Here is a 140,873-nt window from a genome sequence, read left to right as displayed (position 1 = left end):
AATTTAAATAGTAAATGGATAGGGTAAATAGGTTTTTGTTTGTGATGTCTTTTAGGCATAAATCTAATTTCTTTGGCCCTAATTTCCTTGTTTTCCGTGGCTTAAAATGACCTAGGAAATTATAAAAGACCATTTTTAATTCGGCGTAAAGTCAAATTTTTAGTATTTCTTTATTGGAATAAGTTGAAAATTTACATTTTAAGAAATGGATATCAGAATAGATATAGCACAACTTGTTTTTAACTCTTAACTCAATCTACTGCATTTATCTTCCTTAGTTGTGTAAAAACGTTATAATGACATGATATTCATTGGTATGTTTGCTTGCGAAGGTACACTAAAATGGATCGAATTAAAAAAAAGCAAACCACAGAAGAAAACTTAGAGAAAACAATATTTATAATAATTTCCTTGGCTACCAAAAATTCATGACCTCATAACTTTGTTTCTAAAACGAATTATGACACCCCTTTTAGATACATTGGCTTAGTTTTTGCTTCTTAATGCAATGGGAAAATAAAAAAAATTCGTGCCAAGGATATTAGGCAAAATCGACCATTTTTGGCGAAATACCCGACTATTCCTACCTCTCGTTACCACCACTGCAACTCTTGCATAGCTAGGATAATGGTTATGAATATTGTATTTTCTTTCAGATGAGAAGTGTCGTCCCGAATTTAAAGATCTATGTTAAATTACTCACCAAATTAGGGCGGGAAATTCATCTAATGCATTTTGCACATAAAGGTCCATATTACGAAGAGGTTGGCAATACTTTATATTCCTAATATTATAAAATTACAAGTCTGTGTTCTACTAATGACTAAATCGATTTTGATGAGACTAAATAAATGAGGTTTTGGAACGATAAAAAATCCCACGCAGACGCTTGTTAGTTTTAAATTAAAACCGCCATTATTTATTTTTGTTACAGATAAACAAAACGGTCGACAAAGCATCGCATATTTACACAAAGTTCATTGTTGTCTTTATGTATATGACTATGATGATGTTCAATATCACTCCGATCTATAACATTTCCAAAAACATATTAAGTAGCAAAACCGAAAATTCCACTCAGGAGTACGCGTTATATTACAGCTTTCCTGGGATCAATCCTATGAATTACTACCCTACAACGACGGTGTATAATTTCTATCTTTCATACAACTGTGGGATTATGATGTGCGGATTAGATTTGGTTCTATTCTTGATGATTTTTCAACTTATCGGCCACGTGTACATTCTGAGGCACAACCTTGAGAACTTCCCGTCGCCTAAGAACAAAGTGGTCCTGAATATTGGGGATCTGCCCAGATACAAAAACAAAGAAAATTGCATCGTCGAAATGTTTGACGCGAAGGAGAACGAAGAAGTGCGCGTGCGGCTGGCGGAGTGCATAGAACATCACAAAATTATCATTCGGTATGATGACGACTTCGCTATATTTTATTTAGGGGTCCTACCTTCAATAAAAAAGAAACCCATAGGAATAAATCAATTGTCCGTCTGTCAGCTAAATCGTTAAGGAATCAATAGCTGCTTAAGGCTGCTTTCATGAAACCAGAAACCTAAATTAAAGAAAAAGCACAACAATCTAACGGCACGGCATAAATTATTATGTTTAAAAATAGTAAAAGTAGCTATTATTCGGCATGTGACGATGTACAGCATCTGGTGAGAGATAATTGGGATGCTGTGCATCGTCTCTGCTCAATAATACAAGTTTTATTGTTTTGTAAAACTTGTACTATTATTGATGTTTTTATTTTTCAGATTCACAGATGAAATTTCAGTTGTTTTCGGCCCTATTTTAGCCTTTAACTACATGTTCCACATGGTCGGATGTTGTTTGCTATTGCTGGAATGTTCAGCGGGAGTAAGTTCATGGCAATATTAAAAAATACTTATCTTTCGACAATGATTACAGACATAAATTTTAATATTTTACTTATACAGGGTGTTACTTTGCATTCTTGCCATATTTACAGAGGTAAATATATTAATATTATTGATACTGAACACAAATCCGTTACAAAATAATGCCCGAAAATTTTGATTTTTAATTTTGAATATTTTATTTTATCGACAATCTGTTAAACACATCACTAATTATCGTAACGCATGCACATCACTTGTTAGCGATGGCGATGGAGACTTTTTTAATTTTTATTGTATTTTTAAATACTTATCCATTGCAATATATTGTCTTTAAAATGTCTTTTAGACACTTTTGTAAAAAACTGGGAAATCCATCAATCACAAATCACGTTATAAATAATACAAAAATGACTGAAGTCATGGACCTATAAAAAAAGGCGGACGGAACTCGCGCTACAACAAAACTGTGACGCAAAATTTTGGCGTTTGTCTATTGTGTGAGTGAATTTAGGGATGCCATGTTAGCCAAACATTTTACCCATTTATTTTAAGAAAAACATAGNATGTATTTAAAAAAAAAACGTGTATAAGTAGTATATCCGTTAAGCTAGCACCCATAACACAAGCATTGAGTTGCTTACTTTGGTGCTAGCTGGCGCTGTGTGAAATTGTCCAAAGATTATTTATTTTATTTAATCTATTATATAAAAGAAAGTCGTGTTAGTTACTCCACTTATAACTCAAGAACGGCTGAACTGATTTAGCTGAAAATTGTCAGGGAGGTAGTTTAGAGCCAGGAGAAGGACATAGGATACTTTTTATCCTGTTATTTATTGCCATTAAGGCGGAACAAAGTTCGCCGGGTCAGCTAGTCTATATATATAAAAGAAAGTCGTGTTAGTTACTACACTTATAACTCAAGAACGGCTGAACCGATTTAGCTGAAAATTGTCAGGGAGGTAGTTTAGAGCCAGGAGAAGGACATAGGATACTTTTTTATCCCGTTCGAAATAAAAAAAAAGTCTGCTTATTTATTGCCATTAAGGCGGAACAAAGTTCGCCGGGTCAGCTAGTAATTTATACACAAAAAATAATTAACTAAGTTGCCAAAAAACAGGTGGTCACCCACTCAGTAACATCTTGACAGTTTGATTGCCAAGACACTGATTTTCAGTGGGTGCCTGTGGCTGTGGATGCACGCAGTTCTTCTATCCTGTACCCAACGTTTCTCCATTAACCTAACCCAGTAGTATGTCGCTTTCTTCTAACTTTCGGTCTCTGTGCTATTTACTCGTACATAGGGTTGCCAGGTCCAAAAACACAAAAGCCGGACTATGTGCTTCATTTGGCCGGACATTTTACCCTAAAAGCCGGACATGCGACAATTAGTGAGCTCACGAGTGAGTACTATCATTATCGGTTGTCTAACGTCCTGATGCGTGCGTGCCTTATTCTGTGGCTCGACTTTCGCCTGGCGCGGCAGCCAACTAAAAAGCCTAACAAAAGCCGGACAGGCCGGACATCGGTTATTTTGGCCGGACACGCAATCAAAAAGCCTAACTATGTCCGGCTTTATCTGGACGCCTGGCAACCCTACTCGTACATGTAGTTGTATGGACAACGACAAACTATACAATGTTTGTATTNTAGTAAACAGCCACTTTTCTTCCAAAAGTCTTCAGTTTAATAAGGGAAACTGACCAGCATAGTCGAATCACCATTCGTGACGAAAATGTGAGCTTTTACACGTCTCGTCAAACAACTGACTATTTGAACACTCAAAATATGAAATAAACAGGTCCAACGCTACAAAACTCTTGCTTCGAATCTAAACACTTCTTTTGGTACCTATATATTAAAATTAAATGCGTGAACAGCGATTTATGTAGCCAGAAGCAACTGTCGGTGCGGTCAAAAACCATGCTTTGGAGGTGCCTCAAGCTGAGTGGAAAAAAAGCTATGAAAAGTGTTTCGGACACATTAAAAAGTACATAAATCATGAAAGACAATACTAATAAACGCAATCAATACCATTTTAATAATAAACTACTTTGTTTTCATAGTTAGGCTCACAACTTAAATAGTGTCCCACGTAACTAGGTGTGACTGACATAGCCCGCAGAATCGCTAAAATCAAGTGGCAGGGCGCGGGGCACATAGCTCGAAGAGCTGATGGCCGCTGGGGCAGGAAGTTTCTTGAGTGGCGACCACGAGCCGGAAGACGTAGCGTGGGCAGGCCTCCCACTAGGTGGACCGACGATCTGGTGAAGGTTGCGGGAGGTGCCTGGATGCGAGCGGCGTAGGACCGGTCTTTGTGGAAATCCTTGGCGGAGGCCTTTGTCCAGCAGTGGACGTCTTTCGGCTGAAACAACAAGTAACTAGGTGCACGCAGTTCTTCTATCCTGTGCCCAACGTTTCTCCACTAACCCAACCCAGTAGCATGTCGTTTTCTTCCAACTTTCGGTCTCTGTGCTATTGTTATACAGAATGTGGTTTTGTAAAATAACGCCCATCTCAGCAGTGGTAGTACACATAAAAGTAATTACAAGAAAAACAGAAATAAAATTTTAGCTAGTAAAAAACCTTGTTCAATCGTCTCCTAAAACTTTCAAGACGGCGCTTGTTACTGCCACCACCACCCCCGCGTACCCCGCTACATCACCGAGCACACGCGCCGTTTCGGGAGAGTGGGGGGACTGTCCGATAGTTCGCCCGCGTAAATAAATAAATAAAATAAATAAATATCTTTCGACAATTTCACACAGCGCTATCTAGCCCCAAAGTAAGCAATTAATATGCTTGTGTTATGGGTGCTAGCTTAACGGATATACTACATATATACTTTTTTAAATACATACATATTATACATAGTAACACCCAGACCCGTCACAGAAATTAAAATTTATCATTTCAATTTCTGCCCGGCCGGGAATCGAACCCGGGACCTCTCGGCATAGTAGTCCGTTTTTAGAACCACTACACCAAACGGCCGACAAAATATAATACCGACGCGTAATAATACCATTTTCCTGATTTCATGGACTTTTCCATGATTTTTTTTTTCGTCGTATAAAGACGTAAAGTGCTATTGCATTATAATTGTATAGATCTCTTGTTTTATCATGTGCGATGATTCACTGGCATACTCCACCCACAGAAAAAGTTTAGTTAGTACTCACATCCAGTATTATTTCAATATCTTTTCGAGTTCCACATCACTCAACTTAACTAATGNTTAATACGATAAAGAATAATACAATGTAGTAAAAACCACCTGTTATAGGGGCATTTTTGGAGAAATTTATCAAATAACCAAAAAAACCCGAATTTAAAAGCAGAATTTTTTCAAAAAGTATATTTTTTTATTATTTGTTGGCATTTTCTGGGTTTTTTATGTATTTTTTTAGTATCGCCTGTTATTTAGCATTATTACTGTTTTTATTTTATCAGGATATACCTCTTAGTTTAAAAGTTATTACGTTTTCTTTACAATAAGTAATCGAAAGAAAAAAAATCTATAAAAAATAAAAAATAAATCTCAAAAATTTTTGACCTCTTTTTGTCGATAAAAATAGGTCTAGTTTCATCTATTTTCATATGTACACTTTAACGTGACTCACACTGTATAACTCTTGCCAATTACAGTCTCACAGCTATGTTTTTGGAACGAATAAATGAGATGAAACGAAACGCCAAATCAAGGTCTGGTATCGTATAAATTCGTAATGTCCTATTGCAACATAATTGTAAAGATCTCTCACAAACAAAGTTTAGTTAATTCTTACATCCACTATTATTTTAATATCTTTTCGAGTTCCACATCACTCAACTTAACTAATGCCACTGATTTATCCCATACCTTCCTCATCAGCTCCTCGTCGGAGGCAGCTTTTGATGATTCACGGGGCGCGCAGTCTCGGTAGTACAGACCGCTCGCTTGCCCGGCCTTCTCGTCCAAGGCCGCGTGCAACGGCGTCTGGGCACCTTCATATGGCGTCTTGGAGAAAAGCCAACAATAAGCAAAACTAATTAACAACAGGCGGTATCTGGTATTTAAGAAAATCCCAGTCCCCACCTCACCGGGATCAACGCAATTGATCACGACATTTGAACTCTTGAGTCTCTTTTTCAGCTCCCGGGAGAACAGCACCAGATACAACTTGCTCCTTCCGTACGTAACAAACGGGCCCAAAAAGCCCCAAAAAGCATCGTTCGGCACGCCCAAGTTTTCCACGTCCAACCATCTTGCTAAGTAATGTGTTGCCGAAGAAGTATTCACTATCCTGCTTGGAGTAGACGGTGTCCCACTTTTCTCCAGAAGCGGAAGGAGTAATAGAGTCAGGAGGAATGAACCAAGATAATTGACTTGCATTGTGAAACACAAGCCATCTTCACTCAATGGTGTGTTGCTCATAGCGATCCCGGCGTTGTTCATCAATATATCCAGACGTTGTTCTGTATTTATGATGTCCGCCGCAAAGTTTCGCACGGATTTTAAAGATGCCAAATTCAATAATTTGAAGACTACGTTGTCGTTCCCAGACTCTTGGATGATCCTTTTCTCAGCACTTATTCCCTCTTCTTCAAAGGGACACGCTACTACCACTCTCGCGCCTCTTGATGCGAAGTCTATGGCGATCTCCAAACCAATGCCGCTGGTCCCCCCTGTCACCAGGCAGGTCATGCCGTCTAGTCGTTTCTTAGATTTGCAGATTCCATTTTTTCTTTTTCTGTATAAGCCGTATATACAAAAAATAAATATGATTGCTTGTAGAAAAAATAAGCTTGTAAAGAGAACACCCATTTCGCAAGTGAGTGCGCTTGAGATTTGCAAACGAATGAAATATTAATCTTCTACCTTATATGCAAATGTTGAGCTATTGTTTTGTACAGACGAAAGAACGCGAAGCTGAAAAATTTGGCGTTTATGTCGTTGTATNATATACAGAAAATAAATATGATTGCTTGTAGAAAAAATAAGCTTGTAAAGAGAACACCCATTTCGCAAGTGAGTGCGCTTGAGATTTGTAAACGAGTGAAATATTAATCTTCTTCCATATGCAAATTTTGAGCTATTTTTTTGTGAAGACGAAAGAACGCCAAGCTGCACAATTTGGCGTTAATTTCGTTGTTTATAGGGGTGATATTGCAAAATTACTTGTATTGTGCTGTGGTGTCTGTACTATGCCATGTTATGTAAATCTACATTAACTTATTTTTTATTATAGCGGTGTTAAACGCGCTAAAACATAGCCTATGTGTTAATCCAGGGTGTCAGCTAACTCCATACCAAATTTTATTAAAATCGCCCAAGCCATTTAGACGTGAATACATACTCACAAACTTTCGCCTTCATAATATACTATTAGTGTGATTCGAAAAATACAGTGTGAGTATTCATAAAGTGTACATAATTATGAAAATGGATGAAACTAGATCTATTTTTATCGTAGGAAAACATGTAAAGAAATTTGATATTATAAAAATCTCAAAAGGTAACATTTTATTATCACCGGTCAGCAAAAAAAAAAAATTTTTTTTGCATGTGTTTGGCTCTAAAGTTGCACGTTACATTCTCATTGGGATACATTTAAAAGTAATATGGGGGCTTATAAGAAGAACAAGGGGCAGGCTTCCATCAAAATATAGTGGAATATGAGAGACGTTACCAAGACCAGTAGATATACAGAAAGCATGATGGGGGAATTTATTTGGAGGAAGAGAAACATCTATGGAATATAACAGGAAAAGTAAAACTATCAATTTTTTGGACTCTATTTTAAAACTTCAATTGTAATAATGAAACATAAATGGATATTCGGTATCTTTTAATAAATAGAAAGAAAAAATGTTTATTTGGCACCAAATTAAATCATCAGACTCTCTAAATGTCAATGTCTTATTCATTTTGATGATTTGAATTACTAATTTGTTAACTGTTCTTTTTTCTTCTTATTTCTAGGTATAAAAGCAATAAAAATGAGGTATGTACAACCCGTGTGCAAAAATCCTGTAGACAGTTGTTATTTACCATCACTACTGTTAATTTTATCAGGGTATTAGTCTTTTAGTTCAAAAGCTATAGGTAACGTGTTTTTTTTTACAATAAATAGGTACCTACTTAAAAAAAAAACAATATTTTTTTTTTAAATTCCAGATTTAAAGATATTGCAACTTGTCATAGATTAACGATTCAGGTATTATTACACCAATAGGTATACCTATTCTTTGACGTCTTAGCTATATTGTAGAGTGACTAGGTATTTCAATCATATCATGGCTTTACCTGCGTGGGTTTATAGCATCGTTACAAATTATTGCGTACCAGCTTTTACCTGCCTGAAATTTTGTCTGTCACAGGAAAAAAAGAGTAAAGAAACCTGGATAAAACTATATAGTGTGAGTCACGTTAAAGTGTACATATGAAAATAGATGAACCTATTTTTATCGACAAAAAAGGGGTCAAATTTTTTTTGAGTTTTTTTTTTAATTTTTATAGATTTTTTTTTCTTCCAATTACTTATTGTATAGAAAACGTAATAACTTTTAAACTAAGCGGTATATCCTGATAAAATAAAAACAGTAATAATGCTAAATAACAGGGGATACTAAAAAAATACATAAAATACACAAAAAATGCCAACAAATAATAAAAAATTATACTTAAAAAAAAACTGCTTTTAAATTCGTGTTTTTTTGGTTATTTGGTAAATTTCTCCAAAAAATGCCTCTATAACAGGTAGTTTTTCTTACTTTGTATTATTTTCTATCGTATTATCTCTGAAAAACCAAAAATTGCATGTCTCTATCCCTATCACAACATTTGCTATGATCGTTTGAACAATGGCCTGCCACAACATTATTATCCGCTACAGGTAGAGACAATTTTAATTTTAACTAAAATGCTTATTTTACTTCGAAATCTTTTGTTTTTATTTGAAATCTAACTTGTTTTTATCAAAGTTACAAATCTAGAGCCATTTTCAGTTTCGTTGTTTTAACGAAGCGTTGAATGGCGCGCCCGGAGAGGCTTAGTTCAAACGATCATTGCAAACGTTGTGATAGGGATAGAGACATGCGATTTTTGGTTTTACGAAGGTAATATGATATGATATGATAGAAAAAATATATAATATGATAGAAAATAATACAAAGTAATAAAAACCACCAGGGGGCATAGGGGCATTTTTTGGAGAAATTTATCAAATAACCAAAAAAACACGAATTTAAAAGCAGATTTTTTTTAAAAAGTATCATTTATTATTATTTGTTGGCCTTTTTTGTGTATTTTATGTATTTTTTTATTATCGCCTGTTATTTAGCATTATTACTGTTTTTATTTTATTAGGATATACCTCTTTGTTTACAAGTTATTACGTTTTCTTTACAATAAGTAATTGGAAGAAAAAAAAATGTACAAACAAATTAAAAAAAATCTCAGAAAATTTTTGACCTCTTTTTTGTCGATAAAAATAGGTCTAGTTTCATCTATTTTCATATGTACACTTTAACGTGACTCACACTGTATTTTGTTCTTTCATGCATCCATCCACCCTCACAAACTTCCACACTTTCAATATTAGGATTAGGTACTACCACCCCTGAGACAGGCGTTGTTTTACAAAACCACAGCCTGTATTAGGCCCTTACCTATGAAATAAGCGTTTTTTTCTTCAATATTCATTAGCATATTATAATTCCTTTCATATTATAGCTATGTTCATAATTTTTTAAATTTAATGTTTAAAATTAGATTTCAAGGACTTTTACGAGTAAAATGATTAACTATTTTTTTTTCAATTAGAATTTAATCTTTAAAGACATTCGGATTTTTGACGTTTGTTAAAGTTAAAGTAAGATGGTGCAACCCAATCTTAGACGTGGGTATTGTAGTGTAATGTGATGTACCGTGAATATTGTTATTAATGCAGATTTAACTTCTGTAACTAATAGGCCAGTAGAATTAAACACAAAAATTGATTAAATCGGAAATAATTCCTACAAAAGATTTTTTTGCTTTAATGGCTTCATTGGTTGCCCATTAAGATTGAATGATCAAACGAACTTACCAAGTGAAGTTCGATCTAAATTATCCTGTTTTCGCCGAAGAGATTTATTTTACCATGTAGTACCCCTGTACGACAACCCAATCCGCACACAATATTCAGCGTAGTAGTATTAAAAAACAAAAGAGCGGGCAACCCCACCCCTACCACGCTGTGGGCTCGNAAATAAATCTCGGAGGCGAAAGCAGGATAATTCTCCTAAGTTTTCGACTTCGACGGAGTTGTGCTTAAGTGGTGGGGGCCCCCGAAAGAAAACACTAAAATCTTTTGTAGGAATTATTTCCGATTTAAAAGCTAATTCTACTGGACTATAAGGAGCTTATAGCTCGACGACCGTTTGGTGTCAGTACACCAAGGCGTCGGTCGTCGAGCTATCCGTCGTTACGAATCAGTATTCGTAACGGACTATCATGCCGAGGTCGCGGGTTAGATTCCCGCACAGCCTACAAACATTTGTGTGCATGAACAAGTTGTTTGTATTGGTCTGGGTGTTTTCTATCTATAGAAGTATGTAATTTACATACTGGTCCTTTACTTCTACTCAGTCTGCTTTCGAAGCTATTTCAGAAATTACTTACTTTCCTTAATGAATGATCTCATCATCATCCTCTATATTTTCTACTAGCTTTCCGCCCGCGGCTTCGCCCGCGTGGACTACATATTTTTTTCCAAAATAAAATGTAGCCTATGTTACTCGTGGATAATGTAGCTTTCGAATGGTGAAAGAATTTTTAAAAACGGTCCAGTAGGTTTTGAGCCTATTCATTACAAACAAACAAACAAAGTTTTCCTCTTTGTAATATTAGTGTAGATGAAAAAAGCAGCATAAACATTTTCAGGTAATAAAATAGCCTTTATTTTAAATGTCTATTTATTCAACCAATCTTCCGCATTAAATAATTTGTTCTTCTTGAAACATATACGTAATCATTAACTCTAGATAAGCATTTCTTTGTTTAAAATAATCTAAATAAATAATAATTATAATATCACACCTCTCTTTTATTAATAGTCATGAGTATGACACATACATATTTGTACATAACTTGAAATACTTCAGGAAAAACAAAATTAATTAATAATCATTCTTAATATTCATTCTAAAACAATTATTTACAATTTTTTGTTAAATATCAATTGACAAATTACAATAACGCAAGTACCTTTAGGCACTTACTTTTAGAAATTAATAAGGATTAAAGATACCTACCTAATTTAGATACTTATTTACAAGAATATGCAAAAAAAATTAGAACTGAAGTTATAGATTATGAAATAAGATACATAAGGTGTCGCAAACTAAGAGTAGGCGCACACAGTTGATTTTTCGTCGGCCGATAGTTTAGTCGGGCAGTCAGTATGGGCATGTATGGGAGTGCGCACACTACGCCGATTCGATTTGGCCGATTCTTCATACAAATTAAAATCGGGCACAACTATCGGCCAACTAAAAATCAACGGTGTGCGCCTACTCTAAAAGTCCCATACCGATTTTACTTTCTCCATATTCTACAGCTCCTATGGAAGGCAGACTTATCTAATAAGTTTTAACATCACCACCAACTAGCTGATAAATATTGTCACGTGTCATAGGTCCAGCACATTAGTATCAGTGAAGCCACACTTCCGTTTACGTGTTCGTTCATACAGGGTGGAAACGATAAGTGATCTCACTCTATTATTTCTAAACTATACAAGATATCGACAAACCGGTTACTGATCCTGAACATTGAATTTTCGGATAGATGCAGTTTATTCTGTTACCTATTATTGGTACCGTTTGATAGAGCTCATGAAGCACTTTCAGGATCAGTAGCTAGTTTTTTGATATCTTGTATAGTTTAGAAATAATTCAGTGAGTCTGATTACTTATCGTTTCCACCCTGTATAGTGTATAGTTTAGTGATTCAATTCCCACATGTCAGTACCCAGTTCACAGTTACGGAGCTTCAGTGATAGGTAGGTACGTCCGTGACTGAGCCGAGGGAATACGTTGACGGAACTGTGTATTCACGGATATGTGAGAATCGACCATGGACATTCAGAGGGCTTAGTGTGAGTTATAAAATGACATTAAATGTACCGGATCGGAGAGAGCGTACGAATTAGTTTTAAATTATGTATTAAGTATGCGGGCGATTTACTAGCTTCTTTAGTTTCAGGCTGGCTGCATTACTGATCTTTTTAATTTACTTTTTGTTTTGACCCAAGGCTGATTTGCATCACCTTAACTTTAATCGTAACTATAATTTTAACCAGTGTTTTTTTATGGAGTTTGACAGACTTTTGAAGTCCGTTAAAGTAAAAGTAAGATGGTGTAACCCAGGGTTAGTCTTCCGACACACAGATCTTGCTTTATTTATTTTCGAACTTAACGTAATGTGACTATAGTTCAAGGCAATGCAAACGGCCTTTTGTCACATTGTGCTAGTGGTTATCTTTTTATGGCAAACATAACGGACATTGATCCTCCTTTTGCCGCTCATGTGGTATACAACGGCTCGGCGTACAGCCTCGTTGGAACGGATATGTTGCTTGGCGCAGTGGGCGGCGGCTCGCGGGCTAGTAGGAGAGTCGAACGTGCTCTTTTCTTGGCTGAAAAAGGTTTAGAATCTTTAAATATTATCACAGATAATAATATAACATTTAGACCCGGTTTCCACCTCGCACACTCACTGCGGGCGCACAGTCGCGACAGCAATATAATTACGCGCGAGCGATAAGGATGGGTAGATTGGGGTCATTGGACAAAATTCTATGTGCTCACGGACCAGGCTTTAGATGGAGCGGAGCTGAGATATTTTGAATAACCAATCAGATTTAATTCTGTCAATTTTATTAAATCTGAATAACATTTAGTTAGTTGTTCAAAACATTTTTCCGTTTCGCTCCGCCTTGGTGGAAATCGGGCCTTAGTTTATACAATTCAACAGCAAATGGTTATGGATTTGAAGTGATGAGCCGCATCACGAAAGAGCGTATACCTTTGTGACTACAGGATAGAAACGATAAGGTGATCTATCTCACTCACTCGATTATTTTTGGAATATCGAAAAAATGGAGAAAAATTGATGATTATTCTTTGAAAGTTTTATCGAACCATGAACGTTTTTGCTCAAAAACAAATTTAAATTACTGGTAGTTTTTATGCAAAATTTGTTATGTCGTTGTTGTACAGGTGTCTACATGACGTGACGTAAATAAATAAATAATAAGTAAATAAATGTTCCATTTTGTATGGAAAATCCCGATGGACTTTTTTCCCTGAACACAAGCTGAACGCCTTCTTTTCCTATATAATGTTCAAATATTTTATCGTAGGGAATTGTATTTTATATTTCTTCGATCTCCAATAGAGACTGTTCCTTCGCGTAAGAGGTTCCACAATTTGCACATTCCTTTTAATTCCAAGAAGAGCGTAAAACGGCTAAACTAACTTAAGAAAATTATAGATTAATGGATGACCATCTATCTATTAAAAAATCGTATGTCTGAAATGGTAAGATGTTAGCTTTTACTAAAGTATTTTTGTATAGTCTATCATCTCCAAGTTTGTCAAAAGAAGCTGACGAAGGTGACTGAGTATCTTGCGCTGCTTCTCATCACTGGCCAATTATTGTCCCGAAGTGGTGCTAGAATTAAAGTAATACTGGCATTTGTAGAATCGCTATTTAAAACCTTTTTGCAGAAAATAAATGACTTTATGACATCACGGACAAATGAAGCGCTTTTGCGACACATTGCAGGCATAATGTAATATAGTAGGTAAAATAGATGCAGCTACCAGAATACAAATGAGTAGGTTATTTTCATAGAAACGCACCGAGCGCGGTTTGTATGTGAGCGCGCCAATATGTATGTGGCGCGCACGCACACACTGGCAAAATTTAGCGTGGATTAGCGGGGAGCCAGTCGTGGTTGCGCCGAGTTGAGCCTTGCGCGCTCACATACAAACCGCGCTCGGTGCGTTTCTATGAAGATGAACTACTCATCTGGGGGCACGGCAGTGCCCTAACCAAGTCGAGCAAAAAAGCGGCACGGCCGTACCATCCTTTAAATTTGAATACTTATTATCAATAAAAAATTGTTACAATAATATTTGTAATTAAAAAAAACATGTTTTTTTGTTAAATAACACCTATACAAAATATTTCTCTAAAAGTAGGTTTTACTAATTCTCGAAAAAAATCGATAGATAAATCGCTATGGTTTAGTTATGTGACATCTCTAAATCTTTCAAACTCGAAACGTCATAGATCATCTTAGGTGAAAAAGACTATAGTTACTTATTTATTTCTATTAGGAACTATACCATACCAGGCAATACCCACTCATTATTATATAAACCCTGGTTGTTCATACCTGGTATTTCCCGATAAAAAGACAGTGTACTTATATAAAATATAATATACAGGCTGGAATTGTACCTAATGCCAATACTGTAAATACAAAATTTTACTCAACACATTCTTTTATTTTTGAAAAGAAAGAGTATTGCATTTGCATTCAATGATTTTCCGAAATTTTTGAAAATTCATACCAAATTGTGCCATTTTTTGTAAAATCTGGGGGCACGGCAGTGCCCCCACCAAGTCGAGCNCGTTGTAAATAGGGGTCATATTGCAAAAATACATGTATTGTGCTGCAGTGTTTGTACTACTAGTACTACTACATGGGGTGTCATGTTGTATAAATTAGACATTTCTACATTAATTTAATATTTTATTATACTACTAGCTGTGCCCCGCGGTGTTACCCGCGCTAAAACATAGCCTATTTGTGTTAATCCAGGGTGTCAGCTAATTCCATACCAAATTTTATTAAAATCGCTCCAGCCGTTTACACGTGAAGAAGTAACAAACATACACACTCACAAACTTTCGCCTTTAAAATATTAGTGTGATTCGTAAAATACAGTGTGAGTTTTCATAAAGTGTACATATAAAAATGGGTGAAATTAGATCCATTTTTACCGTAGGCAAACATGTAAAAAAAATCTGAGATTAAAAATTCATAAGTGCACTTTATGAAGCTTACACTGTATATTTTTTCAGCGGCTGTCAAAGTTCAAACACATGCTGGATGAACTACATTGAACTGTGCCACCAAACACATTGGTAAAGGAGCGCCACCATCGTTCAACTACATAGTTTCCAACATGGCAAAAATCAGAACCAGCGTGCGAATCCAGTATTGACGGTGGTGCCTCCCTGTCAGTGTCACGGTTGGGACGGTTCAGTGTGGGATATCTTTAGTCGGCAATTTTACAAATATCAGTGGAATTAATAGTGTTTCAAATTCAAAACAGTGACATACTAAAGAATTTAAGTAAGTACCTCTGTGAAGTAGGTAACTGAATAACAAAATCGTATTTGTAGCGATAAACTGTTGGAAATCCCGATTATTTGGGGCTGTGAGGCTTGTTGACAGTTGTTGACCTAACTGGTGTTCGAATACGCATACCTTGTATCTGTCAACGTGAAATTGTGAACTCCGTCAGTTTATAACCTGACGGTGATATATCCATAGAAATACCGATATCCATGAAAAAAATATTATTTATGTTTAGCAGGTAAAAATTTGCTTATGATATTTATATTGTACAATATACCTACCCATGATTATATCAGTTTTCCTTGAGGCATTCGTCCAGTTCTTGTTTGCTTAATTTTACCAACACCACGGACTGCTCCCACAAACCCTTGGCCAACTGTATATCCGTGGCTGCACTGGAGGGCGACTGCATTGTGCAGTTCCTGAACAATCTCGCAGTTACCTTCTTAGCTGTCTCATCGACTGCTGCGTAGACTGGCGTCTGAGCACCTTCAAATGGTGTTTTCGATAGAATCAATATAAGAATACTAATTATGAACCCAATCACTACCCCAGCACTATCGAAAATCCGTGTTCCGACCTCACCAGGATCCGCATTGTGAATCACTATGTTAGCTCCCCGCAATCTTTTCGCTAGCTCCCGGGAAAAAAGTATCAAACACAGCTTACTGTTGCCGTAATACATTATTCTTTTGAATAAGTTACAACCCACATCTGGGTTCAGGTAATCCAAATTCAACATCGCAATCCGGTGCAAAATCGAAGTCGTGTTCACTATTCTGCTGGGGTCACTAGCCGTCCCTGTCTTCTTTAGTAGCGGCAGCAGGAGAATCGTCAGTAGGAACGTTCCGAAATAATTGACTTGCATTATGATATGAAAGCCATCGGTAGTTTTATGGTCTGGTATACCCACGCCGGCGTTGTTCATTAAAATGTCTAACCTGTTTTCTGTTTGGATGATGTCCGCAGCAAATTCTCGAACAGATTTGAAGGACCCTAAGTCGAGAAACTTGTATACGACATTGGTGTTGCCAGATTCTTGGATGATTTTTTCCTTTGCAACTTTTCCTTCGTCGTCAAAAGGGCAGGCGACGATCACGCGCGCTCCTCTCATGGCGAAGTCCAGGGCTATTTCCAGCCCTATCCCGCTGGTCCCTCCCGTCACCACGCAGGTCCGCCCGTCTAACCGCTTTTTGGACTTGCATATTTTATTCCCGGATTTCAAACACAACCCGAACACGCAAAGGAAGATAGTAGAAACAAGTATAATAACTATTATATCCATAATGTACACTTCGTTCGTACCTATGTTTTTAATGCACTGAATGTAGCCGATAAATTGTTACTTAACACCTATAGGTATTCGTTGATGATGCTCATTAACTGAACTGATTGACCTGTCGTCAGTATTAAACTGTATTTATCGTTTTCCTTATCACACTATTATTAAGTATTTCATTTTTTGTTGTATTTTTCCCATGATTATTTCGTGGATAATTCACCACCCTGTTTTATCGTTAAACTATGACTAGTTGCAATATCTTTAATTCTAACTTTAATTTTATTATTAGACACTTGTCATAGTAGGCCAGTAGAATTAAACATGAAAATTAATCATATCGGATACAATTCCTACAAAAGGTTTTATTGTTTTAATGGCTTCATTTGTTGCCCATTTAGACTATCCTAGGTTTTCGACTTAGAAGGAGTTGTGCTTAAGTGGTGGGGTCATGGGGACCCCCGAAAGGGGCATGTTTGCGGTTTTACGGTTATACCGCGTAAAGGACTTACAGAATCGAAAACTGATCGATGTCTTAGCTATTTTTAGAGTGACTAGGTATCTCGTTATCTCCTGACTTTTCCTGCGTGGATTATCGTCATTTATAACATCATTATAGTTATTGAGCTTTTACCTGCCTGAAATTTAGTCTGTCACAGAAAATATTTTCGCGCGCGTCCTTGTTTATAGAAACCTGGATAAAACTATCTCTACTTTCCTTTGATTCAAACTATCTCTACATCATATCATCAAAATCGGTTCAATCAAATAATCTTAGAAACCTCTAAGTCATTTTAAATGACCTATCTAACGATACCCCACACAATGGGGTAGAAGATGAAAAAAAAATATCTTTCCCACTTTACACGTAGCGTAGGGGAGCTACAATAAAAAAAATTTTTTTTTCAAAATGTTATTCCACCACTTTGTCAGCGTGATTAATATACACACCCCCACAAAATTACCTACAGCTCTCTAGTGCCAATAGTTTCCAAGCAGACAGACATGACGAAACTATAAGAGTTCCTTGTCAGGACTACGGAACCCTAAAAACAAATAATTGAATGGCCCACACAATTTATATCAAAGCCGGAACAATTTTGAAAAACATTATTTAAATAGCTGCCGAACAAATGTTTTATTTTGCGATGCGTACAAAGTACATAGGCGTGACNCTGCGCGCGTCCGACTCGCACGGTGTCTCGAGACGGGGGGGATTTAGGGCGCTTACGTGTTCCCGATCCCGACACTTAATACAACCACTTTGTGACAATATACCATCTGTGTGCCTACCATGAGTTTACGTTAGGTGTGCTCGCTAGCGACGATTTAGATGTTAAGTTCGTTCGTTCGTTTCAAGTTTTCAACCTAATGACGTCCATTGCTCCACAAAGGCCACCCCCAAGGATTTCCATAACGACCTGCGCTGCCCGCATCCAGGCTCTTCCAGCGACCTTCACCAGATCGTCGGTCAACCTTCAGCTTCGTAAAGAGTAGAGTTCTATAAAATCTCTATAGTGACGTGCCATCGCGTTAAGAATAACCGAACGGTTAGAGNACAGCCGGTCCTCACCTATGAAACAAGCGTTTTTTTCTTCAATATATATAGCATATTTTATAATTCCTTTCATATCTCGTTTGCCTCCTATCACATAAAAAAAAAAAAAAAATTATAGCTATGTTCATAATTTTTTTAATTTAATGTTTAAAATTAGATTTCAAGGACTTTTAGGAGTAAAATGTTTTACTAATTTTTTTTTTCAATTAGAATTTAATCTTTAAAGACAGCTCATCCGGATTTTTGACGTTTGTTAAAATTAAAGTAAGATGGTGCAACCCAGTCTTAGACGTGGGTATTGTAGTGTAATGTGATGTACCGCGAATATTGCTATTAAAGCAGATTTAACTTCTGTAAGTAAGGAGCTTATAGCTCGATAACCGTTTGGTGTACTGATTCGTAACGGACTATCATGCCGAGGTCGCGGGTTAGATTCCCGCACAGTACAAACATTTGTGTGCATGAACAAGTTGTTTGTATTGGTCTGGGTGTTTTCTATCTATAGAAGTATGTAATTTACATACTGGTCCTTCATTTCTACTCAATCTGCTTTCGAAGGTATTTCAGAAATTACTTTCCTTAATGAATGATCTCCTCATCATCATCTTCTATATTTTCTATGAAAAAAGCAGCGTAAACATTTTCGGGTAATAAAATAGCCTTTATTTTAAATGTCTATTTATTTAATGAATCTTCCGCATTAAATAATTTGTTCTTCTTGAAAAATATAAATATACGTAATCATTAAATCTTGATAAGCATTTCTTTGTTTAAAATAATCTAAATAAATAATAATTATAATATCACACCTCTCTTTTATTAATAGTCATGAGTATGACACATACATATTTGTACATAACTTGAAATACTTCAGGAAAAACAAAATTAATTAAAAACATACTTAATATTCATTCTTAAACAATTATTTACAATTTTTTGTTGAATATCAATTGACAAAATACAATAACGCAAGTACCTTTAGGCACTTACTTTTAGAAATTAATAAGGATTAAAGATACCTACCTAATTTAGATACTTATTTACAAGAATATGCAAAAAAAAATTAGAACTGAAGTTATAGATTATGAAATAAGATACATAAGGTGTCGCAAACTAAAAGTCCCATAGGTACCGATTTTTCTTTTCTCCATATTCTACAGCTCCTATGGAAGGCAGACTTATCTAATAAGTTTTAACATCACCACCAACTAGCTGATAAATATTGTCACGTGTCATAGGTCCAGCACATCAGTATCAGTGAAGCCACACTTCCGTTTACGTGTTCGTTCATACAGGTGGAAACGATAAGTGATCTCACTCTATTATTTCTAAACTATACAAGATATCGACAAACTGGTTACTGATCCTGAACATTGAATTTTCGGATAGATGCAGTTTATTCTGTTATCTATTATTGGTACCGTTTGATAGAGCTCATGAAGCACTTTCAGGATCAGTAGCTGGTTTTTTGATATCTTGTATAGTTTAGAAATAATTCAGTGAGATCACTTATCGTTTCCACCCTGTATAGTTCAGTGATTCAATTCCCACATGTCAGTACCCAGTTCACAGTTACGGAGCTTCAGTGATAGGTAGGAGGTACGTCCGTGACTGAGCCGATGGAATACGTTGACGGAACTGTGTATTCACGGATATGTGAGAATCGACCATGGACATTCAGAGGGCTTAGTGCGAGTTATAAAATGACATTAAATGTATGACGGATTGTACAGCGCCCCTAGCGGAAACGTTTAAAAACTAAAATTTTCATACATTTTTTTAACGCGCTCACTAGTTTGATGTAAGAGTTTACAGTGTACACTCAGCCTACAGAAGTACCGGATCGGAGAGAGCGTACGAATTAGTTTTATGCTGGATTTACACTATGCGGAAATTAGCCGAGTCAAGTCAAAAAAACAGAGGAGTGGGGATGAAATTCATTCATTTTTCATCCCCACCCCACTGTTTTTTTGACTTGACTTGGCTAATTTCCGCGCAGTGTAAACGCAGCATTAAATTATGTATTAAGTATGCGGGAGATTTACTAGCTTCTTTAGTTTCAGGCTGGCTGCATTACTGATCTCGTTAATTTACTTTTAGTTTTGAACCCAAGGCTGAGTTGCATCACCTTAACTTTAATCGTAACTATAATTTTAACCAGTGTTTTTGTATGGAGTTTGACAGACTTTTGAAGTCCGTTAAAGTTAAAGTAAGATGGTGTAACCCAGGGTTAGTCTTCCGACACACAATGCTGATCTTGCTTCATTTATTTTCGAACTTAACGTAATGTAACTATAGTTCAAGGCAATGCAAACGGCCTTTTGTCACATTGTGCTAGTGGTTATCTTTTTATGGCAAACATAACGGACATTGATCCTCCTTTTGCCGCTCATGTGGTATACAACGGCTCGGCGTACAGCCTCGTTGGAACGGATATGTTGCTTGGGGCAGTGGGCGGCGGCTCGCGGGCTAGTAGGAGAGTCGATCGTGCTCTTTTCTTGGCTGAAAAAGGTTTAGAATCTTTAGACATTATCACAGATAATTATTACATTTAGACCTGGTCTCCACCTAGATGGAGCGAAGCTGAGATGTTTTGAATAACGACTCAGATTTCATTCTGTTAATTTTATTAAATCTGAATGACATCTAGTTAGTTGTTCAAAACATTTTTCAGCTCTGCTCGGCCTTGGTGGAAATCGGGCCTTAGGTACCGTAAGTTGACCAATTAGCTAAAATTCAATGCGTTAAATAGTACATTTCAACTGCCGTTTATTATTTTCCGAGAGTTGATCAACTACCTAGAAAATTGATCAACTTACGAGTCTTGTTATTTTCCGGTGACATATACAATATGACTTTATGACATCACGGACAAATGAAGCGCTTTTGCGACATATTGCAGGCATGCAGCTACCAGAATACAAATGAGTAGGTTATCTTCATAGAAACGCACCGAGCGCGTTTTGTATGTGAGCGCGCCAATATGTATGTGGCGCGCACGCACACACTGGCAAAATTTAACGTGGATTAGCGGGGAGCCAGTCGTGGTTGCGCCGAGTTGAGCCTTGCGCGCTCACATACAAACCGCGCTCGGTGCGTTTCTATGAAGATGAACTACTCATTTGTATTTACTCTGCAGCTACTCACCATTAGAATGCATACAGCACAGCACAAGAGTTGCAATGAAGGCTGCGACCGGCAGAATGCCAGCCAGGATCAGCAACGCGTGCTGCGCTGGGGAGTGCTTCGTGCGGGACACGCCGCAGCTCGTGATGTTGTGCACGTTGTAAGTCTCCAGGATCTCCTGGAACTCCGTCCCCAGGGAGCGGATGGTCGCCTTCATGGCTTTAGGAGTCAGCGCCTCCCCAGACTCAGTTTTCCGGAATTGGAAGCAGGGACTGTAGCAACAGAAATATTATCTATTACTTTCTAATTTTTTTATTATTAAACCTTTTTATTGTCCCGTTAGCCCCTCGTGGTAAGCTAAATATGCTTGTGTTACCAATGGGCTCACCACAATAGTCGAGCAGCGTGGGATTCGAACCCTTGAATAATTATTTTTGTGTTGGATAGCCTTTTTATCAAAGTAGGCTTTAGGCTATATACCTGTACATTACATTACATTACCCTACAGCAAATAGGGGCGGAGCAGTAAAGAAAAATGTTGTATGTATTTAAAAACTGGTAATATTTATACGCGAACTAAAAAACACCATTTAGTAATACACTACACTCACAAGCAAAAGTATGGAATCACCCTACTTGTTCCGAGTGATCGTAAGAACTAAATGACTAAAAGAAGATAAATAGAAATGACACCATTTTAAAGGTAGGTAATATTTTATAAGTACTTTAAATTAATAGTACCTACTATAGATAGTCATTCAGTTCTTAAGATGGCTTGGAACCAAACACAACGGGGGGTGATTCCATACTTTTGCTCGTAAGTATAGTAACCTGTAACCCGTTAAAAATATGAATATTTTTTGTGAATAATTTATTATAAAATATGTTTTTCCTTATTTACTAAAATCACATTTAGTAGTAAAAAGAGTTTTCAATATTTCAGTCGATTGTCCTCTGAAAATACATTACGATTACTAACATGTACTAAAGGTCAAACATAAGCTTGTAAAAAGTACAGTAGCTTGTATAAAACAATAAACTAATAAATATTAAAATATTTATTAAGAAACAACATGGTACATTATTTTGTTATTTTGAATAGAGTATGAGAATATGCCTGTTTTAATGTTAAAACTGTTGGATTCTTGTGTTACTTGTACCAAATCAATAACTTTATTCAGTAGGTCCTACTAATATTACCTGTGCTAAGTACTACTTATACTAGTTCTTCAAGAAAATCATAAAAATAGTTTGCGCGAAACAATCTGTGGGTATACTTAACGTAATGAATAAAAAACTTACCAAAGTAACCTCAGTCAGTCTTTGATACGTACGGTAAGGTACGTAAGGTACGTCTGGTACGTCTGTTGAAACCTATTTTATCATGATTCGTCAGGGACACAATAAAAAAAACTGATTCGCCCCCTCCCCGGGCTACTGCCTACCAGGTTACCCTGCCCCCCCCCCCTCTCGTTCAAAAGCTGGGTACGCCTCATGAAGCTACAAATAAAAATGGAGGCCACACTCCGAATACCTACTTGAAGCACAAACTAAGTATCACTATCTCGCTTTCTGTGGGCAGACTCGCTCTTTCTAAATAAACAAAAAATATAAAATTGCTCAAATTCAATGAAACCAACGTAAAATCTTTATTTCTTGACATAGGTATCATTAAAAATGATAAGTGTAATTACTGGTAAAACGTTTTAGGAAGAAATTACTGTAAAAAATGTGAAAAATGTTTACAATGATCCAATGTCGGAAATCACGAAATAAACACTTACGCGTGGAATCTTATGTCACTTCCAGGACACCACGTACTACCGCAACCACGCACTACAAAATTTTGCACCAATTCTTGTGATAAAACAATGATTATTTCCTGTAAACAATCTCAAACGAAATTAACTGCTTAATAGTTTTAATAATGAAACAGATCGCGAGGCGGGGCCTCTCAGGCCGCGCGCGAACATTAGCGCGATTGACAGCAACACGGGCCTTGTTACCGCGGCAGATGCGTATCATACGCCTTTGGGCTACTGTTTTCGTATCACTGATGCAGATTTATAGCGTTTTCTGGAAGAGACAACCGAATAACCCTTTAAAAGAAGAATTGACAAAATAGGACTCTTTTATTTGTTCATCAGTCTATTGACACTATTGCTTTTTTGATGGGAGAAAAATAAATTTACAAAAAAAAATAGTAAGTACAAATAGTAGCACATCAAAGGCGTTTTATGTAGATTAAAGAGGTGGTATTTTACTTATGTGTTTTCCGGTGAAAGAACAAAATAATTATTAGATTGCAAAAGATATTTCTTGTTCAAACATGATAGTAAATATTGAGGGTAAAATGGCCAAACTCATGATTGCTTTTGTTGAAGAGTACATACACATTCATTTGGGAATATTCAACACCCAGTTTCACTTTTAGCCTTATGCATATTGCTCTAGCTTTAGAGCACATTTCTTACAGTACAGTCTTCCTAACTTATGCATTTCTATCATAAAAATCTAGTACATTCTTGAGACCGCTGATCGGCTGACTATTGTCCCTTTCACCAATCCACATTCCTCCCATTTCTTAGTTCCGTCCCATCCAGTCTCTCGACATCCGCGACGCGCGGGTGTAAATGGGTGCATAATAAGGTCCCATTCAAAATCACCCGGACACATTCCTCTGTATAATGGGGAGCACACACCGACGTTTGTATGGCCCTGAATAATCGTCTACAATACGATTTGAATAACGCGCGCGGTTTTTTGGTTGGATGTTTACATCTAGTTGCATTCGGTCGGGTTTTGCTTTTTTTGAAAGCTTTTGTATAAGCCGGTAAAGAAAGGGCTCGGTGGCGATGGGACGTGTCCAGCAGTGGACAGTCGTGGGCGAACATGATGAGGTTTTATTATTTGTTTTATGACTTTCGTCCAACTTTGGGTTAACATCAATAGTTATTTGTGCAAGTTTGACAGTGCAATAATTGTTCTTTGCAATAGCTTCTTAAGTTAATCATTGAGTGGGATTATAATATCTGATAGACTTCACATACTTACTGTACACTTACGATACACTTTAGAAACATGGATTAAAAGAAACTTGGACTCAACTTTTACTACACCTTTTAATGTTGTTCAAAAGATTCTTATCTCTCTAATGCCACTACTTACCACGTATTCGTGTGCCTTCAAAATCGTCACAATACAATTAACTGGACAATAAGCAACTATTACAATGTTATCCAGATCTCAGATACGAGTGGACAGTATACTCGATAAATTGTGGGGGACAAATGAAACCATATTTCAAGATGTTACTCTTTCTTTTCAAAGGTCTGTGTGATCTATGGTGAAGTTAGTATACGTTGGCAGTAACAATAAAGAATGAAGAATGCATATTATTGTTACTTTATTTAAGTCTCAATTTTAAGAGAATAAAATTTTATACCTGTAGACTTTAGACTCTTACCAGGACATTATAGTCGACTGACGACTACGATTAAAAATCAAACCATAAAAGTGTCATGAAATAACTTCATGCAGTAAAGTCGTATCAGTAAAACCAAATAGTAATTATAACTACAATAAAAATCACCATCAGAAAAAAGTTCTCAAGTTTGTTAAACTGTTATAGCTCTACGCTTCAGCTTCAATTAGTCCTGAAGGTGGTCTCAAAATGATTCAGTTCAAAGGCACAATCGTTAGTGTAGAGGTTGCCAGAACAAATTCGGCCTTATTACGACGCGATACCTTAGACACCGGTAAGATAGAAGCAGAACCATCACTATCGGAAAAAAGTACTCAAGACTGATAAACTATTTTCAGCACCATGCTTCAACAGTCAAGATCTATGGGATAGTCCCGAACCTCAAAATGATTCAGTTCAAAGGCGCAATCGTTAGTGTAGAGGTTGCCAGAACAAATTCGGCCTTATTACGGCGCGTCCGATCGCCGATACGATATCGGACACCATCGGCAGATAACATCGGCGCGATTCTCTTCGTTTAGGGTTACGCCGCCTTCGTGATTTGGTCAAAGTATTTATCAAGTTCTGTCTTAAAGTGTGAGTTGGTGAACAAAAGCATACATCATTGGTGTCGATAATCCGGGCTATTACAGGCGGGATAGTCCGGGCTATTGGCTTTGTCTGTAGACTGCTTTATGTGATGGTTTTGTGCACCGTTTTTGCTTAGCATGTAACGATCTAATAAGTAACAACAACAAAAAGCTGCCCAAAAATGCCATAAATATGCAAGTGCACGTATGAGGTCAGTAAGGTTTTGCACATACGGATAAAATATTATGCTTGCTTGTTTATTCCATTTAATTTATTTTTCACATGAGTAGACTGAAAAAAAAACTGAAGTTATATTGTTATGCTACTAACAATACACATACACCAATGTGTTATGTGCATAGTTAATTAAGCATTAACGTGTAAAACACAGCAATTAAGCTGAAATTGCGGGAAATGTAAACCTGCACAAGAAAACATGTTTGCATTTGATGTTTGTAAAACAAGCGCGCGGCGCGGGTTGGCTTGCGGTTGTTATTTTTTAGTTTCCATTCCATAGTTTGTAAATTTGGAATATTGCAATGGTATTTATTCGGGGAATGACGCTATTGTTATTTGGGCGTGACAATGCACGTGATAGCTTACTAAATAAATACCGTGTGGATTAATTGACCAGGCGTGAAAATTATTGTTAGCGAAAAGTGTTCACCAAAATAATACTTATTTAGACTGTAATAGGTTATATCACTTAAAAGTTTCCACAGATTTATGTAGACATCAACGTATCTTATCTTAGCTCAGTGATTAGAGAAGACAGGCCAGACGAAATATTTTTGATTCAATTCTCGTCTTAGTCAGTCTTTTTTTAATTAAATCATTAACATATCATTATTTTGTTCGATAAAGACATTTAACGAGATATTTTCGTCCTGGATTTCTTACCCTCGAAAGTTTATTAAATATTTTTTATATGTACCAAATGAAGTCCACTGAAGCGGGACCAGCCTTATTCCCGCGCACCTGTGAAGTATCGCTTTAATGGGCGTCCGCGCAGCCTCGGATGCCCGCTGATTTATCTTCGTCTCCAAAGCACGCCTTCGTGTTGTATGCTTAATAATGTACGAGTTTATTTTGCATAAACATTGTATGCTCATAATTATACTTTAAAAATGACCTAAATATTAACATTTTATTGCTGGCTTAACGAAATTATTATGAAACAATCAAATCTGCTACACCTTCAGGGGGCGTCACATGTACACTTACCTACCTATTTTCTGTCAACTCTGTCTCAAGTGACTAAAAAATTATCTATTTATTTATCTTATATTCGTTGCTTCTATACAAGTATTTTAGGTATATTGACAGTCCACCAGACTACACATTTTTATTGCAAAAGATTGTGTAGCTTGATATTCAGTCATCTGTATATTAAGACACTGCGATTAATGCACTGGAATTATTGATGCAAGTCGCCTTTTGTCAGTTGTCACAATAACCGACAGTTCCTTTAACTGCCCTAAAACTGAATTGATAGTAAGTAATCCCTTTACCAGCAATTTAATTAATGTCAACAATAACTGAAATCGCATAGTTAGTATTGCGCCAACTACACTATTGTCCACTTCTGTTAATTTACAGCTTTGCCCATAATGAGGGTGACGTCACGGGCAAAACAAATGCCGACCGAAAACGGAGGCGATTGCGAACACTCGGCACGGTCAGCAAAATAGTTCTGACCTAATACAATTATTGCTGATTCATAAATCAATAATTTAGTGTCCAATGAATAGGGATATGCATGTTTTTTTTGTATCTTATTTTTATAGCTTTACCATTATGAAAGATCCAATACTTTTATTAAAAAGCTTTGATTAGCTTTTTCATTGAAATCTCGTGATGTCACTTAGCATGTTCAAGCAACTCGCACGTCCAATTACCAACTATTTTTATTTTTTAACTGACAGTGTTACTAAGAATTGTATCTTTCTGTAGATATTATCCATACGGCATACATTTGTTGTATAATTTAACTGTTTTACTCATATGCTAAAGTCTTTTATCATGAAAGTCTTACACAACTAGGATATTAGACATAATAAGCATGCATGTCTCAATCGAAACGTCGCCGGCTTTCCAAAGTCACGAAATTACAGTTTCTCCTTTCAAACCAAGCTGGGAAAATCAGGTGCAACTTTTCAACACTACTTATATCCTGATGATCCTGGGGTCTGTAGTTTTGGTCCGTCTCTGTATACTTTCTGTGAGGAAAACCATTTTAGTTATTATACGAATCTTTTCTATAATATCCTCCCTAATTAAGAGCAACTTTTCACCACTCCATCAGACCCTGGGGCTTATAGTTATTCTGTAGATATGGTCACCCTGGGGTCTGTCTGTAGTTGTTCGTCTGTATAGACGTTCTGTGAGGAAAACTATTGTAGTTATACGAAGTATTTTAAAATAGTAACAAAGGCATGTCTCTGCTGTCCCTCCCAGTTATCAGATGCACAGAAGAAAGCCGAATGCGCTAAACGGTAGTTAGTTAAGCGCAGTTATTATTATTTAGTGCGGCGGCGGGTAAAGGGACGCCCACGCTTCTTATAGCGATGAGGTTAATGTGGATATGACCATTTTCTAATAATTTTTAGAGCATGAAACACGCTTTTCACTTTGAAGATCAAGTACCTACCTCAAGGACCTACCATGGGATCACGGCTTACGAGTGCTTAAAACACTGAATTAATCAGATTTGCTAAACATCTTTCAGGTGCCTTTGGTAACCTTTGCTTGTCACCTATCATCCGCTTTGCATTGGAGAGAAGTCGATCCTTAAATTCGAGCTCCCCTTATGTTCTTCTGATTAATTTCGTTGCGGGGCCAATTACAGTTTAACTTTCCCCTAGGACAAACTTCACTGGTTGAGTTTTTATTGGTGGTCAAGCTATAGATCCTGACTACACAGTCTTTGAGTCTGTTGTATGCAATTTTTCCAGAAGCTAATATTCTTACCTCTCTGATTATCTCTTGTCACATTTTTTTCATAAGCTCTTTGATAGGTACATGAATTTCGAATTACGTGGGTTTTTCGATAGAGGGCTAAGTATTTTCGCATAAAACCGCCATCAATGTAGGATTTCAATTCCTTAAAAGCTACTGCGACAGTTTTTATACATATGAAACTCTCGACTTTCAAATAAAACAGCATTCAACCCGACTCCCAGGGCGCTCCGTGATTACATTACAAGTTAGATGGCAACAAACGGCTCATCTGTGCAACATGCGGGCTCGCGGGACTTGACAGCATTTAGCTGTAGCTGAAGTTTGCTTTCTAGAGTAGAGAATATTATACAGAGGGTGTTTTAAAGTCAAGTCTGAAGCTGTAAAATAGCGAAAGTGAGAAACATAATATACATCTCTATAAAGTACTAATATCATCACTCAAACCTTCTGTACTCGCCACTCTGCCCGGTGAAGCTGGAAAAGCTCTTAAAGCTACCAGCGCGCGCCCCTTTAAAAAAAAAGACAGATCATCATACTATATTATCGCTCAGTGGTTGTAACCAGAAAAAAGGATATCTGATTTGAATTTATAAGAAGAAATAATGAATTTTAAGAAAACAGTTGAAATATCCGCAGAATATGAAGACGAATTTTTTATCAACTAGGTATAATAATTAAAACCTATGCGAGATATTCTTTTTTGGCGTTTTAATTGGATTTGTATAACAATTAGAAGACCAAATTCTCCAGGTTTAAGTCCCTCGATTTAAAGTCCAACTCCCAATTTTAAGTGATATAAACAAGGAACGCGTACTGGTTTTCCTCCTACCACATCCCTAGCAGCCCAACGGTCTCTCGCACGATACTATCGGCGTACGCGCAACTCGAAATCATCCTTTGTTGGTATTTATTAACAATTGTACTGCTCCGATACGCTCGCGATACTACTACTAATTACCACTGTGATTTATTATACGCGTGACAATGGAATATCGGTTACAATTTTTTGTTTTGTTGTTTTTATTGAATTAAGCTCATTCAACAAGGAAGTTTATTTGTTACGTACAGTCAGCGTCAAATAGTTCGTGACACCTAAGTAGACAAAAAGTTCACAAAATATTTGAGGTTGACTGTAAAATTGCACCTACCGAAATGCAGGATAGACTTAAATTATCAACGTCTTAAAAATCTGTACAATGAGACATCTTACGAGTAGGTACTTAGTTGTAATAGATAACATTTGAAAAATGTTTAAGTAGTTGATGTACTGACCGGGTAACATGGAAAGCATTGGGGGAGGCCTATGTTCAGCAGTGGACGTCCTGTGGCTAAAATGATAATGATGTAGGTACTGCTGTATCATGGCTTAGCAAATAAAGTAGACTAAAGGTTTGTTTTTTTAAAGATGTATCTCGATTATATCGTACGTAAACATGTAAAATGACAGGTATTTAGAGGGTAGGTAGATGGCTCTCCACTCCACCTAATAAGAAGCGAAACAGATCTAAACAAACTATCTATATCAAAATGACTAGTCTTACTATGTGCTTACGTGTATGCTTATATAATAGCTTTCTTTCTCCTGAAAATATTGTCTGATATCAACCTTTGCCAACAAGCTAATGTTTTTCTCAGTAATACGATAATTTATAAACATATTTATATTTTAAATACTCACACACACATACACATACATTCACACATTTACATACATGCCTCTCCAAATCAAATCAAAAGTACCAAATATTTCACTTCTCACTTAGTTTATTTGTTTAAAAGCTTAACCACCTTACTCTTGTTACAAAAATACTCAGTAATTTTGTTAGAAATTCATTGTTACTTTTATAATATTATATGGATAAAAACTTACAAATAGCTACAGAGATCGATGACGTATCGGTCTGTAAGTCCTACATTTGTTCTCCCGAAAAAGCTTCAGATCATATAAATAATTCTTCAAATAATCTTAACATATTTCATGTGAATATAAGAAGCATTGGTAGCACAATAAACTTTAATAATTTTATACTTCTTCTAAAAAGAATAAATCTGGATTTAGACTTAATCATTTTATCAGAGTGCTGGTTGAGCAAATGTCCATATCTTCCTAATATTCCTGGCTATCAAACCCAATGTACCAAACACTGTAACCAAAATGATGGTGTGGTAGTTTACATAAAAGACAATATCAGCGCCAAAGTTATCGAGCCCACTATAGATGATGCAAACTGTCTGACTATCCAACTTTTAAATACTAGTGTGGCTATTATCGCTATCTACCGGTCGCCGTCTTGTAAAAATCTAGAAAATTTTACTTACTCCTTAGACAACCTTTTGGCCTCATTGCGTTCCTTTAAAACCCTTGTTCTAGTTGGTGACCTAAACATAAACATATCTCCAGACAATGTTGACCATAATTCTCACTCATATCTTAACCTGTTGGCATCCCACTCTATGCTACCGGCGCACCTATTTCCTACTCGACTCAATAATTGCATTGATCATGTAATACTCAAAAGCGTAAACCGTTCAGTTACCTTGGTTTTATGCCCGTTTTCACCATCAATCCCTAATTTTAAAGCGACCTTTATGAAATATTAGGTAATACCTAACAGGAATTTCGTTTTCACCAACACATAAGGGACACCTTAGGCCTTATGGGAGCACTTTAAAACAGGGGCCCGATTTTCGGCCGCCTAAGTGTTAGGTGACAGTTATACAGTGTGTCCGGGCATGTAGTGATCAAACTTTAAAGGCGTAATCTATGAACAATTTTATCGATGAAAATACTTCAAATTTGGGGCTTGACCCATTTCTCGAAAAATTACATCGATTTAAGTTTTTAATTTTTAGTTTACACCTCTTTTTTAAAAAACAAGTGAAAGGTAGGGTAGCTTAACATTAATAAGCAAATATTTTATATCATGCGATAGCCAATAAAATTATCTATCAGTAGAAGAAGAAAATAGACACAAATTTCATACATTTTATGGGAGTAAGAATGGATTTAATTANAACGTTTTAGGAAGAAATTACTGTAAAAAATGTGAAAAATGTTTACAATGATCCAATGTCGGAAATCACGAAATAAACACTTACGCGTGGAATCTTATGTCACTTCCAGGACACCACGTACTACCGCAACCACGCACTACAAAATTTTGCACCAATTCTTGTGATAAAACAATGATTATTCCCTGTAAACAATCTCAAACGAAATTAACTGCTTAATAAACAAAATAGTAAACAACCACCATGATGGGCCGGATTGGGCCGATGTTGCCACATGGTACCGATTACCCAGGAATTGGGATTGTAATTCCCTGATTCGCCAACACATAAAGCCTAAATGGCCGACAATTTTGTGATTTTTTATTGAACTAGGTAATATTAGTTTCAAATATTAATTATTTATTTGTTTGACTTCTGATTTGGTTAGTGAATTGGCTATTTCGAAGAATTTACAAGGAGATTTAAATCAGAAGATAGCAATACTACAGTTCACACTAAAAGAGAGGTAGGGCCGCAGAGAGCGAGATAGATATAAGTAGGTATTTGACTCAAGTTTTTGTTCCAACTTTGCCCTCCATTTTTATCCTTAGCTTCATGGTACGCCTTCAGTCAGAAAACAACTAGTGGTTCTCACCCGGGGTTTGAGTAGAAGGCGGTATGTGCCGCGTCATGCAGTTGCATGCGCAGCCCGCGCGGCGCTAGTGCAGCGGACATTCGGTCGCGGAGCTGGTTCACCTTGGAGCGCGTGCCTCCTGGCAACACCAGTCGGAGGAGGTCTCGCTCCCTCACTACTACCACCTGTAAACAAATATTGGACTATTATGATGAACCCATTCCTAATGCAAGCATTGCTGGAAAAGTTAACGGGATTATTAATATTTATTTTGTGCTATACAAATTAATAAGTAACTCAATATTGTCACTCTCTTTTAAATTAAGCGGGAGCAGTTCCAAATTCACAAACTTTGGACTTAAAATACCTGCATAGTACATTTTTCAGTAGGAATGTTATTAAATGAATTTTTTTTGTGGAAAGTAGGTAACTGTGCTTACAAAATTTGAATAACGAAATGTAGTTACCTCTATTGTGATTTCGCCAAATCTTTCTGGGTCTTGTGAGTTGTTCGCTCGGACCAACAATCTGTGAACGGTAAATTGTTTTTAAAGTAGGCTAGTTTCCTAAATAAATAAACTTTTAGCCCGCCAATTAGTATCAAAAAATATTGGACACGTATATTTTTATTTGTCAATCAAACAAGTAATTACGAAGTTATGATGCATTGACGTTCCGCATGATGTCAAAAAGTGCTACACTTCAAAGTACGCTTTGACGTCACAGGCCTCTTCGTTTGAACTTTGGCGCGCTTTACTTCTTTCAGTTTTCAATAGTATGAAAAAGTGAAAAATACGTTTCGAGTATTTTTTGATAAATAAACCAACGGACTAATTCAAACTCTTGCTTTTTTACCCAGGAAAAATCCCTATTATGTTTGTCAAGTACCTGAATATTCCATCGGCATAATGTATCAGGTTTTTCATGATCTTCATCTCCCCTGTAGAATTGTTCAGTACGATCACGTCTGTGATATTGCTCAGTGATTTTGATTTGATTGGCGATTCGAAGCTCATATTAACGATCTTGTAGACTATGGGCAAAGCGTCTGGGTCCTTATCCACTGCTTTTACCGTAGCAATGATCGTGTCAATGGGCACGTTTAATCGAACTCCCACAGTCATGTTGGCGCTGTCGAATTCTGGCAGGTGATCGTCAATGTCCAAGATTTTGACTAAGATCTGGATTTCTGAAGGGTCCTGTAGTCAGTAACAAATCCTTTTAAGATATCATTTAGATTTGAAACCTAGTAGGTAAAGTGGTTTCTGAGTTTTTACGTTTCTTGTTTGAAACTGGCGTTAAAATTTGCTTAAGAATAAAAAGTGTATCTCACCAATCTGTTATAAGACTTGCTAAGTCGAGGACTGGTTCCGTATTTGAAGCATTTAACCGTAAGCATTATTCTGGACAGTTCTTCTCTATTTAACCTTGCTGCTGCAGTCAGCAACGCTTTGCTATCGTTTGTTCGTTCTAATTTCACTAGTGTGAATTCGTTTCCAGCTGTAAAATTAGATTTATTATTAGTCGCTTTCAACACCATATTATTATAGTCGGATAGATATTAGTTAGAACTAGAATATTAGCCTTTTTACCTGTAATGGCATAGTCTATTGCAGCGTTATCGCCAATATCTTCGTCAATAGCTTCTAACACTCCAATGACAGTTCCTATGGGAACTTCTTCTTTGACTGTCATTAACAGAGGTGGGTCATCCTGCAAAAAACCAATTACATTCTGTATAATCTTTCTCATTTTGCAGGTATTTGAACTCCGACTAGTTGAAGAAAATTACAAAGAAAACTGAGGGATAGAACACTGAAAAACTTGAGGAACGGTGTGATATTTGTTTGAGGCGGTTTTGAAGAATTAAAAGGTAAGAACATATAATTTCAAACTTGTCGATTTGAACCCTATTCTCTTACCAAACTCCTTGCAAAATGGGGTTTATGATCGTCAACATCAGTGATGGACACGGTGGCGATCCTAGTGCTCTGCTGCGGTGGTTGACCTCTGTCTGTGACGAGCAATACCAAAGTGTACGAGGCTTTACGTTCCCGATCTAGCGATTGCCTTGTTGTTATCAAGCCGGTGTGAGCATCTGAAATAAAGAATCTTCAATAGTTTGCAACAGTTTTAAGACCAAATGAAATGTTATTGCATTGTATGTATTCACATAGCTAAAGCCTGGTCCGTGAGCACGTAGAATTTTGTCCAATGACCCCAAGCTACCCATCCTTATCGCTCGCGTGTAATTATATTGCTGTCGCGACTGTGCGACGGGCGCCCGCAGTGAGTGTGCGAGCGCGACAGCAACATAATTACGCGCGAGCGATAAGGATGCGTAGCTTGGGGTCATTGGACAAAATTCTACGTGCTCACGGACCAGGCTTTAGTGTGTATCGCAGTATCGCGAGGAACTTACCTATAGCAAAAGTTTTGGCATCAGCGTTGCTTTGTTGTATAGAATAGTATAGTTGACCAGACGGTTGCGTTGGGTCGTCGGGGTCACTTGCCACAACTTGGAATACCGGTGACCCGATCGTTGCATTCTGATAATAGAAAAGAATATCAAATTACCTCTTATGGGCTGTACTTAAATCTATCCATCTACCTACACACTGCATTATACTATTACTAACCTCACTGACACTCAACACCTCTCCCACCGCAGGTCGTATAAACCTCGGCACACCGTCATTAGCGCTGACGTCTCCTATGTAAAGAGACAGTGACGTGTCACCCACATGACCACCGCCATCAGTACCGCTTATAAGAAGCCGGTACGGGTCCGTACGGCCTCTACCGGTTAAGTCTTTACGGGTTTTCACCTCGCCTGTGGTAGGGTCTATTGAAAAAAGACCTGTGGAAGTTGAATATTAGAATGAATATTCTATTTTAAGTTTAGATGTAGTGAAAATGCCTAACATTTGAATATTTTATAGGTACACATTCACAATTCCTAAATTCTTTTGAGAATTGAATTTTCTTTGATATACTTGTACTTGTGTATTATTATTAATAACGTACCATTGGCTTCTCCTTCATCCAAAAAGTCGTATTTGATTTCTCCGCCCAAGCCTTCATCTGGATCGGTTGCAGTTACATTTATCACGCTTATGCCAATAGGAACGTTTTCTGGTACCACAGCTGAAACACAAATACATGCGTATTTTCAATCGTAATGAATGAAACTCCCGCGAACTTGAGTTATTTTTATATTTGTTTTAATATTTCTTAGCGATCTTAGGCCAGTAATACTCGTAAAGTAATTTTGACCATTTACCAGTATAAACATTCTTCTCAAACGCAGGTGTATTGTCATCAACGTCGAGCACATCTACTAGAATAGTTGCAGTACTCTTTAGTCTTTCTGCACCTCCATTAGGGGTATCGTAGGCCTCTACTTCTAGGCGAATNACGCGAAGAACAGATTGACGCTCACGGTCTAATGTTTTATTTGGTGCTACCTGTTAAGCAAAATTAACCATAACTAATATCTAATTGTTTACAAATCATTGCATGATTGCGGTATAACAAACCTGTAAATACCTGTATAACTCCAGTAACATTGTTAATAGTGAAAAGATCAGAATTTTCCCCTCTCAACAGGTATCGCACATCTGAAAATCCTCTGATCTTATCATCCTCAGTTAGCACAGCATCAGCGTCATTTGCTTTTACTGTTACCAATAGTTCTGGGTGTTGTATTGATTCTGGGACACTAACTTTGTACAACTGAAACATAATAATTGTTACATTGTATCCTTTTCATTTTTGACATGATTTCTATGATGTTTTATATTTACCTCTTTATCAAACACAGGGGCGTTATCGTTCAAGTTCATGACTTCTATAATAATTTTTGCTTCACTGTGCTTACTACCATCATTGCTCGTTGCTTTTACAGTCAAAGTTAAATTAGGACTGGTTAAGTGTTCATAATCAATATTATTTGTTAAAACCACTTGTCCACTCGTAGGATCAACTTGTAATAAACCAGTTTCTGCATTGATAACTTTAAAACTTGAAACCAAATGGCCTGATATAGGATCTTCAGCCATCAAAACTAAGACTGTACTTCCTATTGGCTGTTCTTCTTTTATTTTGTGGTATATAATAGGGTTTGAACTTGTCCAACCTGGGTTTGTAAACTGTGGATTTTTATCTGCATAAGGCTGAATGTAGATCGTATGCTCAACTATTGCAAATTGTTTGTCTTTATTTAGGTCTGCATTTATGTCAACAACTTTAATCGTCAATATAACTACAGATGCTTGACTGTAATCTAAAGTTCCATTCACCAATATTTCACCTGAATCTTCATCAATTTTAAATGCTCTTTTATAGTCATATGGCGAATTAGGTTTCAATTGAACACCAGCTTTAGAGAAAGCCTTTATTGGATCTACTAAACTGAATTTCAATTTAGCATTTACATCTGTATCATAAGCTACCATTCTTGTTACAACATGACCAACTTTTGCTTTTTCAGAAATGTAGGTCGTGCCATCGGTCATATTAAATTTAGGCGCTTTGTCGTTCACGTCTTGAATAGTTACGAAAACAGTAGTGGTAGCAGTTTCTGGAATAGGCATACCACTATCCACGGCTGATACAATAATTTCGTATTTATCTGCATTTATGTCGCGATCTAAGTTTGCATCACTTGAAACAGTGATAAGGCCTGTTCTGAAAAGACAATAAAACATAATTATTGGTATATTATCGGCTATTTTCTTCTTATTTAAAAAATTAAATACTTACTTTTCATTTATTGCAAAATTGTCTTTTGATCCAGAAATAATGTGATAAGTCAAGAGATCATCTAAGCCATCTGGATCATTAGCAATCACTTGAGTGACATTTTCTCCAGGTTTTGCATTTTCTTTTATAATAGCTTTATAATTCATTGGGTTCAAATCGAACGTAAAACCTTCATTACTATCAGGGCTTTGTTGATTTACAGTATACTTATAGTGATGATAATTGCCCTTAAAAGTAGGTCGTTGATTTCCTGGTACTCCTACTCTGATATAAACTCTGGTCTCATTATAAAGAGGAGGTTGTCCTAAAAGTAAACATCAGTGGTTAGTTTCTCTATTGCATGTATTGAAATAAAAATTGAAATAATTTGACGTACCATAATCAGTAGCTCTCACAACTAACTCGTATTGACCTCTTGGAGTATCCATAGTTTCTACTTTCTCTATAATGGAAATCTCTCCAGTGTCCTCGTCCACGTTGAATACGTTTCCCTTGTGTGCTATGCTATTATCTGACTCAAGGCTGTAACGTACTCGACCGCCCCCTTGAGTTGGCCCATCAGCATCGGTAGCCTAAAAAGTAATTTACAATAATACATTGCATGATTATAACGTTGCTTTTTCTTTAAAATAACTTGTCAACAAAAATTTCTTACCCTAACAACGAGCTGAGGTTCGAAACTAGTTGCTCCATCTCTAATAGTTCTACTATATTCAGAATATTCAAATATAGGAGCATTATCGTTAACATCCAATAAATCAATAAAGATGCCTGCTGTGGAAGCTTTTCCTCCTCCGTCTTTAGCAAACAATGTAAGACTATAACTTTTTTGCTTCTCATAGTCTAATAATTGTCCAACGTAGATGCCTCCTTTATTTTTATCAGTCTTAAACATATTTGAACCAAATCCGGTTAAGGTATATTCGATTTCACCAAAAATACCATAGTCTTTGTCCATTGCTTGAACATCTCCAATCTTAGTACCTATTGTAGAATTCTCTTGCACAAAGAATTTGTATGTGGGGTTATCAAAAATCGGTGCATTGTCGTTCATATCCAATAACTTTATATTGACCCTCGCTGAAGACAATTCTTCGCTATTTGCAGATGTAACTATATCGAAACTAAAAAGTCTTTTGTCTTCATCATCAACATCGTAATCAAGTTTTGATGAATCTTTTACTTTTATACTAATCGGTGTTCTTCCTTCGCCGTGATCAGTGCTTATAGAAAATACGCCTTCAGAGTTAAAAACATCGCGTAAACTTAAGTCGTATTTACTATTCTGTCCAATATCGTGATCTTCGACATAAATCGATAAGCCTGGAATTGGGCTACCATTTTCTATATTTTCCGGTATAGATATGTCAAACACTTCTTTATTGAATTGTGGCACGTGGTCATCCACATCGGTAACTATAATTGTAATTTGAGTGACAGTATAATCAGATGGCACTTCACCGTTAATCATTTCAGTAGCTTTTACAAAGAATGTGTAAACTCCTCCATTTTGCATAACGACATCACTTTCTCTATCAATAGGGTTCTCTGTGGTTACAAGACTAGCTTTTCCAAATGGACGTTCAGGGGATAGTTTAAAATATTGTTCTGTGTCTCCCTCGAGAGTCAATAACACTGGCCTGGGGTTTGCTGAATCTCCGTCTTTAGCAGCAATTTCCATTATACTAGTATCCTGAAAAATTAAGCAAAGTCAATAATATGCCTTTCCCTTTCATTTTAATTGCAGTTCTTTGTTAGAAATATAGCAGGGAGCGTCTCAGCGGAGACAAGAAAAAAAAACATTAAACTCTAATAAAATCTTACCGGTGGAGTATTCTCCGGTACAGTAGCAGAATATGGAGCATTGACAAACGCAGGTGGTTGGTCCTGCACATCTTGAACTGCCACGGAGACACTAGCCCAGGCTCTTAAAGGCTTGTCCGACTTGTCGCTAGCTTCCAAGCTAATCACGTAGGCAGATCGACTTTCGAAGTCCAGCTGTTTATTAAGGTACAGGCGGACTTGGTACTCATTGGCAGATATCTGTGAAAATAAGCCCTTTTTAAGTAAACACTACAATTATGTAAGTCAATTGTTTTCTTCGTGAATACTTACTGCTTCAGTGATTACTCTGAATGTATTGCACGCCTCTGAGTCGCTCCCTTTTTCTTTGATCGAACATACAACTCGTATTCTTGCGTTATCTCCTTCATCTCGATCTGTTACCAAAATTTTTGGGGATACCTGAAATGAACGAATTATATATTTTTTAAAATTGATTTCAACAATATTATGCTTGCTTATAATCTAATCATTGTACTGTACCATATCTTATAGGAATTTTCCTAGCTTTTAAGTTGGTTTTAATGTATCTCACCGCTGTTGCGAAAGATTGTTGCTACCGTCATAAACACAATATTATATGTATAGCCTGACCAGGAACATAAAAACCCTCGCCATGTTGCGGAAAACTAATGGTACTAATTTCTTTTAATGGCAACAGTAACTGAAAACTTCATTTACATGTCACCTTGCATGTCAGTCTATTGCTGTCAAACTGTAAACAAACTTTATTTTAAATGTGTGCAATTGATTTTGTGAATTAAATTGCTAAAATCTTTTTATAGTCGTGAAAGAAAAATGGTTCACAATGTGTTAAAGTATTTGTCGAAGAGAAATACTAAGGGTTCGGACAATATTTTCATTGAATAATGTTTCCGACAAAGGTTGTCAACTTGACTGACATGTTTATCGTATAGTACAGTCCACTATGAAAATTAGCTGTGATTTGTTTCAACTACCTATTTTAAAAAATTTATGTCACTTTTTAAGTGTTGAATTTTATGGAATTGGGATAGAAGTACCGAGTTTGAAGCGTTCATGAGCAGACATTGCAGTTGAATATTGAAGTTCTGAATTTGATTATTGATGAATAATAAAATAAATCCTACTAGCTCGATTGATGGTTTCATTTAATTTATTACCTATAATAATATTTTTTCGTTAATTTATGAAAATATCAAATTAGCCCGTAATCCTGAATCCTGATACATAAAGTTAGCCTATTAATTTAACACAGGTACGACTGTACTCAGTGTTGCACTATCAAATGCAATTGACGCGCCTCTATGCCAGGGTTTTTATGTTCCTGGTCAGGCTATACCAAATACTCACGTATAGTCACGTGGAAAAATACATTTTCGTTGGAATGCAAACCTTTTTACATAGGAATAAACTACGACTACGCAATGTTTATGCTAATGATTGTACATTGCACAACTAATATTTAATTTTATGCATAATTACCTCGATCTCCGAGTCTACAGGAGTGGCTTCACTAATGTTGACAATGTATGGCCTGTTGTGAAATATCGGCGGGTTGTCATTGACGTCTTTCACGGGTATGACCCGGCGCAAGGACACTGTGTTTGGCTCCGTGTTCGCGATGCCTTCATCTGTAAATGATTCATTTTATTTTTAACGTATGGTAATGGCTGTAATTTGCATTTGTATTTACGGAACTATTTTACAAGCATGTTAAGTATTTAAGTTAAGGATACGTGATCTTACAATATTGTCACCTTGTATTACAGTGTTTTTGGCAAATAAACATTTGAACTTGAACTACACTGGTCATCACAAAAATCGACCCGCCCGCGACCAGCACTTTCAGACGTATGCATCCCCACTTCCCACCAATATAGACACCATTTAAAAGCCTAGTTCTAAACTTCATTTCATTAAAGGAAAGGTTTTTACCCCAAAAATGTGTCTGTAGAAGAATCCAGAGTCACTTCTTCAAAAAATAGGTAGTTACGCTTGAGCCAACTTTTATGGCTATAAAACTGTTAAGTTGGGATTAATCGCTATCCATCTGTTATAGAGGACACGTGAGATCATTAACCATAAAAATTGGTCTAATTGATCCCAGAGGTGAGCCCAAAGTGTGGTCTTTTTTCAAGTCTAACTATATCGCGTTTATGTTAATCGTTTATTAAGAAATTAAATGTGTTTTTCTTTAAGGATATTTATTGGGCTTTCAAATAACACCAACATTGTTGGGGCACCATGATTGTGTCAGTAGAAACGAGTTTTCCTGTAAAACGTAGGTGGGCCGATTTTATGTGATGACCAGTATATTTTTAGGAAGAATATTCATTGAACTTGTCTTACACAAATCACTAAAACATAACTCCGTTGAGCAATCAGTGCCTTTTTCCTGTGATGTAGATTTCAGTACACGTGTGGATCTTACTCTTTCACGCAAAACCTACTGAACGGATTTTGTTGTAACTTGTAACCCAGATTAACATAGGCTATAATTTATGCCGATCTATGACACTAACTTTCACGCTGGTGAAGCCGCGGGCAAAAGCTAGTTATTTCATAAATGTTTTTCTTATTTTGCGGATTACACGCACACGGAACGAAAAAATATGTATGAAACGCGTGCCGAAATACCCATCAGAGGATAAAGGCACTAAGCCCTGGAGCTAAGATAAAATATGTTAGTAATGTATAGTAACGTCCGTCGTATTCACAAACATTGCTATGAGGTCTCACAGTGCGCGTGGGCGCATAGGGTGACACACGAACCAGTCACGGAGCTCTATTCAACGCTGTGCGTTCGATTTGCTCGTTTGAGAATACGGGCGTAAATGTACAGTCGCGGAATGAAAAGGTTCGTCAGTTTTCAAATTGATTCCTTCAACGAATCGCGAGCACATATTACCTTTTGAAACTATGTTACAGAATAATCTCGAGATAGACAAAATAATCTTTAACTGTTAGTCAGTAAAGTTCAAAATTATTCAGATTAAAGTTGTTTGACATTTATCTTGTCAAGAAGATTTTTATGATTGATAAACTAAAACCTTCTTGTTGGTTCAACCTGCCATTATTATTTCTATTAAATAAAAAAAATACATTTTGTAACATTGCACTGATGGGACAGAAAAATAAGCAAAACCTTCTTCGTTAGCAAACGTCTCATTTATTTAAATGTTAGCAGCACTGTTTCTTGCACTGGTATGTTGGCAGGTTTGACTCTTACAGTACCTAATGCAAGCGAAAACCGACACTAAGGTGACGAACCTTTTCATTCCGCGACTGTACTATCGCCAACAGTGTTTTTTTTTTTTTTATGCTAGCCAAGGCAGGTATTTGACCGCAATCGCACTTTTTAACCCATTGAAAGTCATGTTATCTCGTTCTATCGCAAAGAATCGCCATTTGATTAGAGCGACAGCAAAAACGGAGATGGATAGTTAACAGTGTGGGCGTGTGTACATGAAATGTGATTATTTACCAGTTATACTGATGATGACTTCTAGTGTCTCTTGTTCTTCCCTGTCGAGAGTCTTGGCAAGGGTGACGACACCAGTAATGGGGTCCACTGTGAAGTACTGGCCCGATATGGAGTACCTTAGCTGACTGTTTTCTGGGTCGACACCTGAAATTGTATTAGTAAGCGTGTACAATAACTACTTTAAAGTCAAACAGATAAATGAAATAAACTGATAAATGCAGACAAAAACCTTTCTCTTTCAATTTCTCTATCTGCCTCTGGTGGGACTTGTCCCCACGATCTTTCACTTGCAGGTTAGTAGCCCTGCAAGCTTATTAAGCCCTAGAGAAACCTGTCTTCAATGTCTATCAATAAGACAGTATTTATTGTGATCATTAGCGCAAGCTAATGAGATCACTTCAAAAATTGGAACGTTCTTCACATAGCCCTGTATATCGTAACCAGGCAAATAAAACCTCATTATTAATAAATATGGAAAAAAAAAATAATTGTATCGCGCGTTAAAGAAGCTCAGCGCCATCTTACTGTCGCGCGTTACAAGCGACAGAGAGCGCTCTGTGTTACAACAAAAATGGCTTTCATTCATCTTATTTATTCATAAAATGATTTTAAAAGGTAAGGAGCTGGAACTGAACCCACCAAAGCAAATTCGCATTGGAGTTAATTTTCTAATTATTCGCAAAGAAGTGAATTTGCTAAGATGTTTTTTTGTCTGTTTTCTTTTTTTCAAGTTTTCTTTCTGTCTTTTGACGTCTTTGGTTTTAACGTTAGCTCCCTTATTTATTAAAGCTATAGTTTCAGAGATTAGAAAATATTTATGTTGTGTTAGGACTGGGTTTACTTGTCGCGGAAGTCTAAGGCTACGGCCGGATACTCGCGACACCCCCACTCAGGCGATGACGGAAAGCCGCGGAGGTTTTAGTGGGTATACCTCGTCCTTTTCAGGACGGAGCAGCGCCCTTTTTAGGGCGCCAGGAGATCCACACACCACCCTGTCCCCCGGCAGTGGTGACGGTGCGCAAAACATTTCCTCCGCGACAAAAAAAGGACTGGGTTTACTACAATAGTTCAGAAATCAACATCAATCAAAGTGGCTCTAGTTTACCTTTCAAATGGTACACCGGTGTCCCCACAGGCGTGTCCTCGGGCAGGCTGAATTGGGACATGTCCCCGACCCCGGGCACGAAGTGGGGCGCCCTGTTGATGACCTGGGCCCAGCATGACGCCAGTAGGGAGACCAGGAGCAGTATCAGCAGTGGATTCTGGTCGTTGAACACTGTCGCCGCTTTGCGTTTTTGGAATATCACTTCTGCCATCTGTGAAAATTTAGTTTTCTTTACTTTTTTGGGTGCTGTCCATACTTACTCGTCTTCATAAAAAAACTCATTCATTATTGCAAGTTGGCTTTTAAAAAGCATCTTTATACGTTCCAGTATAACCCTGTTACTACTTCGGGACAATAAATGGGCCAGTGCTGAAAAGCAGCAAGCAGTCTTTAAAATATACGAGCTAGCCAGTTAAATATTCCAAACATTTTTATCTTTATCTTTATAGTAGCCCTTCTTTAGTATCTTAAAGTTTTAAGGCTTACTTAATTTGTATGCTGTCTAAGCTTTGTTGATAGGTTTAATGATGTGTGGCGTGTGGCTTTTATAAAAATATTGAACAAGAATTAAATAACAAATCATGTACAAATAGGATGTATCATAAATTACGTATTTCACTGCTGCTAATTTTAACTCAAAACGACACGAATGCAAATTGTTTCAGAGAAACTTTCAAGCATTAAATATTATGTATAATTTGTTGTAAGATGTTGATTTCAAAATCAACGATGCCTACCGTAATTTACATAAGCGCTACTTCATCCTCGAATTCCTCTTAGATTTTTTCAAATTAAGGTCTAGGTACTTATTTTGCTATAGGATGTAGTGTAATTTATGTTCAGTCTTATAATGAAAAGTCTTAAAAGGGTATTTGTGAAACACTTTATAAACTTCTTAATTCCTTCGGATAAATTACACATAAAAGATAAATACTTAGTCGCTATTTTAATCACACAGTAAGTACTGTAAATCAGAAAAAACACACCGATAAGAATGGGATAGTTTTGCTCTCACTAAGAAGTTATCTTCCAGTCAACCCGAGGTGTGGACAGTGAAGGGTGAAGAATATAAAAATTTGGTTTAGACTCGTATTTCTTCTTCTATGTAGATAAGTTACAACAATGTTAAAATAGCAAATAAGTTTTCGTGAAGTGTTTAGATATGCGATTAGTTGGAATGCACCGCGTCTTGAATAACTTCCTAGAGCGTGAAGTGAGTGTCTTTATCTTTTATAATCATTAAAACACTTTTTCTTGTCGCACTTTTAAGATGAAACGATCCAACAGATCTGATACCGCAGCGTTAACGACGCGACGCGACGCGACCGGCACGGGACCGGGACGATTGCACAACGACTGGACCACACTGACACTTGCTACACCGGTGTAGTAACTTATTCATTTGCAAGCGAATTAGAAGGTTTGTGGATTTAGTCCGACTGGTTTCGTACTTTACATTGTCTATGATTGTTTGCTTGGAATTATCGAACAGGTTTCGAGTTTACTGCTATTGACGTGGTTGCATTAATGGAAGTTAATTAACGAAATTACTGTGTTTGAACTAATAAATTATTTTTCTTTCTTTCAAATTTCATTAATACTTCTAGATTAATCTTTAATCTTTGTTAGCTCATTGTGTTTGGAAGAAGACTTTGAAAGAAACTTAATTCGAAAGGGTCTCCCTGTTCAGGTTCGTGTGGGGAATGGGTTTCCATTCCATGGTTGGTGATTTTGAGACGTGAGACGTCAATGAGACTTCAGATTATGATTCAGATTTGTATGCTCTGTCACGCCATAATATGTAAATGTCACCCCTCCAGTGCCGCTAGCATACTACAGGCACTGACTGATTTAAGCGCTAGAACTACACTGGTCATCAAATCACCACCCCAAAAATCGACCCTCCCGCGGCAAGCACTTTCAAACGTATGCATCCCCATTTCCCACCAATATTGGCACCATTTAAAAGCCTAGTTCTAAACTTCATTTCATTAAAGGAAAGGTTTTTACCCCAAAATGTGTCTGTAGAAGAATCCAGAGTCACTTCTTCAAAAAATAGGTAGTTACGCTTGAGCCAACTTTTATGGCTATAAAACTGTCAAGTTGGGATTAATCGCTATCCATCTGTTAAAGAGGACACGTGAGATCATTATTTTGTTTTATAACCATAAAAATTGGTCTAATTGATCCCAGAGATGAGCCCAAAGTGAGATCTTTTTTCAAGTCACATTTATTGTATATAGCGTTTATGTTAATCGTTTATTAAGAAATGAAATGTGTTTCTCTTTAAGGATATTTATTGGGCTTTCAAATAACACCAATATTGTTGGGGCACCATGATTGTGTCAGTAGAAACGAGTTTTCCTGTATAACGTAGGTGGGCCGATTTTTGTGATGACCAGTATATAATAAATAATAAGTTTAGTATGTACAATTACGAAGAGATGCCTATGATCTCTAAAGACATTAATATTGGTTCTCTACAACTAAGAATTGCACGAGCTGGTTCCACCAGCCCCCTTCCATCACCGGAGAATCAGATGCAGGTTAGCGTACCATGCCTAAATTGTCTACATTCCACCAGCCCGCACTAAGCATTTCGATAACTTTTATAATGCGAACAGCTAGGGACTGGAATTCGCTGCCTGCTGCTGTCTTTCCCGAAGACTTTAATTCGGGCCTTTTCAAGGCAAGAGTGAGTAGGCACTTACAGGGCAGATATGTACCATCCTAGACTGCATCCCACTTAACACCAGATGCGATTGTGGTCAAATACCTGCCTTGTTATGCATAAAAAAACATAAAAGCGTTCAGGCGGTCATTCCACCATTGACGTCAGTCGCATATATAGGTGCCACTAAAAAGAAATTGAACGGAAACTGAAGATTTTTCTCGACGAACGATTTCCTCTGTGACCCCTATCGCGGTGTTACATCGGAGGGAAACGGCCACGCAAAAAGCAAGTTCCTCACGAAACAAAAACGTTACGACAACTAATTATCACTGTTTCTCATAACTATTGTGTTCAGTTCAGTGACATACTTAGGGTTGCCAATGATGTTCTACTAAACTGTCTATTCTTTGTAAAATTATCGAATTAAGTGATTTGTAGCGGTCATACAACAATCAAGGATACAGAATCTATCGTATGCAAAATTCGAGCTGCATTTTGGAAGAGCTAGATAGTTTCAATGTCAACTTAGAGGCATATGATTCAAAATAAAACAACGCTTAACGTTTTAATAATCTGAAGTCGTTAATTGTTAAATCTTTCTTTATTTTCTGAGATTCTAATATTGTGTCCGAATTCCGAACAAGTTTTATAGTGACGTTAGAGAAATAGACTTAGGTAGATTGTCGTCTTCTTTCTTTTCGTGTCGACAACAAACCTACACAGTGTCAGCCCAAAACTCCGCCACAAGAGTGGCGTTGTCAGTAGCACTCATCAAATCCTCCCGAGTGCAGTTGCTTGGGTACTCAGGGCATGACATCAGGTGCTTCATCGACTGGGGAGCAAAACCGCACCTGCACTCCATGTTTAAGCCATCCAAGAATCCTCACCTGGCCAGATTGTCCTTACTACGGCCAACCTGCGTCCGAAGTCTATTTAAAGACTTCCAGGTAAGCCAGGGGAGCTCATGTCCAGGTGGAGGACTCTCAGACACAGGGACAAAAGGGCAGGGGAGATCAGCTCTCTCGCGCCATAACCTGCATCTCTCTTTTGACCGATCGTCATGTAGGAGAGGGGACACACTTTTTACGAAATCGCTTCGGCTTTTTAGCCTTTGAGGCACAGGGTCGTAATTGAAAAGTGGGTGCCGTGTGTCACTCAAAATTGTCGATTGATTGTCGTTATGTGCAACTTTACTCTGCGTCACAAAATATTCATTTAGAATTTTAGATTGTCATTATTATAATTCGAAAACAACTGACCCATTTCTCAGAACAACTAGAGGCAACCCTACACCTAGGTCAGAGTGACTAACCATTGTTGTGTGTTGCTAAACACTCAGTACAGTAGCCAGCACATCAGTACATTATATACAATTTTATTGCAAAATAATATCTATTTACAACTATGTTAGATGCTTCAGTGTTATGTTTTATGTTCAGTATAACACATTTGTAGGGCTTGGTTGTAGTAAAGCGTTTGAGAGCAACAACATTTTGAATTTGTATACAAAAGTTTTATAGAGCGTATAATGAATTTAAATCATTTATTTCATAACTCTCATTATCTTCACGCTTTAGATTTATGTTGCTAAGAGGCCGAGTACGTAATGAAACTGCGTTTCCTGTACCTATTGATCTAAAAAGAGCTACAGGACATTTTTATTTCAGCACTAACTTTCCTCCCGCGGCTTCTCCCGCGTGAAAAAAGGGTTTGTTTTTAGGGTTTTTCCAGAAATTATTCGAATTTTTCTCGCCGTGAAACCGTAAAACCATCCTTGTACTTCAACGAACATTTAAAAAAAATAATTGGTAAAATTGGTCCAGGCGTTGTTGAGTTATGCGCTTACCAACACATTTTGCGATTCATTTTTATATTATAGAAGATTATTATAGAAGATATCTGACGCTACATAGGGTATATCAAATTGTAACTAACATAGGTACCCAAAATGTTCAAAATTGAAAGTAGGTTAGTCTACATCTGTGTGTAAAGGTCATTGAATCTATGACATTGATCATTCAACGTGTTTTCGATTGGCACCACTTATTGTGTCTGAGAGAGATCGCGTGAATTTATCAAGTTAAAGAATTCTTTGACAATTTTGTTAACTGTGTCTTTACACGATTTTGTAGGGAATTGAAATGCTCTTAGAAGGCTTTTCTTACCTTTTACAGATTTCTGGAAAATACAAACTCTTTTATGTTATATTAAGCCAACTTGTATCTGAACACTCTAAAATTTCTTGTTCTACCTACTTACTTGATTTAGAATAGATACTTACACCAATATTTGTGTTTACCTGTGATTCAGGTAACTCTTTAAAACTTGGATGAGAACTATCACATGGTAACAACAACGAAAATATGACATCATACTTTGCAATAGAGTCCAAATTACTCAAGCTCCGCATTGTGAATCTGGTAGATTTTCGACAGATGATTTCTAAGGCCCGGTTTCCAATAAGGTGGACTAGAGCGGAGCGAAGAAGTGTTTTGAATAACCAATCAGATTTCCTGGTTTCCTGAATAATGACATCTGATTGGATATTAGGAAGGCGCTGGATGCAGGCCGCTACCAACCGGGCATTATGGAAATCATTCGGGGAGGCCTATGTTCAACAGTGGTGGTTCTGTGGCTGAAATGATGATGATGATGGAAAATTTACCATCAGGTGAGCCGTCTTCTCGTTTGCCTTTGTCCCATGAAAAAAATTCAACACACTTCTCCGCTTCGCTGTGCCTTGGTAAGAATCGGGCCTTAATCTTACATTATCATGTAAATTCATAACATTCACGCTTGCTTATTATTTATGAAGTTAAAAGAGATAAAACGAATATAACATTGTGACATATTGTTTCGACATAATACGGTTTCGAGTGGTGAGAACCTCATTCTCGGTGGTTACCTCAACATTTTATGCAAATGACATTAAAAATTAAGTGCTTTCGTGCTAATTGATTGTGGTGGATTATATTAATAAGTCATTGAAGGGGATTAAACAGGAATTTTCTAAGATGCACTCACTCGTAAAATCTTATCGTGACATTTTATCGATGTTAGACGATAAGCTCATACATTTGTCAAGATTTTATAGTAGCACGTATTCTACCCATCAAGGAATTTGAAAAAGTAGGTATTTGTACGACTACTATAAAAGGAATTCATGACTTCAAGATTTTATGAATCAATACAATTGCTGATTTAAGATTTGACGAGCTCTTTTTATTAGAATTTACGAATCGTGTGAAACACCCGTGCACGATAGCAACCAAAAAGGTGATTAAACTTCTTGCTAAAAGTGTTACGAGGAACTGACAATGTCGCGTGACGAAAAACGCGGATTCAGCTAAACAAAAACGTTTTGTGGAGGAACAGAGAGGTCTGTCATTTGCCGCACGCTGCACCGATGCCGATGCCTGTCACTTAGGTCGCCTGTACACTATGCTATAATAAATGCTGAGACTAAACTATGTACTCGTATTTTTCCCGTAATTGCCTTTACCGAACTCCACTTTATCGATTTTTAAAATAAGATACAGAGATAGCCTGACAAACTCAGAAACTTTACTTCTTTATAATATTAGTACTTACAGATTAAATGCCCTTTAAAGGTAAGGTTCAGCTAATTAATTATTTGTTTACTGATGGAATTTAGATAAAGGTTTCTTTATTTTAGATATTTTTAAATATCTCTATAAAAATATAAATAAACCCCTGTCATTAGCAGAAAAAAAATCAAGCTTATATTCTTGTCTTGTGTGGTGTACAACTGTTCAATTAAGTGTGCTCTATCTAATGTTTTCACGAAGAAACTTGAAAGTTAAATTGTAATTGAAAAAAGTATTGTTCTACCCAGGTAGCATAGTGTACGAACAGCCTTGTCTGGGTTATGATTTGAATACAAATCAACGAGTATTTATATAATTGGCTTATTAATTAGTGTTTGTGCGTGAGCGCCTAATTGAATTGATTAATATGCAATTAAAACGTTGTCACTTGCTACTTTAGGTAAATACGTCGGTGATGACCAATTTGCTAAATATAGCATTAATGTTCATACCAATTTTTTGATTGAAGGCAAATGATGTGAGTTACGTAGATTCCGGATATAAAATGCATTTTAAATAACGACGAATAAGGTCAGTTTCATAATGTCATGACAAATATTTTTATCTTTATTGTTACCGAACTGATCGACTCGATTGAGAACAATACTCGCAACCACAGCTGTAAAATGACGAAATGTGAAATGAACTGTATTAAATTAATGAGATTGAAATGGAATAGGTACATATTTTCAGATTGTCAATGTTAACCTTAATCCGATTATCAAGTTCACAGTAGCAATGTGAAGTACCTAGCTAATGACAGAATGTACCAAAAACAAAGAATGTATAAAAAAGATAAAACAAAAAAGTATACCTGAATATTATAAAAAAATCCATTCGTGGACAACATCCATATTTTAATCATATTATGACCCAGGTCACAATAAATTATTCCAATAGTTTATTCGTTCGTTATTCGAGGTAATATAGCGATTTAAAATATTAATAATATATGTCATTAATCTGGTGTTTAGTCACAGGGAGTGATTTCACCTTGTCTTCCAAATAAAAACATAGCACAAGTAGGTAGTGTAGGTACGTAAAATTCAAAATATGTATTCAAAATTCAAATTCAAAATTCAAAAAAATTCAAGTTGATGATTTAAATATATAAAAAATAAACTTTTACTCAGGTTCATTTAGTTTACTTTGCTATGAACAAAACTTTGCTATGTAGGTACTTAACAATTTTTTGATAAATATTGTTTTAAAACAGAGTTAGTTGTTTAAGTACATCTTAATTTACTTATCGATTATTACTTAAATTGCCACGCCACACATCCGCATTTTTACCCTATTAATACGACAAGTAATGCGTCCTTGATGACTAACATGGGTATTATGCAAAGAAAGTTAGTGTAAACACACCTTAACTAACTGTCAAATAACGGTTACACCAATATACTTACTATTGCTTACTTTACTAGCTTTCCGCCCGCGGCTTCGCCCGCGTGGAATTTTGTCTGTCACAGAAAAACTTTATCGCGCGCGTCCCTGTTTCAAAAACCGGGATAAAAACTATCCTATGTTCTTTCCCGGGACTCAAACTATCTCTATGCCAAATTTCATCAAAATCGGTTGCGAGGTTTAAGCGGGAAAGCGTAACAGACAGACAGACAGACAGAGTTACTTTCGCATTTATAATATTAGTTGGGATTTTTGAAAGTACATAAATGAAACTTTCTCATTAATAATAATAATATAATTAACAGAATCAGATACTGATGTTGAGCGGGAAATACAAAATGATTTACCGGTTGGGCTAACACAGCACTCATGAACTCATCACGTTGTATGCGTTTGTGTCGCCTCACACCTCTATGTAATATCGACAAGTCAAGTGAATCTCCAGTTTTGAATTCAGTTCTTCATTGCTTCAATTTACTTACACCAGTGACAATGATTACAAGTCGCAAAAAAAAAAGATCTTTCTCGTAATGAGATTCTTACCTAAGGAGTACTATGAATCTAGCTATGATGTAAGGATCTTGTCCAGGAATTATTTCGATGTAAAAGAGCCTACTCGTGTGCTGAAATGTAGACGACATAAAGTGGGCTATTTTGATCCCTGGCCTGTATACCCTCCTAACCACAAGCACGTATGTAAGCTTTCTTGGAGGGATTAACTGGAATATTAGCTTGATGGTACTATTTGACACCATTCCCCCCAATAATTGGAAATCACAACTTAAAAAAAGACACTTCTTTCTGGTTTTAAAAACTTAATTAATTTTAAATTACCTGTAAATTAACATTTTTGGCTGCATTGTAATTGAAAAAAAGTAGTATATTTGAGTTCACAAAATAGTGACGTCACTTGCTTGTATTGCCTTACAAAATGTATGGGAGAGTCGTTTTGTTTTAAAAAGTACGTAATTGATGGGTGGTGTCAAATAGTCTATTGCACTACCTTATACCATCTTCTGCATTTCGGCATATGCACACTCTGAATCCGAGTCGCACACAGATCAATCAAGCTCCAGCTTTTGACCTTATACCTTACAATATCCAGATCGTATGATTTTAAACTATCGCGTTCCATTTCAAGTAAAATGTCGCGTCGCGCGTACCGTGCCCGCTCTTTTTTAGCTGGCATTTCGGCATATGCACGCTCTGAATCTCCAAATTCCACACAGATTAAAACGCCACTCTTGTGGCGGAGTTTTGGGCTGACACTGTGTCCCCCTTATTACAAAAAGTTAGTCTCAGTTTGTTTAGTTTTAGTCTAACTTTTTTGTAATAAAGCCTTGTAGGTTTGTTGTCGACACGAAAAGAAGAAGACAGATTAAAACTTGGAGATTAATAATAATTAACTTTTTAAAAAAAATAAAACCGACTTCAAATGCGTGAATACAAAAAAAAACTAAAAATTAAAAATATTGCGTATAAAAAAGTTCATCCCAAATTTTCCACCCTTGGGGGTGAAATATTTTCTTCAAATTCGCATGAAACTACCCTTTTGATAATACCTATTCAACAAAAAATTCATCGTTCAAATTGATTAATAATCGGCGGAGATATTGCGTATAAAAAAGTTCATCCCCAATTTTCCACCCTTGGGGGTTGTTTTTTCTATTATTAAATTAAAATGGGACCACCCTTGAGGTATTACCTATACGCCAAAAAAAGAATTGTTCAAATCGGTTCATAATTGGCGGAGTTATCGCGTAACAAACATAGAAAAAAAAATCATACGGGTCGAATTGAGAACCTCCTCCTTTTTTGAAGTCGGTTGAAAAAGCGAACACTTGACTCGTCGACGACTAATCGCACAATAACACAGGTCCGGCTCGTGCCCGTCGCAGCTTCTGCGCGCGCTGCCCGGCACCGAGCGGCGCCACAAGGAGCATGCCGCCGTACTGTGCGTCCATGAGCACGCGCGGTGAGTACACAGCATTGGCGCAGCTCGATTCGGGTTTCTTCGACTTATTGGCCGGTTCGGGCTTATAGCTCGAAAGTCGAAAGCCTTCAGGTCCGGAATGTCCAATTCCCAAAATGTCAAATTCCCGCAATGTCCAATTCCCGAAATGTCCAATTCCTGAAATGTCCAATTCCCGAAATGTCCAATTCCTGAAATGTCCAGTTCCCGAAACGTCCCAATCCCAAAATGTCGTGTGTACGAATAGTATTGTACGAATGCGTTTAGTTTTTGCAAAATCGGCATATAAACATAGAGTATTATTTGCAAAAAGTACGTAGAAAAAATTGGTACCTACTGCACTTTGTACTCGTACAAGCATGAATAGTTATTTTTATTTTTTTCTTTTGACCTAAAAAGTAAATAATAATTTGTAAATAAATAAATGATTATTTAAATTTAAGTCATTTATTAAATATTTTAAAGAAAGCCTATGAGAACTTATTTAACAAACCCATCATAATAGTAGATTGGACATTTTGGGAATTGGACGTTTCGGGAACTGGACATTTCAAGAATTGGACATTTCGGGAATTGGACATTTTGAAACCGTTGGACATTTTGGGAATTGGACATTCTGAACCTGAAGGCTCGACTCATGGCTGGTCGGTGTTGGGGGAATCGCTAGAGCGACGGACTTTACTGAAGCTCGACCCTAGTACCATTGTCCCGCCCTCGCGGTACAAGCCCACCGGATGATTGGACGTTGGTTGAGGCCCACTGACGCAGCTGGGGCGTGCTGTATAACCCGGTCGAGTTACTGCGTACCTGGCAGTCGTGACGTCATGTCGACGCTCTGGTACGGACGGGGCGAACGCGAGGTGAGTGCGAGGGAGAGTCGCATTCCAGCGAGGTACGCAGTTAGCTCGATCGGATTGTACAGTCGCGGAATGAAAAGGTTCGTCACCTTAGTGTCGGTTTTCGCTTGCACTAGGTACTGTAAGAGTCAAACCTGCCAACATAACCATGCAAGAAACAGTGCTGCTAACATTTAAATAAATATGACGTTTGCTAACGAATAAGGTTTTGCTTGTTTATTTTTCTATCCCATCAGTGCAATGTTACAAAATGTAGTTTTTTATTTTATTTAATAGATAATGGCAGGTTGAACCAACAAGAAGGTTTTAGTTTATTATTCATAATAATCTTCTTGACAAGTTAAATCGTCAAACAACTTTGATCTGAATAATTTTGAACTTTACTGATGAACAGTTAAAGACTATTTTCTCTAACTTGAGATGATTCTGTAACATAGTTTCAAAAGGTAATATGTGCTCGCGATTCGTTGAAGGAATCAATTTGAAAACTGACGAACCTTTTCATTCCGTGACTGTACATTCGCCCCTTGCGACGTGTGTCGAAATCCGTCTTTCGCGTCTGCGCCACATTGCGCTGCTTATACTATTCTTCGATACAAACACGCGTGGGTGCGCCAGCGCAACTTTTGGTGTAGGCCCAGTTAAAGGTAAGGCGACTGAGTTCTCATCAGAAACCATCAAGGTAAAGAGCTCTGTTTGATATTAATAAAGACTACTAATTCAATTTAATTTGCATGCAATGTTACTGGTATAAAAGATGCTGGATAAAACAATTTGTTTACCTGTTGAAATAGTCAAAAAAGTAAAATAAAGGGATAACAATAGACGTCACAGATTTAACGGCGATGTTATAATTTTGGCTTTTATTAATGTGTTATTTTGTTTGTTTTGTTTTTGTGCTTATTGTATGATTACGCTTTCATCATCGACTCCACAGTTGGTTTCACTCGCATCACGTTCACTTCACTATGTTATTAATTATACACTATAATATAAGTTTACTTTGAATAAATATTGTAAATCTAGGGATTCTCCTTGAGTCCTACGATTTTGGGTTGCACTTGAAACTTTTCACATAACCACCGATATCTGATTGCGTTAAATAAATACAATCACATATTTGTTGCTGCCACACGTTTGAACGTAATCATCGGTTACAGTTCAACCAACAACGACGGGCCGTGGCAGTCGCAGCATCGCAAGTCGCAGTCGCTAGACGTGACCGCGGTGCGGAGAGACCGCCACCACTCGCAGAATGTTAAAGAGAGGTGTGTGTGATTTCTTACTCATTTTAAATCCTTCACTATTTTAGAGTCTTGCTATCTGGTCCTAAGGTTGAATAGCATAAAATATTTGAACTTATTATAGGTTAACTTTATTGATTGTTCCACCAATTTAATTTTGCAAATGTGAACTTGATTGTATGATTACATCTTTGAATTTAGCTAAGTATCAGTAAACAATCAAATAAGCTGACCAGCAGAAATTAAGGAGATATTGAAATGCTATCCAAATTCGAGACTTAATCAATATTTTAACTGATGACCTCTACGGTTTAGATTTTGAAGAGAATGCTGGAAAAACATTGTTTNGCTATTGATGTGGTTGCATTAATGGAGGTTAATTAACGAAATTACTGTGTTTGAACTAAAAAAATATTATTTTTTCTTTCAAATTGCATTAGTACTTCTAGAATAATTATTAATCTTTGTTAACATGGTGTAGTGGCTTTGAAAGAAACATCCCTAAATTGTCGACATTCCACCAGCCCGCACTAAGCGTTTCGATAACTCTTTTGTAATGCGAACAGCTAGGGACTGGAATTCGCTGCCTGCTGCTGTCTTTCCCGAAGACTTTAATCCGGGCCTTTTCAAGGCAAGAGTGAGTAGGCACTTACAGGGCAGATACGTACCATCCTAGACTGCATCCCACTTAACACCAGGTGCGATTGTGGCCAAATACCTGCCTTGTTATGCATAAAAAAAACCTAAAAGCGTTCAGGCGGTCATTCCACCATTGACGTCAGTCGCATATAGGTGCCACTAAAAAGAAATCGAACGAAAACTGAAGATTTTTCTCGACGAACGATTTCCTCTGTGACCCCTATCGCGGTGTTACATCGGAGGGAAACGGCCACGCAAAAAGCAAGTTCCTCACGAAACAAAAACGTTACGACAACTAATTATCACTGTTTCTCATAACCATTGTGTTCAGTTCAGTGACATACTTAGGGTTGCCAATGATGTTCTACTGAACTGTCTATTCTTTGTAAAATTATCGAATTAAGTAGTAGATGCTATTGTAAGCAAAATTCGTGCTCTCTTTTGGAAAGAAATGTCAACGTAGAGGCATATTTGATTCAAAATAATACAACGATTAACGTTACATATATCTGAAGTCGTTAATTGTTAAACCTATCACTATTTTCTGACATTCTAATGTGTCTGGAATTCCGAATACGTTTTACTGTGACGTTAGAGATATAGAGTTAGGTAGATTGTCGTTATGTGCAACTTTACTCTGCGTCACAAAATATTCATTTAGAATTTTAGACTGTCATTATTATAATTCGAAAACAACTGACCCATTTCACACAACGACTAGAGGCAACCCTACGCCTAGGTCAGAGTGACTAACCATTGTTGTGTGTTGCTAAACACTCAGTACAGTAGCCAGCACATCAGTACAATTTTATTGCAAAATAATATCTATTTACAACTATGTTAGATGCTTCAGTGTTATGTTTTATGTTCAGTATAATACATTTGTAGGGCTTAGTTGTAACGCGTTTGAGAGCAACAACATACAAAAAGTATACAAAAGTTTTATAGAGCGTATAATGAATTTAAATCATTTATTTCATAATTCTCATTATCTTCACGATTTAGATTTATGTTGCTAAGAGGCCGAGTACGTAATGAAACTGCGTTTCCTGTAGCTATTGATCTAAAAAGAGCTACAGGATTTTTTTATATCAGCCCTAACTTTCCTCCCGCGGCTTCTCCCGCGTGAAAAAAGGGTTTGTTTTTAGGGTTTTACCAGAAGTTATTCGAATTTTTCTCGCCGTAAAACCGTAAAACCATCCCTGTACTTCAACGAACATTTAAAAAAAGAATTGGTAAATTTGATCCAGGCGTTGTTGAGTTATGCGCTTACCAACACATTTTGCGATTCATTTTTATACCTATTATTATAGAAGATATCTGACGCTACATAGGGTATATCAAATTGTAACTAACATAGGTACCCAAAAATGTTCAAAATTGAAAGTAGGTTAGTCTACATCTGTGTGTAAAGGTCATTGAATCTATGACATTGATCATTTAACGTGTTTTCGATTGGCACCACTATTGTGTCTGAGAGAGATCGCGTGTAGGGAATTGAAATGCTCTTAAAAGGCTTTTCTTACCTTTTACAGATTTCTGGAAAATACAAACTCTTTTATGTAATATTAAGCCAGCTTGTATCAGTGTGCTTACCATGAGTTTACGTTAGGTGTGTTCGCTAGCGAGTAACGTCAAAAAAATCTATGAAGATTATATTTATTGAAAGTAGCCGCTAGGGGCGCTGCACAATATGTCATACAATTAATGTCATTTTTTTACGCAGTCGCTAGCGAGCATACCTAACGTAAACTCATGGTAAGCACACTGAACACTCTAAAATTTCTTGATCAGTTCAGTACCTACTTACTTGATTTAGAATAGATACGTTACACCAATTTTGTGTTTACCTGTGATTCAGGTAATTCTTAAAAACTTGGATGAGAACTATCACGTGGTAACAACAACGAAAATATGACATCATACTTTGGCAATAGAGTCCAAATTACTCACGCTCCGCATTGTGAATCTGGTAGATTTTCGACAGGTGACTTCTAAGGCCCGGTTTCCACTAAGGTAAGAAGAAGTGTTTTGAATAACCAATCAGATTTCCTGGTTTCCTGAATAATCTGATTGGATATTAGGAAGGCGCTGGATGCAGGCCGCTACCAACCGGGCATTATGGAAATCATTTAGGGAGGCCTATGTTCAGCAGTGGTGGTCCTGTGGCTGAAATTATGATGATGATGGAAAATTTACCATCAGGTGAGCCGTTTTCTCGTTTGCCTTTGTCCCATGAAAAAAAATTCAACACACTTCCTCGCTCCGCTGTGCCTTGGTAAGAATCGGGCCTTAATCTTACATTATAATGTAAATGCATAACGTTCACGCTTGCTTATTTTTTATGAAATTAAAAGAGATAAAATTATAACATTGTGACATATTGTTTCGACATAATATGGTTTCGAGTGGTGAGAACCTCATTCTCGGTGGTTACCTCAACATTTTATGCAAATGACATTAAAAATTATGTGCTGTCGTGCGAATAGATTGTGGATTATTTATAAGTCATCAAAGGGGATTAAACAGGAATTTTCTAAGATGCACTCACTCGTAAAATTTTATCGTGACATTTTATCGATGGTAGACGATAAGCTCATAACATTTGTCAAGATTATATCGTGGCGCGTATTCTAGTCTATCTATTGAGGAATTTGAGAAAGTAAGTATTTGTCCACTAGAAAAAAAATTCACGACTTCAAGATTTTATGAATCAATACAATTGCTCATTTGAGATTTGACGAGCTCTTTTCGTTAGAATTTACGAATCTACTGAAACACCCGTGCACGATAGCAACTAAAAAGGTGATTAAACTTCTTGCTAAAAGTGTTACGAGGAACTGACAATGTCGCGTGACGATAAACGCGGATTCGGCTAAACAAAAACGTTTTGTGGAGGAACAGAGAGGTCTGTCATTTGCCGCACGCTGCACCGATGCCTGTCACTTAGGTCGCCCGTACACTATGCTATAATAAATGCTGAGACTAAACTATGTACTCGTATTTTTCCCGTAATTGCCTTTACCGAACTCCATTTTATCGATTTTTAAAATAAGATACAGAGATAGCCTGACAAACTCAGAAACTTTACTTCTTTATAATATTAGTACTTACAGATTAAATGCCCTTTAAAGGTAAGGTTCAGCTAATTAATTATTTGTTTACTGATGGAATTTAGATAAAGGTTTCTCTATTTTAGATATTTTTAAATATCTCTATAAAAATATAAATAAACCCCTGTCATTAGCAGAAAAAAAATCAAGCTTATATTCTTGTCTTGTGTGGTGTACAACTGTTCAATTAAGTGTGCTCTATCTAATGTTTTCACGAAGAAACTTGAAAGTTAAATTGTAATTGAAAAAAGTATTGTTCTACCCAGGTAGCATAGTGTACGAACAGCCTTAACTGGGTTATGATTTGAATACAAATCAACGAGTATTTATGTAATTGGCTTATTAATTAGTGTTTGTGCGTGAGCGCCTAATTGAATTGATTAATATGCAATTAAAACGTTGTCACTTGCTACTTTAGGTAAATACGTCGGTGATGACCAATTTGCTAAATATAGCATTAATGTTTCTTCCAATTTTTTATTCAAGGCAAATGATATGAGTTACGTAGATTCCGGATATAAAATGCATTTTCAAATAACGACGAATAAGGTCAGTTTCATAATGTCATGACAAATATTTTTATCTTTATTGTTACCGAACTGATCGACTCGATTGAGAACAATACTCGCAACCACAGCTGTAAAATGACGAAATGTGAAATGAACTGTATTAAATTAATGAGATTGAAATGTAATAGGTACATATTTTCAGATTGTCAATGTTAACCTTAATCCGATTATCAAGTTCACAGTAGCAATGTGAAGTACCTAGCTAATGACAGAATGTACCAAAAACAAAGAATGTATAAAAAAGATAAAACAAAAAAGTATACCTGAATATTATAAAAAAATCCATTCGTGGACAACATCCATATTTTAATCATATTATGACCCAGGTCACAATAAATTATTCCAATAGTTTATTCGTTCGTTATTCGAGGTAATATAGCGATTTAAAATATTAATAATATATGTCATTAATCTGGTGTTTAGTCACAGGGAGTGATTTCACCTTGTCTTCCAAATAAAAACATAGCACAAGTAGGTAGTGTAGGTACGTAAAATTCAAAATATTCAAAATTCAAATTCAAAATTCAAAAAAATTCAAATTGATGATTTAAATATATAAAAAATAAACTTTTACTCAGGTTCATTTAGTTTACTTTGCTATGAACAAAACTTTGCTATGTAGGTACTTAACAATTTTTTGATAAATATTGTTTTAAAACAGAGTTAGTTGTTTAAGTACATCTTAATTTACTTATCGATTATTACTTAAATTGCCACGCCACACATCCGCATTTTTACCCTATTAATACGACAAGTAATGCGTCCTTGATGACTAACATGGGTATTATGCAAAGAAAGTTAGTGTAAACACACCTTAACTAACTGTCAAATAACGGTTACACCAATATACTTACTATTGCTTACTTTATTAGAACTACACTAACACTTCACTACACTAAAACTAGACATTGTTACAGAGATTTAACACAAAAACACTAAATATAATCGTAATAAACACGAAACATTTTAATTCTCACGAAGCTGCCTCCGCGAAGTTCCGTAAGTACTGTCAAAAACTTGCACCACCGGTCTTTCTGTTCTGCATCTGAGAGTATAGGCGTCCCTCTCACTCACCCGACAAACGGTAGATTAGAAAAAGCAGGAAATATCCCTTTGGTGCCGCCTTCTCAGCTTCGCAGATAAAGCCTTTTTGCACTGGTAAAAGTAACGGGGGTTTCTTGAGATGCGTGAGTTGAAACAGCTTATATGGCTTCCCTAATGTGAGACAGAGACACGCGATGTACTAGGTCATGTTTGTAAAGGGCATACGTCATATGGCTTACATTAAGGTCACTGGAGTGAAAAGTTGAATTTTGGGATAGGATTACTTCGATATTAACTGGAGTGCCTAATTTATTATGGAGTATCATCAGATCAGATTAAAAAATATAATCACTAAATTGGTTCCCTTCTTCCTATATTAAAGCTTTGAACTGCCCAATTCGTTATGTACTGTAGTAGATTTAGACATCAGTTCTTTTTAATTATCCAATAACTTTGATAATGAATGAAAAACTTAACTAAACATTCATAATTTACGAGTTTTTTTTTTGTTTTTAAACAATGCCTGGCGCGCCATCTAGTCGTATTTATTAGAACTGAGTGTAGACAGCCGAGGTTGCCGATGCGCTTACACACGACTCTGTTGATCAACGTTTGGAAAAGCATTTCGTGTAGTATTTAGTATAAGCAATTGCCACTACGAGGTGTTTTCTTGCAAAGAAATAATGTCGACATAGTTGTAATTCTTATATTTATTTACAAAACGAATGCCCACATAATAATACTGTACAGAAGACTAAAACTAGACACAATGAAAACAAGTCGGTGGGCCACTTCACAGAGTAGAAATAAATAAATAGTAATAATTTAAAACACATTAGTTATTAGTCTTCAGAACTATTGGTGCTGTTTCTTTGTATTTCGACGTAGTCGCGAGAAAAACTTGCTCTTCTAAATCCTTTAGCGTATAAATTTAATCGACGTTTTCTGTTCATTTCTGAATTGGGATCCAACAAAGAGCTCAAAATTTTAGGTTTATGATTAAAACTTCTGTAATGACCATTATTTTGAGTAGTGGTTGTCGTTTGTTCGGTGGTTTCTTCGTGTATTGTAGTAGTATCAAAATATTCTTGTTCATTTTTTAATCTAGTCACGAGAGTCCTTGATTCGAAATCACCCATCTCAAAGCCACTTCTAAAATTTCGTCTGTTTATATCTGAAAAAATATTGTCAGACACATCAGATTCTCTATATTTTCTGTACTCTTCAGGTATTTTTGCATCTTCGTGACTAAATTTCAAAATATCTGGTGGTTTAGTAAACCAAACTCCTTCAGTGCTAGTCAATGTGACGTCAAAGAATGGTAACACGGTCGTTACTTGTGGTAGTACTGGTGGCTGAGTAGTAGGAGGTGGAACTCTTGCGTCTACAGGAATTATGCCTGAGCTACCCACATGATAATCTTCCACTTGTGTTGTTGACAGAAGAAAGGGAAGTTCAGTCGTCCGAGTTGGTATAAAATTCATTATATTGGTTTCTGTTGAACTTGTTACATGTTCTTTTATTTTGTTTATTTCAGTCGTTGTCGTCGATGTTTCTGATTTTTTATCCGGTGTATAAAGATTTATTTGTACGATCATGTTCGACCCCGCTGCAGATTCATTTATCTTTTCCCGTGAATTTATATTGTTTTCAACGTCGTTAAAGAGTACCTTATGTTCTTTTGCAATGCGAGGTCTTTTTGTTGGTATAGTTCTTCGTCTTGATGTTGATTTTCTTTTGAAAAGTATAAGAGGTTTTGAAGTTGTCAAATAAATTTTATCGAGTGGTGTTTTCTTCACGTGGTCAATTTTTTTAGTTTCTTCGCCTGAATGCGACTTCAGTGGAAATAAGTTTAGCATTACACTAAAACTTTTGGCTTGACTAAAGTTTGACGTTTCATCATAATGTGTCTCACTTGAACTTGGCGATGACAATATATTAGGTAACTTCTTTGTGTCACAACCTTGTCCGTGACATGCCCGCTTATGACTTGGTATTGGCCTGAACATTGGTATATGGGGCAAGTCTCTTCGTCCTCCTGAATTTGGAGAAAATTGAAGAAAACCATCTGCAAGAAGATTGACTTCACCCGGACTATCTGGTTTATATTTAAATAATGGATCTGCTTGATGATTTGAATTTACAAATCCCACTTTTTCGGAGCTACCCACTGACAAATCATGTTCAGATTCCTGAGATTTATCACGCAGCACGCTTGGTTCTAGGTACAATCCAGTAAATGCTATTTGTTTGCTAGAAGGTAATGTGTACATGTCTCCTATTTTTGCGTTTATGGTTTTCTCCAAATATTTAATAACCTGTTGAATATTTTTTAGCCTTTGGGCATTGCGGTAACTTTCTATCCAGCTTTTGGACTTGTAGGTTTTACTAAATGGGACAGGAGTTGGAGATTTGTATTCGAAAAAGAATGGCCGAGGACTAGTTCTTCTTACATGGGTCACATAGTTTGTTTTCAAGGTAGGTACAGGGGTAGGTGGCTTAAGATAGTTTTCTCTGTGCTCATGAGCAGTGTCAATAGTTGGATCTATGTAACTGTTCTCTTGCATGGCATTAACTAATAATGGCATTCGTTCGTAGTAATCCTGGTCGAATCCGAAGTAGCTTCGGTCGAGTCGGTCTGCGAATGGAGTATCGTTTGATACATTTGTGATGTCAAGTTTTCTGTTTGCTCGTCGTATGCTTTGTACTAAGCTTGATTCTACCGCAATCGCATATTCGTAGATTAGTAGAATTACCTGAAACAAAATAAAAAAAAATTATGACAAAGATATTTTAACCATTTGAAATCTTGTATTTTTTTTATTTTAGTTATGATTGTCTATAAACATGATAGAAATTGAAGGAAATAAATAGTCCAAATATTAATGTATGTAAACTTTATATCAAATAATACGTTTTAACATGATTTTATAATAGATCAAAAATATTGTATTTCATATCTGTATCGTAATCTTTGTTTTCGTCATGTTTCCAGTCGTTGCGATGAATCTCTAAATAAGTAGGTCGGTTGTGGGGTATCATCGAGTTTTGATTGAAAAATCTTTCGTTATTTTTTAGAATTTTCCATAAATCGGTTCCAGGTATATCTGGTAATTTATTTGTTAAGTTTTTGATAGCGGGTTGCGTTACGCTTTCTGTTCGTTTTACAGTGTACTCTTCTTGATATTCGTCTTCACGTGTCATTTTCTCTATCTCATCTTCCAATGCCGTGTTGTCTAAGCCCAAATAAAAAGGTTCCACTTTATGTTTATCATAATACGTATCATTGATGGTTGCGTTCTCTTTAATTTTAATAGGTGACGTTATTAATTTATATTCAATATTTGGTTTTGAAGTGTTATTCAGCTTCACTTTGTTACTCACGTCGCTAGAAATTGCTTTGGAAATATAACTATAGAAATGTGTGTCCGTTGTGGCTACAGGACTTTCTATTGTCGTAGTTGTAGATTCTGTTATGCTGTTTTCAGAAGTAGTAGAAGTAGTAACATATTCTTGAACTGTTGAAATAGGAAATTTGAAAGTTGAGTTGAAACGTTTGGTTGGTAGTAATTTTGATTTCAATAACTCAAAGCTACGAATATTAAATTTATTCATTTTATCTAATACATTATCCGTAGTCGTTGTAGTAGTCATATTGTGATCATTCTTTTTTATATTAAGCTGCATTATATTGTTAAGGCTTAAGGTGTCAGAATTAAAGTTAGAGTTCTGAGATGGTCTATCTGAATGAATGTTCTTGCCATTTGACTCTAAAATTGCACTTTCTGTAGTACTTAATTCTTTTCTAGTTGGTATCAGAATACTTTCAGTTGTTTTAGTATTATTTTGATTTGGCTCTCTTTTCATAATGTCTATCGTTGATGGCATTGGCGGTGTTGTTATTGATGTATCGTAATGAAAGTCGGTGGGATCGATGTGGTCAAACGCAGTTGTTGTTTGGGAAATGTCTGGATCCATTTCCCGACTTCCCCAAAATGACGATAATGTTTTTAGTTCGCTATTTTTAAATATATTCTTGCTTTCTAGAAAAGGTAGCCTTGAGCTTTTAGTAGTAAAATAGTCTGATGGAATAGTTGAATCTTCTTCATTAATTGTGTTAGTATTTCCTACTTTATTTGTTTCAAATAGTTTCAGATTACTTAAATATTTTAAACGTATCGGTTGCGTTGTTTTTTCTACTGGTAAAACTGTTGTTTTCTCTTTGCCATAAATGTTATCAAATTCTGAAAATTGTACAGGTATAAATTGCTTAATTGTCGTAACTGACGCTTTTGTATTGCTAGGCAAAGTGTTGCTTGGAGTAGTGGCAACTTTGGTTTTAGGTGGATAGAAGTCAGTGTCTGGGCGTGGTTTCAATGTATCGGTTTTTTGATCTCCATTACACGGAATAGGCTTACTTATTTTATCGTCCGGCATCATTTGTTGAATACTATTAAATATTTTGTCTAAGAGAATGCTGAGTTGTTTGGGACATTTACAGCTTATACTTTCATCTTGTAATGGTTTTGAAACCTTGTTTTTAGTCGATGTCTTTTTTGAGGTTTTGTATTTTTTATTGGATTTTACTTTTGTTGCAATAATTGTCGGCAGTTGAGATTCTTTCGGAAGTTTTTCGGTGTGAGCCTCGAGTTTTTTGTTTGTCATTGGTATAGTAGAACCTAAACCAACTTTCTCACTTATCATCTTTTCAACATATTCCATTATTCTTTTGTAATCTCGAATTTTCCTGTTTTTCGTGAAATATCCGGGGTCTTTTGTAGGTTTCTTGAAAAACACAATAGGCGAAGTTTTGTATTCTATAGTGTACAGTTTAGATGTTGGTTTTTTCATCCTAGCGTTGAGGAATATGTCTTTCTTGAATGAAAACTCTGTTGTAACTTTTCCGTCATATCCTGGGCTTGAACTGGAGTAATCTTCGATGATTTTTTCGAGGTATCTATTTTGTTTTAAAGCTTTGATGAGTATTGGTAGTAATTTGATGGTGGCCCGGTCGAAGTTAATCTTCGATTTGCTGAACTTTTCTTCAAAGGAGGATACTAAGGTGTCGTTGAGGAGGCCGATCCACCCCGCCTTTCCCAATGGCTGCTGATTGGCGTCGGTGTTCATGCCGTACTCCATGTAGACGAAGAATACAGTCTGAAAAAAGAAAAGAAAAAGATTAAACTAGAGCTATGTTTATTTATTTTCTTAGTATTAATTTATAACAGTTCAGATATTGTCTGTTTTCATTAATGTCATACTTTATCCTTTACGAGTATACTAAAACATAGTATAAAATCATACCATTAATAATAAATTTTATACAGAAAAGTTAATTTACCAACATCATATTAATCTTTAAAATAAAATTAGTAAAATTAATACAACCAAATTACGACACAGTAACAAGTTACTTACCCATAAATTAGTGCTAACAAAGTATTATAACAGTGTGTTAAATATATTGGCACATTTAGTTACATGGAGCATTACACAATAAGATCTCACAGAAGAACTAAAAGTGATATAAAAATGGTAAGAGGTCTCTAAACTATATATTAGAATGAACATAAAATAACTATTTCAACATGGAAATGTACGAATATTAAGTCAATTCTATGGCATGTTATTAAAGGTACTATCTTGCTACAAAAATGTAGAGTTTGATGTGATGGAGACTACACTAATGGATACAATTTTGGAGCTCATAAAATGGTTGATGACGTCTTCAAAAAGTGTGTTTTGCAACGTTACGATGGTTTCTTTAATAATCGCGCATGTAAAATTGTTTATGTCATCATACGTACTCTTTGTTTAATTGGCTTATACATCACTACGTATTATAAAACAAAGTTGCTTCGCTGTCTGTCTGTCCCTGTGCAGGTATTCTTTAAAACTACGCAACGGATTTTGATCCGTTTTTTTAATAGATAAGAGTGATTCGAGAGCCTTCAAGAGGAGGAAGGTTTTTATTAACCTGTGCGAATCAGGGGCGGGTCGCTAGTTCTTCATAATCGAATTTCTATTATTCCGTGACAAGAGTGGCTTCTGTCTGAGCTGAATGACCCTACTGGTAGCGCTCTAATATTGGCATTGAAAATTAAGTGAAGTATTTATCTCACACTTTTCCAGTAAAAATCCGGCAGGTATATTTATCCATAGGCAAACAACTTTCTGAATAAAATAATACACATAAAATATGTGTTTGTTCTTTATTTATGAGTGTAGTTAATCACAGACTAAAGCTAGTAATTAGTAGTAGTTACTACTAAGCTAACTAACAAAACAAGTTTTTCAAGCGTCGCATTTTTTCTAGATCAAACGTGTGAAATCCTCATCTCGCATTTCGCGTCCAGATTGTTCTAGGAAAACAATCAAGACAGTATAATGTGTGTTGTTTGGTGTTATTATGGACGTCATCCCCCGGTTCAGATAACCCGTCACGCACCGCGCCTGTCGCGGCCAAAAGAAAGCGGGCTATGCACTGGCCGATGGAGGAAACGTCAACACGTGGAAAAAATAATCGCTCGGTATCAATATTCAACGTTGAAAACGTGAAACACGGCACAGCTGTCTATAAAGGCGGTTAACTTTTGCCCGTAACTTCGCCCGCGTGACATTCAGTTTGTCAAAGATAAGCTGCCGCCGGACTATTGTGGTGAACCCATAATATTTTGGGGTGGGTTAACGCGACTATCAGTAATTGATGCCACACAAATTACTAATATCATGTTGGCACCAAAGTGTTGACTTGATAAAAAAAGTTAACTTATGGGAATAGTGGGGCTTTCTTTATTGACCTAAAATTATTTTGATTAAGTTGATAGAGATGATGACACTTGTTTTAAAGTTCATCTTTACATTTATTTTTTATTTTGTGTTGCAAGTATTCATCTGAATGCTAAACATAAGAATGTTTTAAATCCTACTTAAATAAGAATTATTTTCATCGCCTAATCATCATAGACAAAACTCAGCAGAAGAATCGGATGTTTATCTAACGAACGGATGAAACCACGATCTAAACATTTGAAAAATCACCCATTTGGAGTACACTAAGCATGTTTACAAACACAAGCGCAGGAAACAACAGCAATACCGACGCCCACAATTATGTACACAAACATATTTGTACAACAACACCGGCGCGGGCGCGTACGCTTGACAATACATGTAATTGACGTGAACATGTTTTATAAGACGACTTTTTACGCAGCAATTTGTCTAGGAAATATGACAGCACATCAACAGAACACTGGCACCTTAAGTTTGTTATTATAAGTGACATATTGCTACAAATTAATGTCCACTGTTGACTGTACTTGTTGATATATTTGTAAACATGTGTTTTGACAAGTTACTGCCTGAGATATAGATTGTTAGTGCAATTTGTTGCCGTCCTTCACTTTATATTTTCCGCTCTAGTAGTTGTTATATTCTAGTTAAAACCGCATAAAATTATATGAAAATTAACATGTGTCATGTTGAACAAAACTAAAAATTGTGAAATGATGAAACCGAGTGGAAATGAATGGCCTGTATTAAATCTGAATAAATGATTTGATATCAGAATTATAATTTAAAAAGTAAAGTGTCAACTGCCATTAAAAAATAAATAATCTAAATCATACTTCTGATCTTATAGATAGAATATAGAATGAACTCTGAGATTGGTGAAAAAATCTATAATGTTAATTTTCATCAGTGACAATGATCATTGTATCGACTTCGCGCGCGTTTATGTCTTTTCTATGAAAATCTCAAATTGACCGATTCTATGTATTTCGTTATCATTTCTTACAAGTATTAAAATATTATTATTTAATATTTCTTGTCTTGTGTGGTACTAAAAGTTTTCTACCTATCTATCGGACACTAATGTAAAAAGTCTTATCTTCCAAATATGGATTAGACGTAATTTAACACAAAAATAAAAGTGAAATATTGGTCGCTTCATTTTCAGTTTAATTGTCTTACTTTGTTAGGACATGCAAGTTTGCAGCCTGAAAGTTTGTGAAGTATTCCTTTTGTATGGCACGTTTAATTATCGGTTGAGTTATATCAGCCACCTGTGGTAACTCGGTAGGTCTGACACCACACTGTAGATGAAGAAAACTATTTTCCACCATTCCTATTAGCCTAGCCCCAGACCACAGACTTTTAGTCGGCCGATAACTGGGTCGGGCTGTTACTTAGTTTGAACGTGTGTGAAGTCCAACACTACACCTATTTGATATTCATACAAATTGGCAGCCGATCCAACTATTGGCCAACGGCCCATTTTTTTTATTTATAGTTAAAATAACTAATTGTTACATTTTTCTACTAATGGTTAAATATTAACAAAATGTAAACAATTATTTAAAAAATGTACTAAAAGTCAAGCTAACCATTATAATATTCGAAAAACATTTTTTTTCTGATATTTAACCACTTGTCATTTGAAATCTGTCAAATTTGACTTTTGGTTATTTTAACTACGAATCAAAAAACTGGGCCTTAGGACTCTGCGGGGTGTTTTGCATATTTTCTAAGAAACAAAACAGATAATATGATATACTCTGTGGTGATGCTCAACTCACACGCACAAATTCCATAAATGGCTCAAGTCAAACAATTAAATTGAACAAATGGGTGGAACATGGCTACTCGCCGTGGTATCTGCATGTGATAGAACATTAACATACATTCAAACACATAATGTCACGATTATGAGAGCACGGTTAGTGGAAGGAAACACTTTCTAGTGGATGGGTTAATGGTGTGAGACCGAAATATATGAGACTAAATAGGACCAGATCGTCGGTCCACCTAGTGGGAGGCCTGCCCACGCTACGTCTTCCAGCTCGTGGTCGCCACTCAAGAACATTCCTGCCCCAGCGGCCATCAGCTCTTCGAGCTATGTGCCCCGCCCACTGCCACTTGATTTTAGCGATTCTTCGGGCTATGTCAGTCACTCTGGTTCTCGTACGGATCTCCTCATTTCTGATTCGATCACGCAGGGAAACTCCGAGCATAGCACGCTCCATCGCTCTTTGGGTGACCTTGAGCCTTCTTATGAGGCCCATAGTAAGCGACCACGGAAGTACCTGGATGCAAGCGGCGCAGGACCGGTCTTTGTGGAAATCCTTGGGGGAGGCCTTTGTCCAGCAGTGGACGTCTTTCGGCTGAAACGAACGAACGAACGAAATAGGACTGCACCGAATTTTGATTGGGTGATTGCTATAGTAATTAGCCTATACATAGTTATTGGCATATTGTAATAAGTAAGAGACAAAAATATTTACTACATTGGACTGCGTATCGCTCAGAAAATATATTTGTCTCTTTTCCTCTCTTAATAACTTCCGTTAGGCTTGTTTCTTTTCATTTTAGGCAAGTTGGCCAATAACTATGTATTGGCTAATTACTATAGCGATCACCCTACCTGATTTGGAAATACAGCTGTATTGATACTAATTAATTGAAGAATAGGTAAAGTTAGTGTCGATTCGTTCAGTAGTCAAAAAGTTTGACGATAAATCTAATTAGTTTATGTAACTGCCAAATTTTATTGTTGTCTGACAAATTGTATGCTCTTTGAGCGGAATATAGTGATACTACCTAATGTAACATGTCACCATTTTACCTATGATTCACAATAAATGATTTTGTATTTGTATTTGTATTTAAGTTCGCAACACGTCTTTGTTACAGTTGGAATAAGTTTGTGTTGTCAACTTTTTGGTCACTTTGGGTATCACGAACTTTTGGATGCTGACCGTCTACGAGTATAACCTGTAAAAAGTAGAGTACCTAGTAAGTACCTGATAAGTATGAGTCACTTTTGTAGTTTTATCCCTGCAAGCTACCTTTTTTTACGAGCAACTTACACTAAATGAACCACAAACATTACTATGAGGTCTCACAGTGCGTATGAACGCACAGGGTGACATATGAACCAATCACAAAGCTCTATTCAACTCTGTGCGTCCGATTTGTTGCTTCACTTAAAAAAGTATATTTTGTGAATACGAGCGTTAGATAACAGAACACATAGAGATAATTTAGAGGTAGGTAGTGGTATGTTCCCACCGCCTCAACTAAGATCCGAAAAATTCAAATAAAAGTTTCAGTTTTTTAGTGAACACGTTATAACGCAATGAATTTTCGCCTGGTGTTAGTTCACAACAAAACATCAATATAAAACGTTAACATATTTTTTTTATTAACAATAATTAAAATATTTACATCATTTGATTTTTCAATAATTCCAAAAACTTTCGATGTAAATAACAACAGAAATAACCTTGCTAAATCAGCAACATATAACCCAACATCGTACTTTTTAAGAAATCCTTAATCTGATTTTTTATTCACACGTAGAGATTATTAAATCCAAAATTTCATGTTTCATTGTAAATGATTGAAAAATCAAACACGATCAAAAAAGCATAACTGAAAACATCATAAAACAAACTCACAATGACAACTGTAACAGTGATGGCGGTGGAGACAGCCGCGCACGCGCATCCTTGCTTGATCTGCCGCTTCCTCGAAAGCCTGAGGAACTCCTCTGTCCTCGCGTCAATGGTTCTGTACAGCCCGAACTGCCTGATTCGCGAGCTCGAGCTTGTACTCACTGACGCTTCACTAGACATGTCGACACATCACTAAACAACAAAAAAAAGTTCCCAATACACCACGCTCCTTGAAATTCGATTTTTGAATTAAAAACGTTTTTCTTTTTCTAAATTCGGCCAGTATTGACACGCGTACTGCTTGCGTTTGCGCAGGAAAATGTGGTGGATTCTTCGCGAGCGACCGCGGTTTGTGTTTTCCTTCGAGATGCGCTATTTGTGTTTAGGGGTGGGGCCGCTACTTTCTTTCCGATATCGATATTGAAAAGTATTTGAAGCAATGAAATGTACAAACAAAACTTTGTTAAAACAAATATATTATCTGTTTTATTTAAATAAGTCTGTTTTTACATAAGATTTCATTGCATTGCATTGCAACGCGAAAGTTTAAAATTAATACATTGCATTTGCTTGATAAAAGTAAGTTTACATACATTTTTATTATACTTTTCAGTGTAGATCATGGTTTATGACTCTATAGAGTTTTTGTAACATAATATATTCGCATAACTTAACTGAACCATTCTAAAATTACGTTGTGTATAGTTTTTGTTTCTCACTAAAAATATATACAACTGCAATAAACAAGAATGTCGTATGTCCAAGAATGAACTATTTTATCGATATTTAATATCACACGGCCATCCCTAGTCCTCATAGAGCGCTAGCGCAGGGCACTGGACCGTACTGAGGCGAGAACCGCATATACATATTGACAGGAGAAACGTATATAATGTGCGATTTATACAACACAATATAACATTATCGGAATATTTGCAGACTTTACATTGTATAAGAATGATACTAAATACATAACTGAACCTTGCTAGTGGTAATAAAACTTTTGTGGTAATTTTTAATTGTAGATCATAAATAATCTGCTGTCTATGTGCGCTGTAAAAATGATTTATCTTTACGGCTGCTAATTGTTCACTTTGTATTTCTTACGTTATGACGTTTCATCATCATCATTTCAGCTACAGGACGTCCACTGCTGAACATAGGCCTCCACATCGCACGGTTGGTAGGTTAGTTAGTTTTTCATCAAGCGCCTTCCTGCTACATTTATCAGGTCGTCGGTCCACCTTGTGGGTGATGTTTAAGATACTTTAATGACATGAAAATCCGTAGGAGGTGGCCGCGACCGGTTCTATATCGGCCGTCGGAAAATATTAGAGTGATGAGGACGAGAATCTGTATCCGAAACCACTTGCCTTATTATTATAATTAATAAAAATACATGTAATATTGTATTATTTTACTTATTGACACATTTCCCATAGAAAGTCATTATTTTTCTGTTTCTAGTGTACCTTTTTTAGTTTCATTATTTCTTAATTAGTTTACTAATATCAATTGAATAATAAACATTACGGCAAACTCAATTATTTTTTACTGTGCGCATATTGAAATATTGTAACATTTTCTTTTTTATAAAAGTTGCTGTGTTAGTGCATATAATTAGTAGTGTTCTTTTATCACAGTCCAGTGAAACACATAATTCACTTTCACATAATTCATCAACGGAAAGATTTATTATGTAGTCGGTCGATCATCTATTAATTATCTCACTCGATAAGAGAATGAATTTAAAATGAACAGATTAATCTCAAAAACTTACCGCATTTTTAACAGCTTTGTTTTATTTTATTGTAATTTGTAGTGTTAGTACTGTAATTTGTATTTTATTTTATTTATTAGGTAAAATACAAGTTATAAATACAACCATAAACACTTTGAAAGAGTTTCATCACTAGTATTTTATTTATCTGTGGTTTCAACATACGAATCAGATATTGAACCTACGTCAAATTTTACGTAATAATTTGAATCTTCATCATTTCATAGGACGTCCACTTCTGAACATGATGATTTGAACCCAATGATTTCCAGATTCGCTGCTGGAAGCAGTCTTCCTGCACTTAGCACCCTTTTGCAAGCTTTACCTTTTCACCCGTTCACCTTGTTGGCGGATGTCTCCCGTTGTACTTGCCGGTGTATGGCCTCGATTCCAGAAACTTTTCCTGATAGGCTCAGAGTTTTACACATATTTGTAGTTATACCTAGTATGTAATGTGTACATATAGTAAGATAGTGTTTATATTGCTATACCTTGTTTTGTAATATTTAAATACGAGTAGACGCGTTTGTGTTCCCTAAATGACTGCGCACATCACCGGGACTGCACAGCAAGGGACTTTTAGGTGACGTATAATGATGTACCTGTAGTTTTAATTCGTATTCTCAAAATTACCTTTTTACCTTACCTATGTGTAAAGGCTTAACAAAAATCGTGGGTGTCCACGATCTTTGTTAAACCATTTGCCGAACACCCTGTATAATAGTATCACTATGCTATTTATGTAGATAGCCATATAATTTGTTTGGTAAGTAAGCACCAAAATCTTATTATTAGGCCGAGTCTTCTGTACACTATTACACACTATGTTAATTTGTTCTAAGAAAGAAGCTAGATCGCGGTAATTCCCGTATTTACGTTAATAAATATGTAGCGCGAAAGTTAACGTAATTAAGAGAATAGGCGGTTAGGATGATTATAATTATCTGCACTGAAATGCAGTAAATAGAGTGAAAAACAATGTTGATGGCAATGACACTTAAAATGTTTGCTTTCTCAAATGCATGACTCTATTGAGATCACAATATTAACTTTACTATACTACTACTGGTAATAGTTATTTAAAAATACTATAGCTATTGATTCTGTAATTTGTAGCGTCGTTTCTTCATTCGTACATGGCACATAACTCTTAGAGCCGATGGCCGCTGGTGCAGAAAAGTGCTCAAGTGGTGATCACGAGCCGGAAGACAATGTAAGCAGGCCTCCCATTAGTTGAGCCGACGATCTTGTAAAGGTTGCGGGAAGTACCTGGATGCGGGCAGCGCAGGACCGGAAGCTTTTGTCCAGTAGTGGACGATATGTCATTTGGTCAAAACGATGACCTAGATTATGGCAGATACCTCGAAGAGCTGGTGCAAAAAAGAAACGAGACAAGTAAAGGTCCCTTTAACTGTAGTGACAGTTTTTTATATCATCATTCATCAATGAGGAATTCAGCAATTTGTAAGCTCTACATTATGGTATCCAATGAATTCATTTTTTTGTCTCATTGCTGTGTGTAAAGAGCATTGCAATTTCCAAAGTCACAAGCTTTTTTTAATTTTATTTTATACCTACCCGGCCATAGCAAATTATGTAGATCTCCTCATTTAAAGGACGAGGCCTTTATTACTACTTACTTTATTGCTACTTACTTAGCCCCGGTGCTTCGCCACTTTAGGTAAGAGAAACTGTCAATCCGACTAAGTCTTCTTTCTTTTTTTTTCTTCCTTCTCCAAGTAACTCTCCCGCTCCGCTGCCTCCTCCTATTACAGTTTTTCCCAGCCCACCGTATAATATGTCAGCATCATGAGCTAAATCGCTTCCCTTGGCTCTTTCAGACTTATATCTTAAGGTTCTTAGCATGTCGAGGTTGTAGGCTGTAACCACTTTAACCGATAATACACATATAGCTCACTTACTAACTCATAGTATGACGATTATACTATTAAGTCTTATGTACGTATATTCTACCTACCTATTTCGATGTTGTCTATAATTGTAAAGTTACATGAAAATGCGTCCCGTAGATTTTGTGTGAATGTCTACAAGTATTCTCACAAATTTATGGGTTCAAATAGTAGCTATTCATTATACACTTGTAATTATATTGTGAACAGCTTGAACTTGCTAAGAATCATTGGCCAAGTCTCCCATAAACGAGTATTTAGGGTGTATTTAGCGTTTAGGAAGAGGTATATTACGTTTGTTCTTACTCAATGACTGACAATGATTGTTTTTTTTTTTTACAAAAACCGTGATTTTCAAGGTAACGAGTCATAAATTATTTTACACTTGACAACAATTGCTTAAACCTAAAAAACGAAGCCGATGATTGTTATCATTCGATTTCAATTCAATGAGCTATGGTTGCCACCATTTATTTGATTTTTCATTAAATAGGTAATTTTACAATGTGTTTCTCTTTCGACTTACGTTACTTTACCCTCTTCCAATTTGTTTGCAATCACGCTTGCCCTTCTGTAAATGTCGTAATTATATGGGAATGGTAATAGAGAGCCCTTCAATGTTCTCCAACGTGGCAAAAATCGGAACTAGTCATGATAGTAGTGCCTCCTGTTAATGTCATAGTTGGGCTCTTTATAATATTTGTGTACATAGAAACGGGTGTTGTGTCCTATCTATGTATATTTTAAAGTCTGTAAACCCTTGAAAAAAGGGCTGACAATAGTGACTGAGTTTCTTGCTCTGCTTCTTCTTATCACTGGCCCATTTATTGTCCTGAAGTGGTAGGGTTAATACTGGGACGTGTAAAAGTGCTTTTTAAAAGCCTACTCGCATAAANCTACTTAATAAATGAGTTTTAGACGATTTATTAATAAGTCACAATTATGGATTTTACAACCAACCCTACGCGGATCGACCGGAGCGTGACGACGGTCGCCTATTTATTACCCACTTGATTAATAACACCGCAGGAATGCGCGCGGTCTTCCTACTGCAAAGAAAGCGAGAATTATGATAAACGAAACGCATGTGGGTATTGTGTTGTGGTTACGAGAAAAACTTCCATGTTTATAGCACGGTCAGTTAAACTGAATTACAGTTTACCCGACATGGAACCTCCAAAAACTGACCATGAGTGAAATCTTAAGGACTCACTCACACAACCGCTGATAGCACGGCGGTATGGCGGTCGGCGGCTTAATTTCAGAAAATCAAGTCGTCGACTTGTACTTTAATGTCAGTGTCATTATGGAATTCATTGGGGTGGCCTATGTTCAGCAGTAGACGTCTATATACTTATGATGATAAATTTTTTGTAGGTCAGTTTTTGGACGTATTTCAGTTCTACTGACCAGTTTAACTACCTAACTGTGAATGTTCAGCTTTGTTACGTGGTATCTCTACTACTGCTTATTAGTTCATATTCAGATAGTTAAATTAAATTGACTTAAATAAAAATACTACGAATGGTCATTGTTATTCTTTTGTGCTTACCTACTTAGTTTCTTTGTCGGCAAGTTAACCAAATCACCGTTTTGGCATAATTAACACGTGGAAAGTAACGCACGTTAGACTGGCCCTCAAGCGTGAAACTACCATGCGACGTAACTGTGGCCATCGAATGTTCTTTACTTACCTACTTTTTATTACTTTGTCAAAAGATAATTCCCATGCCCATTATAACTTGATGGCAAAAGCTATTATTATTGAGTTCTTTTCTATAATTAGATGATCAAACGAACTTACCAAGTGAAGTTCGATCTGAATTATCCTGTTTTCGCCGAAGAGATTTATTTTACCGTGTAGTAGTACCCCTGTACGACAAGCCTATCCGCACACAATATTCAGCGTAGTAGTAGTAAAAAACAAAAGAGCGGGCAACCCCACCCCTACCACGCTGTGGGCTCGGTGTCCGAGCGGTCTCATTATATTTAGAGAAGAGATGACATTGACGTTTACCTCCAGGGAAGAAGATATAGAAATCTTTGGGTTGGGAGGGACCTTAAATCTCTTCGGCGAAAACAGGATAATTCAGATCGAACTTCACTTGGTAAGTTCGTTTGATCATCTAATTATTGATGACACGTTAGAGTATTATCTTGCTAATATTGTGAATGCGAAAGTTTGGATGTCTGGATGTCTGGACATCTAGATGTTTGTCTCTCTTTCACGCAAGAGCTACTGATCGGATTTTGATGAGACTATGCAGTGTTGTTGTTTATAGCCCAGAATGACATATTTGCTATGGTCTGTGGCGATCTGTGACAAACTAAATTTCGCACGGGTGAAGCTGCGGGCAAAAGCTGCATAGTAGTTTATACATCCAAATACATATGCTTAATAAATGATGTTATGATCCGTAATAAGTTTAATCTCACGTGAGCGAAGCCGCGGGTAAAATCTAGTTATTATTAAATTGACCTACATCTTTTTTGGGTTGTCTGTGGGGTGAGTGATTATTTAATTTTGTTCGGGTATCTGATATCTATTTGTCTGTCAAACTATAAACCTTAGTTTAAGATTATATTATCTGTGGTTTAAGTAATTTAAATTAATTACATTTTAAGTTAATTAACTTTAATTTAGTCGTCAAATGTGGCTCAACTTTATAGGGTGTCAAAATGTATTCTCATAATAATATTATGTAAGTAAGTTATTTGTAATGTTCTAGTTTTCATCTTTTGGAGTTTGCGGTAATCCGAACGGTAGATTTACTTTAAGGATATTCCAGGGAAACCTATAATTAGCCATACTTATTGTTAAGTTACTTTAAGATTTATTCATTGTAACGCCGTTGGTTCCTAAATAAAATAAAAAAATAAAATAAAATCCCTATATTGTCGATAATCCACCAGCTCGCACTAAGCGCTTCGTTAACTCTTTTATTTAACGCAAGCACCTAGAGACTGGAATTCACTGCCTGCTGCTGTCTTTCCGAACTACAGGCATTTACAGGGCAGGTACATAACATCCTAGACTGCATCTCATTTAATATCAGGTATGATTGCAGTCAAATGTCAAATACCTGCTCTGTTCTACATAAAAAAATCTGACTTTACTGGTTTGATACTGGGGTAGCAAAGCAACAGCTTAGTGGGATAGAACAGCGGTTCCCGAATGGTGGTCCGCGGAACCCTGGGGTTCCGTGGAAAGGCCGCAAGGGTTCCGTAAAAAATATTATCCCACGTTTCGTGACCGTCGTTGTTCGCGCGCACCGACTTGTTTACGCACAAGGGAGGGGCAGGGCGTGCGGGCGGAGTAGTACGGGGGTTCCGCTAGGAAAAGTATAATCAATTAGGGTTCCTTGGAAAAAAAAATTGGGAAACCCTGGGATAGAACACTCTTCAAAATTTTCCTTGCTTTGAATGAAGTTACCCATACTTAAACCAAGAGAGTGTAAGAGGAGTGGCTTTTGCTATAAATATAACTTACGCGGTCATCATTCCAGTTGGAGACCATCACGAAGAGCACCATCGGGAAGCCTTGGGGTGTTCCCTTGGGGATGAGCATGTGGTGCGGCCACCCACAGCCACAGAAGTCGAACTCGGCAGCAGCAGCGGAGCCCGGGTCTCCAGGGCGAGCGGTCTGGTCCATGAAGGTCCGCTCGTATGGGATGGTGACGGAGGAGTCAACGCTGTTGCGGCGGATGGTGTTGTTGCCGGCGTTCACTGGAAAGATGACGAGGTAAGTCATTACTTTGTTTTTTCAATTGATTATTCGTTATTTAATTTTTACCGACAACCCCATTTTGAGGATCCGATGTAATAGATATTTAGCGAACCCTTAATACGATTAGTCATGATGACGAGGTAGAACGGCTTTCGGCGTATCCTCGTGATTTCTTTAAGGTTTCTGTCGAAGCACCATGACTAAATCACTAAAATTAATTACTCAAGTTTTGGTTGTTTGAAAAATAATTAAAGGAATTAATGTGTTGATAACATTGAGATTTGAGACAGAAAATGACATCAAGTAAGGGAGAATTTTGAGGTCACGTTAGATATGAGGTAGGTAGTTAGACAGTTTTAGTGAGTCACCTTCGTTTAGGGTACCTACCTATATTCCAATGAGGGCTATCGTTTTTATACTTAACAGTTGGCACCCCTGGCGATTGACAAGACCTTACTCTACAGTGGCGCCATCTTGATGAGTGCAAATGCGATAGTCCTCCTACCACTTTAGCGCTCACAAGTTGGCGCCACTGTCTTCGCTACTAGCAAGTGACAGGACCTTACTCTACAGTGGCGCTAACTGGTGAGCGCTAAAACCATAGCCCTCATTGATTTCATCTGTGAAGACATGCATCACAGCCTTGGATAAAGACACAAAGGTTGCGGCACAAAACCATACAACGATTAATAGTGTATACTCACGCGGCTGCGAGAACTTGTCGAGCTCGATGAAGAGTCTCCTCTGCTCCTCGAAGCGGAGAGGCTGTCCGCTCTCGTCGTTGACCGGCGCCAGGAAGATGCGGAACATGCCCATGGCGGCAGCGCCACTGGTATTGTTCACCTCGATGCTGTAATGGAAGAAGAATAAAACATTTGCAAGGATCTATCACAAACTGATAACGTTGCGGTCTTTCCAAGCCTAGGATTTAACACTTACTACTAAAATCTGAAAGCTTTATCGTCAACATCATCTAATGCTAATGCAGGCACTGTCTCCACTGAGCAGAAGCGCGATATAAGGAACGAGGAATCTATCACAAACTGATTTTGATGCTGTCTTTCCAAACCTAGCAGCTCTTACAACTAAAACTTGAAAGATCTATCATCATCATTAGCTGGTTAGCGACACTTTCTTCTTTACCATAGGCAAATGGAGAATTTGGCCTAGACTCCCCACACTGGGTAGAAGTTGAAAGTTTTGTAAACTTGAATAATAATAAGACCAGCTGAATAACATTATACTTACACATAAGTGAACTCGTCGTGCTGAAGATGAGTGAACTTAGCCAGCACACTTCCTCTCGGGGTGAAGTCGAGTCCCCTGGCCAAGTCTACCATGCTCTGCTCCCATTGAGTGCCGAAGGTGTTGCTACCGGCAGGGCCCTCAACGCTGATGGAAGATACGCGGATTCCGGGGAAGTCCAGCTAGAAAACAACAAACCAAGTTACTAAAGGAATGGATGAAGAAAAGACCTTCAAGATAAGGTCAAGACGCCACATGATCCTTGATGATAAAGTCATACAGGAACTTGTTGCGGAAACATGCTGTAACGTACCCTGTCATTCCCGTACTTGGGCAACTTGGTCTTATGCAGGTCGAAGACGTCGTCAACAAATGCGTGCCAGCGGTAGAAGAACGGGTCTCGCATGGCGGTGGTGGAGTCGCCCATCACGCCGTATTGCTCCTGGAAGACCAAACAATCATTAGTACACCAAACAGTATTTTATATTGAGCTAAAAATCCATGAAGAACAGAATACATTCCAGAGAGACCAGACCAGTGGCTATCTTTGCTTGGAATAAAGTAAAAAGCAGTGTTTAATTAATCGTTTGATAGGAACGAAATAAACGCCTAAATAAATGGTAATCTCTGCCTGTTTCCAAGAATTCTAGGATCAAGGATCCAGGCCAAGCCTGGAGACTACATGCATCTATATCTTATTCTGTGAAAAACTTACAGAAGTAGAAAACAAAGATAAATGAGTAACAATTTTAAAGTCATTTAATCTATGTTTTTGTAATAAGTGATTTAATTAATGCTGCTGACAACGCCACTCTTGTAGCGGAGTTTTGGGCTGACACTGTGTAGGTTTGTTGTCGACACGATGAGAAAAAGATAAGTGAGAGTAAATTACCAAGTGCCGATGGTCGGGGTCGTGAGCGTACGAGCAGATGACGTGGCCCATGTTGTGAAGATCCCCGTAGTAGCCGCGGTTGGGGCTGAGGATGGAAGACTCCATGAGGTTGCCCAGCACGTCGATACCGGTCTCCTCCGTGAGAGGCACTTTGCGGTTGCCAGACTGGTGGAAAACAAAATGTGATTATTAAATAATTCAAGAATAGAAAGTAAGACGAAAAGAACAGTTCCAAATAAGGTATCAAGACTTTCATGGAGTAATCGCTGATTCGGTTGAAAAAATATGCTTGACTCCTTGCTACGCGTTTGGGACTATTCCTACCTCTCGTTCCCACCCCTGCAACTCCTGTGTAACCAGGATCTACAGGTTACTACCTACATGTTTATATAGTATATGTTTCATCACACGGTCTATTTAATAAAAAATATGTCTACGTACGACGATGACGGCATTCTCCTCGATGGCCTGGAGCACTCGGTCCCTCCATCTCTCCAGCTCCGACACCTCGATCCTGATGCGGTCCACGGGCCGGTCCAGGTCGCGGAGAATCGAACCTGCGAACCTGTAAGAAGTACCTAGTTACGGGACTATTCCCACCACTCGTTCCCACCACTGCAACTCCTGTGTAGCCAGGATCTACAGCTTGACCGCCGATAAAAACCCAACCAGTGAAGGTCTGGTAGGATGATCTCACAAAACTCGTAATATTTGAATGATTATCCACTAAACCTGATCAAAACTGCCTTTTAACCAAGCTATGCTTTCAAAGCTGTTCTAACATGACCATTGCTTGAACTCACCTTGGTGGCCAAGCGCGGCTGGCGACTTGGGAGTCCAGTTTGGGGAAGTAAGCCTCTTCGATGGGGGCCCTGAAGTTGGTGTACCGCACCACGCGGCCCAGACCGTTACAGAAACGCTCCGATGTGTATCTGTAAAGAAAAAGTCACTTTCGGTCAATATTTGGTTCAATAATACAAAGATCTGACAAAAAGAGAGTGGCTAAGATAAAATTGATGCTTCAATACATAGTGTTTGTCCTTTAAAACGAGCCAAACATTTAGGTACCTACATAATTCGATTCTTACACCCGTATTCACAAATGATGCTTGCTTAAGTGAAGCAGCAAAGTACAGAGATGAATAGAGCTCTGCGATTGGTTCACGTGTCACCCTGTGCACGGTAATATACATGATAGTATTACCGTGCCCTGTGCGTCCACGCGCACTGTAAAACCTCAAAGTAATGTTTGTGAATACGGGCGTAAGTCATTCTAAAAAACTGTCCTCTAGGTTGTCGGGAAGATCGCTTTATAGCGATGTGCCAAAATTGTGCCGTCTCTTTTGTGTATTTCTTTCTTGTCTTGTCTATTATTCTTCCTTTTAAAAGGAACTTCTTTCAAGACACTCTGAGTCAGAATACTTTCTCGCAAATTGTCTCTCCTACCTGGCAATGATCTGCTGGTGCATGTAGTACAGGAGTTCTCCCCTCCTGTCCTTGTTGACGATGGCGAAGTCGGTCTCAAAGGGGTACACCAGATGCCAGTGCCAGTGGTGCAGATTGACGCCGATGTCCTCGCGGAAGTACGCCACGCGCTGCTCGGGCTCCAGCTCTGAGGCTGTTAGGTTCGTCGGAATCTCCACTGGCATCTGAAGTAGACAGGGTAAATGTTTTAACAGATGCCTTTTCAGGAAGAGTTCTACTCCTGATTTTAAACAACGGGGTAGTGGACGCCTTAGTCAATTAGCAAACTTTAAATGAGCTATAGAAATGGAACGCTCCCATAGATTTTGTATGATAAAGGGGAATAACGTCATCAGATCACGAAGTCTAATGACTGACTTTACTGATAATTTTCGAATTGCTCGAAAGCTCGAAATCGAATTTCACGGCGTTTTCTTGGATTTGATGATTAGTGGTATCAAGAATCAACTACCCAATTTTAATGTGGCATCAATGATGACAGTGAGAAAAAATTGCTATTTGAACTAATGTTTGAACCAAATAAACTATTTTTCTTCTTCTTCTTCTATTCCATTATCCCAAGTAAAATGTGATTTTGAGGACATTCTAGATAGTTATTTTGTATCAACTTACCCTGCTGCCTGTGGTCACAACATTGGAGACCTCCCTCGCTTTGCGGAACACCTTGGGGTCCATGAACTTGTCTGGGAAGGTTTGGACCAAAGTGGGTACGTTGAAGCCCTTGGTGTCATCTCTGAAAATGGAAAAAGATGGATTTTGCATCACAGTCTGATTGATAAAGATTGTTATAGGAGCATAATTATCTTTGTGAAGTTCTCCCATCTTCAACGTGGCGTTGACATGAAAGTTTTTAGTACGAGACTACTTATTCCCACCTCTCGTTCTTACCGCTGCATCTCCTGTGTAGCCAGAATCTACAGCTTGACCGCCAATAAAAATTCAACCAGTGAAGGCCAAGTTTGTCTCGGGGAAAAGTTAAACTACTAAGTTGTTAGTAGACAAATAATTTTACCTGTGAAGAAGTGCGACAGACAAGCAGTAGTTGAACATGTAAGGGTTGATGCGGAGCTGGCAGTACGTGCACAGTGACGTCAGGTCCTCTACGTTGCGCATACCTGGAAACGATGAAGGCTTTGATTAAACACTGATTCTACTTTTGCTTGATAACCATACAGTTAGCTGAAGACAAGATGGTGCAACCAAATGTTAAGAAGCAGCGAGCAACGCCTGATAACTTAAATCCTAAACTTGATCATGCAGGTACGATTGCCAACGTTGTAATGTAATAAATTTATACTTAACTAGCTGACCCGGCGAACTTTGTTCCGCCTTAATGGCAATAAATAAGCAGACTTTTTTTATTTCGAACGGGATAAAAAGTATCCTATGTCCTTCTCCTGGCTCTAAACTACCTCCCTGACAATTTTCAGCTAAATCGGTTCAGCCGTTCTTGAGTTATAAGCGAAGTAACTAACACGACTTTCTTTTATATATATAGATTATATTAATGACAGTGGGGTAAAAGGAAAATAAGGAGTGTTTAATTCAATATCAACACATAACGGTCGTTTTACCGGCTACTGCGATGTCCACACTCCACAGTGATTTGTGGTGCGTCGACAGTGGATTTTACCTTTTAATCTATACTGTATCTAGGTATCCATGTACTAGGTCTAGAAGCGATGGCTATGACTATGAACTTGAGTTCAAAATCTTCATTATCAAAGATCTTTAATTTGAAGTGTAATTTATCGAATAAAATTGGTTTAAATACAAACTGACTTGACCAACGCTGTCTCTATGTGGATCTTACCATGATAAACATAGATGGGTATAAAATGTTACCAACGGTGTCAGATCTTACCAACGAAGGTGTCGATGAGGTTGCCAGCCATCTCCCTGTGCTTCTGGATGAAGAGCGAGAACTGCTCATTGTAAGGCAGCTGCATGGGCACGCTCAGGTCTGGCAGCCCGATGTTCGCCACCGGCACCACTCTAGCGTCATCGGTCCCGAAGCGATCAGACAGCGTCGTGCTCAACGCCCTGTATTTGTCCGGCTGGAATGTACAAATTAGTCAATTAAAATCTACCTTCTGTGTTCATTTTGTCGTAGTCGTTTTCTTCATTAGTTACTGAAGGTCGTGTCTTTGACGAGTCCATCATAGGTCTCACAATCTCTCTCTATTTCTCCCGATGTTCGGCCTCGTTTTGGGCGGCTGTAAGTGAATCCCGTGTTATCACTGTGTTAATCAGAGCGTGCCGCGCGTCCGACGTCCGTTAGGACTGATTGATTTATCATTTTACGCATTGTAAAAGTATGAACATTAAGGACTTAAGGGATTTGCTCGTTGATTCTAGTTACTCTTACACACTACAGTTGGCTCAGACAACGCTAATGATCATAGAATAGTTAGTTGAACTAGAAGCAGACGGCATTCAAACACAAGACAGTGTCTTAGACACTAAAGGCTGTATAACTTACGTAGTAATGCTCGGGCAGCTGGAAGACTGTCTTGTCGTCGCCCTTCTGCATGAAGCAGGGCTCCGTGGGCCGGTCGAAGAACAACAGCAGGTTCTTTTTGGCTTCTGCGTCTGCCATTTTGACGACTGGAACATGGAAATTGAACATGTTTTAACATAAAAATGAATATGTGACTACGATCATCTTAGGATTAAAATTAAAAAAACCTTGAAATACATTAACACTACTTAATTAGCGAAATTAATTAGAAAGAACCGTAGCGTGCGTGCCTTACGTATTTACACATTCATGAGAATGAAAACTGAATTTCAATTTGTTAGTTCGTGTAAGTATCTACTCGTAGTAAAGTAACGACGCCCTGTATTTTGCGGCATCATGAGTAATCATATTTGATACAATCACGAATAGAATCAGGCATCCATAACCGAAATTAAATTTAAAAACAATTTTCCATGAAAATGCTATAAATTCCTCTAAAGGTCATTCGAAACCGCAACCGATAGCTTTGTTTGTAATCAGGGACGCGATTGTTTTGTTTTCCTGAATCCATATCAGAAACAAAAGTACCTAACTTAGCTATTAAGAGGCATCTTCTGGACGAATCTATCATTATGTAGTACATAATAGATACAGTCAGCGACAAATAGTTCATGACACACAAAGTGGCCAAAAGTTGATAACAAGAGGTGTTGCGAACTTTTTGGCTACTTTAGGCGCCACAAACTATTTGAGGTTGACTGTACATAGATCACCTCCCACGGTGAAAATAATGATCGCTATCTCTCTGATCAGCAAAACAAAGTAGAAATTGAAAAAGAGTAGAAAAATAAAGAAAAGAACACTCACCCAAAGTCTTCGCCGGTAACAAATAAAACTAAAACTTTTGGAAGTTGTTAGCAAGCCGTGTTGATCACGGCTCGACTGTGCTGGCCGGGAAGAGATGCCGCGCCTTTATACGGCTCCCGGGAGCGTGTGCAGGCTCCGTGTGCATGCGAATATCTGTTGTTGATGATAATTTGGGAATGGTGGTAGATAATGAAACAGATATTTGGGGAGTTACCTACCTTTGTGAATGTTATAGGTACCTACCTACCTACATGGATGGTTTACACGGCGCCTTCTAACTAAGTAAACCTAGATTAGCAAAGCCTTTTAACACGTACAGGCATCATTTTATAGAGGCTCCTTTTTTTGCAAATACTTACATAACCTGGACCGCGCAGAACCGATCTTTGTGGAAATCCTTGGGGGCCTTTGTCGAGCAGCGAACGTCACTCGGTTGAAACGAACGAACTTACATCTAACTTTTATAGATAGAAAACAGCCGTAATAAAATAGACACAATATTATATCGAGCAAGTTTCACTAGGGCCTAGGGTTGCCAGGTGTCCGGCTTTAGCCTGACATGTTTGGCTTTTTACAGTCGCGCCAGGCGAAAGTCCAGCTACAGAATAATATCAAGCGCACGCATCAGGATGTTGGGCAACCGATGATGATAGAATTCACTCGTAAGCTATGACACTAATTCCCCCTTAATCCTTAAATGCCCAGGGCCCCTAGTAGGTTAAAGACGGCCCTGATTGTACGGGATCGAACCCTCGACCTCATTGCAGTTTTGTTCATAACCACCGCGCCTATATCGATCGACTGAAGCTACTTATTTTAAATTCTTGAGCTATGTAGGTAATGTAAACTAGCCAGTTGTTAAAATATTCAAGGTCGACAGTTACAGTACTTAATTCTGACTTTTATTAGAATGTTAAATATTACACTATGAATAATTTTCCCTACTGCTTTATAGCCCATAGCGTGCTTTAAGGGGTTAAAAGTGGGAGGGACACTCGCATAAGCAGGGTAGGTTGATAGAACACCATAATGTAGAAGTGAGACTACATGAGCAGGAAAATTGAGTCAGATTTTTACAGACGATATTGAATTACCTATTTAGCAAACTGTTTCGTTTCGTAACAAACAAGTATTTAATCATTGTTCGGACCCATCCATCCATTTCAGAAACGATTGCAGTCACGAATGAACGTTAAAAATACAGACTTAACTTTTACATGTGACATGTTATTTTCAAACGTTTACAAAGCCTATAATCATGCGCTCAAGAACTGCAGCGACTGCAGGGCACTTTGCTACCTGGTAAAGTTTGACAACTTGCTGCGGACATGTCAAGATGTTATCCAAGTACCTAAGTACCTACCTACCCAAGGCCTTAAATAATAACGCTTTGGTGTTGTCTTTGAACAATACTTTTTTATTATGTAAAACCCTTAGATACCTTTTTTTTTTAGAACTCTTACTTTACTAGGTTTACTTACAGTACGACAGACGTATTGATAAGTACCGAGTATAATATCCGCTCATGATGTTTGTGGATACACTAACTTTTGCCCCCAACGGGATTATGAAGATTCGAACCCACGACCGTAGAACTAAGAGCGTAGGCACGCGAAGCACCCGACTACTAGACTAGAAGCCCGTCAAACTAGTAATGTTATGAATACATATTGGTTACCTATGAGTCATATAATGCATCCATAACATTGTAAGTTCACTGATATTTATTGCCTTGACTACTAATAATATGTTAGGTACCCTTTCACACTACACACGCCACATCGTGATATCACGGTACCTAGTACTGAAAGGTATCAAAGAGTGAAATAAAAACGACAATATTATTTTCATCATGCATTTTACTTACACAACATCATAGTAGGTACTAAAATAGGTACATAAATACATAAATCTTAAAATAGGTTTGCCTAAAATTGCTTACACCCAAAGTTGAAAAAGAAATTCAAGCAATATTAATTATGTAAGTAATAACACAATATTTTATACCAGAAGGAATGATTTGTGTATTCATAGGTGAGTAAGTTAGGTGTTAAAATAAATGCAGTGATAAATTAAAATTTATACAATTACCTCTAAAAGGAGGTCGTTAATCAATAACTCGAAACCATACAAAACTTGGAAGTAGGTATTTATGATCGTTCATCGATCACATAAATACTCGTAACTTACATAAGTAATAATTATTAGTTAAAAGCAGAAATATTTATAAAGAACTTACTTAGTTATATGTTGGTGATTAATGTTACTCGTTGGTAGACCTAGTTAGTACTTGGTTAAGTAGGTGCCCCTTTACTTTATAGCTAGGCCGTTGATGATTGATTCCAGGGTAATTTTTATTTTACTTTCTTAAGTAAGTAGGTATGTGAAAGACCTACCCGGAAGCGCTCATACCGACAGAGCGGCAGCAGACTTGCTTTCTGATACAAGCGAGAAAAGAAAATCAAAACAGCTTCAGTCATTCAGGAGCTAATAAGTAATGCACTGACAAGACAAATACTTTTCGCGACTGTTTTCGCGCTAATGTCTTTCGCGCTATTGTCTTCTCGCGCAAGTGGCCATAGTTACGCGCAAATGGCTTTTCGCCCTTGTATCTTCGCGCTACTAGTGTCTTTCGCGCAAGTATCCCGATATGCGAAAAGTAGGTACGAATACTCCCCCAGAATCCAAACCTCTACGCAGTAGAGTTACTGGAGTTACTTAGATCGTCTTTTGTCTTTTACAAACTTCAAGCTAATGTAATTCGAGATCTCCATTGTGTGCGTGCGTGCCCTCTTTTAGCCTTTGTTATTTACACAAGCACTCAAAATTCAGCCTCCATACATTGTAAAAAATGACCTTATATTCCTAGCTGTCGGCGGTCTGTGACAACTTCTTAAAATGTTCCCTCCTGTATTTTTATGTGAGACCGATAAGGTTGACTTTAACCGTCTAATTAAAGATAAATACCTAGGTATTATTTTTGTTTTTCTCCCGTTAGGTGTAGGTAATTTGATGTCACAAAATAATGTGAGGGAGTGTGAGGGCAATTGTGTAATGTGAAGACGCCTCATACATTAGTGAGGGCAACTAGTTGTAAGGAGTGCAACAGGTTTTGGTCAAGGCAACTAACTGGTTTTAGTGAGTGCAGTAGTGAGGGTCGCCTGTTCTATTGATAGCCTCTCTGAGGGCCGCTTGTTTAGTGAGAACAAATTGGTGAGGGCCACTTGGTCATAGGGAGGGCCGCTTGGTCATAGGGAGGGCCGCTTGGTCATAGGGAGGGCCGCTTGTACTAAGGAGGGCCGCTTGTTTAAGGAGGGCCGCTCGTTCTAGGGTAGCTTGTCCTTGGGAGGACCGTTCGTTCTAGTGAGGGCTGTTCGTTCTAGTGAGGGCCGTTCGTTCTAGTGAGGGCCGCTCGTTCTAGTGAGGGCCGCTCGGTCTAGTGAGGGCAGCTTGTCATACGGAGGGCCGCTTGGTCAAAGAGAGGGCCACTTATTCATAGGGGAGGGCCGCTCGTAAATAGGGAGGGCCGCTTGTCATAGGGAGGTCCACTTGTTCATAGGGAGGGCCGCTTGTCATAGGTAGGGCCGCTTGTCATTGGGAGGGCCGCTCGTCATAGGGAGGGCCGCTTGTCCTAGGGAGGGCCGCTCGTTATAGGGAAGCTTGTCTTTGGGAGGGCCGCTTGTTCTGGTGAGGGCCGCGCCGCTTGATATTTAGGAGGGCCGCTCATTCTAGGGTAGCTTGTCCTTGGGAGGGCCGCTTGTCATAGGGAGGGCCGATTGTCATAGGGAGGGCCGATTGTCATAAGGAGGGCCGATTGTCATAGGGAAGGCCGATTGTCATAGGGAAGGCCGCTTGTCATANCACAAAATAGTTGTTACAACCAACCTTGTGTTGGGTCTAATTCTCGTCACTACACTGCACAACTTAAAATAATTACGTTTTTTGTCGGTAAAAACGTCCTGGTGACGTCACTTAAGCATTTTTCTTATACTGCGTGCGGTCGTTGCGCGTGCGCACAAAGGAATGAGACCGCTCGGACACCGAGCCCACAGCGTGGTAGGGGTGGGGTTGCCCGCTCTTTTGTTTTTTACTACTACTACGCTGAATATTGTGTGCGGATAGGCTTGTCGTACAGGGGTACTACTACACGGTAAAATAAATCTCGGAGGCGAAAGCAGGATAATTGAATGTGGTTATCATTTTCATTTTCAAAGTTTTTTCCCGGGCGTGTCCCCTTTCCAAAACTACCTGTTTGTCTCTGGCTGTCAAAATATCTCTAATTCAAAAATTCATCTAATTTAGTTCAGTGGCTTAAGCGTGAAAGAGTAACAAACATCCGTCCATCCTCACAACCTTTTAAATTTATATTTTACTTACTAGCTTTACCGACGCCTTCGCCTGCGTGAAATTCAGTTTGTCACATCCCGGGGGCCTTTAAGCTATTCTTATAATACATACTGTACAGTTTCATCAAAATAATTTCTATAGTTTTTGCGTTAAAGAGTAACAAACACGCATACATCCACAATCACTGTCGCGTTCAAAATATTGGTAGTAATTAGTAAGTTTGTTGAATTTTTCATGCTGCGACAAACATCTTTTAATGTTAATGTTAGGTGTAGGAAGATCTATTTAGTTTTACACTAAGGTAAAATCAAACAGAACGATTAATTTTTAACAATTTATTAAAAATATTCTTAAAACCTTAAATCATGATTAGTCGAAGGCAGTGTCGTTTTACATTTTTTTTGAGTATTTTATACTGTAAATTTTTTATTTTTTAAAATATATACAGAATCACTAGAACCAAGGTAACTCATTACCTAAATTATGCATACACACATAGTTGGTAAGTAACCTTAACATCAAACAAATCTTGCTACTTAGAGCGCTCAGTTTGGTATCATAATTATGGCAGCTTATTAATATAGTACATTTATTAATCTAGGTTAAAAGACAAAAGGTACGAGTGGTCGATCGTAGAAATATCCCTCTTTTTCGACGAACGGTGGTCTAGTCGTGGGAGGTGGGATGTACACTGGGGGTCTTGTTGTTGGGGGTGGGATGTATACAGGGGGTCTAGTTGTTGGGGGTGGGATATATACAGGGGGTCTAGTTGTTGGAGGCGGGATGTATACTGGGGGTTTCGTTGGTGGAGGTGGGGGTAGATATGTGGCTGGTGTTCTAAATGTCGGTGGCCTCGTGGGGGGAGGTGGAGGAGGTGGAGTCCTCCTGGTTGTAGAGGGAGGTAAGTAAGTTGGGGGTGGGGTTCTTGGAGGGGGAGGCCTTGTTGGTGGTGGCGGAGGTAGGTATGTAGCTGGGGTTCTGAATGTTGGTGGCCTAGTAGGGGGAGGCGGAGGAGGTGGGGTTCTTCTGGTTGTAGTGGGAGGTAAATAAGTTGGTGGCGGGGTCCTAGGAGGGGGAGGTCTTGTTGGTGGTGGTGGAGGTAGAGATGTAGCTGGGGTTCTGAATGTTGGTGGCCTAGTAGGGGGAGGCGGAGGAGGTGGGGTTCTTCTGGTTGTAGTGGGAGGTAAATAAGTTGGTGGCGGGGTCCTAGGAGGGGGAGGTCTTGTTGGTGGTGGTGGAGGTAGAGATGTAGCTGGGGTTCTGAATGTTGGTGGTCTAGTGGGGGGTGGTGGAGGAGGTGGAGGAGGTGGAGTCCTCCTGGTTGTAGAGGGAGGTAAATAAGTTGGGGGTGGGGTTCTGGGAGGGGGAGGTCTTGTTGGTGGTGGCGGGGGTAGAGATGTAGCTGGAGTTCTGAATGTCGGTGGTCTAGTGGGGGGTGGTGGAGGAGGTGGAGGAGGTGGAGTTCTCCTTGTTGTAGAGGGAGGTAAATAAGTTGGCGGTGGAGTTCTAGGAGGGGGAGGTCTTGTTGGTGGCGGTGGGGGTAGGTATGTAGCTGGGGTTTTGAATGTCGGTGGTCTAGTGGGTGGAGGTGGTGGAGGTGGGGTTCTTCTGGTTGTAGAGGGAGGTAAATAAGTTGGTGGCGGGGTCCTAGGAGGAGGAGGTCTTGTTGGAGGTGGGGTTCTAGGAGGGGGAGGTCTTGTTGGCGGAGGTGTAGGTGGTGGAGTACGTCTCGTTGGTGGTGGAGTTGGATACGTGAATGGAATTTTAGGCGTCGGATAAGTGTAACCCGTCGTTTGGAACTGATTTCTTATTGTTGTATAAACTGGAGGTCTAGTTGTCGGGGGTGGTGTTGGCCGAGGAGTTGTAATGGGGCGTCTGGTTGTAGTTGTGGTTGGAGGGGGTCGTGGCGTCGTCCGAGGCGTTGTGGGGTATGTGAAAGGAATGCTTGGGGTTGGGTAACTGTATCCAGTTGTTCTGAATGTAGCCCTGGTAGGCGGTGGTGTAGCCCTGGTAGGCGGAGGTGTATACCTGGTAGGTGGAGGTGTAGCCCTGGTAGGTGGAGGTGTATACCTGGTAGGCGGTGGTGTAGCCCTGGTAGGCGGTGGTGTAGCCCTGGTAGGCGGTGGTGTATACCTGGTAGGTGGAGGTGTAGCCCTGGTAGGCGGTGGTGTAGCCCTGGTAGGCGGTGGAGTTGGATACGTGAATGGAATTTTAGGCGTCGTATAAGTATAACCGGTCGATGTGAACAGATCTTTTATTGTTGAATATACTGGAGGTCTAGTTGTCGGGGGTGGTGTTGGCCGAGGAGTTGTAATGGGGCGTCTGGTTGTAGTGGTGGTTGGAGGGGGTCGTGGTGTCGTCCGAGGCGTTGTGGGGTATGTAAAAGGAATGCTTGGGGTTGGGTAACTGTATCCAGTTGTTCTGAATGTAGCCCTGGTAGGCGGTGGTGTAGCTCTGGTAGGCGGAGGTGTAGCTCTGGTAGGCGGAGGTGTAGCCCTGGTAGGCGGAGGTGTAGCCCTGGTAGGCGGAGGTGTAGCCCTGGTAGGTGGAGGTGTAGCCCTGGTAGGTGGAGGTGTATACCTGGTAGGTGGTGGTGTTGCCCTGGTAGGCGGTGGAGTTGGATACGTGAATGGAATTTTAGGCGTCGTATAAGTATAACCGGTCGATGTGAACAGATCTTTTATTGTTGAATATACTGGAGGTCTGGTTGTCGGAGGTGGCGTAGGTCGCGGAGTTGTAGGAGGTCGTCTAGTTGTAGTGGTGGTTGGCGGGGGTCGTGGTGTCGTCCGAGGCGTCGTGGGGTATGTGAAGGGAATGCTTGGGGGTGGGTAACTGTATCCCGGCGTTTCAGAGTATCTTATTACAGGCGGTGGTGGCGGAGGTGGAGTCCTGTAATTGAGAAAAAAAAGAACAAATTATTTTGAGTTATTGTATTATTTTTAGCGAGCGATGTTAATCTGGAAATTAAAAATAAAGAGTTTTGGCAGTCAATAGGAAACAACTATAAATCCCATAATCATACAAGTGCTTAGGAAAATATGTGTATAGAGCATAGAGAGAGAGAGAACTAAATGTTTCAATAACTACGTCGAAAAATCTTATAATGCAGAAAGTAGTGTTTTTAATATAGATAGAAGGCAAAATCTTAAATTGAATTGCCTATAGGCAGAAATGAGTAACTCCATAAACGAACAAAGTTGGCTGTCAGAAGCCTAATAAGCTAAAGTGGAAATGGTTAAAGCACGTGGTGCAAAGTACCGGTAACGGTTAGGAAGCAAAGTCATAAATTGAGACTGCGCAATCAAAACTACAGTAAGAGTTGAACACCTGCCTATTGAATGCCGACCTCGTAATTTAACGGAGCCCGCAAACTTTCAGGATCGAGTTAAAGTAGTGTTAGGTAAATAAATATTTTTTTCTATAATTTAATCAATCATTTACACTACGTTGAACGTTGGCTTTAACATACATAAATTTTGTAATAGAATTTTAATAGTTTAAAATGTCAGTAAAGAAATCAAATAGCCAAAAATCTACTTGTAACGTTACACCATGCACCGTACTAAATAGTTTTTACATGAGTTTTCTTGAAACTTTTTGCGAATACCCCACCCCTATTGTAAAACAATTCATGAAATCAAAATTTGATAAAGCCTGGTTCGTGAGCACGTAGAATTTTGTCCAATGACCCCAAGCTACCCATCCTTATCGCTCGCGCGTAATTATGTTGCTGTCGCGCTCGCACACTCACTGCGGGCGCCCGTCGCACAGTCGCGACAGCAATATAATTACGCGCGAGCGATAAGGATGAGTAGCTTGGGGTCATTGGTCAAAATTCTACGTGCTCACGGACCAGGCTTTAGTTAAAATGTAATGTTTAATCATCCGTAATCCGAAATTCATTCCTTGCCCACCGTGCACGAAGCAGTTCATGTTAAAATAGGATTTGTCGGTCCATACCTTATCAGACGTGGAGACGTCGGTGGTTTAGTCGTTATGGTGAACGGTTTATTTGGGCGTTCATACACGTAGCCATCCTCGGTAGCAGGTGAATAGGGCTGTTTTGGAGAAAGGGGGGTAAGGGGTGGTAAAGTTGGAATGGAAGGAGGAAGCGGCTGGACAGGCTTTGGTGGAGGTTGAATTGATGGTATGTTTATTGGTAATCTTGGGCGCTCTACGATACTGGTACTGGAAGGAGGTCCTTGGGGTGGTAAAGTTGGGATAGAAGGTGGCTGGTAAGGGTTCGGTTGATTTTGGATAGGTACTATGTTTTTTGGTAAATTTGGGCGCTCTACGTTGATGCTGAAAGGAGGGGCTTGGGGTGGTAAGGTTGGGATAGAAGGTGGCTGGTAAAGGTTCGGTTGATTTTGGATAGGTACTATGTTTTTCGGTAAATTTGGGCGCTCTACGTTAATGCTGAAAGGAGGAGCTTGGGGTGGTAAAGTTGGGATAGAAGGCGGCTGGTAAGGGTTCGGTTGATTTTGGATAGGTACTATGTTTTTTGGTAAATTTGGGCGCTCTACGTTAATGCTGAAAGGAGTAGCTTGGGGTGGTAACGTAGGGATAGAAGGTGGCTGGTAAGGGTTCGGTTGATTTTGGATAGGTACTATGTTTTTCGGTAAATTTGGGCGCTCTACGTTGATGCTGAAAGGAGGAGCTTGGGGTGGTAAGGTGGGGATAAAAGGAGGAGGAGGCTGACTGGTAGGAAAAGGAAGGAAGAATCAAATTTTTAATCTTCCATATAACTTCTGAACAACCATTATTGTAAGCTATCCATGAGATGATTTAACGAGTCGAATCATCCGTTATCCCGAATTTATTGATGATCAAAGCGTGTTGAATAAGATATTGTTTTTAAAATGCTTACCTTGGAGGCGGGATGTACTGCTCTTTAAAGGGTATTGAGGGCGCCGGGTAGAAGTATCCATCTTCGTCTAGGTCGGGTCGGATGGGGTCTCCGAGGACCGCGTAGTTTTGGTTTGAGTAGCTTGCTATGGCCCGGGCGGGGCGCGCGGCCTGGCAGCTGTGGTACACTGCCAGTACCAGCACAGCGATGTGCAGTGACAGCCTCTGGAAGAAGATAACGTAATTTATTCAGACTATGTATTTTTTTTCATGTTGTGACTATGAAATATAAAATATTAACGTTTTCCCGCCGATTTGCACGCAACGATTTCAGTAAAAAAAATGTACAAAAATCTAGTCTGCCTAATACATATCGGAATGCTTANTCACACTGTATTTAAATCTTATACAAAATATAAGATTTTAAATATACAAAATTAAAAATATAAAAAAAATTAAACCACTTTTGATCGGTGATGGTAAAATAAACGTAATCACCAATTTGAGTATGTCAACAAAGTTAATGTATTCCTAATCGATTTAAAATTCAAAAACATTTCCATCTCCAAGGATATGTTTGTGTATGTTGCAAGATTGACATTCTCTAGTACCTACTCCTATTTAGATAAAATATTTTGTGTAACCTTTGAGGTCAATAATATTAGCAAATAAGTTACTTTGACTAACTACTACTGTATTTTTATAAGTGTATTTTTTTTAACCTTAAAATTGTAGACTCTTATACATGTGTAAATTAGCCACTTAGTTTTTTGTCCGTTAACTCTGCTAATTGTCAAAATATATTATTAAGACAAGTGGATATCGCTATTATTTTATACATTTTTTAACTATTAGTAACAAAAATTGATAGTTTAGTTATTATGTACCAAGTACCATTAAGTGTAATATGTACCAAGTTGTGTGACTTATAACTTAAATCCTTGTTTTTTATTCAGTTTCTATGATTATTATTACAAGTTATTTAAATAATGCAATGCGAAAGTTATATTATACAAGTTGGTTCAAAAGGTCGCCATAAATTAAACATTAAAGATTTTTAGACAAAAGGTTGCATTTGGAAATTGCATTTAATATTTATAGGTCAAGGTCAAATATTTTTGACTCAAAATTTATACCTATTATTTATAAATTGTTCTAATATGAATCAGTAATAAGAATAACTGCTTTTTTTCTACTTAACGATCTTGAGGAAATATTGCCCTCAATGCCAAATAATCATGATTGAANAAGCCTATTGCGACTTTTTCTGTAAATTGATAATGTTATTACTAATATAAATAAATTACTACATAAACACTCTAGAACTGTAACTACTAACAATTCCTGTTTATAACGTATACGTGTATAAGTATAATGTAATGTATACTCATATTGTTACGGTCTATAATTCATAAAAACAATTTTCGTTTTTGTTTTTTCATTTATTGAATCCAAGCCATCATCATTAATTTCCCATACATTGAACCGCAGGTTCTTCATACATGTTATTTCCCTACAGAATTTACATAACAAAGGTCTCGATACATGTTTATTGCGCGCGATGACAAGTCAGGCGCTCATCTAAATCAGATTTACAACAGTAATCGACTATAAAATATCGCCAATATATTTCGTATATTAAATAAATAAATAAATAAATAAATCTTTGGACAATTTCACACAGCGCCAGCTAGCCCCAAAGAAAGCAACTTAATACTTGTGTTAACGGATATACTACTTATATACTTTTTTTTTTAAATACATAAATATTATACATAGTCACACCCAGACCCGTCACAGAAATTAAAATTCATCATTTCAATTTCTGCCGGCCGGGAATCGAACCCGAGACCTCTCGGCATAGTAGTCCGTTCTGAACCACTACACCAAACGGCCGACAATTGTAAACGATTCGATCCTTCTTGTATTAAAAACTGTTTTTATGACAGGCCAATTAGTTGTGCGTCAGAGAATCTAGAGAAGAAGCTCAAGGTGTTCTGGTAGACTTCGGTGGAATGTAACCGGGTTTGCGAGTGGTCCAGCTGTGGATAATATAGCGACGCGATATGATGATTAACTAAAAATCTATCTATATTTATAAAAGGGAAAGCTCACTGATTGACTGACTGACTGACTCACTCATCATGAAATCTCAGAAACTACAAGTGCTAGGAGTCTCAAATTTTGCATGGGGGTTCCTTTTAGAACTTATGAACGAATTTACGAAACTCCACTCCTAAGGGGGTATAAGCACGCGTACGGAGTCGCGGGATCATTTTGATCTGATCATTAATTTGAAGAATCAATTTTTCAAATCCGTCAGCCATGTTTATCAAGTAATCCTAAGATTACTCAATATTTACTTATTTTGAGGTGCTCGTACGTTACCAAAATTATAATTTACAAGTTTTTATTTGCGTTTGTGGGCGAGTACTTAGCTGCTATTGAAATCAATGTTACTAAAGTGCGACGTATTAGGCAATTAATCTTCTTCGCCTTGACTGTCCTTATCGTATTTGTCGGGTACTTTTTGTAATTACCTAATGTATTTAATAGACTTCTTTAACTTTCTACAGATTCAATATTAGATTAGAATCCTACTTAGGTTTCGATGCTTCTGTGCAATGTGCCATTCGCATGCATTGACTGCCTTGTTCGTGAGAACAAAATAATAAATCTATGGCATTTAGAGAAAATCGTAAAAGTTGAGGGTAGTACCATACATTCACTCAGGCGTAGAGCGTAGTTGTACGACAAAACAAATAAAGATCACGGATGTAGATTCAAAGTGCGCTCAGCGTTACAAGAAGTGGCTTCTCTCGATTCGGAATGGGATTCGATTATTGAATATCTGAGCAGTAAACTTCATTTGTTTGAGTCAGCTGTTGTGCATGCGGCTATTTTATAGTCATTACTATTTTTAGCATTTGAACCAATTGTTCCGTAACCATTTATGCAAAGCACAGCCAGCCCTCGCGTGTAGATCGAATACTAATTTGTATTGATACGAGATCCTCAGGGAATGTGTTTTTATGTTCGTTCATATACGACTACTAGCGGCCGCCCGCGACTTCGTACGCGTGGATCCCGTTTTACCCCTTTAGGGATTGAATTTTGCAAAATCCCGTCTTAGTGAGCACCTAAGTTCTAAAACCCCCATGCAAAATTCTTCTAGCACTTGTAGTTTCGAAGATTTCATGATGAGTGAGTCAAACAATAAGTGACCTTTCACTTTTATAGATAGAGATAGATTGCAAATAATATTGCGTATAAGAACCCTCTCCCACGGCAATCCATTTTTGCGGGATCCAGTAATGCAGGACCCTGCCCGGGACTGTCGTGTGAACACAAAAGTGTGTGTTTGACATTCGAATTCCAAATTCGAATGGATCGGTTTTTTGCGGGACACTGCAATCGGGGTGTAAATGCTAATATTAAAAATATTAAAATAACAGTGTAGTGTGTGTCGTGAAAGGTACTTTTAACGAGCAAATGCGGTCGTAAATACATCGACATAATGTACGGTGTAATTCATAGCGAGCGACCGCCAGAGTTGACCCCTGCACACTGACACAACCTATGAACAAACATGGTTTGGGCAACCGTGTGTGTTTATAAGATGTAAAATAATAAAAAAACTTTCTTGTACCTAATACTAATCGTCTTTGAAGGATAAGAAATATGGTGTAATGATCTGTGTTGCGAGTAATGTAAAATGCGCGACTACCCTCTTTTAAATTTTTATCAACGCATTTTTAGTGTGGCGGCCATTACTCGCAATTGGGTGGGGTCACTGTAATGTGGCGTAGTCGTTTGCGCGAATTTAATTAAAATTAAATAATTTAAGCTGATTAATGAGTGCATGCATATTGTGTAGTGATTTGTCTATTAATGTGATTATTGTGTTGAGAATGAATTGTTGAAGTGAAACAAGGCGGCATCATGGTAAAAAAGGTCAGGCACTAACCTCTTTACGTTTTAATACTATGAAATTTTTGTGCATTGCTTTTCCTTCTTGTGGATACGTCATTCCTTTATTGTGATTATTATGGTGTTTATGCATTTGTTTAATCAATTTTTATTCCATATCATATCTATGCTATCGTCTATCAAGCAGATCACCGCCTTTTATTGTATTGTCTGCTTACGCATAAGATGTGTAAAATCTCCGTAAGAGAGCCGAGACGGGTTCACATAGGCATGTTTTGCAAATGTATTTGTTATGTGTATGTAGTTTTATTGTACACACATAGAAGCACAGAGGAGGTTGCATTATTCACTCCATGGTAAGAGGTCCTGTGGTAAAAAAGAGTGAGAGAGTGAGAAATTAGCGTTCCCAAAGAAGCTGGGTATAGACAGGACTTTCTCTAAATACTGGAAATCGAATGAAACGGACAGTTGTGGCCTGGCAAAACTGTCTCATTTATCCCACCGTTTGACCACAGCGGGTATGCAATTTAATGATTTTTTCTCCGTTAAAAAAAGCACGTTTTGCGAGTAGTCGAAAAGCGAATACGAATAACCTACAATATAATGAAGTGAGCAGTTAAAATCGATTCGCCACAGCACTCACAGCTGTAACCATTGCTTAACCGACTGACAATGAGGATTTGTTTGTTTATATCGAGAAAGTTGCAAGCGGAACTTAAGTAATAGGAATAAATTATGAAAAAAATACAATAGGTATACCGAGAAGTCGGACTAGAGATAGTGAAGGTTTCGAGTCTTACAAAAATACTTATTATGTGAGAAATAACTTTTTACCTTGACTGTACATGCTTTGTAATTTTTAACCGACTTCAAAAAAGGGTTCATCTGTGATTTTTTTGTGAATATTCACAGATAACTTTGTAAATTGTAGTCTAATTTCTTTGTTTTTTTGTTTGAAGGTGGTCCAGTTGTGTCTGGTGATGGAGTGTCCGGAAAAGCATCGGAAAGGTATGTCAAATTGTGTTTTTGTATAGATTTTTACGTCTTGATTCAAATGCTGTTCAGCTGACACTTCGTAAGGTTAAGGAATTACGGAATAATATTATTATTGCATTGCGAATTTGGCATAAATTGTTAAGCCGTACACCTAGTATAAACACAGCAGTACCGCAGACCCGCAGTTCATGTTCACAATGTTTGTATTATCATAAGCATTGTAGATTTGTATTTACGACAGGCATATCTTATTTGTAAACTAGCGGCCGCCCGCGACTTCGTACGCGTGGATCCCGTTTTACCCCCTTCATCTATCTTACGCGGTTTAGATTTTTTCATACAAATGTTTTTTTCCGCTAACTCCCGTTCCCGTGGGAATTTTGCAATATCCTGTTGTAACTAAGCTTCAAGTTTACTAAGGTACCTGCATGCCAAATTTCAAGCGTCTAACTTAAGCGGTTTAGATTTTTCATACAAATGTTTTTTCCCGCTAACTCCCGTTCCCGTGGGAATTCCTAAGTATCCTATAACCTGCCCAGGAGTATGAAGAATAATTGTGCCAAGTTTCGTTAAAATCCGTCGAGTAGTTTTTGTTTCTATAAGGAACATACAGACAGACAGACAGACAGACAGACAGACAGACAGACAAAAATTTTACTGATTGCATTTTTGGCATCAGTATCGATCACTAATCACCCCCTGATAGTTATTTTGAAAATATATTTAATGTACAGAATTGACCTCTCTACAGATTTATTATAAGTATAGATAAGTAGGAAATTGCTACGTCCTTTACTCAGTCCTTTGTCCGTTTGTTCACACTGAACAAACAGTTAATGAGTTAAAAATTAAACAAACAATACGTTACGTTAATAATTTGAACGCCAAATGAATGATCAATCGATCATTTGTACGATTGTTATGTGACTTAACCCAAAAATTGCGGTCGAAGAGGACAATGGGTGATTCTTCATCATCAAAAGTGATTTTGCGTCGGCGCAAGATCACCAATCTTCGTGACATAAGGACTACTTGACACCAATACTGTTTGCTGGCGCTAAGTATGGTCCGAGTAATGAGATGACGCGAATTTTTGACAGATTTATTAATGAACCCGTAGCTGCATTGCAGTCCACTGTATATGTAACAGTCGTGACGTAACTCATCGTCACTCTTACAAGTGTGAGAAAAGAGTGGTGGCTGTCATAATTGATAGTATAGTATCAGGCGTTTCTTTGCGGAAATCCTTAATATTAGATATTAAAAGTTTATCACTTAGTCATCATTTTATCATCATTTTAATGATCAGAATACAAAATGTAAAGCGGACATTCATTCATAGGTATGTAGCTAATCTAAAAAAAAACAAGAATTAAGTGGCTTAATTTGAAACTTATTTTAAATGTTAATGTATATGCAACCGGACCTCACTTATTAAGCGTTTTAGGATGCTATGGCTTTTATTAAAAGCAGATGTGCTCTGAACATTCCCCTCGGGCTCATTTAAATATTTCAGAGTCAAATGTCAAGGTTATCTGTTACCGGAATAACAGAATTAATAGTGTTTCATAATAGTTCTGATTTATGTTCCACTTATTAGATACGAGGGCTGCACTAAAAGTATCGGGAATGGAATATTTCCACTGTTCCTGTCATATTAAAATCTATTTAATTGCAAACTCCAGGGTTTTAAAAATCGTATACCATTTATTTATTTAACAAAAGATTCTCGGTCGTATCACAAGGTCTTGTCAAACTTGTTTAGTCGTTGAGAAAATGGAATTGACTCGAGAAAATTCAAGAGCGATGATTTATTATGACTTTTGAAGTGGATTAACATAAAAACAGTGTGTTGACCGGATGATTTCTGCATTTGGTAATGAAGCCCCATCCAAAACCACAATTTATCGCTGGTTTCCTGAATTTCAACGTGGACGTGTCAAGCTCAGTGATGATCCCCGTCAAGGTCGTCCAAAAACTGCAGTCACCTAAGAAAACGTTGATGCTGTGCGTAAGCTGATTGAAGAAGATCGACATGTGATGTACCGCGAAATTCAGGCAACTTTAGACATTGGCATGAGTCAAATACAAATAATCTTGCATGAACAATTAGGTGTAAAAAAGTTGTTTTCCCGATGGATACCGCATTCGCTCTGTGAAGAGCAAAAAGCGGCTCGCGTTACTTGGTGCGTCAGAACTCTCGGGAGATTACATGCAGGATCCTCAAATGCTGTATACAACATCGTATCAGGTGACGAATCATGGATATACGCGTACGAACCCGAAACAAAAAACCAGTCACGAGTTTGGGTGTTCGAAAATGAATTAAAGCCAACAAAAATTGTTCGTTCACGGAGTGTTGCAAAAAAAATGGTGGCCACGTTTGTCTCCAAAACCGGCCATGTTGCGACTATTCCTCTTGGGGGACAAAGAACGGTTAATGCAGATTAGTATGCTAGCATTTGTTTGCCACAGGTCGTTTCTGAACTCNCCGCCGTACAGCCCCGACCTAAGCCCTAATGATTTCTATACTTTCCCTAAAATAAAGAATAAATTGCGTGGTCAGAGATTTTCATCACATGAAGAAGCTGTGGACGCCTACAAAACGGACATTTTGGAGACCCAAACTTCCGAATGCAATGGTTGCTTCAATGATTGGTTTCGTGTATGGAAAAATGTGTCAAATTTCGCGGAGAATACTTTAAAAAGCAATAAATACATTTTTAAATAGTAATGTTGTTTCACTTCCTTGATTCCCGAAATTTTCAGTGCCGCCCTCGTATTATTCTAATTCTTCTTAGAATGCATCTAGTGGTTTACTATCTTCTCCTATCCATGGAATAAGAGAGATATCACTAAAGGTGGATTCGACCAAACAAAAGTAAATATTATTATCAGAATAAATCGTCTGTTATTCGACATTTTGACATATTTCCCATACTGAAACTGTCAATGTGCCAGTTATACCAGGAGTTATTCTCAGATAAAAGTTTGGTCAAATCGGGCCTAAATACGAGCATAAGAAGCGTAGAGGTATTCCTCGAAGCACACCTGTGTACTTATACAAAGATTTTGAGCTCTTATATCTGTAGAATATAACCAAGGCAGCCTAACATAGCGCGCTTCGTCGAATAGTTTAGGTGCGCTACATTTGTTGCGTCTCAAAATGGGTGCGCTTAGAGGAATACCTCAAAGGGTTACCTTATCTAAATTAAAATTATGTATAAGCATATTTAATGTAAAATCATATTTTGTTAGCGTTCAGGTTGATATGTCGTCGTCCGGATAAGAATTACCGACTTGAGTTCTACAAATTCATAGTAAACGCTTTCACTTCGTTTGTTTATCTCGCAGGAAAAGAGCACGGCCTTACAATAACCCATAACATAAAACTAGATAAGTCAGGGATTTGCTTTTTGCCTATCTGAGAAAACCACCTTCTCTTTTGCTTGCAAAGTAACGATACAGTTAGTTCTCTCTAAAAGAGGTGAATAATTACGCACTATTTAATCTCCATAGAACACCAACCTCCTCCAACAAAACTATTTGATAATGATTTGTTCCGATTGGGGCCAAACACCTACTCTAATAAAAGTTCAACATAGCTGGTTGATCGAAGTATTGCATATGAATTACCTGTGCTATATTATTTTATTTAGTGGTTAAGCTTTAACATTCTTTCTTAAAGGCACTGTCCCTGGCATTTGTTCGCCTTAATGTGAATTTGTTTTAGACCCTTTCAGTTTTCGACCTCATAAATGAAGGCAGGTAGCCATCCTCTAAATAAATATTTGCCTTTAAAAAGTTCAAGTACATTCAGCGTCAACTAGATCGTGACACCTAAAGTAACCAAAAAATTCGCAACACGTATTTATTACTATTGGAATAAGGAAGTCAATTTTTTGACCACTGTGGGTGTCACTAACTGTTTGCCGCTGACTGTACGTTATCGTTCGTTCGTTCGTTTCAGCCGAATGACGTCCACTGCTGGACAAAGGCCTTCTCCAAAGTTTTCCACAATGAACGGTCCTGCGCTACCCGCATCCAGGGTCTTCCCGCGACCTTCACCAGATCGTCGTTCCACCTAGTAGGAGGCCTGCCCACGCTACGTCTTCCAGCCCGTGGTCGCCATTCGAGAATTTCTGCCCCAACGGCCATTGTCTCTACGAGCTATGTGCCCCGCCCACTGCCACTTGATTTTAGAAGCAATTCTGCGAGCTATGTCGGTCACTTTGGTTGTACGTTATCATCGGCTTCCTACCTATCGCGGTATTACTTTAAAACATTAAAACTCAATTTCCCCAACAACTCAATAAACAATTGCGTTTTTACTTCGAGTCGTACATATTAATTATTAATGACACAGATAACATCTATACCCTTGTCGTTAAATCAGTAGTGAAGTATCTGACTCAATTTTACCGTCGCCTGGTGTCATCATGGGCACTATATTTGGTCCGCGGGACCTCATCGGTTCACCTTGAGGTTTCACAACCGATACGTCTTTTGTTATTATGAGTTTGGTAGCAAGGAATGTAATTTAATTAACTTTTGTTGTAAATTGATATCCAGTGGCTGTTTACGTTGATTAAAGTTTATGGTTATTCTTGTTTTATGAATTTATTGATTTTTTTAAAATTTATTTGGCATATTTTTTACTAGTAGGAGAGTAATTACTCTCCATTTCACTACTCTATACAAAAGGACAAATATGAAGTAAATTATGTTAGTAGACTGTCTTAATAGGCATGCATGACCAGCTGATAATTTTTGATCTAGTTACGAGTATGGTCACTGAATATGTTATTAACTATTATGCTGTCATACCTACTATGCTAAATTTGTAATTGCAACCACTTAATTAACCGAATGTATTGTAGCTAATATATTAATTAGGAACAGGATGATTTAAACAATAAAATTGTATAATAAATCATTGATACCGCGTCCTATCTAGATGGTATCACAATTTAAAGGAGCGAACGTTATCGTCATGAAATATGAACTAATCTTGAACTTGTAAGCTGCTTTATATGCGGTGATGAGCTTAATGGACGAACCGGCTCGGACCAGTTCAGGTGACATAACCTTAAACTGAAACAGGTATCTCCACTTTTGTGTTAATTATTATTGACAATTTAGAATTTTGTATCAACAGTCAGCTGAATTAGATCGCTATCATTGTAATGGCTCATTTTTATTACTAGGTCGATGTTACCAATGAATATCTTTGGTCGTCATTATGGGGCGGGGAAGCGAGATCACTTCCATTCGCATAATGTTTTTACTAGTAATATACTTTGCCATATTTTTTTTCGTATAAATTGCTAAAAATATGATGGTAATAACTTTATGCAAATGTTTAGAAAACCGGCGGGAGATCAAATAGCATGCGTTGAATGTAGAAATAATATTCAAATCAAATCAAATCAAAAAACATTTCTTAAAAAACTTATTTTCCAGAATGTGAGCCATATTGCATCCGTGACAGATATCTACCGCATCCTTAATGAAAGCCAGAACTAACAAAGAAAATGGCTCATAATAACGTATATCACATATTTTACTAAGCTCATTTGCATTTCTAAATATTATTTCGTTTTTTGCTCATCTTTCCTCGCTATTAATAAATTCTTCATTCAATGTCAGGTTTGAGAGTTGAGATTGGGTTTTAGAGTTTTTTCAACCTTGACATATTGGGATTGGAATCCTGTGGCATTACTCTGATTAATAGAAAGATAATGCAAATCCGGGTTACGCTTTTCTTTGAATGGTCGTTATAATGGATAATAATAGGATATGGGTGCTAGAATAACTGTGCGATTGTGTAGCTTTGGTAATAACAGACCGTTACTTAAAACTACCCATTCATAAATTTTAAGTACATATTAAAAGCAATATAATGAAAAAGGGCTACTACAAAGTTGATGATTATAAGATTAAAATGTTTGGAATGTTGAATTTATTTAACTATTGTGTATTTTAAAGACTCCAAATAAACCCTTGAAAAAGGGTGACAATAGCACAAAATAGTGACTGAGTTTCTTGCGCTGCTTCTTCTCAGCACTGGCCCATTTATTGTCCCGAAGCAGTGGTAGGGTTAATACTGGGACGTGTAAAGTTTTTTAAAAGCCTGTTTATAAAAATAAAATGAGTTTTATGAGTTAACACAAACTCGACTCAAATGTAAATATTTACTGCCCGCAATAACATTTCAGCATTATTATTGACGAATAAAAAAGTAAAAAGTAAAAAAAAAGTAAAAGTATTTTATTTGCCAACAAAAGAATTACAGTTTGTTTATCTAGCGGCTGCTGCACTAAGCTGTGCTTGTGTCGTGGAAGTGTGTGTAAGAAGACATAATTGATTGGTCAACTCTATTTGTTATTTGTGATCATGTAAAGATTCAGCCAGTAAGTAAATTAGAAACAGAACAATAGTCATGTTGTCCTCATCTTGCTGAGTTGGCCTTTTGGGTGACCTGTTGCACACGGTCATGTCAACAAATTTAACGTTTTATGTTTTGAAAGTCTTGAATTGGATAAATTGAGGTCGTCTTAGTTACATATTCTTCAGAAGCTTAGTATTGATTAGACAGTTAATTGCTGGAGATTGTCTTAGTTTTGTAACGCTATTGCGTGTGGCTCGTAAACTTTTCAGTCTTTTAGTTAAATATCAACTATTCTTGTATGTTATGTTTCTTCATAGTCAATACTTTATAATGCCATACCTATTTGTAATCCTCTTGTTTTTGTGCATATTTCAAGTGACTGGATATAAAGGGTATCTATCTATTTAACAATTTATCAGATTAGTACTAAAAATCCTCTCAAGTAAAAGTTACAGGCGTTAGCAAAGTAATTCATGTTTATACACATGTATAAAAATGTAGGTGGCTGACTGCAATGTCGTAAATCATGCATAATGAGGAAATTATAACCTCTATTATGTATTTTGTATTTTAGAGTTGTGATTTAGAGCTGCGGGTGCATTTTATTTTAAATCATGACAAATTCCACCTTTGCATGTCTACAAATTCACGCCAAAATATTAAGATTATTATTGTTGACATTTTACTGTCAACTGAACTATTAATAAGTGTGATCTTTGAAATAATATTAAACAATTTTTGTTTCAATATGTCAGAATAACAAAAAAGTATATTCACATTTTATTGTGTCCAATATAATTGTGTTCAGATGTTCTGATCAACATCTAAGGCTGCGCGTAAGCAAAGTTCTTTCATTGCTGCTGCTTCGGTATTCCTAACATTGCAAATTAAACCGTAGCGTTTAAACTACAAGGTACATTATTCGTCACCCAACAATCCCTTACCGTTCCGTCCCGATAATGTGCACAGTCCGTTATGCGCAAGAGCATCGGCATTTCAAAGCCGATAGATTCGTCACTATTGACATTGACACTTCAACAAACGACAAGCCATTTACAAATAGCTTTTGTATAAAGTCCCTGTCAAATTATTGCTGGTAGATGACAGCTACGTGACATGTGGTAGCATCATAATCATTAAGCAAGTCGCTAAAGATGGCAAGTCGCCTTTGAATTAAAATATTTTGATGATTTTATTAGTTCTTGTAACTAGTATTCTTGATGCTTGTAATTTGTCTCTGGTTAGAATAACATAATAATATTATCCAAAGTCCTAGAGCCATATTTGCAAGTCGCTCCCAATAAAATTGTCATTAATAAAATTAAATGCTTATTGTAAACATGGCATTCTTGCCAAAGGACTCAACGACATTTATACGCCATTCACAAATCCACCCACTCAGCTGTCATCGCATGTTTATTGATTTGAAACGGATTCTACAAGATCTTCATACAATAGACTTAGATTCGGTAAGCCCAATTTCAATGAGCAGCCTTACGTATAGAATCATGATCAGCGTCAGATTATTTATGCCCGTTTCCACCATCAATCCCTAATTTTTAAGTGACCCCTATGAAAACAAAATTCCTGTTACGTGTTACCATAGGGGTCACATAAAAATTAGAGATTGATGGTGAAAACGGGCAATAGTCTCTTTTGCAAGAAGACGTCTTTTTCAGAAAAAGAGAATTTTGCGTATACTCTCCACGATTCGCGGTGGCCAGATGAATCGCTTATAGAGTGACCTTATATTCGTGTATTCTTAGAATTTGTTTTTAATTTATTATAGAATTTATCTTCGCTTTATCGAACTTTAAATTAATGCGTCGCAAACTGCCTGCCATTTTTTATGACCCGTGTAGATAAATTAATATTCAGATTATTAAATATTTTGCTCTATTGCGAATTCACTTAAACGGTCGTATTTCAATTCAACGAACATCGTTAATATTAATTTTGTTTATAAATAAAATGTTCATGATTTTTTAACCGAGAAACATAACTCGCTTAATTTGGACAAAAACTGGAAATTAAAAGTTGTAGCATTTTCAAGAGCTGAATCTGCTCGTGGAATAACATATTATTATTTTATTATGTAATTCGACACGTTCATAATAAGAAAGAATCTTCATCAAATATTGGATTTTCGTTTTGTTAATTGCTGTCTACTTATTTGGATAATGAGATCCGCGTCGACTAATTACTGCTATTAATGAAACAGATACTACTTGAGGAAAGGAGGAAATAAATGGTAAAGCGCAGACCACACACTAGAAATATCTCCCAAATATTTTTGGGTTTTCCAATACAGGATGTCAGTCGTTTGCAAAATTGCATACTAAGGTTGAGTTGCACCACCTAACTTTGACCGTAACTATAATGATAACCGGTGTATTTTGTATGGAGTTTGACAGATTTTTGACGTTTGACAAAGTTAAAGTAAGATGGTACAACTCAGCCTAAGGCTAGCCGCAGACTACAGACTTTTTGTCTACCGATAGTTGGATCGGGTTGCTAATCAGTATGGACATGTATGAAAGTGCGCACATTGGGTCAGCCGATTTTTCATACAAATTAGAATCGGGCCAACTATCGGCCGACCAAAAGTCTAGTGCAGCGAGTCTAACTGAAAATTGCCATTTTTATTCTCACTGTTAATGCAGTTTCTGTAAGTGACTCAATATTTAAACAAAAAATACTTAAGCCCTAGCAGGATTCCGCATGATCGGTTGTTATTACATAACTCACAGCAGATAACGCGTCGTTGCCTCAGTTGAACTCTTGACCGACATCCTTGGGCGAAGGTAAACTTGGCCTATCAGCATTCTTTCGTTCACAAGTAATTTATACGTCAATATTGTCATCATTCAAAATAATCTAAAGATTCAATGGTACTAAGTTCATGAATCACCGTTAAAATACTTTTCTTGAAAATATTTGCATACAAAGGCTTTACTTTTTAACGTATTGCAAAAAAATCGTTGTAACAAAATAGTAATGAGAGTGCAATGATGAATAATAATAATTAATAAAAATGTTTTTTTTTTTATGCTAGACAAGGCAGGTATTTGACTGCAATTGCAGTAGTTAATAGTGCACAGTCCACGGGACATCTCTATATTTTTTTAAATATTTACCTACTATATCTGTCTGTTATCTGGCCAACAAGAAACTTTGGGTTTTCTAGGGGCCATTTAAATATTACAAAATCGACCCTACTTAATAGTGACCAAGTACAAAGTGACAATAACGTAACGATGATAAAATACAAATAAATAAAATATTATTGTCCGATGAAGAGACTCCAGACAAATCAAAGTGGACAGACGACTTGATCTGTTGTCAACCTGATGCGCATCCACGTAGAGACCGTGTTATAACATAGCTCAGTCACGAACTTGACCTTACGGTTCATAATAAGAATATACAGTGTGTCCGGGCATGTAGTGATCAAACTTTAAGGGCGTGATCAATGGACAATTTTATAGGTGAAAATACTTTAAATTTGGGGCTTGACCCATTTCTCGCATATTTACAATGATTTAAGTTTTTAATTTTTAGTTTTCACCTCTTCCTTCAAAAACAAGTGATAGCGTGGGTAGTTTAACATTAATAAGCAAAAATTTTATATCATGCGATAGCCAATAAAATTATCTATTAGTAGAAGTAGAAAACAGATACAAGTTTTATACATTTTAAGGGTGTAAGAATGGATTTAATTAGAAATAAACATGTTTTTTTTTCACATCTTTTTCAGTTATTTTCCAACACAAGAAAAACCAGGTCGTTAAGGTATGTTTTATTTGCATTGAATTATTAGTATTTGAGCTATTCTACAAAACGAATGTAAATTTATTAGTCTACGTCTATTAGTTTCGACGTAATTGTTGAACAAAGATACCCCTTCCCAGCGGTTTCCATAGCGCACGCGACATGCGAAAATGCACTGCCTGAAATAATCACACAACCTATTCCGATTACTATGGAAACCGCTGGGAATGGGTATCTTTGTTCAACAATTACGTCGAAACTAATAGACGTAGACTAATAAATTTACATTCGTTTTGTAGAATGGCTCAAATACTAATAATACAATGCAAATAAAACATACCTTAACGACCTGGTTTTTCTTGTGTTGGAAAATAACTGAAAATGAAGTGAAAAAAGTCATGTTTTTTTCTAATTAAATCAATTCTTACTCCCTTAAAATGTATGAAACATGTGTCTGTTTTCTACTTCTACTAGTAGATAATTTTATTGGCTATCGCATGATATAAAATATTTGCTTATTAATGTTAAGTTACCCACGTTTTCACTTGTTTTTGAAGGAAGAGGTGAAAACTAAAAATTAAAAACTTAAATCCTTGTAATTTTGCGAGAAATGGGTCAAGACCCAAATTTGAAGTATTTTCATGGATAAAATTGTCTATAGATTACGCCCTTAAAGTTTGATCACTACATGCCCGGACACACTGTATAATATTTTGAACTAGCTTTCACCCGTGGCTTCGTCTGCTTGAAATTCAGTTTGTCACAGAAATTCCGACTAATTTAGCTATAGTTTATTATTCGGTACACTTAATTATTATTATTGACGGGATTAAAACAATATATTCGGTACGTTTGTTTATTTATGTGAGCCACACTATTTTTATCTATTTTTAAAACAAGCAAACAAGTTTTGAAAACTACAGGAAAGCTCTTAGCCGGTAGTTCATCTGATGGAAAGCGATGATCAGGGGTCAAACAAGGGGTATTATACAGTGTGTCCNTTTGATCACTACAAACCCGGACACACTGTATACCTTATAAATGTATGTTTAACATTGTAAATAAGCCTTATGTCCAATTGTATGCGTGTACACGTGTCCGTTTAGAGTTATTTATTTTCTATAATTAGCTATACATCCCTAAAGATTTTAGTAACTTTTTTAGAATACAAGCAAAAAAAAATTGGAAAGAAGTNCTAAAGTTTTTAGTAACTTTTTTTAGAATACAAGCAAATAAAAATTGGAAAGAGTTTAAAATAGCTATAACATAATAAACTTAGAACCAGTATTGCTTCTTAATTATGAGATTCCTTACAGAACTAGTTTTTGATTAATTTATTGGCAGACTTCATTAATACTGGAAATAATAAATGTCTAGGAATATTTTTAACAGGTAATATTATGTCATTTGACATTTGCAATTTTTTTAACTTTTATCTTGACAGGCAGGATTAGGTCGTTGAACTCATAAATTCTCGCGTAGCTAAAACATGGAAAAACCGACTTAAAATATTACAATCAAAGGAGAAATAAAACATTCAAATACCGATAAATTGTGTGATAAATGATAAATCGACGATGGAACATGTATAAATGCTTTAATGGTTAGTATGAGAATTCAACAAACTTGATGTTATACAAAAAACGAAAAATACATCGATAAATATTACGTTACTTTTATGTCAGTAAGAAGACATAAATACTTCGTCATGTTTACTGATGATTTCCTGTCTACATTGAATCCTAAAGCAAAGCATCATTTATAAATAATTACAATAACATCTTCAACCGCCAAAACGAGATCAATTTAAAAGTTCAAGTTCAAAATGTAAATAATTGAATAATTTATTTTCTGACACATGATTAACATTTATATAAAAATAGTTTTAATGGTATGTCTTACCAATGATAAAAAAATAGTTTTAATGGTATGTCTTACGTTAAGACTCATAAAGTTTAATTTAGTGTTTAGGAAGCGGCAGAATCCGTAACATTCTTCCGCGTCAAGACACTTCTGCCTCCACAGCAACCTTTGACATAATATTTGTATGGGCGGTCGCCAGACGCTCTATTGACATTGAATCGTAGTTATATTTAGTTGTGTTTGTAATTAAATAGTCACCTTCGAAGATGATTGAGGCATGGCGAAGTCATCGAAACAATTATCTGGAAAATTTATAATTTGTATTTGTCTTCTCCGTTTCGATTCCGATTCACTTGGGTCAAATTCAAATAGTTTATTCAGTACATGTGCCCTTTGTAGGGCACTTATTCACGTCCCAAAATTATAGCTTGCCCTACCACCACTTAGGCACAACGTATGGGCTGGTGCTGAGAAGAAGTGGCGGAAGAAACTCAGTCACCTTTGTCAATTTGATCATCATTCATTCATGATGTAATAATGAAACATTTTCAAGTGCCCATTATGCAATCGCCAAATAAGTTTTATATTGAGGTAAAGTTTGATATATCGACTGCATTTGTATGGAACATAATGGCAAGTTGTAAAAGTGTTAAAATCATCATTTGTATCCTCAAGCTTTTAAAATACGGTCAGCTTATGAACTTTGTGGTTTCGCACAATCTTGAGTCATTTATTGACCCCTTAACTATCACTTTTGTTAACGTAACGGTAAAATTGATTTACAACAGCAATTAACAAAATATTATTATGATTCGATGATTCTTAGAACCAAACTCATTCATATGCGATGAGCGATTTTAGGAAATTCATGATTCTTTCATGGCCTTTGATAGAATACATACTCGTACGTACGGCCTATGGTCATGTACGCAAAAAGTGTGCGTAAATTAGCCGATTACCTATTAGCTCATAACATATTTTTAAAATTACAATCAAAATAAACTAGGATAGGAATGCCAGCAAGCCTTTGCGGGTTGAATACCGCTAAGGACAAAAGTTTACATAGCTTTTGAACATCATTTTGACACAAACGTATATAAAACAAGACTATGTAGAGACTCGTATATTTTTTTAGTCGCAATAGCATAAGTTTTGCTTAATTAACGATTAAGTAATAAAAAATGTTATGATTTTAAGAATTTATGAATTGATTATCATTATTTACTGTAGCTTTTTATGCTAATTTAAGTGTGTTCTGCTTATCCAATGCCGTAAGTGACGTATTTATCAGGGTATTCACAGTAATATGTCAGCCGTCAAGGCCTCCGACACAAAACTCTCGGTAGACCCATCGATTTGGTAACTTCCCAATGATCATCTTATGAAACATTATGAATCACATTATTTCGCTGCTGCAAACTCATTTTCTGTTTTTTGTCATTAATGTACCTTATTATGATAAGGGTAAAGTTGAATATAAAATTGCAATGTTTTGGACAATTCGGAATCTAAAGGCTGGGTTCAGATTGGTTAAATTTTGTTACACGCTTCTATTCACACGCAATGTAGACTAAAAATATCTACACGCAATATAGATTTTTTTAGTCTACATTGCGTGTGGCAAATGAGCTTAGATTTTTATGACTCTACATTGAGTATTGGTATTGGACTGGTATATTAGGCTTTTATATTTTTTAACTTAAATTGTCTATCCCGCATGTTATGTACTTCTTTCATTTGTTCTTTGACTGATTTTGGAGCGTTTTATTCATTTAAGATGTCAGTCTGTACTCGACCTAAGTTTTCGTAATTTTTACGTCAGTTACTTACTGTAGGGTTGACCTTTGGCTCACCTGATCGATAGTAATTAATAATTTAGCGCCATACTTGGCGTCCGTACAAAAATGGACAGATCACGTAATCGGAATTCACTCGTCCAAATTGATTTGAGTTTCAATAAATGACGTGTTTGTGGTGTTGCATAAGTTTACGCATTTAGAGTCGAAAAAAAGATAAATACTTATTTTATGGTATCTTTGCACTTCACATAATTGCTTATGTAAAATGGTATTTTGACGCCATAGCCATCATTCTTAGTTGTGTATACTTCTCGTAAGTTCTTATGGGATATACTATTTAATCTTATGGCAGGCAGGTAAGTATGGACTATAGTCCTATAGTTTTGGCGACGATTGCCAAAGTTAAGCAACCTACGTCGTGGTTGCGAGTGGGTGGGTGACCAGTCCGGTCATATTCCGTGGCGTTTGTCACAGGCCTACGGATCTCTGTGTTTTGGAAAGCCGTTAAAAGTTGAAAATTATAAATAACTTGAAAAAATCGAACTGCCTAAGGCAAGAATTGAACCCACGACCTTCCGTTTGCCGGGCGACTGCTCTTCCAACTGAGCTACTTAGACACTGGATGAACCCGTCGAAATTTTCTAGTGTAATACGCTGTTCCGACCAGCGTTTGTTTCATCAATGTTGGGTATACTTACCCTTAAAAGTTAAAGTCAAAGTCAAAATTTCTTTATTTGTTTAGACTAATAAATAGTTCTTACAAATCGTCATTTTGCTCTTAAGGAGCCTCTACATGTCTCATAATCTTTTTACCCTACCGTTTAGTTAATTTTGTCTCATTTGCCAAAATCCTAGTCAGAATCTTTTTACGGAGTTTTATACCATCTAATAAGGGTAACCACTTCGTTCGTTTCAGCCGACCACTTTTCTTAAACATAACCATAATCGTGTTAGCATTTCGGAAATTAATAGAGCACGCATACTGCATTCTAAGTGACTTGAAATTAGACTTTTACCATAAACATGTCAAAGGTCAGACGCATCATTTACAAACACAGTTTTGGAAATATCTACAAGAACTACCCACTGACCTACTCCTCGTTAATCCGTACGTGAGCAAACTATACAGTCGGCAGTACATCAAACACATTTTGTTGCAAAAACAGCTTCTATTACAACTGCATAAGACGCCACAGTATTTAGCTTGATGTGCCTTTGTCCGTACAATGACAGCTGAACAATGACACTGATGCTGAGCAGGCCCGATGTGATTAGCAGGTCAATCCGCTTGTAAACATAGTCGGTTTCACAACTGACAACTGAGCCGTCTTACCTATGCTCGTGTGGTCTTCACTGGCCGGTACAGTCGGCTACACAAGGGCCTTCAAGTCTGCGGTCCTTAAGCACTCCTTGCAACCGAACTCCTTATGTTGACATCAAACTATATCAATAAAAATGGTGGCCTGCGTCAAATAGGTTTATTGACACCTAATGTTAAGTGGGCTCCAGCCTCCAAGTTGATAACACAAACTTAATACATCGTAACAAAGACGTGTTCCGAACTTTTTGGCTACTTTAGATGTCACAAACTATTTGACGCTAACTGTATGCATGCATGTTCAAAAAAACATTAAAGGCCGATTTTTCAATCTTCGGATAAACTGTAGAATAAGTTTGGAAAATTGACAGTTTCAGTATGGGAAATATGTCAAAATGTCAATTTTATTCGTCAGTTAAATCTGGCCATTGAAAAATCAGCCCTAAGTTTAGTTAATAGGTACAATCAATTTTTTTTAATTTCAAAAGCAAATCCATAAAAAAGCATCAGATCGTTTCTGTCCGCGATTGTTCTCGCGGCTGACCGAACAAAGCGTTGAACACAAACCTATCTGTCACTGCATCTCTGACGAGCCGGCACACACATTTCTACGGATCTGGTCTAAGGCACAGGAGTAGGTCAGGTTTGAATTGAAAATGTAATTAGTGTGTTCTTGCTTTATAGTGTCTTGTATCTTCTTCTTGTTTTAAAGATATTAGGTTAGCATTTGGAGTGGGAGCTATACCTACCGCTAATTTAATTGAATATGTTTTTGTTTTGTTGTATCGCGCCCTGATGCGTTGCAAAATGATTCACAGCGTGGTGTGCACTGGGCAAAACGTTGACTTTTTGGCTAGTGTATGAGGCTTAAAGCTGAATTGCTACAAATAACTACTTACATCGAAAAACTTATTCGTGATTAGTCATGCATTTTTGCTAAAAATCTATATTATAATGGCACTAGTCATGCTGAAACCCCAATTATTGATGAAGTAAAGTACATTTTTGAAAGAAAAAGCCGTGGCATCTCTACTTAGACCAGCTTACTGGCGCAAATGGTATTCGCAGCATTCTTCACAATATTGTATACCAAAGAATGTGCTCGGAAAAAATATCGTTTAGTCACCCACAGTGTTGACTAACGACTCACTTGTCAGACAAATGGTTAATTGCCGTTTTATTCACACTCGGACAAAACCATCGATGTGTTTTATAGATAAGATTATATCACGCATTTGCTTGTTAAAGCGTTACATATTGCGGCATACCTACATTATGGGAGCCAATGGTAATTGCATATAGAATGGAATTAACTGGCCTAACTTTAACTATGAATTTTTTATGTGGAAAGCTGGGTTCGTTATGAAGTAAATGGAAAACTAGAAACTTCAAATCTAGAATATGAAGTAGGATAAAATATAAAATTTTAAACTTTCGCGTTCCATTTCAACACACGTGGTCACAAGCAGTCTGCTTGTACCCATAGCATTCATAGACCTGCAGCATAGCAGCCGAAACGTCAAGCCGTGAGTACACAATGTAACTCATTAATAAACGTCGCATTAAGACCCCATGTCATTCTATTCTAGTATGAAGTAGGATCTTTCAATTTAGTATGGCGAATTATGACTTTAAAAAAATGCATAGTTTTTTAAGTAATATTGTTTTCTTAGAATTTTCATCGTAGATTGTTTCTTAATAGTGATATGATTGAGTTGGTTTTTAAATTTATATTATACTCTTATATTAGCTAAATATAAATCGAAGCTACCTAATGATATTGGGTGTCACAAGAAGTTCTTTACATTGACCTCCATTGACCTCTATTTTGTTCCTAGCCGACTCATCCTACTTAGGTTCGAAATTATCTATTAATTGCACAATTGCACATTAATACAGCTCCTCGCCTTTGAACAGGGTTTCTATCAATCAAATGTCAAACCCGAGGTGAATATCATAACGTCAAAGGCCTATTGTTTTGTTGCATTCATGATTTTATAACTCTAAGGCGGTTATCACACTGCGCCGCGCTCCGCCGCGGAGCGCGGGGCGACAGATTTAATCATTGTATGCAAGTACCTCAGTTTGTATAGAAAACACGCGCGGCACTTCACACTGACAACGCGTCCGCGCGCGTGATTTTTTATATGAAAAGCGGCGCAGTGTGATAACCGCCTAACCTGCTATACGTGAGATTAAATTATTATGACCTTTCGCTGTCAATATAACGTTAAAGTAATTTTAAGGAATTTGAAGGAAGTGTGAAGTGTTTTAAGGAATTCTAAGGAAGTGTGAAAAAATTAACGAAGCTTTTAGAAGGATCTCGCCTTGGACCACTTTCCAAAATTCAAGAAACTGCTACACAGGATGTGACGATTTAGCATTAACTCTACTGTTCTGCTAATACTAAGGAATATTATTAGAATATTATAAGCTAAGTACCTTGATTAGAATATGGCATACTATTAATAACTCAAATAACCTTGGACACCTTGATCACTTCTCATCAGAGATGTGGTGGTGTTGAAGGACTTCAGGGACAACACTAAAGATCCTCATGATGAAATGCACTGTTACAGTGCACGCTCATGACCAAAAATAGAATAGAATTTAAACTTTTCAAAGTGCCGCGACTGACAACAACGTCGATCCAAAGTTATACCGAGATATTATTCGAAAAGTTCTCCAGTATCCTATTTCTTATATTCTACACAATTGCTAAATTTAAGTGGACCACCTGTAGCTTGAACTCTGCCTGAACTTTAAATGCGACATCCTGTTTTATCAAGAAGTTTTTTGCACACAATATTTGCCCACAGCCGTCGATTATTGAGCTCTCAAATTAGGCGGATGAGCCACAAATATCTTTAGGTCATTTACATACTCGTATATTTTTATCCGTTCGATTCTGCGTGTGCATGGATGCATGTGAAGTCAGTCACTCAGAATTCAATATGTGACCTGTGACGGCAGTAGTTTGATTTATTGATGAGTATTGATTATTTAATTTTATTTATTATGTCTGCTTTATTGTCTCTAAGCACCTCCGAGTGTAATTGAATATTTTAAAAATAAACTCTTGGTTTATAATAGATTTCATTAAACTCTACAAAAATTGCGGTAAACTGATCTTCACTTACTTATTCATGCTTCTCCTTACACTACCACAATGTTATGTTTGTGCTACTTTTGAGGCTCAAACAGTGGTGTTAGCGGGATTTTACGCTGTATTATGTCATCCATGTCATCGTCTATCCATATTCATGATCTTTTTCAAGACTCTTACACATGGTGTAGGCACATCTTTCACGCTGACACAGCTGGCAGAAGCTAGGAAATTTAGCCGTTGAAGTGCATCTAAATGGTAGTATAAGCCATCTCTATGCCAGATGTAATAAGTAGCAAATGATTTACTTTCATATATTAATTAATCTAAAATAAAAGAGAAAAGTTTGGCTGTCCAAAGAAACGCGTGCTAGCTGCTGCTCTAAAAACTTAATTAGTTTTCTAATCACATGTAAATTTTAGTTGGTGAAATTGTGATGATATTGACTTTAAAAAAATTATGTTAAAACCGCATTGAGACAGTTCATGAAAGTATTCCAATTATTGGCAGTGTCCCCTACCTTCATGAAACCAACTTACGCCATTTTAAAGAACAGTTGGAAGGAAAGATCTCTCATTTGAAAAAAAAAATGAGTCAGGCTATCTGTTCTCCTAAAATTGTATATGTTACGGCTAAAGATAGTTGTGAACATAAACTTAAGATTAGCCGGCTAAACTTAAGTTTATCTTCGAGAAGCAGCTAAAGTTCGATAACGTGTTAGTTTGCGTCGTGATATTCCATCTTTAGCCGGCTAATGTGCACATTAGCCAAAACGAAACGGCTAAAAATGTATTCGATGGGCGCGCCAGGCCGGCGGAGGGCTTGAGGGGGCGGTGGGGAGACAACGCGCGCGCATTTTTATTTTGTAATTTTAAATACCTACAGAAGATTCTGTAATGACCAAATGTTTCCTTATTATTTTATTTTAATGATTAGGTAGATATTGTTTTAAGTAATTAATATTTTGTTATTGTAATAATTGTAATTTTGAATACCTACATAGGTACATAAAAGTATGTGTAATGAAAGTGATTATTTCTTAATTAAGTTTTCGTGTCAAAGTAGTAAACATTATTACAAACAATGTAAACAAACCTTTTCCATTTCCTTCTACATTTTTAGCCAGGGGTCTGCGGTTACACTTAAGTTTAGCCGGCTAAAGATAGAAGAAACTAACATTAACACCTCGTCGAAGATAAACTTAACTTTAGCCGGCTAATCTTAAGTTTATGTTCACACCTATCTTTAGCCGTAACATATACATTAAAGAGAGACGACATGTGTTGCAATACTCGTAGAGCCTGACAAACTATGACTGTGTAGCCATTGCATGTTTGAACTTGGCATCAAACTACCGTACCGCATTTTCGATTTTGTGTAAATAGTATTGGTTGTAGGGTTTTTTCATGTATATGTTATATTGAGCAATGTGTACATTGGGTATATGCTAAACAAATTGTGTGACACAGCGATGTTCTTATGCCCTTGACACAAAGGTTAAAATTGAACTAAAATATCCGACCCTGGTTGAAGTTGAACGCGCATACATCCATATTAATAAGTTAAAATAATATGTTTGTTAATGATTCCCACGACGTCTGCGCCGAATAAATAGGCAAAGCAATTGCAATTTACCCCACTCTTATTTTAAAGAATTAAACATATTTGACAATACCGACCATGCTCTACATTTATAAAACTGGGAAGTTTGAATCCACACCTGTTTGTTTCTTTTACGACATCATTCTAACAATTTATGAAGTAGACACATTTTAAGCAATCGCACCTAAACGAAAGTGTCTACATACCTCCAAAAATATAAAATTCTCGTATATTACCAAAAAAGGTACGTGAACCTTTTTTGCATGCATCTGCTGTTACATAAAAAAAACCGTTACTGTATTTTTTTTTTAATTTTCGGCCGGAAAAGCTACGTTTCAAGAAATTGAAGAATAAATATGAAAGGTATTTAAGGTATGGTAGTGGGAATTTGTATTCGCACTACAGTACATACCTGTATTAGCTATAAATATTTTATTTCCAAGTTGTCAACATAAAATATCTTAATATAATCATTCGCTGTAGTAATTATAAAAGCATCTTTCTTATTCCAATTATTTCACTCAAGATTATTTTAATTAGACGTAATAATCGTGATTTACACGCAACAAACACACGTTTTATGTCGTTTATAATTATTTAATGGCAATATCCTGTAAATAAATAAATTACTATATCCTTATGCCCGATATGTATTTAATAGCTTTGAAATATGTGCATGGCAACACTGACAAGTACAGCGCATAAAATGTAACTAACAAGAGCAATTAAATTATTTCAAATATCACACAAATTAATTAGTGCTAAATTAAGCAAAGCTCTTTTAATAACGTCGAAAAATATACTACTTGAATAAAACATGCTACATTATCAATACAATATCGAGCAACACGTCTTTGTTATAATAAGGTTTTGTTGTCAACATTTTGGTCACTTTGGGTGTCACGAACTCTTTGAGGCTGACTGTACTAAGTAACTACATAATATCTATTTATGTATTATAATAATTATTTTGTTCAAAACTTTTTTGATTGTTCATGATTTTGTTTATCTGGAATTGATAAATATCACTACTAATGTATAATCAAATTGACTCAAGAATGTCCTATCAACTAAAGTATCATGCAGGTTTCTATACAAATGTAAATAATACATATGAATACCTAATACTATCTAGTCCAGTCAATAAAGCATTATAGATGGAAAACTGTAGAACACAATTTCTGACTTCAGGACTTTATTTAGGCTAGTTAGGAGGTGAACATAGCAAAAGTCCCCGCCCTTAGCCCTTGAGCCGGCGGGGAGAGGGGGGTTTAAAGGTGCCACTTTTCGGTTTTTCGCTTAATCCTCGGAAACTATGCGTCCTAGTGACATGACTACTATGAACCAAAAAAAGCATATTCAATTTGCTACAGGTGAGATAGACAAGTTTTTCTATAAATTGTATAGTTTTCGCGGCATCTGCTCTAGAAGGTCTGTAATATTGGAAATTTTATTTTTGTCTTACATGTTCCCATCAGGAGAAAATCGACTAAATCAACATTGAGCAATCATTCTAGACTATGTTTGTTCAATGTTGATTTAGTCGATTTTCTCCTGAAAGGAACATGTAAGACAACAATAAAATTTCCAATTTTACAGACCTTCTAGAGCAGATGCCGCAAAAACTATACAAGATATAGAAAAACTTGACGGTCTTACCTGTAGCAAATTGAATAAGCTTTTTTTGGTTCATAGTAGTCATGTCACTAGGACGCATAGTTTCCGAGGATTAAGCGAAAAACCGAAAAGTGATACCTTTAAACCCCCCTCTCCCCGCCGGCTCAAGGGCTAAGGGCGGGGACTTTTGCTATGTTCACCACCTAACTAGGCTAAATAAAGTCCCGAGGTCAGAAATTGTGTTCCACGGATTTCTCTCTACACCGTCGTTAAGGCATTTATTGACTGGACTAATCTGTTAACACTGTGTATATATTTCTGTTATAGTGAATAAAAAGTTTTTTTTTAATTATTATCGCATGCGAAGTTGCATTGGTTTTAATAATTAGTAGCTATTGGTATTCTCCGAATATTAATTAAATAAAGAAACCTTAAATTTCACAACTTACTAATGAATACCTTATTTATGACCTTCACACGGGCAGATTTAAAATTAATCCATCATGTCAAAAACAAATCACAAACAAATGCTTAGTCGCATTAAACTCAATCAAGCTGGCAGATATTACTTAGTTAAGTAATCATTCAAAAGTCAAGTTACGAGTGGTTACTTAATTATGAAGTATGGTCAAGTCCAGTCGCGCTTCGGGCGCTTTGAAGATTGCTTCGGATTGAATATGACGGACAAGTGCTATAAACGTCATATATAATGACCTTATGTTTGAATTGAATTAGTATTGTGAAAAGACAAATAATTTGTTGTAATTACCAAAAAAAAAGTGGCCTCTAAAACAAACTTGTCGTAAAACGTTTTGGAAAAGCTAAAGAAAAGCTTTACAAATATCAAAATGAAAACTGAAAACTCATTCTTTCAAACTTTCAGCTATACCCACGTGTTGTATGTGTTTTATTACATAAGTAAGGTATAGGGTTGTATAAAGAGGTTATTTGTAAAATAGGTCTGCTTGATTATCCAAATTATTAGCCAAAGGTCTGCATCATTGCAATCAAGTCAATACTACGATTCGAGCAATCATCGACTTCCAAATTAGGGCTGTGCATTGATATGATGTGTAATTCAAAGATTTAGCCATAATTTGGCTGGCCCTGAAATATACTGAGAATGATTCCTTAATCATCATTATGGATTATACTAATTGACGCACTACTTTTCCTTAATTGATTGACATAGAGGTCAAGAACAAGCCTGATGAATTTCGCGGTTATAATCCCAATTTCGAAGTCATACAAAGTCGGAAATAAAAAAGAAATGTCTTTTATACATAATATTTATGTAGTTGGGAATTTTCCATTTGCCTAAAGGGCAGTTTTGTGAACTTTTGGTAGAGTTACCAAAACATCCAAAATCAATTTCAATAAACATTCAATAACAATCATATTCGCAAGATTAATAGCAACATTGGTTGTAGTAAATTGTGAATTAATTGGCCACTCTTAAAATGGCAAACAGCCGTGTTATGCGAACACCTTCGACCTATTTAGATACGTATTATTTCTTGTAACTTAATTTTGATAGCATCCGGGAATTTCGTTTCCATGTGTATTATGCCTTTTGAATACTGTAATTTACATCTGTAAATTCAGACTCATTAATATTTATAACACTTCCTTTTTAGCTGTGTATTTTAAAAACTGTATTTGACTGCCCAATATGCTTGACCGTTGGGCAGAATTAAGTTAGATCAGTGATGTACAGCAAGCGTATAGTAGAGCATATAGTAGAGCACCTGACGGATCGACCGACGACCTAATACAGTCTGAGTGGACGCCAGTAGGAATCAACATAGCAGGCCAAATTTAGCAATTGACGTCTAAAAGCCTAAAATTTCCATAATATGGAGTTAAAGATTGAAATTAAAGTAGCTTTAGTATTTCGGTTGGCAAGTGACCTTTACACAACGGCCTTCGTTGCGTCACTGAGTTCATTCGGTAAGGTGCATCTCACTGGCAGACATTCATTATTGATTTCACTGAAAAGTAGACTCAAAATAAGCACTTGTTTCTAAGAAAAAATGTTGATTCTGCCGGAAAGTTACGAAAAATGTAAAACTTCTAAGTGCAGCATCCTTCAACCTTTGACGCACTTGGTGAATCCAGTTTAAATAGCCTTTGTTGAAGTTTTTGTATCATGAGACCAAAAATCGCAAAATATTTTATTTTGTCGTCTTACGGGACTATTTCCAGCACTCATTCCCACCGCTGCAACTCTTGTGTAGCCAGGATCTACAGCTGTAGATCCTGGCTACACAAGACTGCTGGCTGCTGACCACCAATAAAAACCCAACCCGTGCAGGCCCAGTTTGTCCCCGGGGACAGTTAAACTGTCATTGGTCTCGCAACGAAATTCAGAAGAGCATATGAAGACTTCGTTATTAAGGATTGATATTATAGAGAAGTGAATACACATAGTGGCAGAATAAACACACAAAGGCCAGCCTTTAAAGTCTTAAGTATATTCGTAACGTGTATCGTTGATATTTTAGATAATTTCTATAGACAACTTTAGATAGTTTATGCTGGAATTCGAAATGCCCATACTAGGATCAGTTCGAGTGTCGTCCACGTGACCTTTGCGTGGCCTTCGTTGCGTCACTGCGCCGCGTGCGCATCCAACTCTCGCCTCAATATTTTGTGCATGAGCGTGGTCGGCTAGCTGGTTTCGTTTGGAGGAGCTTTACCATGAAATCTGTGTATTATGTTGTATGAAATGATGATATCTATGATTGAGCAGTAATTACGACTTAACACCTTGCATTGCGTAGGTGCTGGCAGATTCTATCATATTTCTCCTATCGCTAGCGATAATACACTCCTATATGTATGACTTATGACTCAGTGGAGCTTTCCATTACTTACTTTACTTTTTTAAGACCAAAAGTCAAAAGTAACTTTTCCGTCACGTTCTTGAACTGTTATTAGCTTTATATTTAGGTTTTGTTGGGATCATGTTTGCAATTAAATTTTTGAAAAAGTACAAATAGATTGGGAAAGTGCCCGATTTTTAAAATAATGATTTTCCAATTACAAATCTTTTATGCGAAGGATTAAAGACCACGGATAGGAATAAAAAAATATATTAATCGAATCAAAACTAACCAACTCTACATATCTATTTGTTTTGAATGCTCCCAACTTTTAAATTGTTTTATCAATAAACAATGTCAAATCGCACCTAAAAAAAGGTCGTTCGAACACGACTTAAGTAAATAGGTAAACACGCATAAGGTTACCAATTGGAATGTGCCGGTGCCAAATGATTGTGTTCTACAGAACGCATAGCGCATAGTTTGTTTGATGACAAATGACTCGCGGCTTGTACATTGTACACCTTTATTACTCGTATACAGGGTGATTTTGTAAACAGTATCCAAATTTTTAATAAGCTCTTTTAAAAAATGTAACAATACTACTTTATCTTAATTATTTTTAATTGTGGTATTTTCGCAAATTATTGACAATCTAATTCGCAGGTGCTCATATCTTAAGTTTTAAAGGTTGAGGCTTATTTTCGCGTACCATTATGTCTATTAAGCTTTGCAGTTACTTGTGTGTACTTATTTTTCTATGAACGAAGTAAATTATCCACGTGTGCCAATTTTGAATTTTGAAACCGCGCACAGGGGATAAAAATCTTTAAATATGAAAAAAAAAAATCTTTACGTACCTAAATCGATTAAGTTACTGATTCTGAGTCGCTCCTAAAAATTCTAAAATTTTAAAAATTTCGCCCTGTAATGAAAGTAAGGATGTTCATCAATTTAGGGCATTCAAAAGCAGGGTAAAAATCAAACAAATATTCTACTAATGTCTTCTACTAATGACAACCATTTTTTCTAATGAGTCGTACCTAAATGTTTATGTGAAACATGGGTCTTCAAATTGGATTGGACGAAAATGTAAATTAGTTCTATCACGGATCTCATTCCAAGTCATAAAAATATAACAGATTACCAAAATGGCTATTTTTATTTCTGTTGGTTAGCAACTGCTACCACAAATACCACAATGTACCTAATTTAATTTTTATCGCTTCAATAGGCTGCGATCAATGCTTCGCAATAATGCTTAGATAAATGCATAATAATGCATTTAAACTTTGACAGACTTCCTAACTGACAAATTGTAGAGATTTGACAGTCATATTTATTATGATTGAGTGACAGGTCCTTGTAGTAAAATGAAGATACATTATGGATATTTCTTTCTCAAGGTTGCTCTTCGTTAGTCATCCACTTTTTACTAGTCAGATGCTTCGAAGTTTTGCTGTATCAATTTTGTTTGAAGTCCTTGGACAGTTTAAACTTTGCTTATGATTATATTAACCACTGGTTAAGTTTTAATGATGGCCTAGCAATAGATCCAAGACTAGACCAGAATCTCAATGAGGATGGTCCTAATCCATGATTCACATTATCCAGTCTTATAAAAAATCGAAAAGGTAACAGATTAAAAAAAAAAATTTGTTATATTGCACTTTATAGCCAAGTAGCATGTTCTACTAGTATACAAATAAACTTAAATACAATCTATTTTTAGAATACATAATAGTAATTATTGAAAATACAAATTCAGAATATTGAAAATCAACCTGTTTGTTCGATATGAACATAGTTACAATATGATTTACGGATTTACCTGTTCTTAAATTTAACGAGCCTCTTCAAGTTTCTATTATGGATTGCTCTTAAAAGCTCTTAATAATATTGAAATCAATGACGTCAATATCGAGACAAATATGGTGATGTCCTTGATTTTGGCGACGAGAAGAATTTTATGTTGGTAAGTACAGTCAACGTCAAACATTCGTGACATCCAAAGAAGCCAAAAAGTTCGCAACACGTCTTAGTTACTCGAAATAAGGTTGTGTTATCATTTTTTTTGTCACTTTGGGTGTTATGGACTATACGCTGACTGTAAAAAAAAAACAATTTATAGATGACCCACGCTGAACTGTCCCACCAAACTCAATGACAGGGAGGTGCTACCATCGTTCAAATGTCATGCACAGAACAGTTCAGTATTTTGGAACTATACCGATTCTTGATTCAATCATAATATTTTTCCAATTCTAGAATTTCTCTCGGTTCGTATGTCCTTGAAATACAGTATGCATTTAACCTAGACCTCCCGCTGATATTATGCGTCGGGTCATGCAATAATGTAAATATTTTAATCGTCTTCAAAAAACCTGTTTTATCCTTTCCAATACCTCGATAAACGAGTATTAACAAAACTTTAAAATGGAATGACATTGAACAAAAATTGATTATTTTTAAATAATACTTAATTTGAAGATTTATTGTATGTTTACTGAAACTGAACTTGAGTGAAAGCTCTGAGGAAATTCTTTACTTCTTGTCGTACAATCAGTTTGATTCAAACTCAAATATTACATCGATTTGAAAATATCACGACACTCCGATTTTTCACATCCATTTGACCACACTTTGGATATTTGACACATTTTGAGGTCCATATTTTTAAGGAAACTAGTCTGAAGTTAAATATAAACCCTTATATTGTACACTAATGTCCGTTTTCACCATCAATCCTCAATTTTTAAGTGACCCTTATTAAAACAAAATTCCTGTTATGTGTTACCATAGGGGTCACTTAAAAATTAGGGATTGATGGTGAAAATGGGCATAAACTCCTAAAGCTTCGAGTAACAATGAATATTATAAAAATAGGTAAATACTATTTAGTTAAACTTCTCTGAGGTTATACCGTCAAACAGTCCTCTTATATTTCAATAAATTATTCTACAAGTCCAAAGCCGTGTATTGGAATAAATTGCATATTAATTTGAACTTTATCATTTTGTTTGACCTATAATAATCATTCGTATGATTAGTTTTATGCTCGACTTAATGAGCTTTGCAATGAAGACTTCGCTTTTAAGTTTTTGTCGCTCACGTCGTAAATTCGTAATCGTTTGATGATGTCGTTTGCAAAACTATAAGTTGTCGTTGTAGTTGACATTTCGATGTTAAATTGATTGATCTCACTTCAACTGTGATGCAATTATTGTATGGAAATATTAGATGTCAATTTTGTATGATCACTGGATTATTGAGTTTTATTATTGTCAAATGTTTTCAAAGTTTTATATACTACCTACTAAAATTTATCATAACATTTGCCACCTTTTAAATTAGATTCCATTTATGTTTTTCCAAACAAAATAAAGTTATTCTTATTTTTATGTTATAATAAAATGTGTCTGATATTTAATTTGTAATATCAACATTCAACAACATTAATTAGCAAAGTTCAAATGGCGCGGCAAACCTGACTTAATATTATAATAATAACAACCGTATCGATATCCTGTTCACGACCAAATCGATATTTCGGCGCGCCAAAAGAATCTTCACGGGATCACGGTCACCTCACTTTCCTAATTTTTTATCACTATCCTAGAATGTAATTGAAATAAGCTCACCATGTTTCCTTCAGCTGTTTAACACACTCACTGCATATCGACACACGCGACACGGCAGCCGGTCGCACGCGCAGTTTCTTATGACCCGCTCGCGCGGCCGCCCAGACAATATATACGCGCCGCAAGCGTCCTGAAAGAAGCCTTGCGCGAGATGAAAAGGATTCAGGCGGCTCGTAGTCTGACACTTGGCGTGTTACAGATACCTATAAAAGTTATAATTTTTATTTGTGCGTTATGTGTATTTGATTGAACATGGAACTTTCGGTATTTGTGATGATTTTATTTAACCTTTTAATAACTTTCCGCTTTAGTAGGAGTCCTGGGCGGATTTGAAACAAGCTTTTTTATTTGGGGTTATTATTTAGTATTTTAGCTCCAATTTAACTCAGTTTAATCTATTTTAGCGAACTTGTATTTACGATGAAACTTAAGCTCATATTATGTGGGCACACACAGAACACCATGATATCATTTACAATTTACAATATTATCTTTTTAACACATGAGAAAATTAACTCTACATTTTAAATAAACAACTGTCTTCTGATTCCTGAGGTGTTAGAGTCTGGTGCCTTCAATGCACTGCACAGAGACTCTTATGAGGCCTTAAACCACCAATGTGGAAGACACCAAGTAGAGTCTTCTTTCGCGTCAACGGCACTATATTGACCGCGAACAAAACTGTGTCCATGAACCTAACTAAGGCTTAGTGCAAGCGTTGGGGCAGGCGAGGAACTCAACCAGATCAGCCATGGTCCTTCCAACCAGCACGTTAACACAGTGATCCTTTAAAATACGCTGAAACTAGGTTAGCTAGGTGAGGGTGCAGTTTGTGCTTCACTGCTAAGACTTTTTTAGTCCCTCTATCCTCTCTCTGTAAGCTAAATATGCTTTTTTTTAAGTCTCTTATATTATTTGTATTTAAAAAGTTAAACTTCGAGTAACAATCAACTTTCGTTAGTCCGACATCGCGTGGATAAAAATATTTTCTGTCAACTAATACTCGTAGTACCAATTATATCATTACGAACTCTGACGTCATCCGAACTGATACGATTTTGTCGCGTGGTGAAAAAAGGACACTTTAAAAAGATTTAAATATGTATTCGTTTCAGCCAAATAACGTCCACTGCTGGACAGATAAATTTATGTACTCGTATCAGTGTTGGCACTAATCAATTAATATTTTAATCAATTAATTAATATGATTAATTTTAATCATGATTGAATTAATCCTGATTAAAATAATCATCACGATTAATTTGTTAATCAATAATCATTAATTTGATTAACTTCTTATATTTTCTATCGAAAACAATTTTAAAACATTGAATTCTAATTTTAAATGTTTGGTTTTAGGCTACAATTCTATGACAGGTCATACCTAGATAAATATAAGGTAACCTTCGTGAAACTGAACCTCCTAGTTTAGCCATCCCACCCTTCTATTGACTTGCCCACACTTGCCCCTCCTCCTGAAACTTCTGGTACGAAGTCTCCTGCACCTCCCCAACACGCAAAACCTCCTAGTTTAGCAACCCCACCCTTCTATTGACTTGCCCACACTTGCCCCTCCCCCTAAAACTTCTGGTACGAAGTCTCCTGCACCTCCCCAACACGCAAAACTTCCTAGTTAAGCAACCCCACCCTTCTATTGACTTGCCCACACTTGCCCCTGCCCCTGAAACTTCTGGTACGAAGTCTCCTGCACCTCCCCAACACGCAAAATCTCCTAGTTTAGCAACCCCTTCCCAGGAGGGACTTTTTAATCATTAATCAGATTAACTTTTTGCCAACACTGACTCGAATTTAATCATCGACATCGCATCGCTCGTCGCGAGACCGTTGGCCAATTAGGACGACGCCTGATGATACATCGTTCTTTTAATAATATTCCTTCTTAGGTTAGGCCACACAAAAATTTAATTACTCATAGCAAAAATAGACTTAAAAGGTAATCTATAAGTAATACGAAACACAACACTTTAATGTTCATGAAACTAGCTAACCAGGAACTTTGCAACAGAATCTATGCTTCTATACCAATATTATAAATGCGAAAGTAACTCTGTCTGTCTGTTTTGCTTTCACGCCTAAACCACTGAACCGATTTTGATGAAATTTGAGTCCCGAGAAAGGATAAAGGACAGTTTTTATCCCGGTTTTTGAAAAAGGGATGCGCGCGGTAAAGTTTTTCTGTGACAGAAAAAATTACACGCGGGCGGAGCCGCGGGCGGAAAGTTAGTATTAAATAATGTAGGATTCTAATGGTGAAAGAATTTTAAAATCCGTTCAGTAGTTCCGGAGCCTATTCAATAAAAACAAACAAACATTCCTGTCTTTGTTCTTTATAATATTAGTGTAGTTAAATAACGAGCAAATTAACGTTTATACGGTGTCCAACTATGCATTATCCTATGAGCCATATTCAGGAACGGCACTAGAAAGTTTATTTTGAAAGGCCGACTTATCAGCGCCAGCTCATCAGAGAAACCCGAACATGCTTCACTCCGATTTTCTTCGACCTTGACCCGAGTTCGTTTCGCACAGTTCATTTAAATTGTGTATATGATGAATAAATAAATCTCATATTGTAACCGGTCGTAATAATTAATAGCCATAACAAAGGTTTGCACATAGCCACGGGTAAGATAAGCTGATAAAAACAATTGATCTAGTAATTAAATAATGAGGTGTCTCTCTGTCATATCGTGACTTTTTATAGGCGAATTATTACATTAATCTTAAGGTAATTCGCGTTGCTGTATGTTTCGTATGCACAGCTAAAATCTTTTTCTTTGCTACTCTGTTTTATACAGATGTTATTGTAATTATAAGGCTTTATAATACATAATTGTTTTGACATAAAGACAAATTAATAGAAAGCCAATTTTTACCTAATACCTAAATACTAATGGATCAAATACCAAGTTATAAAAATTTCAACCGGAAAGACGGTTTCAAACTTTCTGCTAAATAAAATCCAGTGATGAATAGTTTTCAATCTCGCTTGATTTCGNGCTCGTAGCCTGACACTTGGCGTGTTACAGATGCCTATATATTTGAATTTTTATTTGTGCTTTGTTGATTGATTGAACATGGAACTTTCGGTATTTGTGATGATTTTATTTAACATGGAACTTTCCGCTTTAGTAGGAGTCCTGGGCGGATTTGAAACAAGCTTTTTTATTTGAGGTTATTAGCATTTTTAGATTCAATTAACATAGTTTAATCTATTTTAGCGAACTTGTATTTACGATGAAACTTAAGTATGCTCATATTATGCAGGCACACACAGAACACCATGACAACATTTATAATTTACAATATTTTCTTTTTCACTAAAAAGAAAATTAACTCTACATTTTAAATAAACAACTGTCTTCTGATTCCTGAGTTAGAGTCTGGTGCCTTCAATGCACTGCACAGAGACTCTTATGAGGCCTTAAACCACCAATGTGGAAGACACCAAGTAGAGTCTTCTTTCGTGTCAACGGCACTTGACCGCGAACAAAACTGTGTCCGTGAACCTAGCTAAGGCTTAGTGCAAGCGTTGGGGCAGCCCCACATAACCCACCGGAACCCCCGGACCGGTGGGTATGCATTTCAATACATTTTCCTGACGCATAAAAAAAAAAAAAGGCGAGGAACTCAAGCAGGTCAGCCATGGTCCTTCCAACCAGCACGTTAACACAGTGATCCTTTAAAATATGCTGAAACTAGGTTAGCTAGCTGAGGTTGCAGTTTGTACATCACCGTTTAGGCTTTTTTTTTAATCCCTCTATCCTCTCTTTGTAAGCTAAATATATTTTTTGAAGTCTCTTATATTATTTGTATTTAATGTTTACCATTAATTTTTAATTAACAAAGTTAAACTTCGAGTAACGGATTAACGACTCAATCAACTTTCGTTGGTCCGACATTGCGTGGATAAAATACTTTCTGTCAACTAATACTCGTAGTACCAATTATATCATTACCAACTCTGGCGTCATCCAAACTGATACGATTTTGTCGCGGTGAAAAAAGGACACTTTAAAGAGATTTATGTTCGTTTCGGCCAAATAACGTCCACTGCTGGACAGAGAAATTTATGGTTCTATATTGGCTCACATAAAATTGTAAATCCTATTCTTTGTCTTACTACCGATTTGTGTTCATAATAATCTCTCTTCATAATTTTATTTTTCATACTTTTTTTATTCATACATTTTTATTACTACCATCGGAGCTCAACTGTTACTACCAAGAACCATTTAAAATACATAATTTTTATTTTCAGATCTTTTTTCTTCATAACATTCATTGATCATATTGTTTTAATTAATAATGTTGTTACTAAGAACATACTTCAACTCGTAATGTTGTTGTTCAGAATAATTTACTTTATAACAGACANGAAAATGCGCTACCGAAATTATGTACCCGTATTTAATCACGTTGCGCGACAGACGACATCGCATCGCTCGTCGCGAGACCGTTGGCCAATTAGGACGACGCCTGGTGATACATCCTTCTTTTAATAATAAGCCTTCTTAGGATAGGCCAGAAAAAATTCCATAACTTATAGCAAAAAATATACTTAAAATGTAATCTATAAGTAATACGAAACACAACACTTTAATGTTCATGAAAAAAGCTGACCAGTTACTTGGCACCAGAAATAATGTAGGATTCTAATGGTGAAAGAATTTTCAAATCCATCCAGTAGTTCCGGAGCCTATTCAATTAAAAAAATATTTTTTCTTTATAATATTAGTGTAGTTAAATAACGAGCAAATTCACGCTTATACGGTGTCCAACTATGCATTATCCTATGAGCCATATTCAGGAACAGCACTAGAAAGTTTATTTTGAAAAGCCGACTATCAGCGCCAGCCTTGGACGAACAAAGCGCCAGCTCATCAGAGAAACCCGAACATGCTTCACTCCGATTTTCTTCGACCTTGACCCGAGTTCGTTTCGCACAGTTCATTTAAATTGTGTATAATATGATGAATAAATAAATCTATTGTAACCGGTCGTAATAAATTAATAGCCATAACAAAGGTTTGCACATTGCCACGGGTAAGACAGGCTGGTAAAAACAATTGGTCTAGTTATTAGATAATGAGGTGTCTGTCTGTCATATCGTGACTTTTTATAGGCGAATTATTACATTAATCTTAAGGTGATTCGCGTTGCTGTATGTTGCGTATGCTCAGCTAAAATATTTTTCTTTGCTACTCTGTTTTATACAGATGTTATTGTAATTATAAGGCTTTGTAATACATAATTTTTTTTATAGAAAGATATAAATTAATAGAAAGCACATTTATGCAGTTCCTTATGTACCTAACTCTTAAACATTAACCCCCTTACTAATAAAACTTATACGCTCGTTGAACAGTGTTTTAAAGTGACCATTGGTATGGAAATGTCATTTTAAAACAGTGTTCAACAACTGTGTAACTTTTTATTAGTAAGGGGGTAATTGATCAAATTATACAAATTATAAAACTTTCAATCGGGTAAACGTATTCAATCTTTCTGCTAGATAAAATACAGTGATTAATAGTTTTATTTTCATAAACAGTTTTCAATCTCACTTCACAGTGGAATCGACAACGGAATACGGATGCGCCGACGGTCTTACAGAATAGGGACACAATTAGTGTAGTGTGTGACGGTACTTGGAGAAGAAACAATAACATGAGGGTAGAATTAGATGATTCTACCCACCATATGGATCGCGCACTCGACGCTCCAGTCAGCCCGTGACCGTGGCCGGTGCAAAACCAAGCAAATCCGGTAATATTTTATTATTACCTAATCGCGTATCGCGTCTAATAAGTGATTAAGTTATAATTAATTTTATTAACCGATCCAAGTGAAATGTCTAGCTTAATCGATCTCAGGAGGTTCTGATACAGGGTTCGTAGCCTCAGTTTTCCCTAATTTAGAATGATACGAGTACACTGAAAAAAATGTTTGGTTACTGCTTACACAACAAAAGTGACCACCGAACACTTTGGTTATGAGGAACAAAATGTTGTGTAAATTAAACAAATTCTGTAGTGAGCTAGACTTAGTTTGGTTATAATTAACACTTAGTTCGGTGGTCACTTTTGTTGTGTAAGTAGTAACCAAACATTTTTTTCAGTGTATTTAATTTCTTCTTTATCACTTACCAGAGTGGTCGTGGTCGTCACACCCGGCTTGCTGGCAAGCTCAACAATCCGTCGCCATTCTTGCCGCATTGCAGTCTTTCTTGTGCACTCGTGTATTTAATTTAAGAATAGATAAACCATCATTATTCTTTTTGCCTTCATTATTTTAATCTTCTCTTCTAAAAAATCTTTTTTTAAAATCTTTTATGATAGTGAAATATAAAACTGTCCAAACTTTATATGCAAGGTCTACTGTTCTCTTAAATTAATATTCTATTAACGACGTTGCTTTTAACTAATTACTTCACATATTTCCAAATTCCTGATGAACTAAGGCTGCCTTAAGGTAAACGGACACACCTACTGAAAGTATGCAACAGCGACCTCTACAAATATGCTATATTATTTACATCTATGAACAACAACTTTTCTGGGTGGGTCTCTAGTCGCAGCGAGAGCAAGGTGGCTGCTATCCGTACCAAAAACTTAAGTAATAACTTATACATTATATTTAGAATTCATGTCAAAAACGACAAGTCGGGAGCGTATGAGTCTCGTTAGACAGAACATGACCGAATGGGCGTCGCATGTTGAGCGTGTGAATTATAATGACGATGTGTGGCAGGCGTGTCCAAATGGGTAATGACAGCAGAAATCATGTTTTTGGGCTGACTTTGACGCCTATTGTTTGTTAATCGTATGTGTCTACTGTGTTTTGAACTGTTTAGGTCAAATTAAAAAATGAGTTTTAAAGAACACTTAGTTTTTATGTTTAGTGAATACCTTATGATTAAATGATAGAAAGAATGTACCTAACCAGCATTGATGTGTGTAACAACACTCAACAACTGTGGTCTATGCTATTAAATTGTACTAACCCCTCTTTTGGACATGTTCTCATAATTCTGTGATGATGAAAAATAATGTATTATTTCACTTTATTGAAATATTATATTTGCTTGGTAACAAGAACCTAATATTTATTTATTTTGCAGGTGGAGCCACTCGCTGCGAACGAGGACTCGCCCCAGAGTCAACAGACAAAGGTACGTAATACTTCTTTTTCCGCTTGCATGATGTTGTGGTTTATTTAAAAGGCCTAGAAAAATTGGCAACCAGGGCAAATTATGGACTAAGTGTTTGAACTATAAATACACTTTTTTAGCAAATACTACTATAATATTTAAAGGTACTTTTGAGTACAGCACGAGTGTTTCCTTCGTTGAAACATAATCTCAAATCACTGAAATGTTGGCAAATCAAAAATTTGTAGACGATATCCATTTATTTCCACCAAAAAGTTTTAGAGAATATTGTTTATTTGATTAATAATATTAAACAGTATCTTTTAAAACCCTAGAAATATCGATCACCAAAAAAATATTCATTTGTATTCTGACGTAAATTTCTCGGAATTCCAATTTAGGCCAGTAGAATTAAACACAAAAATTGATTAAATCGGAAATAATTCCTACAAAAGATTTTTTTGCTTTAATGGCTTCATTGGTTGCCCATTAAGACTCTCCTAAGTTTTCGACTTCGACGGAGTTGTGCTTAAGTGGTGGGGGCCCCCGAAAGGGGCGTTTTTTCGGTTTTCCGGTTATACCGCGTAAAGGACTTACCCTATCAAAAATTGGTCTTCATGACGGTTAAAGGGCACTTAATCCTGCATTGAATAAGACCAAATTCATATGTTTTGGACAAACCGTTCTCGCGCTAAAGTTCGGCAAAGTAGAAAATATACGTATAATTAATGACCCTCTCCACGTCCAATGGCTTGTTACCCACATGCTTCCAAGCCTTGTAAAGGGTCGCCTTAACCAGTGTAACCCTAACAAGGCTCACGAGTTTGATTCGCTTATCCTTGTTCGTCCCAGCCGTTCCTTAACTGCGGTTGCTGCACCTCTTCCTGGCACTCTCCTGAACGACTCTGTGTTACCTAATGTGGCTGCCCCTCTTCCTTGTACCCTCCTGTACGATTTCATTGCTTAGCCATATGCCTGGTCCAAGGTTCGACGCCACAAAATCAACTTCGTACGAGTGAAAATAGTTTAAATACTATTTCCCGTGCTTGCAACATTTTTCTTTACTGCTTCGCCTCTATTAGTCGTAGAGTGATTGTATATATCCTATAGCCTTCCTCAATGTATGAGCTATTCAACACAAAAATAATGATTTCAATCAAACTAGTAATTCTTAAGATTAGCGCGTTCAAACAAACAAACAAAAAACTCTTCAGCGTTTTAATATGAACTTGTTGTTGTTGATTTTTGGCGTCGAACCTTAGACCAGGCATACGGCTAGGCAACGTAGTCATGCAGGAGGATACAAGGAAGAGGGGCAGCCACAGTAGGTAACACAGAGTCGTTCAGGTGAGTGCCAGGAAGAGGTGCAGCAACCGCAGTTAAGGAACGGCTGGGACGAACAAGGATAAGCGAATCAAACTCGTGAGCCTTGTTAGGGTTACACTGGTTAAGGCGACCCTTTACAAGGCTTGGAAGCATGTGGGTAACAAGCCATTGGACGTGGAGAGGGTCATTAATTATACGTATATTTTCTACTTTGCCGAACTTTAGCGCGAGAACGGTTTGTCCAAAACATATGAATTTGGTCTTATTCAATGCAGGATTAAGTGCCCTTCAACCGTCATGAAGACCACTTTTTGATAGGGTAAGTCCTTTACGCGGTATAACCGGAAAACCGAAAAAATGCCCCTTTCGGGGGCCCCCACCACTTAAGCACAACTCCGTCGAAGTCGAAAACTTAGGAGAGTCTTAATGGGCAACCAATGAAGCCATTAAAACAATAAAATCTTTTGTAGGAATTATTTTTGATTTAAAAGCTAATTCTACTGGACTAATTAGGTTTTAGTTAGTCATGACTTGTAAGTTAAGAAAATATTTTCTTCGAACTTCAAGACCTTGCCGATCAGACGCTGTCCCGTCACAGCCGCCCTTGCTATGTCAGAAAAGGACAAAAGTTTTAACAAACATCTTCAGTCCAAATAACATCGCATTTTATAAAAAAAAAACTTTATATTTTATAAAAAAATAAATCTGTAAATTCTGAGGTCAATCATGTGTTAGAAATTATAAGAGATCAAAACTTCGTTTATAAAGATCATTTCATTAACTAAATTAGATTTATTGCACGAAACTTACTTCTGCTAAAACTTTTAGATTTTGTCGATTCTTTAACGAATCAGCATACAAATGAAGCTCGCAAAACCAATTTTTTCCTTGTGTAAAATAAAATATTTTAAGTATTTCACAAGTTTTTAGCTACCGTTCATAGTTGTTAAAAATTTATTTATTCAACAAGCCTTGAGTTTGTTAATTTAACATTTATACTACAATTTATAACGAGTGTAAAATTTTAATCGGCAAAAATATTTCGGTTAAAATGTCATCGGATTCACAATGGAATTATTTCGTTTACCTACTTTACGATTGAGCACAATATAGTTGTTTTCGCCGAGGTCAAAAAGACTCACTGCTGAACCGCTCCTAGTGACAAAGATGATTTAAGGGTCGACTTCAACAAAGAAGGAGGTTCTCAATTCGGTTGGTATTTTTATAATACATGGGTTTACTCCGGGTAGATATAACACCTTTTCGCTCTGCCTATTCTGGTGGTTCAGAAGATCCTTTTCAGAAGTTTTAAAGGTCTGGAAGGTTTCAATCAAGTTTGAATGCACCATGCACCCCCCACTATGCCATGTTCAGCAGTGGACATCTACAGGCCGTAGGATGATGATGTGACAACCCATCAATGCAATTAACCCTGTATGACTAGTACATTCGACGGCATATAAAGCTACACATTGGCTATCTTATATATATAGGTCATTGGTATAATAAATAGGTGCTAATTTGCAACAACAATGTTTAGTCGACTGTAGTACTAAGCTTATCAGTAATCAATCAATGGATCAAAATACTGCATAAAAATCACTTTTGATCTTACACCTCTGACCCACGCGTCTTACTCAAGCACAGAATGAATTATCGGCAGATTCGCAAATCCGCAAGTGGCATTAATTTAAAAAAAAATACTCACATTAATTTATTTGGCAGAAGTGACAGCCGGTTTCCTGATGGACGGGCAACCTGTTATTAGCACGTTAAATAAGATATCAACATGATTTAGAGACCAATTATTATTATAAAAACAAAAGTGTAATATTGGTCCTCTCTCTGGGTTGCTTACACGAGAACGCTTCTTACCAATAAGACCACTTAAGATTTTCTTTTCCAACTTCTTTATTTCTTTTTCTTGTTATTGTGACTATCCTAAAATTTGTATTCTACTCACAATAAAAATTTAATGAGACCATTAACTTACTTGAATTAAGACTATTTTCTGACGATCTGGTGAAGCTAGCAGGAAGTACCTGAAAGCGGGTAGCGCAGGACCGGTCGTTATGGATGATAATTATGTCATTTAAAGCCTGGTCCGTGAGCACGTAGAATTTTGTCCAATGACCCCAAGCTACCCATCCTTATCGCTCGCGCGTAATTATATTGCTGTCGCGACTGTGCGACGCGCGCCCGCAGTGAGTGTGCGAGCGCGACAGCAACATAATTACGCGCGAGCGTGCTTTAGCTGAAACAACAAACGAAACGAAACAATAGTGACCGAATTTCTTGCTCTGCTTCTTCTCAGCACTGGCACATTTATTGTCCTGACGCAGTGTTGGGTTAATACAACGGGACTATTCCCACCTCTCGTCCCCCCCACTGCAACTCCCGTGTAGCCAGGATCTACAGCTTGACCGCCATAAAAAACCCAACTAATGCAGGTCAAGTTTGTCCCGAAGGAAAGCGCTTTTTACAAGCCTACTTGCTTAAATAAATGAGTTTCATGAGTTTTTAAATATTATTTTAACCTTTGGGAGATCATATTATAAAAAATATGATTGATTCCTAAGCTATCAGTCAACGCGTTAATTATGCTTATATTATGAATAAATTACGTTCAGGATAATCAAAAGCCTTCTAACCATTTTTTTCGATTACATATTATAATTCAATTAAATCACAACCTTACAGTTTTAAATTGGAAGGCTGCACCATAATTATGGTAATGAGCAAGGTGGCGTCTGGTATTGCTAAATTCTTCATTTGATATTCTCAGTTATTTGTTATTAAATATCCTATTTAAACGCCCGACAAGGTCTTCGGTCGTATCACACAAGTGTTATTTCTAATGTGTACTAAATTAACTTATATGGAATTTGTAAATAGCTGAACTTTCAGTTTGATCGTTAAAAGTCAAAAAAGTCAAAATTTCTTTATTTGTTTAGACTAATAAATAGTTCTTACAAGTTATGCATTCTTATATACTCACTCTTTCCATAGATGTAAGAGGCGATTAAGGAACGTTATGCCGCCCTGACCCTTCTGGCTGGCGTGTGGGTTGTAGGTCAATTGTAGCAACTGGGACCATTCATAGATAACTTAGAAAAATATATTTTTCAGGCCAAAATCGGTAAATGACCCGATGACGATAATAATGATGATTCGTCTCTATCGTGTAGACTGCAATAACTGACGTCACAAGCCTGGTGTTAGACGTTATGACGTGACACAGTTAGACCCGACGGCTTATCGTGCCTTCCGAAGCAAGTCTTTTTCAATTTCTATACCCAAGACCCAACTTGGAAATAAATACACGTGATTTACTTGTGCCCCCAGCCGACTATTGAACTTAAGATTTCTTACAGCGTTTGTATTAATGGGACTATTCCCACCTCTCGTTCCCACCGCTGCAACTCCTGTGTAGCCAGGATCTACAGCTTGACCGCCAATAAAAACCCAACCAGTGAAGGTCAAGTTTGTCCCGGGGGAAAGTTATTGGTATTGTACTCGTATGTAGTTTTGTATTTGGCGAACCATGCAAAAAACGCAGTCTGTATATTAATTCAGTATTGAGAGAATGATATGTAGCTAATTAATCGATGCAAATGAAGCAATTTAGAATTTTGGAATGCTTATTTTAAAAAAAGTCCAGGTGATTTATGACTTCTAGTGTCACAGAATAACTAAGTAATAGTAATGAATTAAAAAATGAAAATGAAATTTATTCGTCATTATCATAGGTACAACTACTACCACTAATATTTAACAACATAGTTCCATCACGCAGCTATGTCATAAAATGGTTTGGACTACTTATTGTTTAACAGCATTCAGCAAAGAACTGTATAAAAATTGAGATGTTCTGAGTCAAAAAACACCTTATGACAAACAAAATAGATTCTACTTAGCAAAAAACACTAAACTTGATATTACAATATTTTGACTTTACCTACAGTTTATTAAACGTTGACATTTTCGTACAAAGCTTATAAAAAATCTACCATGTATCAAAAACATGAATAAATCACACATTTTTATTTTTTAAGTGACCACGATACCAAAATTGTAGCAAAGATTCGATGAAAAGTCTAAAAATATGTCTTTAAAACATACGATTACGACACCGTTACGATTTTGCGTTACGACGCGGCGACGTGACAAAATCTATGCTGGAGTCGAGAAAATCGAGTGGACTCTGCTCCATAAAATGGTCAATGGACTTAAGTTTCGTATTCTTTGTAATTATGGTTACGTGCATTCAAAGATTTAATTAAAGCAGATTACTAAAACACAAAACAGATCTACAGACCCATTAAAGCATTGCGTAGTTTGCCCTATCCCTGAAGCTCGGTCGTCAGAGCTGTCGTTTAGAAAGCAAAAAGTCTTGGGTACGTGTCCTACATGAGACAGACAATTTTTAGAGTAATTTCTAACTTATTTATTTTACGTACAGTCTCATAAGTCTCATTTCGTACTTACGAATATCCTCAGTAGCTAGGAACAAGAATAAACTAATTTGTCTTCAAGAGCTGGCAGTTCCAGTTATTTGAGTACGCGTGTCTTGTTAAAATTATACATAAAATATAATTTAATATTTAGAGAATCGTATGGTCTAAATATCTTTCGCGGCTAGATGCTTGTTATTATATCCGTTTGCTCATGGCCGACCAGTGCCATAAAGTTCTGAATTGTAATTAGTGATCCACAAAGCGCATCATAGGTATATATGATGTTACATACTAGTTTATGTTATTAAAGATTGATAGGGCATTTTAGATATCGCAGCTTTTGTATTTGAGGCTAAATATATTGTTGAACTATATGATTGATTTGGGGCAGAAAAGAGATCTTTCCCCATGATTTTCCTCATTAGAATCCACGCTTTCAGCAATCTAACTTAACAGAGTACAATATTATGCCTTTATTTAGCCACACCCCACTGTGCCCTATAGTGGGACGGATCACCATAAGCAAAAATTTCCAAAAAAACTTCACTCACGAAAAATGTTTTGTGTGTTTCTATATATGAATGCAAAGCGAATCAATATGATTCTATTTTATGACTACAAATACTTCTGAAGGTGTTTGCGAACCGGAAAGCGATTTGACATCAATTTATCACAATTAAAACTGTTAGGTGTGGCTATTGCCTCGGGCTACTCCACAGATTTTCCGAGTACGAAGTTTGAGTGCTGTCAAAATAAATTTAAAAAATACTATTTGAGACTATGGTCAATTAACCGTGAAGATGGGACCAGAGATTACCAAAGAATTTAAAATTCACGGAAATTTGACAAC

General features: G+C 37.0%; 7 protein-coding genes and 1 long non-coding RNA gene across 11 annotated transcripts; 2 read left to right on the top strand and 6 right to left on the bottom strand.

The window, feature by feature from the left end:
* Nucleotides 1–656: 656 nt before the first annotated feature.
* LOC114356136 (uncharacterized) lies at nucleotides 657–1,943 on the top strand (the record flags this gene model as incomplete). Its single annotated transcript, XM_028309238.1, is given in 3 exon segments — nucleotides 657–764; nucleotides 935–1,425; nucleotides 1,777–1,943. Coding segments are annotated over 3 exon segments (723 nt in total), but the record flags the coding sequence as incomplete, so codon positions are not given.
* A 3,524-nt stretch (nucleotides 1,944–5,467) lies between these two features.
* On the bottom strand, nucleotides 5,468–6,811 carry LOC114356134 (retinol dehydrogenase 11-like). The gene has a single exon (XM_028309236.1). It carries the CDS (start codon nucleotides 6,683–6,685, stop codon nucleotides 5,675–5,677), a length of 1,011 nt encoding a protein of 336 aa, XP_028165037.1. The 5' UTR covers nucleotides 6,686–6,811; the 3' UTR covers nucleotides 5,468–5,674.
* An 8,762-nt stretch (nucleotides 6,812–15,573) lies between these two features.
* On the bottom strand, nucleotides 15,574–16,566 carry LOC114356122 (dehydrogenase/reductase SDR family member 13-like). The gene has a single exon (XM_028309215.1). The coding sequence runs from the start codon at nucleotides 16,564–16,566 to the stop codon at nucleotides 15,574–15,576; it is 993 nt and encodes a 330-aa protein (XP_028165016.1).
* Nucleotides 16,567–20,409: 3,843 nt separating this feature from the next.
* Cad74A (cadherin 74A) lies at nucleotides 20,410–50,766 on the bottom strand. Of its 3 annotated transcripts, XM_028309222.1 has the most exons (24): nucleotides 44,325–44,468; nucleotides 43,799–43,963; nucleotides 43,062–43,272; nucleotides 41,957–42,100; nucleotides 39,955–40,103; nucleotides 38,764–38,892; nucleotides 38,473–38,691; nucleotides 37,304–38,341; nucleotides 37,025–37,220; nucleotides 36,649–36,952; nucleotides 35,691–36,573; nucleotides 35,434–35,619; nucleotides 35,168–35,351; nucleotides 34,912–35,031; nucleotides 34,524–34,744; nucleotides 34,307–34,433; nucleotides 33,807–33,982; nucleotides 33,477–33,597; nucleotides 33,218–33,384; nucleotides 32,773–33,083; nucleotides 32,352–32,412; nucleotides 31,906–32,069; nucleotides 21,266–21,516; nucleotides 20,410–20,620 (listed from the first exon to the last, which is right to left on the bottom strand). In XM_028309222.1, exons 3-24 carry the CDS (start codon nucleotides 43,270–43,272, stop codon nucleotides 20,508–20,510), a joined length of 5,475 nt encoding a protein of 1,824 aa, XP_028165023.1. In that variant the 5' UTR covers nucleotides 43,799–43,963; nucleotides 44,325–44,468; the 3' UTR covers nucleotides 20,410–20,507. The 3 variants fall into 3 exon arrangements, with proteins under 3 accessions (XP_028165023.1, XP_028165025.1, XP_028165024.1); XM_028309224.1 differs by lacking the exons at nucleotides 43,799–43,963; nucleotides 44,325–44,468 and adding an exon at nucleotides 50,753–50,766; XM_028309223.1 differs by lacking the exon at nucleotides 43,799–43,963 and having other exon boundaries at nucleotides 44,048–44,468.
* Nucleotides 50,767–60,903: 10,137 nt separating this feature from the next.
* Nucleotides 60,904–70,997, bottom strand: LOC114356128 (uncharacterized). The gene is made up of 2 exons (XM_028309228.1): nucleotides 70,652–70,997; nucleotides 60,904–62,944 (listed from the first exon to the last, which is right to left on the bottom strand). Exons 1-2 carry the CDS (start codon nucleotides 70,826–70,828, stop codon nucleotides 61,031–61,033), a joined length of 2,091 nt encoding a protein of 696 aa, XP_028165029.1. The 5' UTR covers nucleotides 70,829–70,997; the 3' UTR covers nucleotides 60,904–61,030.
* Nucleotides 70,998–77,176: 6,179 nt separating this feature from the next.
* On the bottom strand, nucleotides 77,177–85,127 carry LOC114356121 (phenoloxidase subunit 1). The gene is made up of 14 exons (XM_028309214.1): nucleotides 85,016–85,127; nucleotides 84,170–84,294; nucleotides 83,552–83,744; nucleotides 82,700–82,802; nucleotides 82,300–82,420; nucleotides 81,649–81,851; nucleotides 81,006–81,134; nucleotides 80,644–80,767; nucleotides 80,203–80,367; nucleotides 79,624–79,752; nucleotides 79,314–79,492; nucleotides 78,770–78,915; nucleotides 77,829–78,064; nucleotides 77,177–77,197 (listed from the first exon to the last, which is right to left on the bottom strand). Exons 2-14 carry the CDS (start codon nucleotides 84,284–84,286, stop codon nucleotides 77,177–77,179), a joined length of 1,866 nt encoding a protein of 621 aa, XP_028165015.1. The 5' UTR covers nucleotides 84,287–84,294; nucleotides 85,016–85,127.
* A 4,802-nt stretch (nucleotides 85,128–89,929) lies between these two features.
* On the bottom strand, nucleotides 89,930–127,165 carry LOC114356127 (proline-rich extensin-like protein EPR1). 2 transcript variants are annotated; one of them, XM_028309225.1, is made up of 4 exons: nucleotides 127,067–127,165; nucleotides 94,230–94,432; nucleotides 93,323–94,060; nucleotides 89,930–92,251 (listed from the first exon to the last, which is right to left on the bottom strand). In XM_028309225.1, the coding sequence occupies exons 1-4, from the start codon at nucleotides 127,067–127,069 to the stop codon at nucleotides 89,965–89,967; spliced, it is 3,231 nt and encodes a 1,076-aa protein (XP_028165026.1). In that variant the 5' UTR covers nucleotides 127,070–127,165; the 3' UTR covers nucleotides 89,930–89,964. The 2 variants fall into 2 exon arrangements, with proteins under 2 accessions (XP_028165026.1, XP_028165027.1); XM_028309226.1 differs by lacking the exon at nucleotides 93,323–94,060.
* Nucleotides 98,027–134,265, top strand: LOC114356129 (uncharacterized). The gene is made up of 3 exons (XR_003656168.1): nucleotides 98,027–98,161; nucleotides 99,097–99,145; nucleotides 134,211–134,265. It is a non-coding gene; the product is annotated as an uncharacterized LOC114356129 (long non-coding RNA).
* The last annotated feature ends 6,608 nt before the right edge of the window (nucleotides 134,266–140,873 follow it).

This window comes from Ostrinia furnacalis, unplaced genomic scaffold (assembly GCF_004193835.3).
Source record: "Ostrinia furnacalis isolate ACB-3 unplaced genomic scaffold, ASM419383v2 OfSCF2663, whole genome shotgun sequence".
NCBI lineage: Eukaryota > Metazoa > Arthropoda > Insecta > Lepidoptera > Crambidae > Ostrinia > Ostrinia furnacalis.
The sequence above is the reverse complement of the archived record's forward strand: the minus strand, read 5'-3'. Positions and strand labels throughout refer to the sequence as shown.

What these genes read in the sequence shown, in the direction of transcription:
- LOC114356134 (XM_028309236.1), bottom strand. Translation starts at nt 6,685, where the DNA reads ATGGGTGTTCTCTTTACAAGCTTATTTTTTCTACAAGCAATCATATTT.
- LOC114356122 (XM_028309215.1), bottom strand. Translation starts at nt 16,566, where the DNA reads ATGGATATAATAGTTATTATACTTGTTTCTACTATCTTCCTTTGCGTG.
- LOC114356128 (XM_028309228.1), bottom strand. Translation starts at nt 70,828, where the DNA reads ATGTCTAGTGAAGCGTCAGTGAGTACAAGCTCGAGCTCGCGAATCAGG. An exon ending in TCACTGTTACAGTTGTCATT is followed by an intron (nt 62,945 to 70,651) that starts GTGAGTTTGTTT and finishes ATTTTGTTTCAG; the next exon opens with GTAATTCTACTAATCTACGA.
- LOC114356121 (XM_028309214.1), bottom strand. Translation starts at nt 84,286, where the DNA reads ATGGCAGACGCAGAAGCCAAAAAGAACCTGCTGTTGTTCTTCGACCGG. An exon ending in AGCTGCCCGAGCATTACTAC is followed by an intron (nt 83,745 to 84,169) that starts GTAAGTTATACA and finishes TGTACATTCCAG; the next exon opens with CCGGACAAATACAGGGCGTT. An exon ending in CACCAGCAGATCATTGCCAG is followed by an intron (nt 81,135 to 81,648) that starts GTAGGAGAGACA and finishes TTTTCTTTACAG; the next exon opens with ATACACATCGGAGCGTTTCT.
- LOC114356127 (XM_028309225.1), bottom strand. An exon ending in CAGTACATCCCGCCTCCAAG is followed by an intron (nt 94,061 to 94,229) that starts GTAAGCATTTTA and finishes TTTTCCTACCAG; the next exon opens with TCAGCCTCCTCCTCCTTTTA. An exon ending in ACGTCTCCACGTCTGATAAG is followed by an intron (nt 92,252 to 93,322) that starts GTATGGACCGAC and finishes TCTCAATTACAG; the next exon opens with GACTCCACCTCCGCCACCAC.